This window comes from Mesoplodon mirus, assembly GCF_964341445.2.
Source record: "Mesoplodon mirus genome assembly, chromosome: 1".
Taxonomy (NCBI): Eukaryota; Metazoa; Chordata; class Mammalia; order Artiodactyla; family Ziphiidae; genus Mesoplodon; species Mesoplodon mirus.
The window spans coordinates 225819044-225960317 of NC_138976.1; the positions used below are offsets into that span (position 1 = coordinate 225819044).

A 141274-nucleotide genomic window follows, 5' to 3' on the forward strand; every position below is an offset into this window, starting at 1 on the left:
TTTCTTCTCCCCACCATCACTATGTTATGTCAAAATACCGTGTGGCATTTTTGGTATTTGGAATTTTCATAAGAACATAATGTCTCTAGGACAATACTCCCAGGATAATTAAGATTAAGAAATTTATCATCAGCTCTAAACACATTTAATTATGGCATCTAAGAGGAGAATTATCCTTAGAAACTGACACCAAGTTAGGAAAACCAATTAACATTTATCTGATCATAATTACGAGTACAATCTTAACGTCTATATTAAGAATTACAGGTTTGAGGTTGGCACTGGCAGCTGAAATTCAAAATTGCCACTTAAAATTCAAAATGAAAATCTGCGAAGTCTTTTTAGAAAGCATTCCCTTTCTTTACACTATACTGTCACAGGTGACTTTATCCGTTCATGCGAGTACACTTGCCACTACTGAACTGCACACTTGATAATGCTTAAGATGGTAACTTTTATGTGATGTGCATTTTATGACAATTTTTTAAAAAAAGTACTGAGGTGGGTGGGGATGAACATGAGGACAGGATTCTTCTGAAGTCAGGATGGTCTTCAAGAGGTGGGCGCAGGGCGGGGAGGGGAGGATACTTTCCTCCACGAGTGGGAGTGCTGTCTTATCTGACTCTCAGTTGACTAGAAGGCAGTTCGAGTTCATGTATGCTACTGCACTTCTCTTTTTTTTTTGGCCACACCATGTGCCGCTTGTGGGATCTTAGTTCCCTGACCAGGGATTGAACCCGGGTCCTCAGCAGTGAGAGTGCGGAGTTCTAACCACTGGACAGCCAGGGAATTCCCTGCACTTCTTTCTTAACAATTCCATGTTCACATCTCCGAAGTGGTCATCACTTGTCCTTCTGTATTTTGCAGGTGTGGCCTCTGTTAGTCCCATATGGGAGACTAGCACAGACCAGGGGCTAAACAATTTGGTTGGCCAGGCCTGAAAGAAGCCAGATGTGGGGCAGGCACACTATTTTAAAATAGTAGAAAGATGACCCTGCAGGCCTGCCCCCGACACCTGTTTAGGCATGTTGAATGGCTCAGGAGTGTGATGCCCGACAGTCACTGCCTGTTTAGGAGAATTTAGATGCCCTAAAGTGCTGTCATAAAGGACTCAGGCACTGGCCACAGGGCAGTCTCTCCACCATTGTCCCCGCTGCTCCCGACACCCATGGAAACCACCACTTGCCCCAGCCAGGCTCAGCACGGTGCAGAGCTGCTCCGTGTAGGTGACTTTACATCTCCACTCTCCAGGCCGCCTCAGGGTGTGCCCATGATCTCGGCATAACTATTAATAGCACCCCCTTTTCACTCGCACAGTGTCCCAGTGTGGCTGATCAGTTAGTGGCTTTGGCACGTACTGTTCTTGCTGCTTGAAATGTCTGCCCCTCATCTACTTGACAGTCTCCTACAACCCAGGCATCACCTGCTCAGGGAGGCCCGCCTTGATGTGCCCATGTGCCACTTTCCCTTCCCCAGCCCGGGACACAGTTCAGTGTTTCTTTTCTATTTTCCCTCATCATCTATGAATCTGGTTATCTTCTATTTGTCTGTCTTTCCCAACTGTGAACCTCTGGAGAGAAGGGACTGTGTCTTTAGGTCTTTGTTTCTCCAGAGTTTAGTATAATACCCAGCATGGAATAGACATGCTCAACACACTTTTTTTTGGTAGAATTGATTTCTTGCTCAGCAGGAGTTCCAGGCCTGATTCACTCAGTCTCAGCCCCAAGGTTTGTAGAGGAATTGCATAGATCTGGCCTTCTCATTGTGTATTTGTGTGTGTGTGTGGGGGGGTAAATAATGTCACAGATTAGGTACAAATGGAAAACCACGTATATTGACTTGTGACCCCCTAGGTCCCCAGGCCTCTTGCGATGAGGAAAGAGGGGATTCAAACCAGAAAACGGAAGCCCAAGAACCTTAACAAATCGAAGACACCAGCAGGTGAGAAAAAGATCGATGTGTAATTATATGAATAACTCAGTAGCTCTCAGAGTGTGTGAGCATCGTGTATGCTCAGGTGGGCCAGCCCAGGCTACCAGGGTGTAATGATAGCATCGTCCATCCCCGGCCGTTCAGGACAGAATGAATAACCCAGTGCAAAAGTAACATCACCATGGAACATATTGGGAGCTTTTAAAGCAGGCTCCACTCATGTTGTGGCCTGGGTTTTGCCAGTTGCAAAGACTGCAGAGGTCCAGCTGGACCGGTTGAGGGCCTAGAGGAAAAAGGAACATGAGTCGGTTCCTCCATCTTCAGGAACTCAACTTCTTTCCATTCGCTTTGGGCTAAGTGGGGTGCAGGAAGACAGGGTCCTGGGGGTCATGTTCAGATTGATTTGTAACATTAATTTGTAAGCCAGTGTATAAATAACATCATGTAGTACTCTGTACTTTGCAAAGCTCCTTCACAAATATTATCTCATTGATCTTTACAGACCCCCATGAAACCCCATTTATGATCTCCCTTTTACTAATGAGCAAGCTGAGGCTCAGAGAGGGCAGTGACATCACAAGGGTCACACAGCTTTGAATGGGTAGAGCTGGAGTTTAAACCCAAGTGTTTTCACTTCAGGCCCCATATTCTGTTCAATATATACTCTGCCTTCTCAAGTTCTAGATTTCAGAACGAGGACTACTCGGATCCCCTACCAAGAGCACTCCCTCCTCAGTACTGCTGTCAAATTAAAGATTTCACTGGAAAATGTGGCAGTTGTGGAGAAATTAAGTCGGCTGATAGGATGGAAAGTTTATCTTCTAATCTGAGGCCTGACAAAGTCAGATAAATTTCCCTGTTCCACTGCTGAGAACATGACCAAAGTTCTCCTTTTCCAGATTCGACAGTGGCTCGCTCCTTCTGGCGGTCACGTCTTAGCAGAGCGTTCAGTGGGTCACACCAGGTCCTCGGCCTTTCTCCCTGCTTCCACATTGTTTATACGAACAGCACCTTCCCCTGGGGAACTTCACCTCTTTGCATGGTGGGGTCCCAGCGGGAGCAGGCGTCGGTTCAGGTGTACAATCCCCTATCCGAAATTCCATATCCAGGGAGCTAGATTTGGCAGTAAAATGTAATCTGAACTGACACAGGCTAGTTATAGTCTTCATTTATCCCATGTGCGAATATTCCCATGTTTTGCTGTAGAACTATTCATGTATTTAATTACGGGGTGTTGTCCCAGACCCCGCTGCAGGTATTCTGTAATACTCAGTCTTTGTCCTTTTTAAAATCCAAAAGTTTGAATCCTGAGACACACGTAGCCCCAGGCGTCTGGGATGAGGGGTGGTGAGCCTGTCATCTGAAAAAGTTCCCTGGAAATTCTGCTACTTCTGCTTCACTGTGAGAACCGTTGCCCTGCACTGATGGAAGGACCCTGCTTCTCTCCCCAGCAAATGTAGATAAGCCGTTAGCGCGGATCTGCCCTGGCTGTCTCCAAGGGCCGCCATCCGTTTGTCCCTGCCCCTGGGCTGGGTGTCCTGACTCTGCCTTGTTCCAGGTCCCTCGGGCAGTGAGAGCCTCCCTCCCACCACCAGTGCTTCCAGCAGCAGCGCGGAAGAGATGCGTCCCATCAAGACAGAGCCTGGGCTCTCATCCCACTACGGGCACGGCAGCTCCCTGTCGCAGGTACTGCTCGTTGGGGGGTAGACTCCAGGCGGCCGGGCCCCCGCCCGAGGCGAGGGGCTGTCTGCACCAGGATATGTTTCAGCACATCGGATCAAGCTACAGCGATTTGGACACATGACCGTGATGCACACGTTTAGCGGTTCCTCTGTGCCGGGACCCGTGTGCTGGCACACAGCATTGCTACAACCGGAATCAGAGTGCGGCCGCTGTGTGGGAGGCGGAGCGGGGCTTTCTAGGCCAGGCTGTCTCCTAAGTAAGGGTGGCTTGACCTTGGCCTTGAGGGTGGGTAGATCTTAACAGGAGGAAGGGGAGGAGGAGGCCCCTCCTGGCGTGGGCAAAGGTGTAGAAGCTGCAGGGGGCAGGGCGGGCGGGCTGGGGTTGGCGAGGAGGTCACAGGCAGGATGCCGTCGTCATGAGGTTGGCTGCGGGTCCAGCTTCACATGTGTGTCCAGAAGACGGGCCAGCAGGACCCTCATTTCCCTCTGTCAGATATGATGGCAGTCCTGCTCCTCTAGCCCCTTCCCTGTGTGGTTCCCCCATGTGGGATCAGGATGCCCCCAAGCTTGGTCACGGTCTCCCATTAACTCTGATCTCTTCTCCGCCTGTACTTGAGGTGGGCGAGTCCTAAGGAGCCTTCTGCCGTCAGGGTGAAGAGAAGCTGGTGCCCTGGGGCCAGGAGAGCCAGGAGCCACTCCTGGGCAGGGGGGGATGGCTTCCTTCTGAAAATGGAGATTGATGGTGAAAAGACTGTAGAAAATGCCTCGTGTAACCGTCAGAGGCTTCTGAGAAACCAGAATAGTCACAAAGCTACTGGGTCAGTGCTCAGAAGCAGCTGATGAGTCACGCAGACCCCCTGCATCCCACAGCACAGGGGTCAGGGAAACAGAGTGTTGCCTGATGCCTCTCCTGCCCTTTTCCTTTGGCCCTGTCCTCGTGTCCCCTTCCTGGGGTGGGAGCCAGCCTGGGCACAGCTGTGGAATGGGGCTCCCCTCTCCAGCCCAGACCCCTCCTGAGCCCCAGGAGGGGATTCCATTGACCGCATCTTATACTTTTCGCTTTCAGACGTTCTCGGTCAGCACGATGTCTGGCCACGGGTCCTCCATCCACCCAGTCCTCTCGGCCCTGAAGCTCTCTCCTCAAGGTTATGCGTCTTCTGTCAGCCAGTCACCGCAGGCCAGCTCCAAACAGGACCCTTGGAACAGCCTGGCCTTGGCTGACAGTCACGGGGACATAATCACTGCATAATGTCACCTCCTTCCCTCCTTGGATTCCTGCATGGACTTGGGACTTGGAGGACAGCAGAGATGAGGCTCTGGGCTCCCAGGGGCCGGCCTGCTCTGTCTGGGAATGACTCCAGACAACAACTGGGAAGAAACTTGAAGCCAATGATTTGGTTAGGGGAGCGGGCGCTGGATTTTATTGGATAGCTTTTCAAGGTGGGGGACTGGAGAGATCTGGAGAGATCCGATCTGGAAGCGCCCCCCCCCCTTCGCTAGAGCACACTGAAGCCCCTTCCATGGAGTTGCAGACTCTCATTTTCTGCCTCACCCCCCGTGACAAGAGACGAGATGTCCTTCTCCCTTTGTCTTTCCACCGCTGTGGCCCGAAATGGTGGTTTTTCCACGGTGTTCCTGGCACGGGGGATCCGAGGGCAGTGCCCTCCGAGGGCAGTGCCGGGGCCCCTGCTCCAGCCTGAATCAGGGTATCTGATGGACATGTGTTTGGACGCCTCGGCCCCTCAGCGGGTCCTGCCCTCGCCCAACACTCCCCTTCCGGCTCGGCACACCTGCACCCCTCATTCTGAGTCTTGACTCCAGAAACACGGGGTAGGGCCAGTGTTACCCGAGGCTCCGTGGGGAGATGGAGGAGGGGCCGCTTCTCCCACCGCAGAGGCTTCGGCAAACTCGCAATCTGGCAACTTCGCCTCCCCGCAAGTTCCTTCCGCGGCTAAAATCGCTCCTTCTCTCCGTCCCCGAGGCCTGTGAAAATAAGCGCCCGTCCACTGCTCTCGGTGATTCAGCTCTGCCCGCAGCTTGAACACGTCCCCAGATCCTTCTTCCACCCCATCACGCTCAGGGGGGTCCTGAGTAAGAACAAAAACGGTTCTGGTGCTGAAGCAAGTTTGACTAGCATTCATCCAAGACTGGAGAGCCTTCTGGAGAGCATGTCTACTGGACTCCACCGCCGGGCCTGGGGCCGCGCTGCGCGGAGCGGGGTTGTCAGCCTGGAATTTGCGCATGCGCCGTGGTTCCACGGAGTCGCGTCTGCTGCCGGGACTGCCGGCCGAGGGCGTCCGAGGGGCGCAGCTCCTGCACCCACGGCCTTTCTCCAGTAGCAGTCTTTTGTCCAGGAGGCCAAATGCTAGGGATTTCTCAACATAATTTCAAACCAACACTACACAGCTCATGGAAGAAAGACGACGAGTGATGAGAGAAGACATCGGGTGGGCGGCCGGGGATGGGGGGGTGGGGGGGGTGCCCTACCGCTCTCGCGGGCTGGGAATCGGCCTCTTCTCCACGTTGCTATCTCTGCCCTTGGCCCTGGGCTCACGAAGACGCTTCCTTCCGTGTCCTGGCTGCCAACAGAATGTAGCAGACTGGCCTTCCTCTGTGCTACTCCAAACACCCAGCCCCCAGCCCAAATCCTCCTGGCGGTAGCAGAGAGTATCTTTAAACCCAGGTTCTGTTTTAATCATTTACATCGCTTTCTTCTAAGAAAGCCGCCTTCATATACCTTCCTTAATCTACAAACCTGCTAACGTTGTCTTAAGGTGAAATGGCTGTAAAATCAGTATTTAACTAATAAATTTATCTGTATTCCTCTTTCCCTTCTCCTCCTCCCTCTGAGGTCTTTCCTGGGAGGTTCGCTGCTGCCCTTTGCAAGGCAGCCCTGAGCCACTGAGGCCCCTTTGCTGATCCGCTCACAGGCTGCGTCTGAATCGTTTCTCCCTTCATTCCTTTCGGCAGTTGGCCGGGGCATCCTCTGTGTGTGACGGGGGCTAGTGACAAGGACGAGCTCGTGCCCTTGACAGGTAACCTCTAGGCTTGGTTTCCTAGGAGAGGGTTGGACCAGCCCTTAACTAAATTTCCTGTGGCCCAGAAGTTGCCTCCCGACGAAGGGGGCATTTTTAGACCTCCCGTCGGGTACACCAGCGGCTGGAGCATGAGGCCGAGCTGCAGGGCAGTGGTCTCTCCAGCCCTCCTGGTTTGAGACGTGCGCTAGACGTGCTCTGCCATCTTCTCCTTTCTGGTTTGATCCAAACAAGCCCCTGGAGGGGGTCAGTGGTGCTCCACACCAGTGGCACAGAAGGTGCAAATTTCTCCTTTGTCCATTTTGTCTTCACTTTCTTAGTCTACAGAATTGCTTAATTGCTTCATCTTAAAAGTGAGGTGGGGTTGAGGGGAGTGGCCCTAAGGCCTGTGGAAGGGAACCCAGAGGGGCAAATCCACCCCCACTGAGAACTGTTGGCGGTAGCTTCCTGCCTCTCAGCTGGCTTATGCCAAACCCAGTGGGCAACTGGCAGCCTTTGACCTTTCACAGCACCCTGGTTATTTTTGAGCAGGTAAGGGAAAAAAAAAAACTATAACAACCATTCTTCTATGTAAAATCAGAAAAGCCTTTTAATTGGCTAATAGCCAAAGCTATTAAACACAGCTACCATCCAAAGGGATGAGTAACCGATAACTCTAGCAAAGAATAACAAAAGAGATTCAAAACCAAAAATAAAACCTACCAGGATTTATGTTGGCCTTGGGGAGGACGTGTTTTCTGATGATGAAGTCTTTGCTGAAACATTTTTGCCACTTCCCTTTAGGAATGGTTTTCAGAAGGATATATATATATATATATATATATATACATATATGCACACACACACACACAATACCAGAAGATTGACCTCATTCCTTATATAGTCATAACTTATGCTTCACTCCAGATGGTAAAATCCAGCTTGATTCAGCCTCCTTGCTCACCAGACGTGGTTGCTTTCCCAAATCAATGCATCCTCAGAGTAAGTCAAGTTGCTACCAGTCAAGATACTCGAAAGGATACAATTCCCAGATGTTTGGGAAGTGGCTGGAGGCGGGAGTAGGGGGCCAGCAACGAGAAACGTCTGGCCTAACACGGTGAGTGCAGCAGCCAGTGGCATGTGTTCGGGCTCAGACATCCCTCACATTCCCTTTTGGGCTCACCTCTCACTATGACAAAAATTCTGAAGCACAGGTCAAATCATTTTAACAGTCAAGAGCATTAATCCTTAATATTTGACTTTTGGATGCCTTTAGGGGGTGAGTAGTAGCAGATTTAGCCATGATTATGTTTGGCTTGGGTTGACAGTAGTGAAAATAAGTTTATATTCACTGAACATGCCTCAGATGGAGCTGGGCTGGAGTTTATTTGACGTGCCCCCCTTTCCGAGCCCACAGAACTTACTGACTTGGATACTAGGGCATGAGAAACAGCCATTTGGAAAGCTGCTTTTGGAGTGGAGGTGACTGGTTTTCAGTTTTTTAATCATTTTCTGACATTGGAAACTACTCTTCAGATTGCATCCTTGCCTTGCTTGAAGCTGGAACACAAACATGCCACCATCCTTAACTACACAGATATGTATCTTCCCAGAACCAAGGACCAGCCTCAAAGCTTCCAGGTTTAGCCTGGGAAGTGGAATCCATGCTCCTGAGGGCTCCCTGCCCTGGACACTGTTGCTTTCGTTCAGTTCCTTAGCCTCCTGGGAGCACTGCTGCTCTATTTCACCCTGGCTCCTGTGCGATCTTTATCTCCCCTCCAGTAGCTGCAGCTGTAACGTCTGCAAAAAGACTTCAATAACAAGGAGAACTAAATAATCCAAGCAAGAATGGCATTAAAACAGACCTAGTTTCTCAAAGTCCAGTTTTCTTTGGGTCTGTGTGTGACTAGATCACTGGTTGAAGCTTGGGGGATTGTGGGTTTAGTTTTACAGAAAGAGGCGATCATACATAGCCCAGCTGTGCTCTGGACTAACAGGAACAGTGGAACCAGGAAAAGCCTTCAAGGTACTGGGTGGTACTCTTGGGCCCCAGCTTAGCAGCGGTGGCAGGCCCTGTGCGAGGGGGTTTTCAGACAGACCCAAAGAGGGAGCTTCTCTTGAGTGAAGGGTGATAAATGAGATCCCCACACCCCGTCACGCACACACTCCATCCCCTCCCTGCTCTGCGGTGACTGCCTTCTGTCCTACAGCTGTGGTGGCCTCGCTTCACCTGAGAAATAAACATGTGACTGCATAGGTTTTTAACCAGATGTACTTGAAGTTCAAATCACTGGGCAGTTTGGAAGTTCCAAATCAGTGAATCTCTGATCGCAGGACTTAATTCAGATGAAGTTCAATACTAGCAAGCGATACTAGTGAACACTGACAGTAGACCCCTGTTACAACGAAGGTATTGTAGTCTCTTGTGCTGCTGCTTTAAGATAGATCTACTCAGATGAATTGGGTTGTAATTAGACGTGAAATATTTAGTTCTATCATCATTCCTCCTCTGTCCTTTTCCTTTAGAACTCATGAAAATAAAAAAATTGAAAATATCCGTTATTTCTAGGGTTCTTGATTATCTGAAGACTTTGGGGCTGGGCTGGGAAACAAAAGAGGTAAGACTGAAATAACAGAATCCTAAACAGACCTTTGACCAGGACTCTGCTGAACAAAGCAATGAGTGATACCAGCTAATGTGCTCCACTGCTTTGTACTTACTCAGAGAATCCCCCAGACATCTCTGTAGTGGTGTGGGCTGGAAACACTTTCAGCAAGTCTTCCTGTCCCCCGACTCTTTTAACATCCTTGCAGATTTCCTTAATGTGGCTTCCAGACTTACCACAGCCAGAGTTCCCCCTTTACCCCAGCCCTACCATAGTGTCCATGTTTTGAAATTACTTTGTCTACATAATTATTTGGGCTTTTCTCACTTTTTATAGATCAAAACCCAAACTGCATATAAATTACACTTCAGTTTTTAAAAGAACAGAAAGCATAACTGCTCATCTCCGCTACCAGATAGTCCGTAACACTAAGCTGATTGAATTCCCATCTTAGGCAGAGATGCTCGATTTAGGTTGCTCTGCACTCTTGGTATGGCTATCGGATAGATGTTTACCTTGGGGCTTTTTGACTATTTGAAAATGGCTCATGGGGTCCTATTGGTTGAATCTCTGGGTCCCGGGGGCTCTCGGAGGGGACCACTACCATACAATCACTTCCTGGAACAGATTCTGTACCCATTTCCACCCGTGCTTCTGCTTTCTTGAAAAGTAAGGGAGGGACTTCCCTGGCGGTCCAGTGGTTAGGACTCCACGCTTTCACTGCGAAGGACGCGGGTTCAATCCCTGGTCGGGGAGCTAAGATCCCACAAGCTGTGTGGCACGGCCAAAAAAAAGAAAAAAGAAAGAAAGAAAAGAAAAGTAAGGGAGGAGCCCACCAGAAAGAGCCAGACACGGGATTCTGAGGTTTCAGAATTCTAGTCCAGGTTTGGCCAGTGTCTAGCTGTGTGACTCTGGGCATTTCACCAAACTGCTCTTCACGTCAGCAGCTTCATCTGCAAAGGTTTTGGAGGAGGGAATCTTTAAGTTCCCTTTAAGCTCTAAGCAGTTGTGAGAGCAGAAATAATCCGAAATTATCCTTGCCATATCTGGTATCACGCAGGGAGCACAAGTCCCATGCCTGGTTGGTGCTGTCAAGCTGTGAGGATGGTCAGGAAAAGACATGAAGAAATTCATCCCTGGGGTCACACTGAATTCGATACAGCATCCAGGACTTTGGACCAGCAGCTCTGAAACCACAAGTTGAGCAAAGTGGCTCATCTCTCTGAGTCTTACATACTCTTGTTGGTACGGATGAAATCTCAGGGCCCCAAGATTTGAACGTACTCCCTCTGGGGACTCCGGATGGATGTTCTCCAAGGGGAAAATAGTACCTTTATTGTGACCCAAGTAATGAGGTTTAAAAATGTTTCAGAAGCTATTCATCCAAATGAGCATTGCCTCTCAAAGTAGCTGCCTTGGAAACTACTTATTCCACTGTTTCAGGCACGGTGAAAACATAGGTTGGAACTCCCTTTAGAGGCTCTCCAGACCTGCCTGGATCAGCCTAAGAGAACCAAGCTTATTGCTTCTCAGCCACAAACAGAATTGGGGTGGCCCAAATAGAATTACATCACTTGACCAATTTTTGTCACCTGTCCTGATTCTAAACGCCCCTTCAAAGAATAGAAATTTGCCATCTTGAAGAGCTATTGAAGAAAGGACTGTAGGCTCTGACAGCTGATTTCAGTGGAGGAAGCAGATCGATGGGAAACATTTTCAGGTCTTTTACCGCTGATGGGGACAGCATGCCATGCTGTAGTTGTGGTGTGTTTTCTTACGTCCATCAAATGACCTTGGTGTCTTCCCTCACTACCCAGCTGTGTTGATGAGGTTTGAGAGGCGCTTCAGGTTATGGGACCGGAACAGGGTCCTGCTTGGAGAATGCTTGAAGAAAGTCATTTCTGCAATTTGGGGCAGTGTTTTTTTTTGTTTGTTTTGTTTTTTGTTTTTAATTTTTGGAGTCCCAGACCTCTCTGAAAATGTAACAAAATCCATGACCACTTTCCTAGAAAGGTACACATATATGAGTGGTACACATACACCACTCACAATTTCAGGGGTTTTATGAACTCTGGAAACTTCTCCATATTCCCCAGGTTAAGAACGCCTACACTCAGGCTCCAGTTTAGTCTAGGGCTGCAAGGCTGTGTTGGTCAAACTGACCAGGTCAGCTCCATCTGACCAGGGTGTCCTGGTACTTGGGACCCAGAGCAAACCTTGCCATTTAACTATGAAGTAAAGCAGTGGGACAGTCTCAGGGCAGTTGTCAAGGCCCCTGGAGCTGCTCTAGGCCCCCCTGGAGGTCCTGCAGCCTAAAATCTAGCAGTTTGCACAGGGACAGGGCTGAGGAATTCCTGGTAGCCCCTTCCTTACAGGAGGGTTTGGCCCTGAGGTCTGTGGGAGTATGGGGGGTGGTTACAGGACACGAGCTGCTAAGCACTGGGGGTAGTATTGCTGAGGTTTCCTTCCTCAGCTGACCAGGGCAAGTCGAATTGAAGGGAAATAACCCCACTAGGAAAAAGGATGCCTGGATTGGGAGGCCATGCCTGACTCATTTACAGACCATGAGGGGTCTCAGAGATCATCGGGTCCAAACCCTCTTGTCCCACCATCGTCGAGGGAACTTGCCCAAGGCCACAGAGCTGGCATGAGGAAGAGGGGCACTTACTGAGCACCTACCCTCACTAAGGAGGCCGAGACTGGCATAAAGATACCTCCCTTGCAGTTAACGCGCTCACCATTTGGGGGCGCCGGCGTTCTCTTCCTGTGGCTTCCAGAATGCAACAGCCTGATTTTCAAACATTCAATCTGAGACCACCCCGAAAATTGTGCTAAAAAAAGTACCTGCCACTTAACGAGCACTCCTGCAAATCAGCTGCGGTAGTAAGTAGCTTTATACATCCATTAAAACTTTCCTATATCCTCACAACCACGTTTTGCACACGAAGAAGATTCAGCCCATGGATTTTAAGTAGCTCCCTTAGGCCACAGAACTAGTACATGCAGAACCAGGATTCAAACCTGACTGCAGAATGTGAGCTTTTACACCACCCCCCTGCCTCTCCCAAAGAGTGGGAACCTAAAAGCTGAAAACCCCGCACAACCTGGGGTCCCACTCCAAGATGAAGTCTTTCAACGTCTTTCTAGAAGTTGGGGGAGAATCCTTGGTTCCGAATTCTCCAATTTAGACATGATGAAAGAAGGCCCTAGAACCACTGGAAAATAGGGCTCACCATCCACAGGCCAAAAAAGAGGGGCAACTGGAATGGACCCAGGAGCCTCACTCTCAGCCCTCCAGGCTCCCCAGGGGTTCCTAGAGACACATGAAACCTCCTCCATGTGGTTCAGGACCCCAAGCTCATTCATTGGCAGTCTGATTTCTCACCACATCCTACTGCTTTTCTCCATCACATCCTTTCTTGCTTTAATCGATTTTCATGGGCATTGTAACTTTAACCCTGTTTAAGATGTCACCAGCACAAAGGGAGAGGGAGAAATTGGCTCCATGGCCCTTAGAAAACTGGGTGCTGACCCCCGTAGTGCTGAGGCCCAGGCTCCTGTGGGCTTTGAGGTTGCCCCCCCTCCCCGTCCAGGACGCAACTAATAATAACTAAAAACATATTGATCTATCGCTATATGTCAGGCTCAGTGCTAAGAGATTTAGGTGAATCATCTCAGTAAATCCCACCATAACCCAGTGAGGTAGGCATTTCACTGCATTTTACAGATGAAGAAACTAAGGTATGGAAAGGTTAAATTACTTGCCCAGCTCTGCCCACTGAGCAGTGGGATTTGGACCCAGGTAGTCTGATGCAGCAACAGTGTTCTTCGCTGCTATTCTGTAGAGTTGCGCTTCTGGAAGCTTGCCCTTCTCCAGGCAGATTCCCCAGCTTTATTGTCTTAGAATGGTGATTGTATACATTTGCACCGCACTTTACAGTTTATGAGTTTCGTATCTAAGATCTAACTTAGCCATTCATTCAAAGAATATTTACTAAGTGCCCAGCAACTGCCAACCACTGTGCTCCGAAGTCCTCGCTGCTCCACCTTGTGTCCCTGGACCAGCAGCAGCCGGGAGCCTGTGGAAAAGGCAAAATCTTGGGCCCTGCTACAAACCTTGCTTTGTGATATTTCCATAATAACACCATGAAATAGCTATCCCACTTCATGCTGAATAGATTCAGAGGTACTGTGACTTGCTTGCCTCCCCATAACTACTATTGAGGCAATATATGTAAGAAGCTTAGAACAGTGCTTGTGCTCAGCAAACAACAGCTATACTGTAAATGACAGAGGTAAGCTGTGACCCACGTGGTTCCTCAACTCTACAACCCTTCGGCCTCAGAAGAGCCCTCTTAGGCACCAGGCATTCAGTCCAAGAGGTGAGGCAAGGATTGTGGCTCTGGCTTCCTTCCCAGCTCAGCCGGAGTCTACAGAATGGGGAGTTAGGGGCTCCAGAAGCTACTGTTGGGGTGTGCTTGATCCTACAGCAGTTGGCATCCTGTGGTGGGTATGTTGTTCCCAGAAGAGGCCAGGTACAGAAAAAGGGAGACCAGAAGGCCCAGGGGGGATGGAAACACCATCCCCTCAAACCTCATCCCCCCTCCAGGGCTCCTCTGTGCTGAGCACCCTCAGTAGCCCAGACCTTCCAGCCTTCCTCTCCTCACTTCCTGCCCTAGCCGGTTCAGTAGAAGGGCCACCCGTACTGCTCCGCCTGGATCAGCAGGACACAACCTGGGGAGGGACTGGGCCTGTCTCCCTATGCTGGCCAAGACCTCCCCAGGGCCCTCTCAGCTATGGTCCCTGGTGCCTGCCATCCGGAACAGTTTCCCTAAACTTCCCTGCTGACTTCTTGGAAAGTGCTGGCTCCCCATCCTCTTTGGAGAATTAACAACAATGGAACATTCTTATTTTAAAATAGTCTACTATTTTATCTTTTTTATTGTCTGGAAAAATTTAATATTACCTTTAAAGCAAAATTTGCTTATGGTAAAAATTCAAATAATAATATTCAAATTATATAAAGTAAAAAAAGAAAAAAAAATCCCACCCTTTAAAAACATGAGATTTCTTGACAACCTGTTTCCTTTTCACAATTACCTCGCTGGGCTCGGAGGCCCAGCAAACCCAAAGGCTTGTCTTTGCCTGACCACCTAAAGTTCTCCTATCCAGCAGCTTAATTTTCTCTATCTTCGTGAGATAATAAACGTTCCAAACGCGGTTTGCTTCTTCCCCACCGTCTGCTCTGACTCACTCTCTCTCCACCCTTTAGCCGCGACACTCGGCATTGGCCCAGCCTCCAGCGACCTCCTTAGGGGAGGAGCTCCGCACCCTCACCCGCTCTCCCAAGGGCGAGAGCCACCCCCCCACTCCCGCCTCCCAGGACAGAGCCCCGCACCTGTTTGGACAACGAAATCCCGAACCCCACCCGCGCAGGGCGAGTCCCGCCTCCTACGCTCACCGGGGGGAGGAGCCCCGATCTACCCCACCCCCCCGAGGGAGGAGCCTCGCTCTACCCACTCCCCACCTCCAGTCAGAGGCCCGCTCCCCTCACGCCTCCCACGCCCGCCTACGACAGAGTCCCGGGCGTACACCGGGCACCGGGTGTTCCACGGCCCGCGTGGAGGCGGTCTGCGGGCCTCGCAGGCGCTGGGGTCTGGGGTCTGCGGGCGGGGAGCCGGTAAGTCCCGCCGCGGGTCCCGCTGCGGCGTCGCGGGACGTGCGCGGGTGGGGAGGGGGCGGAGCGGCGCGTCCTCGGCGGTAGCGGGTCCCCCCCACCATCGGAAATACAGGGCTTTCCCCAGCTTTACCCTCGTCACCTTGTTACCGGCGTGAAAACTCAGTTACCGAACCTTTTAGAAGCATCCCTCATGGAAACCCGGAGCCCGGGTTGAATTTTTCTTTCTTTTTTGGCTGTTTACCACTTTTTAACATTTCCCCCCCCGCGCCCGACCGAGGCTCCTGCAGTGACCGTCAGTCCTGTCTCTGCGCCCGCTTCTCCCCACCATCACCCCGAGAAGGCGCTGGGCAAAGCAGCCATTTTAGACTGTCCCGGGGGCGGGGGCGGCGGTGACGCCCCCTCCTCTGTCAGTGTGGTCCGCTAGCCAGCCCCTTACCAGCCTCGCGCGGTTAACGAGGGTGCGCGGGGTGTCCCCTCGGGACCTGTGTCCCTTCGGCTTCTGATCTTTTAAGGCTGTGGTAGAGGCAGCTCGCTGCCCAGCTTTCCATCTCCATAAATAAACCCGAGAAAGAAACATGCCCTTGTGTCGAAAGATTTTAAGCATCAGAGGCATTTCAGAGGGGAGCTTTTCCAGAAGCTTCCACGGTTGGAGAGACCAGGGCGCAGAGCTGCACTGTGGCCGGTCTTCCTGCAGCCCCGCAGTTTTGTCAGGAGAGCCTCTCGAGTGACTTGAAGGTCTGATTAGGGGCAGTTGTACTACATTTTAGTGAGTCTAAAGCACCATCAAATTAAAAATGCATATTGTGGAACGTGCTGCTAATTAAACTCTGAGAAAGCATGGACTGTAAGAGGCACCGCCATTTCAGAGATCTTTAAATATTACTTAAAATTACTGAAATGGAGTAGCTACCACTGTGCCAGGAAACTGCTTAGTTCTTTGGGTTTTCATCATAACTTGCAGTCTTGTGCAGGTGAGGAAACAGGTGGGTAAGTAGGTTAAGGGTGGGGGGAGTGCCTTCTGTGTCTTAGAAGCTGGGGTGCCGAGCGCTCAGGCCCAAACATGTGAATGCCTCCTGCACAAGCTCGCAGTGAGCTTGGATGATTTGGGCAGGAAGAGGTGGGGGTCACAGGTCACCCTACATCACGGTTAAAACGGGACCCCAGCTGTTTTTCGGTTACCAGGGATAAGCGTCTCTAGGTAAGCCAGATGTGGCCTCTCCCTGATCTGACCTGACATGACCCTGTGTCTGCACCTGTCGTGATTCTGAGCTCTGCATTGTTGTCACATACGCACCGCTGCTACTAGCAGGGTGGTCCTGGCAGGGCTGGATCTGCATCTGTGCCTGTGTCCCTTACAGCCTTCTCTGCCTCGACCAACTCTCCACTCAAAGAGGGGAGATAAAGCAGCAGCAGTGGGCTGGAATGCTTGGCTTGGGGAGGCAGAAGAAGGACAGAGAAAGCCTGGAGATGAGTTAGGACCGCAGTCCAGGACACAAGTAACCAGGGCGGGCTCCCGGCCAGGCTGCCACAGGATCAAAGCGGAGGGCGCTCGTGGTGTGATGCCTGGCACACTGTTGGTCCTGCCTGAAGGAAGGCGAGAGGGGCTGGGATGGGGCAACCGTCCTCGGGAAGCTGGCTCACAGCCTGCCGCACGGGGGCGTTCTCTTTGATCCGAACCCCCTTCCCAGCCACATTCCCTTTTTGGCCGTATATGCTCTTAAAGTTGATGGCAAAAAAAAAAAAAAAAAAAAACCCCAAAAAACGGCTGCGTGGAGCTTGGCCCCCATCAGAAATGCTAGAGAAACCAGCTGAGTCAGTGGCCTCTTGTCCACATTTCTGCCTGCAGGGATGCCGGAGGGGCCGTCTGTGAGGAAGTTTCACCATCTGGTCTCCCCCTTCGTGGGGCAGCAGGTGGTCAAGACGGGGGGCAGCACTAAGAAGCTGAACCCTGCCGGCTTCCGGTCCCTGTGGCTGCAGGACACCCAGGTGAGGTCATGGGCTTCTGACGGGCTCGTCCCACAGCTCCCCCCAGCGGCCGACTCCATCAGCACACCCTGTACCGCCCCTAAACGTGTCTCAAGACTTGCCGTGCTGTCACTTCCTGGAGCCTGAGGCGACCACGCTGGGGCTCCACGCAGCTCCGCTTCTGACATTTCTCAGCCTCGGGTGAGCAGCACAGTGGCCTGCGGAACTATAAGAAATACATGTGCACGAGCTGGGTATTCACATTCAGCGTCTGGAGCGGTTGTGATGACTCCGGCAGACCCTGATGTGCACCTTTGTTTGGAAACCGTGTTTAATTCTATGGGGCCAGCAAGGAGGTGAGGAAGGAGCATAGCCTTCTGATCTGGGTTTCAGCCTGACTCCTCTTGGCTCTGAGCATGAGTCAGAATTCCCTAAGGCAGCGGTCCCCAACCTTTTTGGCACCAGGAACCGGTTTCGTGGAAGACAATTTTTCCATGGATGGCGGTGGCGGTAGGGGGGATGCTTCAGGCGGTAACGTGAGCGATGGGGAGCGGCAGATGAAGCTTCGCTCGCTCTTCCGCCCACCGCTCCCCTCCTGCTGTGCGGCCCGGCCCGGTACCGGGGGTTGGGGACCCCTGCCCTAAGGGGCTCGCAGAGCTCTTTGTGGTCTGACTCATGCCTCCCTCTCTGGCCTGCAGTTCACCCTGCCCCAGATCTCTCTCCAATCATTTTGAACTATCTACAGCTCCTCTCACAGTCCTTCATGGTCGACGTGCTGCTCCCCTGTGCGGGCAGGTCTTCCTTTTTCTCCCAGCTCCACCCCCATTCGTGTCCTTTCATCTTACCATGGTAATTCCTGGTCTCCTTCTGGATTCAGCTTTGCTGTCACATCCTCTGAGAAGCCTGCCCTGCCTGCTCTGAGTTGGAGAAGAGACTCTGCTGTGCTTCCTGGGCACCCTATACCTCCTGTTGGATGCCCACTGCTGAATTTGTCCTGCCTGTTGAGTGGAGGAGACAAGTAAACAGGGCAGGGGCTGTGACCTCAGCAATATTGTATTCCTGGCACCTAACTGAGTGCCCGGCACTTAGGTGGCATTTGGTAGTTGGCGGTAGAAAAACCAAGGATTTCTGCTGCTGCTTAGCTGTGTGTTCCTAAGCAAGTTACATAACCTCTTAGCTCTAGTGTCTGCTAGAGTTGTAAAAAGGGGGATAAACACCTACCAGTTGAAATTGTTGAATTAAGCAGACTCTATGCCTGGCACGTAATAGGTGCTCAGTAAATACTAGTTTTCTGTCTTCCACCTTGCCCTTCTCTCTCTCTCTCTCTCTCTCTCTCTCTCTCTCTCTCTCTCTCTCTCTCTATCTATCTCTAGTACATACACACACACACACACGCACACACACAGGCTATAAAACCATTCTTGGTTAGAACTGGAAGAGGTCTGGAAGAGGTCTGCTACACCTTTATGTGTGTTTTCTGCATTTGGAGGTGGGGTTCAGGGAGGGGGAGTGGTTAGCCCAAGCCGACGTAGCTAGCAAGGGACAGAGACTGGAGCACAGGCCCCCTGACCTCCAGGTTTGTGCTGTTCCCGTTAGAGCACCTGGACTCTTTGTCCAGACTGTCCTGCAGAGTTTGCAGGACAGGATTAATGTCCCTTTGTCTCTGGGTCCCAGTGGCCGGGATCTTAGCACCTGCCTTCACAGAGCTGGCTTGCAGAAAATATTTACTCAATAGCTGAGTAGACAGAAGAATGTGAGGCAAGGGAGCCCTGAGATGGATCTGGGCACTGGTGTCCCAGTAAACCAAGGCAGGGGTCAGTGTTGGGAGCCCAGAAGCCTAAGGGAGGTGGCCTTGGGGAGCTGCCCGGCATGTGGGTCCCCATCAGTGGGCTCCCTTTCTGTGCCTCTGTCCGTGGGTCCTATTCTCAGGATCTGAGAGTTGAATTTGGAAGTTTAGACCTGTGTCCCTAAATGGGAAGCTGTTAGGTAACAATGAATGGAGGAAGGGAGCGTGTGATTAAGGCCCAGCTGAGGGCCTCGACATAGAAGAGGTCCTGTGGCCTGGAGAAAAAGCCTTCATGATGAAGACAGGACTTGAGATGGACCTTGAAGGATGGAGGACTTAAGTGGGTCAAAAGGAGAAGAAAGGGCATTTCAGGTTTGAGAATCAGTTACAGATTCAAAAATGGAGATGGAATGAGCAGGGTGAGCTCGTGAGGCGGAGGAAAATTGGCTCCACTCTGTGCCAGCTGTTTATCTGGCATGGCCCTTCACTGTCCTTCCTTATACGCTCTCCAGTTTCTGTGTCAGGAGTTATGTATAATTGTTCATAACAGAAGAGTGGCTTATACAAGTCAGGAGTTTTTTTTTTCCCCCCTTCCCATAATGGAAAGTCCAGAGGAGGCCATCCAGGGTGGTGTAGGAGTGACACGAGATCACTGGGGCCCAAGCTCCTGCTCTTCTCTCCCTGGGGTGTAGCCCTCATCCTCATGATGATGATGATGACACGGCAGCTGGGATTCCAGCCATTACATCCACATTCCAGGCAGGAAGAAAAGGCAGGAGAGAGCTGGAGACTGGTTCATCCATTTTAAAGAGATTTCCTGGAAACCACATTTGACCATTCCTGCACAATCTCACTGGCTTCCCCATCCGTAAGGGAGGCTGGGAGACGTAGGTTTTTAGCTGAGTATGTTGACGTTCCTGTAAATCAGTAGATTTGTTGGGAAGAGGGGAGAGAGGGATATTGGGAGGCAGCCAGCAGTCTCTCCACACTTGGTCCCATATCATCTTCTCTTTTGTTTTAGCCTCTCATTTTGCAGAGCACACACTCCAGAGCTGCCTAAGAAAGCATTAGGGGTGGGAGGTAAATATTGAGTCCTTTCCGCCTGTTAATGTTTCTGTCCCATCCTAGTCTGGGTGGGTGGGACATCTGGAGATCAAATCCCACTGCATACTTAGACTTCATATCAGTCCTCCAATTAAAAAATATTTACAGCTTTATTGAGGTGTAATTCACATCACATCCAGTTCACCCATTTCAAGTGTATAATTCAGTTTCTTGACACAGAGTTGTGTAGCCATCACCATAATCAACTTCAGAACCTTTCATCACCCCCAAAAGAAGCCTTGTGCCCACGAGTCCTTTCCCTTTCACCCCAACTCTCCACCCCCAGCCCTAAGCGACCATTTTACTCTATTTTCTGTCCTACAGATTTGCCTTTTGTGGGGGCAGTTCACATACTTGGAATCATGCCGTGTGTGACTGGCTTCTTTCACTGAGCATAATGTTTCGTAGGTTCATCCCTGTTATAACCTGTGTCAGAACTTCCTTCCTCTTAAATCCTGAGTTCCCTGAGGGAAGGAGCAGAGACTCACTCATCTGTGTGACCCTCAGCACCTAGCACACTGTCTGGCACGTTGTATAAACCCAGTTAGCAATTAGAACTGAACTATCCATAGTGTCAGAGGAATTTAAAAGAGGGACGGCGGAAATTGCCATTGTTGGGAAGGGTGCAAGGGTCTCCTGACCTAGGCCTTTTGACCTGGTAAATATTTTGACCTTGAGGGTCATCTGACAGATATTTTCATCAGCCTTATTCCAACATGGGTGAAGTTGCATCGAGAAAGTGTTGTCTGGAGCAAATTCTCTTATGCCTGCTTAATTCCTTGCTCAGGTTTTTATGTAAGCTCAGTTAAACCATTTCTGATGTGTGGCAGCAAACAACTGTGCTCAGATTTGCACTTAAGTTATTCTGGAATTATTTAGAAAGATAATGCCCTCTTTTGGGGAGAGGGCTTCAAAAGACTGCTCCAGGGCTTCCCTGGTGGCGCAGTGGTTGAGAGTCTGCCTGCCGATTCAGGCGACACGTGTTCGTGCCCCGGTCCGGGAAGATCCCACAGGCCGTGGAGCGGCTGGGCCCGTGAGCCATGGCCGCTGGGCCTGCGCGTCCGGAGCCTGTGCTCCGCAACGGGAGAGGCCACAACAGTGAGAGGCCCGTGTACAGCAAAAAAAAAAAAAAAAAAAAAAGACTGCTCCAGTTGTTAATTTTTATACTAATTGACAAATTGGAGATCTCATCAGAACTGTGATCTTTAAGTATGTACCTTTGGTGGTCAAATTATCACAGGCATTTCTACTATTAATGCCAGACGTTTTGGTTTTAATTCTTGGAAAGACTGCCTGAATTTCGGGTCTTGCAGAACAGGCTTATCCTGGAATCGGGCCATATACACATTACCTGCCAGGACTAGCAATATGAAAATAGAATACTCAGCAGGTGGAACATTCTTTTACACACATTTTCCATTTTCATTTTCATCTACTGAAATCATATTGATCGTCATTTTTTATTGTGAGGTCTCTTGTGGCCATTCCTTCTATCAAATCCAATTTCAATGGGGTGGTGAGGGCTACAGAATTTTACAGTGGGTTGTCTTTAGCTGCTGTCAATTTGTGTATGGTGTGTATGTGTATGTATGCTGATGATTTCTAACAGAGAAAAAGTATTATGAATTGAATACAGGAATGACAATTAGTATTTACTTATTAGCTAATTCATGAAAAAAATTGGGAGTATTTCCCCTCAGGTATTCTAGGGTGGCCCTGCATCTAGCGTGCATCTATTTCATTGCTGATCTGATTCTTCCACTTGCTTCTAATCACTTTGAAAACCATGTACTAAGTGCCCACACGACTGGAGCAAAAAGCAAAAGGCAAGTCCCAAATACTCAAGTTGGGAAAGTTTCATGGAAGAGGCAAGAGGGGAGACATTTGCATTAGGATAAATGTCTGTATACACCTCTTCCAGTCTTCCCCTTTCTGGGTAAGACTCAGTCTGTTTTGACTGCAGTAACAGAATACCTCACACCACGTGGCTTATAAACAACAGAAATTTATTTCTCACAGTCTGGAACATGGAAAGTCCAAGGTCAAGGTGCCCGCATATTCAGTGTCTGGTGAGGACCCACTTCCTGGTTTGTAGACAGCCATCTTTTTGCTGTGTCCTCATGTGGAAGAAGGGTTGAGGGAGCCCTCTGAAGTCTCTTTTATAAGGGCACTAATCCCATTCATGAGGGCTCCACCCTCATGACCTCATCACCTCCTGGAGGCCCCACCTCCAGACACCATCACACTGGGGGTTGATTTCAACACATGAATTTTGGGAGGACACAAATAAGTCTATAGCAGGGGCTTAGGTCGTGTTCATCTTTTTCTAGGTCCACGGAAAGAAATTATTCCTTAGATTTGATCCAGATGAAGAAATCGTGTCCCCTGGCAACAACTCACTGTCAGAGCCTCTACAAAAAGAGTGGGAGGAAGAGGCCGGGCACCACCAGGAAGTCTCTGGCCAATCCTCCAGGTCCCCAGGAGGAGACGATGCTGTCCCCAGTGGAGATGATAGTCTGCAGTGTTTGTGGGGAGACAGCCCTGCAGGAGGTGCTGAGAGGTGGCTGCGGGTCAGCTTTGGTATGTTTGGCAGCGTCTGGGTGAACGAGTTCTCCAGAGCGAAGAAAGCAAACAAGAGGGGTGACTGGAGGGACCCTATCCCAAGGTAAGGCGTGGTTGAGCAGGCCGTGGGCTGTGACTGTCGGCAGCTGTGCGGGCTCTGGGGGGTTTGCCAGGGCTCCGCTGTGCGGGCCTGGGCTGGGCTCTGCAGGCACGCTGGGTGGTCTCCAGCAGCCCGCCGCCTAGGAGGGAGAACCCGCGTCTCTGCCCACTGACGTGGCAGGTCAACGGTGGTCTGCACCCAGAGAGGGATGGGGAGGGACCACCTGGCAGCTTAGAGAGCGGGGAGCACTTTCCCAACAGACACAGCCCTTGAGGCTGGGAGGCCTCTGAACAGCATCTCATGGCTTGACTAGTGCTCTCTGAATGTAGGGATAGGATTGCCCCATTTTCAGGCTGTTAATGTTGAGGAGAATATCAGTGCAGAAAACTCTGCCCATGTTCAGGATTCTTTGCTTAGTGTAGATTCCCAGAGGAATCATTGCTGGCCAAAGAGAATGGACGTTCTTACGGTGGCGCTGAGTTGTTTGTGTCCTTTTTATCAACTTGTAGGGCTTTCGGGTCTTGTGCGTTAACCTCTGTGATGTGTGGTACTACTGTTTCCAGCCTGTCTGTGTCCTGTGATGGTGTTTGTGCCTTTAGGCATTCGGGATTTTTAGTTTGTACGTAGTGAGTGGTCAGTATTTTCCTTGATAGCTCTTAAGTTTTATCCTCTTGCTAAAGAAGGCTCCTTCTACCTCCAATCAAAATACTTTTCTAGTTTCATAATGATATATTTTTTCATGTCCAGAACGACAGTCTTTGTTTATGGTATGATGTAAGGCCAGTAAGATGCTTGGAACTATAAAAATAACTCAGATAGGGAGTTCCCTGGCAGTCCAATGGTTAGGACTCGGCGCTTCCACTGCCGAGGGCTTGGGTTTGATCCCGGGTCCGGGAACTAAGATCCCGCAAGCCGCATGGTGAGGCCGAAAAAAAAGAGAGGAAAAAAAAAAAAACAACTCAGACTGGCTTGAATGGTGAGGAGATTTTTTTGACTCACAGACAGTTGACCCTTGAACAACACAGGTTTGAACCGCACGGGGCCACTTACAGGGGGATTTTTTCACTAGTAATATTACATTGCTACATGACTCACTGTGAGGTTGGTTGAATCCGTGGATACGGAACCGTGGATACAGAGGCCGGCTGTAAGTTAACGTGCGCGGATTTTCAACTCTTCAGAGGGTCAGTGTCCCAACCCCCGAGTTGTTCAGGGGTCAACGATATTAGAAGTTCAGAGGAAGTGCGGGCTTCAGCGTTGACTCAGGTCCAAGCCTTTGGCTTCACATTCTTGTGATTCTCCTGACTTTGCACTTTGCCACATGTTGGTGTTGTCCTTAGACCAGCAGCAGGAGACTCCTGCAGTTCCAGGCCTTATATCCACACAAGAAAAGAGGAAGAGAAGAGAGGGAGGCTCATTTCTAAAGTTCAAATGAGCAAGGAGAGCTTTCCCCGAAACCCCCAGGAAACCTCTCATGGCCCGAAGCTGGACTCGTGGGCTGAATCCGGATTCGGTCACCAGCCGCGGCGATTGGCACGCTCTTCCACTAACAAGGCTGGTCCCGCAGGCCTTCAAATTTATTGCCACGCAGGGAACTCATGTCATTCACTTATTTTTGAATCTCTTCCTGTCAAGTTATAACTCCTTCCATGTTGCATATTTTGCTTTGCCTGCCCTGCCCCCTTTTTTTCTTTATTAGGCTTGCCTGAGTTTTTTTTTTTTTTTTTTTTTTTTTTTTTTGTGGTACGCAGGCCTCTCACTGTTGTGGCCTCTCCCGTTGCGGAGCACAGGCTCCGGACGCGCAGGCTCAGCGGCCATGGCTCACGGGCCCAGCCGCTCCGTGGTATGTGGGATCTTCCCAGAGCGGGGCACGAACCCGTGTCCCCTGCATCGGCAGGCGGACTCTCAACCACTGCGCCACCAGGGAAGCCCTTGCCTGAGTTTTATTTACTTTGTTGATCTTTCAAATAAGTCATAATAGTTTTGTATACTATCCATATGGAAGAGTATTTCCTAATTTTTCAAATCTTTGAGTGTTTGGGGTCATCTTTTTGGGGGGTTTTTTGTTTTAATTTTTTTTATTGGGTTACGATCAGGGTGGCAGCCTGTAAATTTTCTACTTTTGGCATCAAGATTTGCAGCCAAACACATAATTGATCTTTGCTTACATTTTGTGTACATAAATGAAGATAGAATATTCATTAAAAGTAAAACATTCTGACAAAAACCAAACAAACAAAAAAAGAAAAACATTCTGTAAATGTTAAGAACAGGTTATTGTTTTGATAGCTCAGCTTTTCTCTTTTTGCTTATTTTTTTTTTGTTTAATATACAGAACTTGGGAAGAGGATCATTGAAGTCCCCCAGGCTAGCTGTGGTTTTATAGAGCTTCTCCTTGTCTTTCGTTTTTGTTTCTGTGTTTTGCTGCCCTTGGTCCCAGGCATCAGGGTCCCTGACTCTCAAAGGTTCTTTGCAGCTTCATTATTAAACAATCCTGGATCCTCTCTCTGCCTTTAGCCCTAATTCTGCTTCTCTTGATGTTAACAGTACCACTCCACGTTTGGTTGGCTCACCCCCTGGTCTTTTTTCCACTTAGTTGTAGGTCTGTTTTTTCACTTATTTTAGGTATGCTTGTTATAAACAGTAAATAGCAGGCTTTTGTATCTCTTTAATCTCAGACACAAACTCCTTGTTTTGAAATGGGGTAATTGTGCTATTTGGATTTTCTTTCATTTGTAGTTTTATTGTCCCTTGTTTTCTTTTTTTCTGTTGGATTTATCACATTTCTTTTCTTCCTTTTTTATTAAATTGATTTTATTTTTGGCTGCATTGGGTCTTTGTTACTGTGTGCGGGCTTTCTCTAGCTGCAGCGAGCGGGGGCTACTACTCTTTGTTGCGATGCGCGGGCTTCTCATTGTGGTGGCTTCTCTTGTCGTGGCTCACGGGCTCTAGAGCTCAGGCTCAGTAGTTGTGGCGCATGGGCTTAGTTGCTCCGCGGCATGTGGGATCTTCCCGGACCAGGGCTCGGAGCTGTGTCCCCTGCGTTGGCAGGCGGATTCTTAACCACCCTCATCTTGAGATCCTTGCTGATTTAATTTCCGTTGGGATGTACTTTTCCTTGAGTAATCACCTCAGGTACTATGCGTAGGTGTTTTCCTGAGTCCTGTTCCTCTCAAGTTGTCCCTTTACTTTCACATAAGATACCACCCAGGTCAGATACGTGAGTCTTGGAGTCCAGCTGCAGCCCGAGTCTCTCCCCTCACACAGTAACCCGTTATTGCTTATCAGGGTTCGTGAGGTTTCTCCTGTGTCCCTGGGGTGGGGGGCGGTGTGTGTATGTGTCTCTCTTGGGAGATCTTGCCCGGGACTGGGACAGGTGCCTGCTTAGCGTCAGTTTCTCTGCCCTCCTTCCTTATGAAGCCCTGCTTTGTGCCATAGCCACACCTCCCGAACTTGAGACTTTTCTGTGCGTCCCAAGTTGTCTTCTGCCAACACGAATTGTTATTATCAGAGAAAAGGAGAGAGTATCCATTTCCTTTTAATTCCTCCATTTGGCCGTGAGAGTTTAACGACTCAGGCAGAGCCATCCCTTTTCTCCTCCGGGACCTTAGCTTCCCCAGATCATCCTGAGCGGGGTGGGTGCTGTGTGTGCACGTGCGACCTGATGCTGCTCTCATAGCCCTGTGCTCTGTGACCTCTCCTCTCTTCCCAGGCTGGTCCTGCACTTCGGCGGGGGCGGCTTCTTGGCCTTCTATAACTGTCAGATGGTGTGGAGCTCCTCTTCCCCGGTGGTGAGACCCACCTCTGACATCTTGTCAGAAAAGTTCCATCGAGGACAGGCCCTGGAAGCTCTGGGCCGGGAGCAGCCCGTCTGCTATACGCTGTTGGACCAGAGATACTTCTCAGGCTTAGGTATGGCTGAGGGCAGAGGGTGGTCCTGCTGACCGACCTAATGAAAAAGTCCCTCGTCCAGGAGGCAGGAAACTGGCACCCACCGCTGGTGTCAGTGATGCTGGACGATCACCGGGCTCCTTAGCTCCACTTCCCTCGTTTTTAAGATGAGGGAGTAGACCAGGCCATCTCTAACTTCTCTCCTACCCTAATTATATTATCAGTCGTAGTCGGCCTGATAGCCACATTGGAGCGTGACCTTCTAGAGGGCAGGGATCACGTCCCCTCCATCCTTTTTTGTTTTAAATTTATTATTTTGTTGTTTGTTTGTTTGTTTGTTTGCGGTACACGGGCCTCCCACTGTTGTGGCCTCTGCCATTGCGGAGCACAGGCTCCGGACACGCAGGCTCCGTGGCCATGGCTCACGGGCCCAGCCGCTCCGTGGCATGTGGGATCCTCCCGGACCGGGGCACGAACCCACGTCCCCTGCATCGGCAGGCGGACTCTCAACCACTGTGCCACCAGGGAAGCCCTAATTTATTTTTTAATTGAAGTATAGTAGGACAAACGCAGACCCTGCTCCCCAGAGGAGCACAGGCTTCCAGGAGCGGCCTTTGGGGTAAATTAGCAAGAGAAATGCTGTGTAACTGGCTGTTGTTACAAACGATAATCAGAACAGCCAACATTTTTCAGGTGACTCCACTGTGCCAGGTACGTGGGTTCATCCTTACTGCTCTTCCTCAGGATGGCCACTTACTAGTTTTCCCTTCATTCAGATGAAGAAACTAAAGCAAAAGACACATTGCTCTAAGGGCACAGCTGAGATATGAAGCAGGTAGTCTGCTGGCGAATTTTAGAGAGAAATTTTGTGTGACCGTGAAGCTCTTGGAAAGAGCAGCCTTTTCCCCCGTCCGTCTGCTCCACACGTGCCGGACGCCTGGCCTCCACCGAGCCCACCTTCTCTCCTGAAGGAGAGTGTTGTTTAGTGACCCAGCAAGCATGGACTCAGCCCCCTGGAGCTAGAGACAGACTGTGATAAATGCCTAGGAGAGGTTAAAGAAAGTGCATTGTTGGGACATTTTGAAGAAACTTACTGATTCTGGAAGGAGAGGTCGAGGTTGACTTCACAGCAAATAGGCAGGAGTAGGAAAATAATACAATAATACCTCCTACACACTTTCTATATCTCAGGAGTCATGCTTGACACTTTCAGTAATAATCACCGCTAGTATTTATTGATTCCTCTCTACATACCAGCACCGTGCTCAGCATTTGCATGTGTGTGTGAGAATTCTCATTTACTGCCCACGAAAACCGGGGAACCTACCCCCGCTTTACAGACCAGGAAACGGAAGCCTCAAGAAGGCAGGGAATTCACCAGGGTCAGGTAGCCGGGATCTGGTTGGGCCAGGATTCACAGGGTCCGGAGCCCCTTTTGTTAATCTCTTTGCTGTAACACGGGCCACGCGTGAGCTTCATGTCATTTCGTCTTCACAACAACCCAAAGGGTAAGTGTTAGCAAATACTTCGCAGACGGACCGGCCGATTCAGTGCGTGACTTGCCCGGGAGCTTCTCGGCCGCGCTGGATCTTCCTGAGATGCTCCCCGCTGCCGTCGTTATCAGCTGCGCTCTGTTTTGTTAACTTTGTGGCCAGCTTTCCTTACGGATGTGTCCTTTTTCCTTCCCTTGTCCCCTCCCTGCCTTCTTCCAGGGAACATCATTAAGAACGAGGCCCTGTTCAGAGCTGGGATCCACCCGCTTTCTCCCGGCTCACTCCTGGGTCTTCCGCGCCTCGAGGCCCTGGTGGACCATGTGGTGGCCTTCAGTGCAGGCTGGCTGCGGGGCAAGTTCCAGGGCACACAGCAGCACACGCAGATCTACCAGAAGGAGTGGTGCCCTGCTGGGCACCAGGTTGTGAGGGAGGCACTGGGGCCTCCGGGGGGCTTCCAGAGGCTCACGTGGTGGTGCCCCCAGTGCCAGCCCAGGTTGTCTCCGGACGAGCCAGAGCAGGCGGAGCCCTCCTCGGGCGCTCGGGCCCCTTCTACACAGAGCCTTGCCCTTGAGGGACCGTGATGCCCGAGTGTCGCCAAAGGGGTTGTGGGCAGGGTTTGGGACTGGGGACAGGAATTGGGGGGGTGGGGTCGGGGTGCCAACGCTGTTGGTGTTCATCTCACCGGAGTTCAGGCTGAGGCAGTTTCCACAGGGTCCGATTTTGTTCTTTTCTAGTTTTGGTTCATTCTTCCTATCTAATTCCACCACTGTTGACAGATGAGGCAAATCGTGATGGCAGTTAAGGGGAAACCTCCCGGAATGACAGTGGGGCAACGAAAACGAGAGCCAGCGGAAGAGAGCTGTGCCAGCATTGCTTTGCAGGTGTTTGGTTTGGTTTGGTTTTGGTTCTGAAACATGGGCTGGTGTTAAGACCCTCCATTTGGGAACCAGGAGAAGGGAATTATCCTTCTTGGTTCCCCAAAAGGATCCAGGGATGAGGAGGGAGTAACAGGAGAGTGTTGCTCGGATTCAGCCTCCTGCCTGGACCCTTCCCATGGGACGGAGATGCCAGGAGAAGGAGGGGAAACGGGGGGACCAGGGAGCTGGCCACCTTCCCAGTTTGTCCATGGGCTTTAGGAAAAAGCGACTTGTTTCCTCCCCAAGGTGATGTGTTTGTGACCGTTGACATGCTCAACAGTGCAGGAATCCAGGTTGTTAGCAAAACCTAGAAGAAACCAGGACATGAAAATAAAGCTCTTTGTTACTTTGTGTTCTCATCTTTATTTGGCAGTAAAGCTGCTTTCACTGTACATAACTGAGCTCTCTGTGAAGGTGCCATTTAGGACTTGTTGGGTTGGTCGGATGGATCCATTTAAAAGGCACAGGGCAGGGAGAAGGGTGAACATGCACCCTTATACTTGTCTGTCTTAAGTCACTGGGAGTTGTCCACAGCGGGGAAAGCCACCTTATGGCAGGCATTAGCTCAGGGCCAAGATGGTACCCAGATAGGCCGTTTCCCGTAAGTCAGCATCTGTCAGGGTCTGGAGTACAAGAGGGGGGTGGGCTGGACAGGCATCACAGCCTGCGTGCGGGTGGACACCCACTGCAATTGGTAGAAAAGGGGAAATGCTGTTGCAGTTGCTGAGAAAAGCAGCGACAGGACTAGAAACAGCCGTGGGTGTGGAAAGAAGAAGAGATGGGAGGGTCACCATGGGGATGGGCTCCTACGCGTCAGCTGGCTGGATGTGAAAACGAGGGAGGGAGGGGGCTGAGAGCTGGAGGAAGCTGCCCCCACCTCGCCCTTGAGACAGAGAGTCACGGGAGCTGAGCAGGTTCCGTCAGGAGACAGACCCTGTGTGCTGAGCTTGAGGCACCTGCACCTGAGTGGGGGGACAACACAGCCGGGAAATGGGTCTGGCTACCCGCAGGCGCAGGCTTGCAGGTATGGATTTGGGAGCTTTCCTCAGAGCTGAGGGTCGGTTCGAGAAGGTTACCAAGGCGATCATGCGGCATGAGAAGGATGGAGATCACAGGGAAACCTTTAGAAGAAGGTCTTTTGTTCAAGGGGCAAGAGGAGACAAGCCAATGGAAGATCAGATAAAACAGGAGGAAGGAACTTCGGGGGCAGCCAGTGGTGCACACGTCGGAGAAGAGGCCTTCGAGTTTGACGGTTGGTCGAATTTGAGGTCATGACCTTCAAGAGCCATTTGTGCGGAGTGGCAGGTGGTCTGCAGGGGCTGAGGACTGGGTGGGAGCCCAGGGGGCAGTGAGTGTGCTCCGCTCTTCAAGAAGGTTGTCCTTGAGGGACTTCGCTGGTGGTCCGGTGGTTAAAACGACGAGCTCCCAATGCAGGGGGCCCAGGTTCAATCCCTGGTCAGGGAACTAGATCCCACATGCATGCTGCAGCTAAGAGCCCACATGCCGCAACAACAACAAACAAGATGCAGCGTGCTGCAACTAAGACCTGGCACAGCCAAATAAATAATTCTTTTTTTTTTTTTGCTGTACGCGGGCCTCTCACTGTTGTGGCCTCTCCCGTTGCGGAGCACAGGCTCCGGACGCGCAGGCTCAGCGGCCATGGCTCACGGGTCCAGCCTCTCCGCGGCACGTGGGATCCTCCCGGACCGGGGCACGAACCCGTGTCCCCTGCATCGGCAGGCGGACTCTCAACCGCTGCGCCCCCAGGGAAGCCCAATAAATATTTTTTTTAAAAAAAGGTTGTCCTTGAAAGAAATGAGAAAGGGGGTCAGGGAGGGAGAGTGATGAAAGGATGGATGTGATGTGAGGATTTGTGTGTGATCAGGTGAGGGGAAAACCAGGAGGGACGGAGACACCAGCGTCAGCACTTAGAGGTGCCTGGGCTCCGGTGGGGAAAGAAAAGTAGACCCAGAGAAAACCAGCTGGCACAGAGTAGGAGTGGGGAGGTTTGTAACAGCTACGGGGAAGTTAGAGCCGCTTAGGGCTCAAGGGAAGGTTATAGAGCCACGCTAGAGACCAGAGTAGTCGCTCCATTTCCCAACTTCGTACAGCAGTCTCCCGTAGCTTAGGGTCAAAAACAAAGAGGGATGCTGGATGAACCCACAGTTGAAGGTCGTCAGGGTATGAACGGTAGAAGTCCAAGAGGGCAAAGGAGAGTCCTTATTTTATTAAGTTGTTTAAAATTATTTTAAAAAATACATCAAAAGATTCAAGCCATACAAAAGATTACAGACCAAGACATGGAAGAAAAATCCTCAGTCTTCTCTGTCCTCTTGGGAGCTGACATCATTTCTCTGACTTCAGTCTGTATTGGGGGAAAATAGTAGCACCTAGCAGTTGAGTTGTAAAGGCTGGTGGCCGCACCATGAGTTCTGCATCGGAACTGCGTAGACTGGGTTCCGCGTGGAAGCAGCGGGGAAGCGGAAACGTGGACTGCCAGCAGAAAGCACAGCTACCGCAGCCCTCTGCGAGGTTATCATTCATCCTGGCAGGAGGCTCTCGGCGGAAAGTCTCAAGTTAGTTCTGCAAAGGGGAAAGGCAGGGATAGCAGAGGTGGACTGAATGAGGGCTAAGAGAAGAGGATGGTGGTACAGAACCTACAGGGCTGGCGAGGTGAACAGGGGAATGACTCCTGTGGCCTGCGTGCCTGTTGGACGTAAGGAAAGGCTGCAGTTGAGGGATGGGGTACAGAGTCAGCGAGTCCCGGTTTCACTTAGAAGAGGGAGAGGTGAGGCATTTGGACTCAGCAGATTCCAGGGTAAAGAGTTGCTTATGAGCTGGAGTTTCATGATAACTGACGTTGTAAAAAACTTGCAATTTTGTGTGAGGTTTCAGTGGCCTTAGCCATCTAATAAATATTTTTTAAATGCCTCCTAAATGCTAGTTCTGGGAATACAGTGATAAACAAGACAAGAAAACTTCTGTAGTAGTAGGAGGAGGCGGGCTTGTTACAACAGAGTGTTAGAAGCATTTTAGTAGGTTATTGTAAAGTGCTTTTTGTTGGGGGGTGGGGGGTTGGATAAGTGACTGCCGTCTGTGTTCTAAAAGTTCCAGTATAGTCCCTATTTCAAGCCCTGATCTTTAATAAGAAGTAATGGAGACTTCTTAAGTGGCAAGCACTGTGCCAGGTGCCCTGTTCAGACAGGGTCCCTGACCTTGAGGGGTTCAAGGTGAGGTGAAGAGTCAGGCAAGGGATAATTAGCATACAGAAAGTTCAGGATGAGAGTGACCACTGAACATCATTGAAGTACTGAGTTTTGTGGAAATAAAGACCACCAAAATAAGAATAAGCAAGTGAGGCCCTTTATTTAGAGCTTGCTATAGCAAGGGCATCAGCCCCTATCACTTGCATGTGGCAGGAACTCAGAGGCAGGCAGGGAGTGGGAAAACTTTATCGTCAAAAAAAAAAAAAAAAATGAACTCATCGTTGTGCTCTGATGGGAGGAGGTTGGCAAGGGGATGCTGGAAGCAGACTAACTCAAAGTGGGCTGTCTTCCGTGATTGGTTTGGGGAACATATTTGGCTTTCTGTGGTTGGTCCTGAGTTGGAAGTGGAGGCAAAGAATACAGAAGTAATTGATCAAGTCCTGACCATTCCAGGCCAGTTGGTGCGGAGGCTGTGGGACAGAACTGTGATACTGTATATGGTCTGGTCACTGTCCGTTTGTCCACTCCCACAGTCTCTGGCTGGGCACCTGGACCCGACTCCGGAGCTGGAGGGGGCTCCAGCTGTGCCTAGTAAACAGCAGCACCGCGCCAGACGCTTCTGTCTCTCCCTCTTTGGGATGGAACCTCATCTACTTTGTCTCTGTGATTTCCAGTGTCTGCCATGTTGTCGGTGCTCAGTGGATGTTTGTTAAATCTGAAGAACAGATAAAAGAGAGGCCAGGGAGCTTCAGAAAAGGGTTCCTGAAGCAGGGGAGTCCACCTGCGCTGTAATGAAGGCGTGGCAGGTAGCTTGGTGAGGATGGAGGAAGGGCATTCAGGGCAGGTGAATTACTTGAGTCCTGGGGTATGAACTACTGTGGCCTGTGTGGGAAGTGCTGCCAGGGCTGGATCAGGGTTTGAGAGTTGTCCAGTGGCTGAATAGGAGGCTGAAATCCAAAGGGAATGTAGGTGACAAATGATGGGAGGATTTTTATTCTATGCCAGAATTCTCAGATTTTATCTTGAAAGGCATTTCCTTTGTGCAATTTAAAATTGAAAGAAGGGAATGTTTTTTACAGGGTCCTTTTAACAGGCAGGGGAGTGCTAAAACTCTTAGCTTTATGTCTTCTGGCCAAAAGCAGTATGCAAGTAGAGGTACAAAGTTATAACTTGACAGAGTTTAAAAAGGACCAAACAGGGCTTCCCTGGTGGCGCAGTGGTTGAGAGTCCGCCTGCCGATGCAGGGGACATGGGTTCGTGCCCCGGTCTGGGAAGATCTCACATGCCGCGGAGCGGCTGGGCCCGTGAGCCATGGCCGCTGAGCCTGCGCATCTGGAGCCTGTGCTCTGCAACGGGAGAGGCCACAACAGTGAGAGGCCCGCGTACCGCAAAAAAAAAAAAAAAAAAAAAAAAAATTAAAAAGGACCAAACATCAGATACAACGAAAAGAAATTGTAGGTAAATGAGTCAGTTCTCAGTGAAGCTCCCTTCAGTCTGTTTTTCTGTGTTGCCAGACTGGACTCATGGAACCAAAGTCTAGAAGCCCACAGGGCCTCACCTTAAGCTAATTAAAATTATAGTACCTTATAAAATAAAATAAAATTGAAAGATTGAGATTACTCAAGCTGTTACATGGGAATGGATGGAGAGAGAGAGATGGGAAACTGACCTGTAACAGTTTGAGAGAGAAGGTGGGGCTTGAACCTGGATGGAGCAGAGAGGAGAGATTAAGAGGAGAGATGTTTGTTTCTTGGATTCCAGAGAACTGTTGAATGACTTACAAAGGGCAGGTGTAGGGAGAGAAAGGAGGAGTTAGGGATGACATTTGGATTTTATAATTAGGCAACTGGGAGGCTGTTAGTGCCATTCACAGAAGCAGTCTCAATGGGAGAGAGATTCCAGTTGGGGCAATGTTAAGTTTGCAGTGCTGAGGGGACATCAAAGAGTTGCATTGTTCTGGAGGCTTGGAGGTATGTGAGCAAACAAAGGTCTGTCGTCATTGAACTTATATTCTAGCAAGGAGAAACAGACACTAAACATCGTAAGTAAACTGTGTATTTTATATCAGAACATGATCAGTACTGAGGTAGGAACGTGATCAGTACTGAGATAGGCTGGGACCTGAGACCCTTTACTGTAGTGCTTGCACCTGGACAAATGAGCAACAGAATACAAAGAAACTATAAGGGACTAAAAATAACTGCCTGCGTGGGCAGTTGGGGCAAATTATGAACAATAAGATACAAAAAGACCAAAACCCAACTGTCACTTCTGAGGTGCCAGGAACAAAAGCGGGTACTACATAATCCCTGCACACAGCGCCACCAAAGGGGTGGGCAGACCACCTAAGCCCCCCCTCTGGCCCCGCCCGCCACCCACTGATCTGCCTCTACCTTCCCCCCATTTAACGGACACAAGCTCTCCCCCCTTCAGAGAGTGAGCAAGGGAACCTGTTACTTGTCTTCACTCCCTGGAGTCCCAGTAACGCCTTGCCTGAATTCCTGATCTGGCTTCATCAATTTCTATTGACTAAAGAGTCCAAAGACCTTAGTCAGTAACAATAGGACGGGAAAAACTAGAGCAGGCCGGGGCGTCAGCAGTGGTGAGGGCGGGGCAAGCTGTAGTATAAAACAGTGTGATGCGGGTGGGCCTAAATGAGGTGAGGGTTCAGCAAAGACTTGAAGGAGGTGATCGAGTTAGCCAATTGCATATCAGGGGGAAAAAATATTGCCGGAAGAAGGAAGTGTAGACAACAAGCCCTGGGGCCAAGGAAGGAGGGATTGAAAATGCAGGTGAGAGACGTAATGGGGATGGAGGGCTACTCGTGCAGAGCTTTTAGACCCTCGTGGGGACTTTGGCTTTTACCGAGTGAAATGGACAGATATTGCAGGGTTTTTAGGCAGTGATCTGAGCTGCCTTAATTTTTTAAAGGATCACTGATTGCGGTGTTAAAATAGATTTGGGGGTTGGGGTAGCACGTATTTTTGCAGGGCTTGTGAGAGCTGTAGGATCGAGATAAAAATTTCCACATCACCCTTTGATAGGCCGTAGAAACGCTTCAGATCCTTTTTTGGGACTAAATTTACATGCTCGGAAGCCTCAGGCTGATTGCACCCATTCGAGGCGCGGCTGTGAGCCGAGCGCGTCCCGGAAGAGCTAATCTGCCTGGCAGGACAAACACGTGGAGGGCTTAGCGGGCTCTGGCCTGCTGGGCTCTCAGCGAAAGCCGGGCCGGAGCGAGCCTCCCACGCACTGAGCTCCGCCTCGGGGGGCTTCTCAAAGTCTGGGATCACTCCTCCAGCCCCGCACTGGGAAAGCAGAGGAAAGCAAAGGCCCGCCCCATTAAGAGCACCAATCCCGCTCGCCTGCCTCTTTCTCCCCCTCCAATTAGCTTCTAGGATGTGGTCCTCACGCCAGACACATCCCGCCGCCGATTGGCCGGCATCTTGCTGGTGCGAGCGGCCCTGGCCAATCAGCGCTCGCCAGTCCACCCCGCGAGCCCGCGGGCAGAGGCGCGAGAGACTGAGGCCAGTTGAAGTTGGTGGGGAGGTGGGCGTGGCGCCGCCGCGCTGGGCTCGCCTCCGCCGCGCTGGGCCCGCCTCCGCCCCGCCCCGCCCTCCGACTAATCCTTTGGTTGCGGGTAGGGGCCAGCCCGAGGTATCCGCGAGGTGAGCTCCGAGGTCCGACGGTTCGCCGCCGCCAGCATGGAGTTCGTGAAGTGCTTGGGGCACCCCGAGGAGTTCTACAACCTGCTACGCTTCCAGATGGGGGGCCGGCAGAAGGTGATACCCAAGATGGACCAGGTGGGCCGAGCATCCCTGCATCCCGGCGGACCGGGGAGGCTGCGCGCGACTGCCGGCTTCTGGGCCTGGCCGGCAGGGCCCAGAATCGAGGGCCAGGGTCGCGGCCAGCGGGTGCCAAACGCCTCGGGCTCCCTCCTTCCCTCGGGGGAGCAGACCCCTGACCCCTGTCAGGCGGCCCCACCCTCCCAGCCTGGTTCCCCTCTCCTTAATCAGATGTCGGGCCCGGCTGCCCTTGGTCTCCTAGGCATCCGCCCCCATCCCCAAGTTGTCTTGCTGCCTAAAATGTTTCTGTTCGTTCACAACACTGGTTTTCAAGTAGTTTTGCTTCATATTGCGTTCTGTCCCTGAGATTGATGTTTTTCTGGGTTCTGATATGTGGGTTACAAAACTGAGATTGCATGGGTAGATTAAGTGGGAGAGGACGTGTGAAAGAATTTTGTGAACATAATGAACTATGCAAATGTTGTCACGAATACCTTTTCTGGAATGAAACCTTACTCATCCTTCCAGTTTTCAGTTACACCACCTCCAAAAGCTTCTCCCCCTTTCCTGCAGTCTGATCAATCCCTTCTTCCTCATTGCTCCCTGAGGTTTTTAGAATACTTGTCTACTCTTGCAAGTTCTTATTAATTTTCTCTATATCTGTCGATTAGCTATGCTGTTGGCTGCTTGAAGGCCAGTCTTGGTTTTATTTCTATTTCAACTTCCTCACTCCTGTACCCTTTGTTAAATGAATGCTTACAAAGGTATTTATTCCAACAAGAAAATCACTAAGTGATTATTGAATGAATAGACACGTTCACCTGAATTAGCGGGGTTATATCAAAAGTTCTAAATTCTTTTCCCCAATGGAAGTAACACAAATACCGTCCTGTGTTTATACTTTTAGTTGTTGTCCTTTATTAAAACACTTTAGTTTCCCATCAGAAAGAAAAGTTTTGCCTTTGTCTTATAACTCAGAATCCTTCTCATCCTTCGAGGTCTGGCTTCTGTGAATGCCACCTCTGTTGACCATTCAGCAGATATTTATTAAACAACTGTTCTGCTTTAGGCTTTATACTGGGTGCAGAAGGGCAGGATAACATGTATAGACAAATAAGACACCCAAAGAGCTCATTGTCTTGTCAGGTCGATAAAACGTTATAAAATTGTTCATAGAGAGCTTAGGAAGTCACCATAACGAGATGCCTTTTAATGTTACCTGTGACCCTCCCTCGACCATTTTCTCTAGCAGTGTTTTACCTTATATCAGTCCCATAGTCTTGTATTGTGGTTATTTGTCTATGGGTTTTATGTTCCCAAAGTACCTTTCAGATTTAAGATTCTATGTTTGATTCTGGACTTTAAGCTATTTGAAAACAGGAGTCTTGTTTGATGTACCTTTAGTGAATTAATGAACAAAAGGTGGATGCAATGCCCTCAAGATACCTCTACGTTTTTAAACAAGAGAAACTTAAGTAACTGTGGCAGAATATAGTAAATGCCATAAGGAAATTCACAGAAGGGAAAAATCACCTCTGGCTGGGATAGGGGATTAATCTTTTGAGGGATGCCTAAAGGAAATACAGCCTTAAATTTCTTCTGTGCCTTGATCAATAGATATTTGTTTAATTAGGAGATTCTGGCTAAGAGTTCTTACTTGGCCCTTTCCTGAAATTATTTGCAGATATTTATGTTACTGTATATTTGTGTGTTTTGGGGGGAAAAGAATTCTGTTCACTATTATCAGATGCTTTCAGGGATCTGTGACCCAAAACAGAAAAATAGTCACTGCTTTACAATCCAGGATATACAGTTTCCTGAACACCTCCTGTGACAGGTAATTCACTACCTCTGGAGACTGCCCATCTCCAGACAGTTCTGGTTTTTAGGAGGCGTTATCTTACAGTGAGGGAGGGAGCCTGATTCCTCCAGCTCCATTTTTCTTTCTCAAGATTGCTTTGGCTATTCAGGGTCTTTTGTGTTTCCATACAAATTGTAAAATTTTTTGTTCTAGTTCTGTGAAAAATGCCATTGGTATTTGATAGGGATTGCATTGAATCTGTCGATTGCTTTGTGTAGTATAGTCATTTTCACAATATTGAGTCTTCCAATCCAAGAACATGGTATATCTCTTCATCTGTTTATGTCATCTTTGATTTCTTTCATCAGTGTTCTACAGTTTTCTGAGGACAGGTCTTTTGCCTCCTAGGTTTGTTCCTAGGTATTTTATTCTTTTTGTTGCAGTGGTAAATGGGATTGTTTCCTTAATTTCTCTTCCTGACCTTTCGTTGTTAGTGTATAGGAATGGAAGAGATTTCTGTGTATTAATTTTGTATTCTGCAAATTTACCAGATTCATTGATTAGCTCTAGTAGTTTTCTGGTTGCATCTTTAGGATTTTCTCTGGATAGTATCATGTCATCTGCAAAGTGACAGTTTTACTTCTTTTCCAATTTGTATTCCTTTTATTTCTTTTTCTTTGATTGCCGTGGCTAGGACTTCCAAAACTATGTTGAATAATAGTGGCGAGAGTGGACACACTTGGCTTGTTCCTGATCTTAGAGGAATTGCTTTCAGTTTTTCACCATTATGAATGGTGTTTGCTGTGGGTTTGTCATATATGGCCTTTATTATGTTGAGGTAGGTTCCCTCTGTGCCCACTTTCTGGAGAGTTTTTATCGTAAATGGGTATTGAATTTTGTTGAAAGCTTTTTCTACATCTATTGAGATGATCATATGGTTTTTATTCTTTAATTTATTAATATGGTGTATCACATTAATTGATTTGGGTATATTGAAGAATCCTTGCATCCCTGGAATAAATCCCACTTGATCATGGTGTATGATCCTTTTAATCTGTTGTTGGATTCTGTTTGCTAGTATTTTGTTGAGGATTTTTGCATCTATTTTCATCAGTGATACTGACCTGTAATTTTCTTTTTTTGTGATATCTTTGTCTGGTTTTGGTATCAGGGTGATGGTGGCCTCATAGAATGAGTTTGGGAGGGTTCCACCCTCTGCAATTTTTTGGAAGAGTTTGAGAAGGATAGGTGTTAGCTCTTCTCTAAATGTTTGATAGAATTCACCTGTGAAGCCATCTGGTCCTGGACTTTTGTTTGCTGGAAGATTTTTAATCACAGTTTCAATTTCATTACTTGTGATTGGTCTGTTCATATTTTCTATTTCTTCTTGGTTCAGTCTTGAAAGGTTGTACTTTTCTCAGAATTTGTCCATTTCATCCAGGTTGTCCAGTTTATTGGCATATAGTTGCTTGTAGTAGTCTCTTATGAGCCTTTGTATTTTTGTGATGTCACTTGTAAATTCTCCTTTTTCATTTCTAATTTTACGGATTTGAGTCCTCTCCCTTTTTTTCTTGATAAGTCTGGCTAAAGGTTTATCAACTTCGTTTATCTTCTCAAAGGACCAGCTTTTAGTTTTATTGATCTTTGCTATTGTTTTCTTTGTTTCTATTTCATTTATTTCTGCTCTGATCTTTATGATTTCTTTCCTTCTACTAACTTTGGGTTTTGTTTGCTCTTTCTCTAGCTGCTTTAGGTGTAAGGTTAGATTGTTTATTTGAGATTTTTCTTGTTTCTTGAGGTAGGATTGTATTGCTATAAACTTCCCTCTTAGAACTGCTTTTCCTGCATCCCATAGGTTTTGGGTTGTCACGTTTTCATTGTCATTTGTTTCTAGGTATTTTTTTTATTTCCTCTTTAATTTCTTCAGTGATCTCTTATTTATTTAGTAGCGTATTGTTTAGCCTCCATGTGTTTGTATTTTTTACAATTTTTTTCCTGGAATTGATTTCTAATCTCATGGCGTTGTGGTTTGAAAAGATACTTGATACGATTTCAATTTTCTTAAATTTACCGAGGCTTGATTTGTGACCCAAGATGTGATCTATCCTGGAGAATGTTCTGTGAGTACTTGAGAGGAAAGTGTATCCTGCCACTTTAATTATATAAATATCAATTAAGTCTGTTTGGTTCATTGACTTTTTTAGGCAGTCTCACCATGCTGTGGACTTAGAGCCATAGTCAGCCCAGACCCCTTCAAGGTCTGTTCTTCCATCTTGATGTCCTCCTGAAAGACTTTTTAAACCTAGACCTTCACCTTTTAGGTAAAGGGTGTCATAATAATGGCTAACATTTATTGTGCTCTTACTGTGTGCCCAGCGCCTCCTAACATGTATTATTTAAACCTTCCAGTAACCCTGTGAGGAAGCTACTATTATTTTTCCTGTTTTTATAGATGAAAGAACAGGCACAGAGAGGTTAGTTATTGCCTGAGGTCCCACAGCTGTTCACTTGTGGAGACTGCCTTTGACCCTGGCAGTCTGAGTCCAGAGCTCACTCTCGACCCCATCATGCTGCTGGTCATTAAGGTGATGGGCCAGAGAGTCACATTAAGCAGAGGGTTGTCCAGATTCAGCTAAAAGCTGGACACGCTTTGTGTGATGGACACAGACTGGAAACTGTGTATCCTCAGTCGGTTTCCAGCCTGATGGAGAGCAGGTGTACAAAAGATACCTAGGGGGCTTCCCTGGTGGCGCAGTGGTTAGGAGTCCACCTGCCGATGCAGGGGACACGGGTTCGTGCCCCGGTCCGGGAGGATCCCACATACCGCGGAGCGGCTGGGCCCGTGAGCCGTGGCCGCTGAGCCTGCGCATCTGGAACCTGTGCTCCGCAACGGGAGAGGCCACAACAGTGAGAGGCCCGCGTACTGCAAAAAAAAAAAAAAAAAAAAGATACCTAGGAAGTGCCAAGTCATCTTAAGTACATTAAGATTTCAGGAAGTTTTAGTGAAGTCGAACTGTTTTACAGTGAAAAGTTTTTAGAAAACACAGAAGTGCTTTGCAAAGTGTAGGGCCTTGAAAAGAGGTATTAGATTTAGATGAGTGGGGGAGGATCCTCTGTGGGGAAAGCCAGTATGAGCCAAGTCATGTAGGTGGGACTAAGCACAGTGTGTGTGGCTGGAGTTGAGTGCAAAGCGCAGTGGGTACATGTGGGAGTGCAGGAGCTGAGCTGTATTCCGTGAAGCAGGCAGTGGTCAAATGTACCTGTGGCGCTATGGAAGCAGTATTTGTGGAACAGTAGTTTGGCAGGTGAATGGAATCAGGAGATTAAACTGTGAGAATAATCAAGTTAATAACGATAATAGTAATATTAATAGACAGCATTTATTGAGTTCTGTGTTCCAGGCACTGGCGAAGCTCTTGAAGTCTGTTACCTCCATGTTATCAGTTAGCTTTCGTTGGGTACCCACCCCAAAACGGAGTGGCTTAATTCTGGAGACCGGATGCACAACAGTGCGACTTCACACTCCTGAAGTGCACGCTCACAAGTGGTCAGGATGGTCAATTTCATGTTATGTATATTTTACCACAGTTAAAAAACCAAACTCAGTGACTTAAAATAACAACTGTTATGTAGTTCACAGTTCTCTTGGAGAGCTGGGGAGTTCTGGTCTGGGCCAACTTGAGTCATTTCTACTGGGTTTGCTCAGCTGGCTGGTTGGCATGTGGCTGGAGTGTCTGATGAGCAGGCTGTAGGCTGGAGCATTGAGGGGAGGCTGGGCCCTGTGTGTCTCCTCCTGCGGACTAGCCTGGGGACTGTCCGCTGTTGATTGAATCATGTAAACCCCAGTGTGCACGCACTCTTCCGCTTTCTGCTCGACACACAGTTGCTACTGTCTTCTTGGCCAAAAAAAGTCACCCGGGGAGCCCAGATGCGAAGAGGTGGAGATAGGCTCCACCTCCTGATGGGAAGAGCCACAGACTTCATGGCCATTTTGTAACTTACCAGACTTAGTGGATCTTGACAACAACGCTAAAGAGACAAGTGCTGTTATGACCTGCCATTTTACAGGTGAGGAAACTGGGGGTGGCATAAAGGAGTTGAATTTGGAAGCTCTCGAGTGGTGGCTCCATGATGCCATCCCTGGCCTGTCTGAAGACCTTCACGCTTCCACTCTGGAGGCCACCGAGAGTAAAGAGCACAGGCTTTGACTGGCCCCAGAGAGCTGATCACATTCCAGTGCTGTCACGTATGCACCAGACACGTCACGGGCACACGGTAACTTCTGGCTTCTGTCTGCGTGCATTTCCTCCCTCCCTCCCTCCTTCCTATCCTTCCTATATTCATTTAACAAACATCCGGCCACTGGTTGCATGCTTGATATTGTTCTAGGTGCTGGGATAAAACAGTGAACCAGGGCTTCCCTGATGGCACAGTGGTTGAGAGTCCGCCTGCCGATGCAGGGGACACGGGTTCGTGCCCCGGTCCGGGAGGATCCCACATGCCGCGGAGCGGCTGGGCCCGTGAGCCATGGCCGCTGGGCCTGCGCGTCCGGAGCCTGTGCTCCTCAATGGGAGAGGCCGCAACACGGAGAGGCCCGCATACCGCAAAAAACAAAACAAAACAAAAAAAACCCAAAAAACAGTGAACCAAATAGGTGAAGACCTTGCTTTTGTGAATCGTACATTCTAATAGAAGAGAGAGAAAAGGAAAAAAAAAGCAAATATACAATATTTCAGGTGGAGAGAAGTACTACAAAGAAAAATGATAGCAGGGCAAGGGAGCTGAGCGTCTGAAGTCAGGGGACACAATTTATAGGGTTGTGATTTGGGTCCAGAGACTTCTCTGTGTCACATTTCCTTCTCTATGAAATAAGACTTGGAAAAAATGGTAGCATTGGATACCTCTAGAGAGGTGAATGGGTGGCCACAGTAAGGGGTAGGGGTAAGACTTTTCACAGTATAATCTTCTTAATTTTTTAAAAAGTGAGACCTGGGCTATTCCCTCTCCTGGCTTTAAGATTTGATGAGCAATGCAGTACAGTATTATTTTGTTAGTTGTAGTTTTCCTGAGCCGTTTTTAACCCCCATGAACCATTTTTTAAAAATAACTGAGTATACCTCTAGTTAGAGGAAACATAGGAAAAACCATTTTCCTTCACTTAACATTATCTTCATTTCTCTCTTAGGTAACAAAGAAGCTGGGGGAAAAATTACACTTAGCAGATATGGAGGGCTGAGATTATTTCAGTCACAGAAGGATTTGGCTGTAGGAGTTCAGGGTTCCCTAAATTGACTTATCCTGAATTTTTAGGAGCATATCAGTAAATCTGGCATCATACTACCACCTGCAAGTTGTGTGACATCACTAAGAGAGCACATAATGGAAAAACTCGGTGTTTTGTAATCATGCAGTTCTGGCTTCTATCAAGTCTAAATCCTGTTACTTAGACTAATGTCTATGAAGTTTAATCCTGACTCTATTCCTTTTGGTGACTTAACCTCCAGCAACAGGTTCTTCCTCCGTAAAATAGAGACAGTGGATCACGATCTGTCAATCACAATTTCCCACCTCCGAAATGGTCTGAAAACAAAGAGGTTTTTAATAAGTCTGGCTCAAGGTCCCTTGGCAGTACAATGTGCTCTGATATATAATAAAGTGACCCCACTTAGTATAACTATTCACATGTTTTGCTGAAGAAGTGTTGATAATCAGTTACAGGGAGCCATTCCACCATGACAGGCTGTATGTGCATTTCATTGCCTGTCTTCTAAAACACTACAGATTCTGAATTCTGCTACACATCTGCCCATGAAGACCTTGGGTGGATTGCAGGTCTGTATCATATCATCTTTAAAAGGTTGCGTAATGTTTGTATTGTGCTTGGCATGTAGTAGCTGCCCAGTAAGTGGCAGGTATTATCTTGCTGTTATGTAACTTCATTTCTCAAGTTTGTGGGGTCTTCCCTCCCTTCTGAGGGAGCCTATGTTCCTTAATCTTAATGGAAGGCCGTGGGGAGGGCTGGTTGCCGTCCATTTGTGGAACTGTCTTCCAGGTGGAGCCCCAGTCGTGGGAGGACAGTCCTGTACTTCTCACCACTGCACACTCTTCCTCTCAATGCCCTTTATCCCTGTTTTCTCTCACTGGAGAGTTCTTGTGAGCATGCTCATCTCAGACAGCAAAGAAAAACATCAGGAGGCTCTAGGGACAGGCCCCAGTAGCTTTAGCTTTTTATTTAAAAGATTTTTTTTCCGTTAGCTCATGGGAAGCAAGCAGTGGAAATGTTTTTAACAGTGGTGTTTTCCATAGTGTGTTTCATAGTTAAATCTCCCTGTATCTTCTTGGCAATTTGAGGAAATTATTGTTACAGAATGAGGTATTGACACAAATAGGTGCCAGGAAAAAAGAATGATGGGGTAAGGAGATGCGAAGTGATTTCGTGACCTCGCTCCAGTGGTTAAGAACCCGCCTGCCAATGCAGGGGATGTGGGTTCGAGCCCTGGTCCGGGAAGATCCCACATGCCACGGAGCAGCTAAGCCCGTGTGCCACAACTACTGAGGCTGTGCTCTGGACCCTGTGAGCGACAGCTACTGAGTCCACGTGCCACAACTACTGAAGCCCATGCACCTAGAGCCTGTGCTCCGCAACAAGAGAAGCCCCCGCAATAAGAAGCCCGTGCACCACAACGAAGAGTAGCCCCCGCTCACCGCAACTAGAGAAAGCCCGCGAGCAGCAACGAAGAGCCAACGCGGCCAAAAATAAAATAAATTTATATTAAAAAAAAAAGACAAGGATGACTGCTTTAAAAAAAAAAAAGTGTGGAGCAGGTGTGTTGGAAAGGAGGGGGCGTCCTTCAAGATTGTTGCTTTTCAGAACGAGTGAGATGAACCTTTTTTTTAAATATATAAATTTATTTATTTATATTTATTTTTGGCTGCGTTGTGTCTTCGTTGCTTCGCGCGGGCAGTTGCAGCGAGCAGGGGCTACTCTTCGTTGCGGTGGGCGGGCTTCTCATTGCGGTGGCTTCTCTTGTTGCAGAGCACGGGCTCTAGGCGCGGGGGGCTTCAGTAGTTGTGGTGCGTGGACTCAGTAGTTGTGGCTTGCAGGCTCTAGAGCACAGGCTCAGTAGTTGTGGCGCACGGGCTTAGCTGCTCCGTGGCATGTGGGATCTTCTTGGACCAGAGCTCGAAGCTGTGTCCCCTGCATCAGCAGGTGGATTCTTAACCACTGCGCCACCAGGGAAGTCCCAATGTGTGATGCACCTTTGACATGAGCCCCCAAACCCTTAGTTGTATCCGGGGATTAAAACATTTGCCAGTGCAGTGAAAGGAATCATTGTGTCCTGATAACAACAGTTGTACGTGAAGAGCTGGCTTAGAGCTCAGAAAAGAGCTGTTATTCTGTTCCTTCTATTTTATTGTGAAGTCTTGCCTCTCCACATTTTGATAGGGAAGGAGTTGGTGAATTGTTTTTAAATACTCTTTGAACTTACTCATTTACTCATCAGACCTTCACTGAGTACTTTTATATGCCAGACTGTATGTACGAAATGATTTTACTAATATATGGTGCTTAGTAAATGTTAATTTTTACTAATTTTTTTTATTGAACTTGGCAATAATTTCTCATGATTATGTGATTTAAAAAGAAAAGCTTTATTCTCTTGACAGAAGAACATGTATCCATGGTAGGAAATAAACACATATGAAAAGAAGATAGTTCACCTGGACTCCAGCAGGGTCCCAAGGTTCACTGTTAACATTCCAAAGTGACTATGGGATTTCCATATACATATATGTGTGTGTGTGTGTGTGTGTGTGTGTGTGTGTGTACATATATTTATTTATTTATTTTAAACCATCCCCCCTGTTGTTAGATATTGCAAATGTTTCCCGTTTCTCTCTTAAAAAGAGAGTGGGGGAGACTGGGGGGCGTGGTATATGGGGACTCTGTATTTTCCACTCAATTTTCCCTGAACCTAAAACTGCTCTAAAATATGAAGTCTCCATTAAAAAATATACAAAACAGCCAGCAATTCTTTCTGATATGCTTGCATATCAGAACATGGCTTTTTTTTTTTTTCTGGAAAAAACAGTTTTTGTCTGCCTTAGGGAAGATGAAATAAGGTTCGTAAAGATCGTTACAGCTCACTGATTTGAAAGGGAAAGATCATTAAAAATCTTAAAAGGAATAGCTAGCTTTCCAGAGGATAATAGAGGTTTAACAGGTGTTAAAGTAAAACCAGAACTGGACATTAGTTAAAGGAGTAAAAACAGATTTCATTCAGAAAAGCAATTGCAATAGAGGAAAGAGACCTCAGTATAGAACTGGGCTCGGTTCCGAATACAGCAAGGAGCAGAGTGTAGGTGTGGGTGGACGGAAAAGTACTAAGAGGACGCATCTGGGGTGAGGGGCATTCTGCTGGAGGCAGGTCAGGGCGCTGGGACGGTGCGGGAAGAGGAGCGGGCCACATGGTGCGGGTCATCATACATGGCGGATGAGGGATTCTGGCTAAACCAATTTAGCAGGTTTCTTGCTAAAGCTGAGCGACGCAAAAGATAAACACAGAAGTACAAAGGTGGAGGATTTAGGAGCCTGACTGAAGTTTGGCCGGAGAGATTCGGGTTCCGTTAACAGCCTGCGGGTTCTGGGGAGAAGGGGAACAAGGTGAGGAAGGCGCGGGTGGGGAGCCGGAGGCCGCGGGGCGGCGCTCGCATCTGGGCAGGGTGGGCGGGGCTCGGCTCGCATCTGGGCGGGCGGGGCGGCGGACGCCCGCTCCCTGCTCCGCCGCCCCAAGCCTATTGCGGTGGAGCAAGAGCCGGTCCCGCCCTTCGGTGGGCGCCCCTCCGCTCCTCTCGGGTCTATGGAGGAAGAACTGCGCTGGCCCCGCGATTCCCATGGCCGCAGTCGCCTGCGGCACCAAGGCCATGTCCCTTTTCAAGCGGACCTTGGTGCTGAGCCCCGGCGCGGCGCCCAGGGGCGCGGGCACTCTCCCGCGCGGCTGCCCCTTGCCCCCCGCCACTTGGCCCTCCAAGGACCGGCTGCGGGGAGAGGGCGTGTGCGGCCGGGTGCGGAGCCCCGCGGCAGCCGGCCGCCCGCCCCAGCCCCACTCCAGCCCCTCCGCGTCTCCCACCGCCGTGTGTCTCCTCTGCCCGCAGGACTCGCTCAGCAGCAGCTTGAAAACTTGTTACAAGTACTTGAATCAGACCAGTCGCAGTTTCGCAGCTGTTATCCAGGCGCTGGATGGGGAAATGCGGTGAGTGGCGCAGGCAGCTCTTTGTGACTTGGGGGAAAGAAAACTTTGCCACGGGCCATTCGAAGCCACTTTTTGACACGGCCCCTCGCGTTGCTGTCTCCGTGCTTGTGGCGTAGCCTGAACAGGCCCCGGTGGGTGAAGGAAATGTTCGCGGTTGAAACACGCCTGTGTTTACTTTAGAATGCCCTTCCAGGCACCTGGCCATCTCATAGTGTCCCTGCAGGCCCAGCTCTTTCAGGGAGGGGGAGGGGATGTTTATTAACTTTTTTTAGTGTTGGCAGCTGGACCTGTCTCTAAGCGGCTCATGCATTTTCCTTGGCTTCACTTACGCTACTTTGCATTTCTGGTATATTGGGTTAATTCTTCTGAAGTTGCCTCTGTGTAGATTACGTACGTGACTTAGCCGTTAGGTATGATAGTATTGATAGTGAGAAGTTATTGTGTCTTTTGACTTTATCTTATCTGCAAAATAATAGTTCCGGCCAAATGGTCTGCTGGTCTTTCTACAGGTGTGCTGCGTTAGTTAAATGTTAACTCATTGTGGGAGTAGTAGTGACGTCCAGCTGGCAGGTTTTTTATTTATTTACTTATTTGTTTTTTATAAATAAACTACAGAAGTCCATTCTCCCATCTAAGAAAGAGAAGCCAAGAAGTTGCATTAAGTACGAAAAGTTTTGGATATCCCTTCATAGTTCTGTAGAGTTAAGGGTGTAGGAGGGTTTAGAAAATGGCCCAGCAAAAGTGAGATGTGATTTTAAAACAAATATCTTTGAACGTTTGTTCCAATGTGTTGATAGTTATTCCTTTCTTACAGCCACGCAGTATGCATATTTTATCTGGTTCTCCGAGCCCTGGACACGCTGGAAGATGACATGACCATCAGTATAGAAAGAAAGGTCCCCCTGTTACACAACTTCCACTCGTACCTTTATGAGCCCGACTGGCGGTTCACGGAGAGCAAGGAGAAGGACCGACAAGTCCTGGAGGACTTTCCAACGGTAGCGGGACTAACGGGACGCAGTCGTGCGCGTGATTGGTGGGGTGGCCGTCAGCTGGCCCGTGTGCCTGGCGGGAACTGCAAAGCCAGCAGTCTCAGGGCAGTGTAGCGTAATGTGGCGATGGTGCGTCTCAAGCCAGACTGCCTGGGTTGGCGGCCCCACGCTCCCACTCGTTAACTGGTGCTGCGTTACATAGCCTGCGTGTGCCTCTGTTTCTTCATCGGTAAGACAGAGAGAATAATGGTCCCTGCCTCCTAGTGTGGCTGTGAGGCTGGAAAGAGTTAACGTAGGTGGGGCTCTTAGGTGTTAGCTGCTACTGTCATTACCAGGATGTCCTTGGGAAGTCCAGCCTTCCTTCCTGTGGAGAGAGCACTCCAGTGCCAGGGTCGTGAAAGCTGGGTCCTCCAGCCAGTGCACCCAAGCACGCAGCCTAGGTGTGTCGCGCTGCTGGCCTCTGGGGCACCCCGAACCTGGTGGCGTGCTGTGGGGTAGGGTGCGGGCTCTTCGCAGCTGAGCTGAGGACTGAAGCGGGATGATCTCTGCCACCCGCAGCTGTGGGAGCCTGGACACACCCCTTAACTTGCTTGTGCCTCAGTTTCCTCGTTTGTAAAGTTAGAGCTGTGAGGCCTGAATGAGCTCATACATGTAGAGTACTTAGAATGGTGTTCTATAAATATTAGGTATTGAGTCCACTCAGTTGGAGTAAAGTGGGTTCTAATTAAAATCTTGAGCTTTAGAAGATCCCACAAATTTCTCTTGTGCATGTGACTAGGACCTACTCTTCTGGGATTTGCGCAAGTCTTATCACATAGATAAGTGATTCTTCCGTACCTTATAAATAAAGGTTTGATTTAGCAAAGTCTCATATTCCCTAAGAGCCCAAAGAAGCCCTTTTTGTACACAGTTGCCAGAATTTGAGGGGAAGAATAGTCCTTAAGTGGTGGCTCCCTTACTATTGAAACAAATCTGTATTCTTCACGGGGAGGGGAGGAATCCAACCATTACGGAAGAATGTTTGAGAAGGACCGCTTTGGAGCAAGGGCTGTTTCAGATTACTGAGATCACACCTTCAGTGTCACAGCCAAAAACAAAATACAGTATCATACAAACCAAGAGAAAAGGGCTGTGAAGAAACATTAGGTGGTGTTCATATAGTACGATACAAAAGAAGAAAAGAGAAAAATCTGGTGAAGAGTTAGGCAAGGAAGTAGAGCTCTCACATAGGGAAGGTGCTGGCGATCGGTTCTCACGGGACACCTCTCACAAGACCAGAGCAGGTGGCGTCTGCCTGGAAGTCCGTGGCCATTTACCAGTGAGCTTTTGAAACTGCCAGTGCAGAGAAAGGGCCGCAAACAGGGTAACATCCCACTTGTAACTGAAGTGTGTTCTCACTTAAAAAAAAAAAAATCATACATTGTTCTAGCTGGAGCCTCCGAAAACAAAAGCAATCTCCCAGACTACTTGAATCTTCATAACAAACAATTTCTGGTCATGGGATAAATGTTTAAAAATCAAGGCGGCCCTATCCACTCAACAAAAATGAAAGAATATGAAAATAAATGCCAAAATAATTTCGGAGCTATAGCTAGTAATTTTCAGACAGTATTCTAATGTGCGTATGAAACCTGAGTCTATTTCTTTATAAAAACGACACTTTGTTCCGGAAGGTTCAAGGTGAAGACTAAATGCATCTTTCGCTGTACTGGGTCGTAGGGTCAGCGCACAGGCGCTACGCTCTCAAAAGCAGAGACTCGCTCCTGTGGAGTGAAGGGGACAGAAAGTGCAGGCGTCGCTGCTTTGCTGTTGTTAACCTTTTACATCCTTGTGAATGTGAAATACGCGAAGCCATGTGTTGTGTGAGCGTGTGTAATTTTAAGACACTTGCATTGGCGGTCCTGTCCGTCCGTGGTTCAGCTTGAGAGAGGAGTGTGTGGAGACGCCTCCTGCCTCACCTTCAGGAGCGGTTTGTGTGTGTGCTGGCCTGTCCCAGCAGCTCCAGTTTGAAGGGTGAACCGGTTGCCGAGGGTTAGGTGTACAGTGGGTTTGGGGCGAGGGCCTCCCTCACACAGCACTGCTCTCAGATGGGGGCAAGAAAGGCCCTTCCCCCTCCCCTCACTTACTTATTTTTTTAAGTCCATCTTTTTTTTTTTTTTGGCTGCACATTGTGGCGTGCGGGATCTTAGTTCCCCAACTAGGGTTCAAACCTGTGCCCCCTGCATTGGGAGCCCAGAGTCGTAACCACTGGACCGCCAGGGAAGTCCCTTCCTGCCCCTCACTTTAGAGGGCCCCCCTCTGGGCCACCTCACCCTCAAGGGGGGCCGTGGGAGTGTGCCTGCCCCGAGCTTGTGCAGCTCCCCTTGTAGACCATCTTCTGGGGGTCTGGGGTTGCGTGCCCTTCATTGCTGACCACGGGCTTTCTCTAGTTGCGGCGAGCGGGGGCTACTCTTTGTTGCTGTGCGTGGGCTTCTCACTGCGGTGGCTTCGCTTGTTGTGGAGCACGGGCTCTAGGCACACGGGCTTCAGTCGTTGTGGCTTGCAGGCTCTAGAGCACAGGCTCAGTAGTTGTGGCACATGGGCTTAGTGGCAGTTCTTTTAATATTAGGAATATTAATTCTTTATCTGCAGTATAAATTCCAAATATTTTTTCCACCTTTTCACCTGCCTTTTTTCATCTTAAAAGCACTTGGTTCTAGGAAACCATTTTTTAAAATCTTTTTTTAAATAAATAAATACATTTATTTATTTATTTTTGGCTGCATTGCGTCTTCATTGCTGCGCGCGGGCTTTCTCTAGTTGTGGCGAGCAGGGGCTACTCTCCGTTGCGTGCACGGGCTTCTCATTGCGGTGGCTTCTCTTGTTGAGGAGCACGGGCTCTAGGCACACAGGCTTCAGTAGTTGTGGCACATGGGCTCAGTAGTTGTGGCTTGTGGGCTCTAGAGCGCAGGCTCAGTAGTTGTGGTGCACAGGCTTAGTTGCTCCGTGGCATGTGGGATCTTCCCGGACCAGGGCTCGAACCCATGTCCCCTGCACTGGCAGGTGGATTCTTATCCACTGCGCCACCAGGAAAGCCCCACCCAGTGTTTTGATCATAACATCCTAAGGTTTATAATCAGGGAGATTTCTGTGCACATGCTCCCCTTGCCCCTGCTTCGGGGCTGGCCTTTCTCCATTGTACCAGTGGACTCCCGTGGTGTCCTTCCTTTGTGTACTTGGAGTCACTAGAGAGTAACCCCGGGACCTAGAAGTGTACTGTAGCTGGGAAACAGAATTCCCTGGAGGGACAAGGAAAAGCCCCTCCTGGCTGACCTCTCAGGCAGAGCTGCCTGGGGCAGTCGGGCCCCTCCCTCCCCACCCTCCCTCAGGTTTCTGGGAGAACTGTAGAGCTCTTCATGGTCACTCACTCCTCCCTAGATATTGTTGTTTTCATGTTTTGAATTATATAATGATGTAGTAAGTACCCAAGAGTTGAAGTTGGTTCACATCCAGCAGTGAAGTGTTTATTTTGGAGCCTTTGCTTTCAAGCCTAAGCCGCTCCTCCCCCAGCTCGCTGGCCTTTCCCCTCCTATAAATAGAAGTGACCCAGCCTGGGATCTGTTGAAAGACCAGGTCCTCGGGAGATTCAGGGATTCAAATGACCTTTGGTAGAGCTGTTCGTTTGCTTCAGTCCACGTGGGAATTACCTTTTGGCTTTGTCTTGGAACAGCTGTTCTGGAGAGAACAGTTCTGGAGAGATCAGTTTGGTTTTATGGAATTTGGGGGGTTAACAGTTTATGTTCATCAGAATAATCCTAAAGGATCTTAGGCTTCTGAACCCCTTCAGTGCCCTGCAGTCCTCTGGGTTTCCCTCAGGTCCTTAAATTTAGGTGTTTCCTGAGGGAGTTTCTCTAACCTTTCTGTAAACATAGACCAGGTATTTCTCACACTTCGGAAGCGCAGCAAAATCTATTCACTGTTTTCAGTATTGTGTGTTGATAGCATATTATTTGAGAAGTTTCACGGTGGTTTTTTGGGTTGGCCAAAAAGTTCGTTCGGGTTTTCATCCCATCTTACGGAAAAACCCGAACGAGCTTTTGGGCCAACCCAGTATATTCTATTTTGATAACCTACAGACACTTCTTTGAACTTAAGCAAGATACTTGTACAGTAGCAGTGACTTTTAAGCACTTCAATAGTACTTTTCGACATTAAAGCTTGGGCTATGAAAAAGAAATGTTGGATAGCCTGCTGCAGATTGAACTAAACTGAGTTGTTTAAGGAATTAGCAAAGTGTAGCCTTATAGTAGGGAGACACTGTAGCTTCATGGTGTGAATTCGCGAACTGAGGATAGACAACGGTTGGCTGGTCTCCGTGCTAGAACATAAGCTCTGGGGGCGGAGTTTCTGGTCACCTCCCGGCTGTGCATCCCAGTCACCACAGTGCTTGTTGGGTAGGACGTGCCCAAGACATGTTTGCACACATGAACCTTCATTATCATGAGGCTTGTCTGCAACTGAGGCGTTCTTCCTAAAATTCTTACACTTACGTCCAGTTTTATGTTGAATTATCTCATTTCTCATTAGGTGGGAAGATGAGCGTATAATAAGACTATGAATCTTTTTTTTTTGGGGGGGGGTGGGGGGGGCTTGCCCCGAGGCTTGTGGGATCTTAGTTCCCTGACCAGGGGTGGAACCCGGGCCCTCAGCAGTGAGAGCTTGGAGTCCTAACCCCTGGACCGCCAGGGAATTCCCTGAATCTTCTTTTGAGTCTAGAAACTTTAGCATTTCTGTACCCTTCTGTTTTAATATTGATGAAATTTGCCGAACTTACTCAATATGTAGAAAGCTAGCATAATCTAGATGTTAGACTTACAGCTGGATCGTTTGGGAGTCTTCCCTAATGAGTTCTGTTGTTGCTTTGCCTTATGATCTGTAGGTACCCTGTTGGTTCCCAGTTTTAATACGTATTTCATATTTTCTGTTTTTTATGACCTCCATTTCAGATCTCCCTGGAGTTTCGAAATCTGGCTGAGAAATACCAAACAGTGATTGTTGACATTTGCCGGAAGATGGGATTTGGGATGGCAGAGTTTCTGGATAAGCGTGTGAGGTCTGAACAGGAGTGGGACAAGGTTAGTGTCCCTGTGGAGCGTTGTCGGTGTGAGTGGCACTGATGAACTGGCAGTGCTCACTGTGACATTCGGGCCGGGGGACAAGGGGTGGTTCCACAGCCCAGCTGTAATGTCTCCACATAAACACTTAACAGGGGCTTTCGTGTAGTCATACCTGGAATAATCGTTGCTCTGGGGAGTTTATCGTCAAGGTAGGCCAGGGGTCCCCAACCCCTGGGCCGTGGACCGGTACAGGTCCACAGCCCGTTAGCAACCGGGCCGCCCAGCAGGAGGTGCGCGGCGGGCGAGCGAGCGGAGCTTCATCTGCTGCTCCCCGTCGCTGGCATTAGCCATCCCCCCACCCCCACTCTGTCCGTGGAAAAACTGTCTTCCACGAAACCGGTCCCTGGTGCCAAAAAGGTTGGGGACCACTGAGTTAGGCCAAAGCAGATATAACTCGTCCCAGAGGTGCAAACATTAAGCTGATGAAAGTGGCTCTGACTTGCTGTGAAATTTGAGGTTAATGACCAAAGTATTGCATGTAATATAGAGACATCAGTAGTTCTCACATCTTAAAATGTGTCTTCTATTTTTTTTTCCTTTACTGAGCACGCGTGTGTGTTTCTGAGTCATTTCCAGTTCCTTCATAACACAAGCTTCCTTTTTTTTAAAATGAAATTTGGGTTTCTGTTCGTTTTTAACATTTCTTTATTTAGGCTGTGCTGGGTCTTACTTGCAGCATGCTGGGTCTTTACTTGTGGCATGCGGGATCTAGTTCCCCAGCCAGGGATCGAGCTCAAGCCCCCTGCATTGGGAGCGCAGAGTCTTAGCCACTGGACCACCAGGGAGTCCCCACGAGCTTACTTTTAAATTCAGTGCCACCTTGGCCCCATTTACTTAGGAGTAGGTATCAGACTGTTAAATTATATTCTGTGTCTGTTTCCTCAGAAACAAAACGGTTCACGAGGATCCCAAGGCACTAACTTGGATCATAGTTGCATTACGCTGGGGAGTGAGTGCCTTTCTAATACCCGCTCCTCCTTCCCCATCATCTTTTCATACAAATAAGACGATGCGAGAGGTTCCAGGTTTCTTGACGTCCGCCTACCTCTTTTTATGGCGCTCGTAGGTGCACATACGTGGAGGTACACCGCAGGAGCCCCTGGGGGGCCCAGGTTGTCTTCCTCCAGGGACAGAGCAGCTGGAAAGGGCTGTGAGAGCAGATGATGTGGCAGATACAATTATACTGGCTTCCATCTGGCCAGAGGTTATCCCTGACCAGCAGCTGTGAAGGACGTCGGCCAGGGGTTGGGGAGAGCGTGCTTCTGCGGACAAAGTGACGTAATTGACTACGGGGACTAAACTTGACTCAAAATACAAGATAGGAGGGGAGGGGGTCTTGCCCATTTTCCATAGGCATGGCCTCTGTGAGACTTACTCATCACCTCAATGGAAGCAGAGACATTTTAAACGTCTAAATTGTGTATATATTTTGTGTCTCTAATAGTGTTTAGGTTAGGATCCCAGAAGAGATGCTGCTGCATATTCATCGAGTGAGTGTAGGTCCAAGGTCTGGCCTCCTCATTTTTCACGACTCAGAACTTGAGGACGGCATCTTAGGAACTGGTGGTTTGTGCTCCACGAGTTAGCGTGAGTGTGGCTGCTGCCAGAATATCAGTTTATGAATTTACAGTTAAAGCTGAAACTCCTGGCCACGAACCAGCGCTGGTTATCAGCACAGTAACTGCCTTTTCTGCCGTGCAGGTCTGTTCAGGAAACTTAATTATAGGCTGTTGAATAGAAGTTCTGATCAGATAAAACTGAATACTTGTAAAGATTTTTCTTTTCCTTCCACTTTAGAGGAAAATGAATACCTCCATTCTAGGAGTACTTCTACCCCAAGAACTGTTATCTTAACATAAAATATACTTTTCCTTGGACAGCAATATGGATGTTGTAATGTAATATGTAATGTTTTTATTAATTTCTAGTAAGTCTTTTAAAAATTTCGTGTAGTTGTCCACGGCTGCTTTCTCTCTGATTTCAGCATATCTTTACTCTTTCCAGATCCTTCCTCTCCTAGAACGTATTTCAAGTGCTTTTTCTACCATTTCATCGTACCCCTTGATTAGTCTGTGACTTTGTATTACTTTCTTTTTAAAAAAACAATTAGTTAATTAATTAATTAATTTTTGGCTGCGTGGGTCTTCGTTGCTGCGCACGGGCTTTCTCTAGTTGCGGCGAGCAGGGGCTACTCTTCATTGTGGTGCGCGGGCTTCTCATTGCAGTGGCTTCTCTCGTTGCAGAGCACGGGCTCTAGGCGTGCGGGCTTCAGTAGCCATAGCACGCAGGCTCAGTAGTTGTGGCGCATGGGCTTAGTTGCTCCACAGCATGTGGGGTCTTCCCAGACCAGGGCTCGAACCCTTGTCCCCTGCATTGGAAGGCGGATTCTTAACCACTGCACCACCAGGGAAGCCCTGTATTACTTTCAACCAGAGACACTCTCTACTCTGGTCTTTGCTGCAGAGGGTACCTTCTTTAACTCCTCTTCACTTCTTAAGTTGTCTAATGGACATTCATTTTATAAACGTATTGCTTTAAGTAATACAATATTGTAAATCAACTATATTTCAATTTAAAAACGAAGAGTATTCCATTGAGTTGTCTTGGAATACTCTTCTCCGGGGAGGACAGCTTTGACAAACCACTTGTATAGAAAAAAACTTCTTTGACAATTAAGATTTACATTTACTCAGATTTCATTTGAGAGAAAGGCAGAGTTTTAGCAAAGTTGTTAAACACTGCCTCTGAAGCCATACGGCTTGGCTGAGAATCCCTGGCCTCTGACTGGCCAGATGAGTGATCTCGTGCAAGTTAAGTGATGTCTCTGTGCCTCAGTTTCTGCACCTGCACAATGGTGATAATTATTGAATGTGCCCCAGAAGATGTGTGTAAGGACCGAATATGCAGCATGCTTAAAACACATCCTTGAGGACTTCCCTGGTGGTCCAGTGGGTAAGACTCCACGCTCCCACTGCAGGGGACCCGGGTTCGAACTCTGGTAAGGAGCTAGATCCCACATGCATGCCGCAACTAAGAGGTCTGCATGCCTCAACCAAAGATCCTGCATGCCACAACTGAAGATCCTGCATGCCACAACTGAAGATCCCGAGTGTCGCAACTAAGACCCAGCACAGCCTAAATTAATTAATTAATTAAAAATTTTTTTTTAAATGAGTGAATAACTTAGGAAACTATATTTAAAAAATAAATAAAACACATCCTTGTTATGTAAAAAAAAAAGTACTACCACTATGTTCTTTTACTTAATGAGGATCTTGAGACACTGCAGGATCTTAAAATGTCTTCAAGATTAAATTCTACTTAGTATTCTAGTTTCTGTTAGAATATTCCTTATTCCCTCATGGCCTTCACTCCCAATTTGGGATATCAAAAAGTTTACTGTACTAGTTTATTTTTTCAATAACCTTTTATTCTAGAAGCAGTGCATGTACATTGTACAGATATAGAAAATACAGTAAAAAAAAAAAAAAATGAAAAAAACAGAAACATCACATGAGCCAGAGATCACTTTGGTTAAGTCGTTTGTGCACATCCTTCTTGGAATGTTTTTTCCTCCTTACATGTACATGGTGTATAATGTGGTTCTTTTAAGCAAAATGAGATCTTTTACATTCTTTTTGGAACCTGGTTTTTTGTAGCTAATGATCTCTGGCATTTCTGTTTTAGTAAAAGTTTCAATATTAAAGTATTTTAAAAATCGTCTTTTACAGTACTGTCACTATGTTGCTGGGCTGGTGGGAATTGGCCTTTCTCGTCTGTTCTCGGCCTCAGAGTTAGAAGATCCCTTAATTGGTGAAGACACAGAGCTTGCCAACTCTATGGGCCTGTTTCTGCAGAAAACAAACATCATCCGTGATTATCTGGAAGACCAGCGAGAAGGAAGAGAGTTCTGGCCTCAAGAGGTAATAGGTTCAGGGGATTTGGGGAGAAATACTTTTGAATGCTCTCTGACAACAAAACATTAAACCCTTTTGGTTGCAAGTGACAGAAACACGAATCAAGCTCCCTTAGCATAGGAGACGGTGTAGACTAGGTTAGGATTTAGTTTGCTTCAGGGGGACGGGCTGCATCCAGGGATTCAGACTGTGTAATAAGGCTTTGTCCCCTTTCTACCTCTTGGACAGGCTTTGTCCAGTGGTGGGTATAACGTCCCATGACTCACTCATAGGCTTGGTTCCTATGCCCATCCCTTAATCAGTTAGTAGCCAGAGCATTGAGCACTCAGTCTAGACCTGGGGTGTGTCTGCCCACGCATGTAGAATGGATTTCCTCCAGGAAGGAAGGACTCTATGGCAAGAAGAGGCACCAGATGGGCACCCACTGCAGATGTTCATTATCAGAGACGAGTGGATCTTTGACTTAATTTAAAATGGACAGGGAAAGGGAGGACTTTGACATTGATTTTATTCAGAAGGAAAGCTAGGAAATCTTATGACTGTCTCCTGATTTTACCCCAGCATTTACCTTTTGTTTTAATCCATCAAATGGTATCCTAGGGACTTCCTTGGTGGCGCAGTGGTTAAGAATCCGCCCGCCAGTGCAGGGGACACGGGTTCGAGCCCTGGTCCGGGAAGATCTCATGTGCCGCGGAGCAGCTAAGCCCGTGCGCCACAACTACTGAGCCTGCGCTCTAGAGCCCACGTGCCACAACTACTGAAGCCTGCGCGCCTAGAGCCTGTGCTCCACAACAAGAGAAGCCACCGCAATGAGAAGCCCACACAACGCAATGAAGAGTAGCCTCTACTCACTGCAACTAGAGAAAGTTGTGGCTCGTGGGGTCTAGAGTGCAGGCTCAGTAGTTGTGGTGCACGGGCTTAGTTGCTCCGTGGCACGTGGGATCTTCTCGGACCAGGGCTTGAACCCGTGTCCCCTGCATTGGCAGGTGGATTCTTAACCACTGCACCACCAGGGAAGTCCATTAATATTTATGAATTTTGAAGAAAAAAAAGAACAGTACTTCCCTATGTTTATACATGTTGGTAATAGTTTGTCCTTTATACTTCAAGGTCACTTTTTCTGCATATAAAGTTTTTAGCTCACATTTTCGAGTTTCTTAAATGTGTTACTCCATGTTCTCCTGCTTTAAGACCGTCTGTTGAAAATCTCACGATAACTTACTCTTCTTTTCCGTATACGTGATGGGTTCTTCCTCTCCTCCTTGGTGGTCACTGCCTGGATCCGTTATCAGTGGAGATGCTGAATGGTGCTCTCTTAATTCTGTCATCCTTTCCGCATTTATTAGCTGGAATTTTGTATTTTGTAAAACTGTGATGGTGGCAGCGTCATAGTGTTTGGATTTTCCCAGATTCTCACCAAAAAAAAAAAAAAAAAAGATTGAAAAAAACTCAACCAAAAAACTGAAACAGATGTATCCAAAACAATGGATAGCATGTCCAGAAGCACAAGTGACAAAGCATCCCCAGGAACTCCAGAACACAAATGGGTGCAGACAGAACACCAGCTCCAAAAACAAAACGTGCAAAACCTGTGCAGGACAAAGCCAAGGTGGCTACAGGGTGTCTCAGACCCGAAGGCAGGAGTGGACAGTGGGACGGACCCACTTGAGAAGAGCAGGTGAAACAGGAATGGGTGTTCCTTCTCTGGCTGTGGGCGAGTCCACGGGGGCCATGGGGAAGCCTGGAAGAGCTGGAGTGCATTGGCCCCCTTGAACTGGACGTGGACCCAGACCAGTCAGGATTCTCTTCCAGGATTGGGCCCCCATTGAGGGGTGAAATAAAAACTGAGCAGCGAGACCTATGTGACATCAACCAGATGCAACATATGAATCTCGTTTAGGTCCTTACTGGAAGAAACCAAGTGGAAAGAAAATTAGACAGTGGGAAAATAGGACTGCTAATTGGATAATTTGTATTAAATATTTATCGTTAACTTTTTAGTTGTGATAAGATATATGTACAAGAAAGGTTCCTAGTCTTTTGGATATTCGTAATGAAGTATTTGTGGATAAAATGATATATTAGGGCTTTAATTTAAAATAATTTGGGGGCTGGGGCTGTATAGCTGGAACAGGCTTGGCCAAGTGTCAGTAACTGTTGAAGCTGGTGGATGGAAACGTAGGCGCTCGTTAACGTTTTTCTCCAGGTTCTGCAGGACAATCTAGTACCAGCAATCTGAGTGGGTTTAGGTGCAAATTAAGAATGGATAGCAAATGTGACTTACCGTAGAATCTCTTAGTCCTTTTAGGCCTAGTCATTTATTTGGGGGAGTGTATAAAGTTACAGTAAGCGTTGTTCTTTAGGAAGCTTAAGAATACCCAAGGATAAAAGTACATTATTTGCTAGCTTCAGAAAATCCTCTAAATACTATTAAAGATCATCAAACCCATTCTATTGTTGGAGTTGAGGATGTTATTTCATCTTCAGGTCACTGAGGTCGAGGAGGTAGTGTTCTTACAGTCGAGACTCAGCTCATTTCCCCAGATACGCCTGTTCAGCAGTGTTCTTATCAGAACTGGGAACGTAATGTTCATCGCTCCTTATTTTGAGGCCGCGGCCATCTTGAGAACGTTTAGTGTTTAGCTTGCAGCGGTGTTGTAGCTGACTTTGTCATAGCTGGTTATGTTTTCGGGAACGGACCAATGCCTTGCAAATAAGGAGGCCTCTTTGGCCTGAGGTCATCAAAGTATTGCTTACTACATGCTGCACTGATCGTCCCAAAGGGACGCTTTCCCAAATACCTAACTCACCCTTGATTACGATTAGGTCTTGACTGTAGTCCTGATGGACATTGCCTAGCGGTTAAAACGGGCTTGGCAGCAGCTAAGACAGGCTTTGTATATCGCAGTTCTTACACACAAAGATCCTTTCCTGGGACTTGTACACCGCTCCCCTGTGCACGTGCTGATCTGTCTTTCCATCTTATCTGCCTAGGCTTGGAGCAAGTATGTGAACAAGCTGGGTGACTTTGCCAAGCCAGAGAACATGGACTTGGCCGTGCAGTGCCTGAATGAGCTCATAGCCGGCACGCTGCACCACATCCCTGACGTCATCACTTACCTTTCACGACTTAGAAACCAGAGCATATTCAACTTCTGTGCTATTCCACAGGTGTGGATCGGGGAGGCCGAGGGGTCGGGGTGGCGTGCTGGGGATGGCATGCCTAGAATGCGTGTACTGTTTCGGTCTGTGTATTCAGGAATGTGGTTCCTCAAAAAAATGACTCTAGTGTATTTTCTTCTGTCAGGGGCAGGCACGTTCACAACACCTCCCCTCTGCCCCATGGCCATCACACTCAGGTCAGCCTGGAGGTTAAGCCTGCTTCTTTCCAGAACCTTCTAGAACCCTTTTTTCTAAACGAGTTAGTTTGATGCTTATCCTCACAATTAAATGTAGGGCTTTGAGTCAGATTTATGAGGAGTGCTGGGTGAAACACAGGTGAAGCTGTTACTAAAAAGTCTTATTTAAGGACCTAATTTTGGCTGTCCTTTTCCCAGATCTTGGGATAACAGAACCTGGTCCTATGGACCTAGGAGCTTATACTTTTTAAATGTCTTTACCAGTTATTTCCGGTTTTAACTCAAATAAAATGAAGAAAGTTATAAGATTTAACTGAGTTGGAAACATGGTTTCGTCTTGTTCTCATGACCAATCTGACCAGTTGATGGAACTAAACTCTATGCCAGACTTATGTTTCCATCTATCCTAGAAATAATTTACCTTTGAGCATGGGAAACTACACAGCCCCCTTTCTTTTGTCCCCTGCCACCCCCATGCTACTTTTTTTTTTTTTTTCAATGTATAATGATTATGTTCATTGTAGGAAAAATAGGGAGAAAAAACAAAATAGAAAAAACTTTCCAGATATTATTTTGGAATATCTATTTTTCAGATCTAATAACCCATTGCCCCAGCATGGAAAATGTTACATTGGCTTGTGTTTGTTTTTTCCAAATAAAAAGGAAATATCGTGACTAAACTATAGAATTATTCAAGACTGCAAAGGGCACTTGATTCTGTGTTTTGCTGAGAAAGGGAAACATGGGAAAGGGAGAAGTCTTGACATGCTTTCTTTGTGGGTATTTTCTCTTGGTTAGTTGCATCTTAGCCCTTTGGCACTTTCTACCGAAGGTTCTCTTCCCTTCTCATGATGATTGCTTACAGTGCAGTTTCTCACTTTTTTTCATGAAATGAGATGAATTAGTGTTTTCTCTCTCTCTCATTATCTGTAGGTCATGGCCATTGCCACTCTGGCTGCCTGTTACAATAATCAGCAGGTATTCAAAGGGGTGGTGAAGATACGAAAAGGGCAAGCAGTCACCCTGATGATGGATGCCACCAACATGCCAGCTGTAAAAGCTATAATACACCAGTACATGGAAGAGGTGGGCTTTCATTTCATAATATCACTATTTAAACATTTCATGTTTGGAAATTAGATGATCTTAACAGCTCACAATGTTACGGCATTGGTGTTGGACGGGCTGGTGTCCTTCATTTGGAAGAACAGGCACAGAGAGCCGGGTGTTGGGAGCTGCCCGGTGCCCTGGTCAGAGGGGATAAAGGAAGCCAGGCCTTAGGACGGAGCTCCCAGGAGAATCATATTTTTTGAGCCGGAAGATGAAGTTAGAGGCCAACCAGGCTTCTTGTCTCACGACTGAGGCGTGTGAAGCCGAGGCTGTGGCTGCTGACACAGCATCTAACTGAGTGGATCTAGGACCCCAGGCCACACTCCCGACACCCGGTCCAGTACTTTCCACTATGGCAGGGACCTCAACTGAGAAACCATCGTGGGGAATTCAGCAAAGGAAAACCATCAAGCTGCAGCTATTTCTAAATTTTCTAATGCAGATCTCATTTCAGATGCCCAAACCATCCTGTAAAACAGAACGTGCTTGTTCTAGTCAAATCTCCAGCTCTGGAGGGTGTAATACATGACTTGGTTCAAAAGAACTTTTTCTTAGAGGCTAGAACTCTACTCGCCAGGCCCTGGAGCGGGGCTTCTCAAATGGCGGTGATTCAGCTTCTCCCTCCCCTGGGGGACACTTGGCCATGTGTGGAGACATCTTTTATTTATTTATTTTTTTTTTTTCGCGGTATGCGGGCCTCTCACTGTTGTGGCCTCTCCCGTTGCGGAGCACAGGCTCCGGACGCGCAGGCCCAGCGGCCATGGCTCACGGGCCCAGCCGCTCCGCGGCACATGGGATCCTCCCAGACCGGGGCACGAACCCGTATCCCCTGCATCGGCAGGCGGACTCTCAACCACTGCGCCACCAGGGAGGCCCGTGGAGACATCTTTGATTGTCACACTGGGGTGTGAGCGGCTCCTGCCATCTGGTGCGTAGACACCCGCAATCCTTAGGCTGGTTCTTACTGAAGACCGAAATACTGCAGAAGGAGATGAAAACACACGGTCTCCCTCCCTGCAGGTCACTGCTGCCCCTAGTTTTCTGACCCTTCCGGTCCCCCGGTTATGCTTTGACAGGGATGAGATTTGTAGCAGCAGTTTCATCTAAACAGAATTCTACAAAACAACTCCTTCCTCTGATTTCCATTGCACCTTCTTCTTGTATTTCCTCCCTGTCTTGCACCTGCCAAGTTTTGCACCTCAGCATTTCTGCCTGAGGCACCTATATAGAAGGTATAAGAGAAAAATTAGATTTTTTAAAAATCCTAAAATTCTTTTACTGACTAGATGAATATGTTCAGCCATTGACCAAAAAACTGCTGCTGACGAGACTTGGGAGATTGGGGTTCACTGTTTAGCCAGCACTTATTTGGGGCATACTCTGTGCCTGGCATAGCAGCCAAATAGGTGGATACTATTAATGTCAAGGAAATTTGAGGCCCTAACCCCACGGCTGGGGCCAGAATTTGGACCCAGGTCTGGCTGACTTCAGAGCCTACACTGTTCACCATGATTCTAAGGGCTTGAATTACCCTTTCTAAACTGAATAGTGCCTTTTTTAGTCACTGTTTCTCCATTTTATGTAAATTAGAAACATTCTATATGGTTTGTAGTTCAGAGAATATTTTAGTTTTGCAGTTTTATTCTGATCACTGATTTTAGAAAACGATGTTTTAAAAACTGTGGTAGGCAGTTCCATACTATATTAAACTTCAGATTTTATTAGGTATTTTCCTTAACTACTGGAATTAAATCTAGTTGTGATTCACAGTTTGATTTAGGGCAGGGCTGGGCAGACTACAGTTATGATTCACAGTTTGATTTAGAGCAGGACTGGCTGACCCCCTGATTTTGTAAATGCCTTTTTATTAGGACATAGCCATGCCCATTTGTTTCCGTATTGTCCGTGGCTTCTCAGGGCTCTACAGCAGCAGAGCTGAGTGGCTGTAACAGAGGGGGCCCACAAAGCTGAAAATACTTTCTTGGACCTTTAAGGAAAAGTTTGCTGACCTCTGATCTAGGGCATGAATTATTTTGTTTAAAATTACTCTAGGGACTTCCCTGGTGGTCCAGTGGTTAAGACTCCATGGTCCCAATGCAGGGGGCCTGGGTTCAATCCCCGGTCGGGGAACTAGATCCCACACACATGCCGCAGCGAAGATCCTACACGTGGCAACGCAGATCCCGCATGCCGCAACTAAGACCCGGCGCAGCCAAATAAATAAATGAGTGTTTTTTTTAAAGTCTATAAAACTACTCTAGTGAAACTCAGGGTATTTTGGAGGAAATACTGATAAGTTGATTTGACTCAAAAAACTGAAAATTTCTAAGTCTCAAGTATAGAACGTGATAATGGTTTTAGTATCAGCCTTAAGGACTTTTTTTTTTGGCTGCATTGGGTCTTCGTTGCTGCGCGCAAGCTCTCTCTAGTTACGGAGAGCGGGGGCTACTCTTCGTTGCGGTGCACGGGCTTCTCATTGTGGTGGCTTCTCTTGTTGCGGAGCACAGGCTTCATTAGTTGTGGCACGCGGGCTCAGTAGTTGTGGTTCTCGGGCTCTAGAGCGCAGGCTCAGTACTTGTGGTACATGGGCTTAGTTGCTCCATGGCATGTGGGATCTTCCCGGACCAGGGCTCTAACCCGTGTCCCCTGCATTGGCATGCGGATTCTTAACCACTGCACCACCAGGGGAGCCCAAGGACATTTTGTCAATACAATTTCAAATGAAGACTTTTTGTATGAGGTCCACACATTGTCAGGCATTTTGCTGGTGGCCAGACGTTAACTTACTCCCGTGTCTCCTCACTGAGCACGTCTGTCCTTTGCAGTAAGACGGGAAGACATTTACCCCTCAGGTCCCTGGTTGTAGCAGTGACGCACCTGCAGGGGACTTCAGAGTTCTCCTCTTGCAGCTCTAAGTTGTAAAGGACGAGGTGGAGCGAAGCCAGATCCTCTGAGCAGGGGAGCTGCCCCTCAGGCCCTCATCCTCTGGAGCAGCCTCAGCTGGAAACCAGTCTGGCTACCTGGCAGCTGGTGAGAAGCTCAACCAGCTATTCCGGGGCAGAAACAAATGCTCAGGCAAACAGCCAGAAACTTTTATTTCCTTCTCTGCCAAAGATGATTCCTTGGCAAGGGCCAACTTCTTCAAGCGGGTGGAGCTTCCCGTTTGGCTCTGGCCGGTCCTCTCAGTCCCTGTGGGTCCTTGTGACTCAGAGTGTGGTCCTCCTCCCGGCTTCTGCGTCCCCTGCCAGCGTGTGAGCGTTTCAGTCCTTGAGTCAGAATGTGCCCATAGCAGGATGCCCAGGTGGCTCCTGTGAACACAGTTTCAAGAGCACGGCTCTAGCTCCCTACCTCGTTCTCAGCCAGCTGTGTATTTAACCCTGTGAGCAAGTATGGAACTGGATGCTGTGAATTTGGGTTTGGATGCCGTGAACTCAGGATTGGATGCTGTGAATTTGCGATGGGATGTCTGACCTCGCTGCACTTTTGTCTGTGTCCTGACCCCCATCTCAGCACTCTTTCCCTCCTGCCCTCTTGCCTGAGCTCCTCCGCCTTTCTCCCCCGCCCCTGCCTCTCAGTGTATATCTGCGCTCAGGTCAGTCCCTGCAGACAGCGGGCACATGCTAACTCCTCCTGGACTTCAGCTCTCTCTGCCTCCCCGCTCCCTCTCCTTTCCTTCACAGCTAAGCTTCTTGAAAGGGCAGGTCTTCTTCTTCTTCTTTTTTAAAATATTTATTTATTTATTTAATTGGTTGCATCGGGTCTTAGTTGCGGCAGGTGGGCTCCTTAGTTGCGGCTCAAGGGCCCCTTAGTTGTGGCATGCAAACTCTTAGTTGTGGCATGCATGTGGGATCTAGTTCCTGGACCTGGTATTGAACCTGGGCCCCCTGCATTGGGAGCGTGGAGTATTAACCACTGCACCACCAGGGAAGTCCCAGGGCACGTGTTCTTAATGTTATTGATTCCCTTTTTTTTTCTCAGCCTCTTCATGGTAACTTTTGTTTCCTACCTTTGTCATTAGAACTTTTCTTACCGAAGTGATTTGATGACACACACACCCCCTCCCCCCAACCCAGCACACAAATCTCATGAGCACTTTCTTTACTCTTGGCTGATCCCACTGTATTGTTTGACACTGTGGGTCTCTCACCTTGAAGCCCTTTCCTCTTTTGGCTTCTGTGACACTTGACCCCAGTTCAACCTCTTACCCCTCTGCCTGCTCCTTGGTCCTCTGGCTCCTGCTGCTGGTGTTTCCTGGGGTTCGTTCTTGATTTTCGTGTTTCCTCACCACGTAAGGGCTCTCCGGCTCCTCCAGCTCTGGCCTTGCTCATTAGCTTCTTTTTGTTGTCTGATGACATTGCCTTTCACGTAATCGTGGAATCCAGGTGGCCTGGAGGCTGTTGCATGTCGTCGTCTGTTCTCCCTAAGCCACCTCAGGAATCTCCACATCCTGGCTGTTCTGGTTACGCTTTCATACTTGTCACAATTTTGTGCGCATTACCCTCTGACCAAGCGCTTCTAGAACTTTACCTACAAAAAATAACCAGAAAATGTGCAGCAGTGCTTATTGGAGCGTTTTGTCCTCATGCCTCGTTGGGAATGAATTGATTAAATTGTAGTACATTCATACTATGCAGCTTGTGTTTAAAAAAAGAATGACATTATTTTGTGGGTTCTAGCATTAAAAAATGTCCATAAAAAATCATGTGAGTGAAGGAAGTCAAATTATAGAACAGTATGTTTGTAATCTAATTTTTAAATAAAATTGTATGTATAATTTGATATGGATAATATAGTCATATATTTGTACATCATATATAATCATATGTAGTACGTATACTATATAATACGTCTCTATGACGTTTTGTGTTTGTATAGAGGCTTATATGGGCGTAGCAAGAGGTATAAAAGGAACTACACCAGTGTATCATATTATTACATTAATGTGTGTATTAATATGTGACGGTTTGTACATTTATATGTATAGGCTAATAAGGACAAAGCGAGGGGGGAAAATTTAAGGGAATTTTGATTTCTTTATTTTTGTTTTGCCTATTTTTATAAGCATAATTCGATCATCTAAAATTTTTGAGAAGAAATGATAGTTTCATCCCCGTGTGGTCTTCTCTCTGCAGCTGTGCTTCATAGCATCGCGTTAGATGTTAGATGTCATTGGCGTATTCCTGTCAGCGTGTGCTTTGATTTCCTCGCTGTATTAAATTGTAGCTGTGCTTTTTGGGGTGAGGGGGGCAAGAATATAAGAGAACGTTTGTGGGAAAAGCACACTGTGTAATGGACAAACTGAAGATAATGATTTAATAGATGCCGGCTCCGTCCCCTTCATCCGCTTTGCCTCCGTCTGGGCTCAGGTCCCCGTCGCGTCCCACCTTAGTGACCTCTGGGTCGGTTGGTTTGAGGCAGGAAACGTCAATCGAGGGCCTGCTGTGTGCTGGGCACAGGGCTGGGCTGGAGATGGAAAGGCAAGGAAGCCGCGGTGCCTTCAGGCCTTCGGTCCATTCAGGGAGACGCGCAGATGGTGGCCCGGCGTGGGCGACGGGGAGAGTATATACCCGAGGGGGCCCTCGGCCCGACCTGGGCATCCGGGCCAGGTGCTGTAGAAGACAGCTACCTAGGCCGAGACTTGGGTGGAGGTGGGACTCAGCCCGGCGACGGCACGTGGGAGGAGCGTTCCCGGGGCAGAGGGAACGGTGTGAGCGGGGAGGGAACAGAAGCAGCAGCATCGCACACGGAAGACGATCCCAGGCAGCTGTTACTGGTGTGCGCGCGGGCCTGGGCAGGGCCAGGGGCACGCTCGGGAGCTCAGGCCTCACCCGGCCGGGGATAGGAACCCCCGAGGCTGTCACGCAGAAGGGGTTGTAGGTCTCTTTGGTGACGGCGTGGTGGGGCAGATGAGTGGGTTTTAGGGTTCAAGCACAGAGGCAGGGGCTCGATGTGGAAGCTCCGATGGGAGGGCCTAACCTAAGCAGGAGCAGCGTTTGCAGGCGTGGGGAGGCGGCCTGGGCTCAGCAGGGGTTCCGGAGCTTTGGGAGGGGAGGGTGTGCAGGGACGGGGGTGCCTCCAGGGTGACTCTCGGGGGCCCTGCTTTGTCCTCGCCTGCCGCGCACACCCCAGAGTCCATCGCATTCTCCTCAGTGCCCGTGCCCGGTCTGTGCAGTGTGTTTCCCTCCTCCGTGTGGCTCTGCTGTAGCCTCAGCAAGCAACGTGGACGTCACTGGCTCTGCGAGGTTCCAGGGGTGGGGCTCTGTGGGGCCACCCTGCTGCTCCGGGATGGCCCATGGGATCACACAGGCCCCGCTGACATCCTGCCGTATTAGTGGAGTGACTTTGGGTTATTACTTTTGTGTTCTCTGAGCCTCAGTTTTTCTCACTGGTAAAATGGGCATAAAATGCCTAGCTGTTTCAGGTTGTAGTAAGAAGTGAACACAGATGTTTATAAAGTTCCTAGGACTTACTATTTTCTTCTCTTTCTTCCACAGATTTATCACAGAATCCCTAACTCCGACCCATGTTCTACTAAAACAAGGCAGATCATCTCCACGATCAGGACACAGAATCTTCCCAACTGTCAGCTCGTCTCTCGGAGCCACTACTCGCCCATTTACCTGTCGTTTGTCATGCTCCTGGCGGCCCTGAGCTGGCAGTATCTGAGCGCCCTGTCCCGGGTCACAGAGGACTACGCTCAGACTGGAGAACACTGACCGGGCTCGGTTGGGAGACTCAACACCCCGGGAAACGGACTGACCTTCTCTTTGGGGATGGCTGTGGGCTTCTCCCCGTTTTTCCCTCCTGCTTAATCCCTCAAAGAACTCTGTGGGCCTGGACCTTTAGAAACTGTGACATGTGGTGAAGATAAGATTAAAGGGAAGGGACACTTCAGCCTCGGCTGCCTGTGTTCACCTGTGCCCACCTGGGCGGGGTGACAGGGCTGAGTGTCCACTGTGTGGGTCACAGTCAGGGCTGCATCTGGGCCTGCAGAGAGATCATACTTAGTGTGAATACGGGCTAGAATTAAATGTATTTAATTTGAAGCAGCCTCTGAATACCTATCCTAGTAGAAAATGAAGTGCATTTTCTTTTGTTCTGTTCCTGTTTTTCTTATCCTTTTGTTTTCTTCAGTGGACTTGAATGTAGTAGATGCGAATGTTTAGAGTTCTAGGAATATTCCCGTGTTTCCTAAGGATGCAGACTGTTTGCTGCACGTGGAGGCCAGGAAGTAACTTCTGGGTGGGGTGAGCATTGTTTCCTCCTCTAAAGGGAATTTAGGTTTCAGGATTGCCTTTGGTCCCATCGTAGCAGGTTGGTTTCCAGTTAAGGCTGACGTTTTTGAGATTTTTATAATAAAGAACTGAATTACTCGGCATTTGTCAAGGGCAGTTCACTTGAAGCCTGGATGAGCGTGGCAGGTATGGAACTCCAGGCTGGAGTTACTGGTTGAGGGACGGTGGCCACTGCTGCTCCTGGGAAGCAGGGACCCGGCCTCCCCACCCTGTGCTGTGCCTGCCGGGAAGGGAGCAAAGGCATCACCTCCGCCAGCCTGCTCTACTTTCAGCTAATTCCCTTAGCTACATTCAGAAATTTTACTGCATTCGGAGGGTGTTTTCAGCTTTGGGGTTTTTTTCTGTTTCTCAAGAAAGGCAGAAGATGTTTTCGGGTGATTGGCTTGAAAGCCAAGTGGCACTTAGCCCGGTTCCCCCAGCACGGTGGTCCACCTCCCTCTTCCCCCCAGCATCGCCGAGGTTTGGGCTGTGCCCACCCAGTGACTCCCTGAGAGTCTCAGCTCAGAGGGGGTGTTTGAAGAAGCCCCTCGGGCCGAGAATGCCTGTCGCAGGGTGTTACTTTCCCGAAGCTGTGATCTTGGTGTGCAGTGTATGGTCAGCCCTCTTTTGCTGCAGCTCTCTGTGTTGTGACTTAGTCACTGAAGGAGCTTTGTTCCAGCAATAACGTTGGGTTTGCACTGGGACACACGTACCTGCACTGATTCTTCTCGTGTGGGCCACTGCTGCCGCCTGACCGTGGACTGTTTTGTGTGGTTCATTTGAGACTCAGTCCTGGATGAACCAGTCACCACATTGAAGCCAAAGTCACTTACCACTTAGAGCACAGCTCTAAGCCAGGCTCAGCAGTGAGTAATTTAAGCATCAAAGCTTGGTTTGCGATTCCAAGGAAGGTGTTCAGATCTGTGTGTTGAAATCTATTAGTTCTACTGCAGTTCACGCAGGACATGGGACAACCCGGCAGAAAGAGCCTTGGTCTGAGGTGGATGCGTGAGAAGCTTCTCTCCTGGCTCAGCTGTGGGGCTTTCTGAGCTTCTGGTGGTTTGTATGATCTTTTAGGTCCCTCCCAGCTGTAAAGCTATCAAGGTCTTAGCTCGCATGCCCACTCCTTTGGAAGAACATTTCCCTTCTAAATGTCTTCTCTACTGCAATTGCCAGATAATACAGGATACCCAGTTAAACTTGAATTTCGGATAAACTGGTTTTTTAGTATAATTATGTCCCAAATACTGCACAGGACATATTGATACTAAAAAATGACTTCTGAAATTCAAATCTGATTTGGCATCCTGTTTTTTTTTTTTTTTTTTTTGCTGTACGCGGGCCTCTCACTGTTGTGGCCTCTCCTGTTGCGGAGCACAGGCTCCGGACGCGCAGGCTCAGCGGCCATGGCTCACGGGCCCAGCTGCTCCGCGGCATGTGGGATATTTCCGGACCGGGGCACGAACCCGTGTCCCCTGCATCAGCAGGCGGACTCTCAACCACTGCGCCACTAGGGAAGCCCCGGCATCCTGTATTTTTATTTGCTGAATCTGGCAACCCCACCGTCTACTCCAGACTTTTAAGGTAAGTAATTAAATGTATAGCATCCTTGGCATAGTCTACGTGACTCCTACTTACAGTGGGAGATTTTAAGTTTTCCTCAGAGGAATATCTGACCCATCTGCATCCAGGGCTTTAAATCAAGAAACTTAACAGAGCCTAACCCCATTTGGGGAACTTTCTGGAGCCCTAGCTGAGACCTGCACACACACCCACACCCTGCCCTGGGAAACAACTACCTGGAAGCCCCACTCTTCTATCTACTGAGCCCCTTATCTGCGGCTGGGGCTGTAGGGGGAGGAGGAAGGGTGGCTAGACATTTGTTAATTAACAGGCATTCTAGGTTATTATTTTTTAAATTTATTTTTGGCTGCACTGGGTCTTCATTGCTGCGTGTAGGCTTATTGCGGTGGCTTCTCGTTGCGGGGCACGGCCTCTAGAGCACAGGCTCAGTAGTTGTGGCGCACGGGCTTAGTTGCTCCACCGGATGTGGGATCTTCCCGGACCAGGGCTCGAACCCATGTCCCCTGCATTGGCAGGTGTATTCTTAACCACCAGGGAAGCCCGAGGTTATTCTTAGTTTTGGAAACAGAGCTCTAAGGCTGGTTCTTAAACTTTAGTGAACTGCTTGAAGTTTCCAGATTGCTAGGACCATGCTTTCTCAGTGCATCTGGGGAGGTGCCCCTAAACCTGCGTTTTTAACAAGTTCCCTGGTGACACAAATGTTGCTGGTCAGGAGACCAGCTTGGGAACCACTGCTCTAAGGCGTTCGTCAAACCATAGTGAACGTGAGTCCCCTGGAGTCCTGGTTAACTACAGATGCAGATTCAGGTCTGGCCCCAAATTGTGCATTTCTTGCAAGAACCCCGGAGATGGCAATGCTGCTGGTCCATGGACCGCTCCTGAGGCTCCAAAGTACAGTTTCTGATGCCTATTAAAGGAACGGGAAAGGTTGGAGTACCTTTGCTCACCCTTCTAAATCTGAACAAAAATACGCCCTTCTCCATGTAAAGAACGAAAAGGCACTGTCACTTCCAGCTGTCATCTTGTTGGAGGCACCAAGAACTTCCCACCTACTGAGCAGAGCTGAGGCGATAACGTGGGGGTAGGAGGTCAGTGTGTGGACTGCAGTAGTGACATCAACCCCAGTCGTAAACATTGCTTTCTAACAAAGACTCCTTAGGCCAAGCACGAAGATGCCCCGAGGTGCAGTTCGGTTCACTTAGTGCATCTCTGCTGGCGTCCAGGTGAGGATGGAGGTGCAGGTGGGTAGGGGGTGCGAATGGGAGAAAGGAGTAAACAGAATTATTCAACTCAGTTTGGGAGCGGGTAGAAAACGTTAGAACTTCACTGAGCTCACGAATGTATCCTAGTTGAAATTGTACAGATACCGACCGCAATGATGAATTTGTAGCTTTAACCCTTGTCAAACATTCTGTAAGTACTATGAGCATCACCAGTTTTTCCTGCAGTCATGTTCACCACGTGTTTAAGAGCGTATCTGAGGTAGCTCTGGTCCTCATTTCTGGGGCACGTCAGAAGTTAAACCTGTGCTTCTGGGAAGAGCTGGTCCCACTCCCACTTGTGGAAGGGAAATGACTTGGGGTATTGACAGGCCGGGGTGCGGGCACAGGTGGAGATTCTGTCTCCTGTTCCCTCGAGAACTGGGGTCCTCCCGTTGCGTACGGGTAATTCTTAACGAGCGTCCCAAGAGACAGGAGCTCGTAACGCTGCACACGGGCTCTGCCCCGACCCGGGCAGCTGGTCTTCCAGCAGGACTGCTTACATCGCCAGTTCACCACGCCTGCAGGAACCCTCAGGTCGCTGCTGGTGTGCGGTTGGTAAAATAAAAAAAAGAGGTAAGAGTTCTTACCTCTTTAAGCAGGCACAGAGCTCATCGAGGCTTGGGGCAGTGTGGGGTGGTAGATTTATAGAAAAGCGTTGACAGGAAGGTAAGAAGAGAGGAGGTGCTGTGGTTTGAAAGTATGGCTGCAGCAGTGAAGTTAAAAAGGTATTTTTGTTCCACTCAACCCAGGCAAGATATCCCTGGTTAGAGGTTCAAGGGCACCCAGATCCATGGGAACACGATTCCTCCTGGGGGAGAAGGAGCGACAGCAGCTGAAAGTCTACAGACAGTGACTTCGAGATGCCACCAGAACGCAGCCTTCACATTGAAGGAGAGGCATTTTACTGGCAGTCATTCCTTTATTAACAGGGTGAAGCAGTGATTTTAAAGCAGTAAAAGCCGGCTTCTCCCCAAACTAGGTTCACTGTGGTGTCAGAGGGCAGCAGGTCAGAGAAATCTCAACCGCGGTTTGAAGGAGACAAGCTGTACAACTACTACAGCTCTTCCAACGAGTAGGCTCTCACCCACGTGATCAGCCGAGGAGCACGCAACCGAAAACCTAAGAATCGTGCCAAGGACAAGGCCAGAGAGGGCCAGCAGCACTGCAGACCTCGACAGGTGCAGGCGCCCTGGGAGAACGTGGCTTTCTCCAAAGGGCTGCCCCACTCTCTCTCTCTCCTCAACCTACTCCGGATCTAGAAAGCCGCCTGCTCGGGGGGGGATCCATGGAGCTAGGAGAGCTCTGCTTTCCACTCCTCTGGGCAACTACAGACGCTTCAGGTCTGTCTTGCTCCCTGGTGACGCAGAGGCGGGGGCAGCAGGCACTACACAGCCGGTCTGCAGGAGAGGCTCGCTCTGCTTTGGCGGAGCCTTGCGTCGTAACAGCCCGTCCACTGGGCTGGCCTTGGCTGCGTCTCCTTGGAAGACGGTGCGGATGGCAGACAGGAGGCTTGGCCTGGCCCAGTCCTCAGGCCCTGGCTAAAAGCCCTTGTATCTCATCCTAACTCAAAGAATAAAAGACATTCCTACCCCCCATCTCATCCCCAGTCCGAATGGCGGTATTTAAGGAAAAACTGCCCCAGGGCCGGCGGACAGGCCCACGGGTGGTTACATCTTCTTCTAGTACTGACGAGTGCATGGGATTCCAGCCACGATTTCCGATTCGATTCCACAGTGATCCTGTCCCCTGAGGATTTTAAAGAAGCCTAGAGAGCAGAAGACGCCTTTAGAGTGTGCTTGGCTTTTGCCGACATATCCACACCCACCCCTGAAAGACGGGGAAGCGGAAGTCACAAACCAGCCTCAAAGCCGTCACCAGCCGGCCCACAAGGTGTTCTGCCGGCTTCCGTTCACCCCGCAGCGCAGCCCCGCATCCGGCCCCTGCACCCGGTGCCGTGGGGACCCGGGCCGAGCACACACCCTCCCGGGATCAGAGGCTGCCCTCGCGGAAGCCCTGGCTCCCCGGCACCTGCGCAGCTGGCAGAGCAGGAGGACAGGACGCCCGCTGTGCCCTGGCTCGGGGGCCCTACTCTCAGCAGGAAGGGGCTGCGCTCACCATTGTCACCCCAGTCGGTGTTCCAGGAGTTGCCGACCAGCCAGTAGGGGGTGCCGTTCTCCACTCCCCAGCCCAGGATGCGGATGGCGTGGCCTCCCATCATCTCTCCCGTGACGTGCTGGTACACCCCTGGGAAAGGAGAAAGCGGTCAGACCGAGACCAGGCGGCCGCCCCATCTGCCACAGCACCCCTCCAGCTCGGCTGGTCACCCCGGGCAGGACGGACGGGGCCGGAGGAAAGGACGGGCCCTGGTGTTCCACGAGAAGGCTCCAGGGGTTCCCACAACATTTGGGAATTACTTATTTTTGAAAGCCTGACATATGGGGGGTAAATATTAAGATGGAGGCCAATCAGATGTGTTTGTTGGTTGCCTTTAAAACTAAAGTTGTAAAGTCTAATAAAAATACCAAGTTAACTGTGTTACATCCAGGGACTCCATGTAATGATGTGTCAAAAGGGTTCCGTGGCTTAGTTTTAAACTGCTGCTCTGGGACACACCCGGCAGAGGTGCTGGGAGAGAGGGGCTGGGCCGGCAGCTGCCAGTGCTGACGACCCAGAAAGATGCTGGCTAAGGTGCTCCGAGGACCCCCAGGCTACCGCCTCCCTGGTGAATCACTTCGTCAAACTGGAAATGCGTCCTCTCATATAATATTGGTGGAAACTGTTAAAAATGATAAAGTTGGCAGTTCTTTTCTTGCCAGGCACCTTGGGTTTTTTTCTATAAGATTGGAGAGCTTTGGAGTTTTCCATCTAGCAGCATATAAAATGAGACAAGCCCGCAGCACAGACTGTTCGTCTGGAATGGGGGATTTCTAAGACAGCTCTCAGGCAGGGACCATCCTGTCCCTGGCCGTTTGAATCCCCACAGCAAGGTGCTCCCTCTTTCCTCATCCACTGGGTGCTGGGCATGATGCTTAGGCTCTGCCAAGACAAAGATGAAGGAGGTCACTCCTACCGTTACAATGTGAATGCGATGAGGAAGCAATGGAGGCGGATGGAGGTGGGGATGGAAAGGCTCCCCAAGGAGATATTTGGGCTGGCCTTTCCGGGAGTAGTAGCAATCAGCCATACAGGAGACCTCTGGAGATGCCAGGAGGAGCCAGAGGACAGGGCAGGCAGGAAGGTGCCCAGAGCTCTACCACCAGCCAAGGAGCGGCCAGGGGCATGTGGCACCACCTCCCCCTGGAGGCCCGCCTCCCACCCAGGAGGTCCCGCCAGTGGGGAACGCAGACCTCCCTCCCCCGCCAGCTGCCACCAGGGGTCGAGACACACCAGACTTGTACATCAGGAAGTCCGAATACACGGAGAAGGCCCCCTCGACTGGGCCGTTTTTGTAGATCTCCGCCATGATGTCCTTCTCGCTACCGGAGACGCTGTAGGAACTGCATCCTGCAAAGGAACCGGCCAAGTGGGACAGGGCGCCTCCCACAGAGGGTGGCACGGGCTTGCCCCCGGCTCGTGTGCGCAGTGAGCCTGAGGCCCTGGGAGCAGGGCAGGCGGCACCCAGAGGGATTCTAGGGCAGACTCCTCCCCCGTGCAATGAGGGCTTGGGTCGCTTCCCTCCACGGCTGAAGGTCTAAGACACCATTCCCGCAGACTTCAGGGTGGAAACGGGCCGAGAACGCAGTGCACTGCTCCCTCCCGGAACACAGGCCCCGTTCTGTGTTCCTGACCTAAGACCCCGAAGTCCTGGCCCTCCCTCCTTGGCTTCCCCCCGCCGGTGCGCTGGGGTCACCCGCCCCGCTTACCAAAGTGCTTGTCTTCTTTGTAGGACGGGGTGTAGCCGGGCTCACAGATCTTGCTGCACTTGGGGGTGTCGCCCTCCCCCGTGCACGGGGGCCGGGAGCCGTTCACGTGGTGCTCGCAGGGGGGGATAGAGTAGGGCCTGCAACCTGGAGGGCCAAGGGCACAGGTGGGTGTCAGGAGGAGGCCCCTCGAGGCCAGAGAGCAGAATCGGGGCGACGGCTCGCGGGAACAGAAGTTGCCCTCAAGCCTGCGGCACTGACGCTGTCCTCCTGCTGCTAACCCTGCCGCACACAAGGCTGCCTTCCTTGTCTTTCGACCTGGATTTTCAGCCCAGCATTCCTGCCCTCAGCCCTTAACCTCTACTTTGTAGGGGGAAATGAGACCACTATTATTCCTGCGTATAAAATCCATCTGGCCAGGTGGGGGCTGAGGGCAGACACTCACCCACATGTGAGTTATAGAGGCCCCCGGACACCAAGCCTTGTTTCGTCCAGAAGTTCCAGGCTCCAGAGGGGAAGCCCCCATTACAGCTGAGAAAAGAAGCACTGGTTAAACTCACGGTGAGAGTGGTTCTCGCTGCTCCCAGACCACAGCCCGCTGCACCACCACCGCCTTCAGCAACTGGCCCAACGGTTCTTGCAGATCCCCAAATGCCCCATTCATCCTCCCGACAGCCACTTCTTGCAGGGACTCGCCCAGGCCTGCCCACCAAGATCCCCCAGAAGACAGAAGTACTTTCATAATCACGTCCACACCAGGCTCTGTCTTCTGTCTGGACAGCGGTTCTCGAAGGGCAGTATGTTAGAATCCCGAGGCTCTTACAAAACACCAGTGCCAGGGATTCCCATGTCACTGCTGTGGGGTGAGACCTGGGCATTTTTTTTTTTTTTAAACTCCCAGGTATCGCTATCTGCAGCCGCATCTGAGAACCACTGTTGCAGAAGCAAGGACAGAGCTGGCAGAAGACAGGGATCTGGTTACTAACGTGGCTTGTCTGGGAGCCCCCCACCCTTAACTACAGAGAAGGAGACAGGCCCCAGGCCACTACACTTCCTCAAGCAGGAAAGGGGAACCAGCACGACAAAACCCAGAAGCTGAGCCGCCTGTGCCCAGAACATGTGTCTGGCCCCCACGGCCCACACCCAGCTCTGCGCGGCCGGCCTGGTTTCCAACACCCTGGGTCCCCATCGTGTCTCAGCAGAGGTGTCGTCCTGCCTGAGGGAGCGGCGCTCCCGCCCGCAGGGAGCCCCCCGGCCAGCGCCCACCCGCGGGTCTGCTGGGCGGCTCCAAGGGGCTCCGACTCACCCATCCCCACACTCGTCGCCACAGCAGGTCAGCATGTCCTCGGCGGACACCTCCACGTTGACACGCCCGTTGCTGCGGATGCAGAGCCGGTCAGAGATGGCTTCCACAGCCCCGAACGCCTGCAAGAACCGGCGCACTGAGCCCCATCCTGCACGGCGGGCCCCCCAGCCTCCACCCGGGGGGCAACGTCGGGCACCCCGCGCCTTCCTGGCGGCTGGTCCCTCTCCACGGCAGCGGAGGGGCCTGGTGCTCAAGCTGGGCATTAAAGCAAGAGACCAGTCCACCCCAAACCTCTACCTGGGCATTCAGCTCGCTGCTGAAACATGCAGTCTTTGGTTTCTGACATAAAAATATAGCTTGTACGAAGGATGAATACTGTATGATCCGACTTACATATGAGGTACCCAGACTAGTTAAAATCGTTGAGAGACCAAAAAAAAAAAAAGTCAGGGGTGGAGCACAGAGCTGTTAGCGTGACCGCTTCCCCCTCGGGCCCTTACAGTTCCCCCGGTCCTTCTGCTGACCCTACCCAGGAGTGCACGGTGCAATCCCTTCTGTGTCATCAAAGCCTTTAGTACTTACTTAGGACCTGGTAGCCTCTGTTCTGTTAGTCCCTGAACAATGATGAAAACCTTCGCTGACATATTCCTGGTCCCCGTGAAACAGACCCGTTACCCGTTCATGAATCTTAAGAATGCACTTTCCCTTTCCAAGCACCTACCTACCCCCCATACCCTGGGTGAGCTATAAAACTGTCCCGGGGGGGCTTCCCTGGGGGCGCAGTGGTTGAGAGTCCGCCTGCCGATGCAGGGGACGTGGATTCGTGCCCCGGTCCGGGAAGATCCCACATGCCACGGAGCGGCTGGGCCCGTGAGCCACGGGCGCTGAGCCTGCGCGTCCGGAGCCTGTGCTCCGCAACGGGAGAGGCCACAACAGTGAGAGGCCCGCGTACAGCAAAAAAAAAAAAAAAAAAAAAAAAAAAAAAAACTGTCCCAGGGGCTCCTCAGCAGTGCAAAATGAGACTGCACATGCTTCCAGACTGCCGTCCCCACTCACACCCCTCATCCCGATCCCACCCTGCAAGTTACCCTGGAATACACTGATTCACTGATTTAAAAAAAGAAAAACCACAAGAGACAGAAAGCAGAAGAGTGGTTGTTGAGGGTTGGGGAGAGGGGAATGGGAGTTAGTGTTTCGTGGGCACAGAGTCTCAGTTTTGCACAATGAAGGGCTCTGTGGACGGAGGTGGTGATACCTGCACAGCAACCCGAATGGACCCAACGCCACTGGGTGGTACATTTAATGATTAAGAGGGTTAAATTTATGTCATGAGTATTTTACCCAAACAAACACAATTTAGGCAGCTCATTGATACAGATGGGATGCTTCTTCAAAGTTAATGGTATTTGCTGATGGCCTGGGACAGCGTGTCAAACAGAAATAAAAACTGCTTCACAACCCATACGTGGGACATGCCCTGTACAGGGCATCCTGCATGTACTGATTCTTTCACCTGGTCCTGCAATGATTCACGTCCTTAGGGATCCTTCTTGTTTTTATACTGGTGGAGACTGAGCCTCGGGAACCTTCTGTGACTTGCCTAGTCACAGCTGGTCTAACCTCAACCCCCCTGGTCTCTCCCACCCCAACTTGTCCCCTGGCCCCAGCCCTCCCGGCCAGCAGGGGACTCACCCAGCAGGAGCCGCAGGAACCCTGGTCTCTGATCTCTCTGATGGTCGGGCAGTTTGGCCACTGTTCCCGGGCATCGAAGCTTTCAGGCAGAATCATGCCCTCAGCAAAGGCAGCTCTGGAAAAAGGAAGGTCTCCATCACAAGCTGTCACCTTAGAACCCACTCTCCTATCCCCACAAAGGCCAGCTGACTGCCATCACCCAGAAGGGGAGAGGCACAAGGACATGCAAAGGAGGGAGTATGCAAGGGTGTCCCCTTGGAATTTTATTTATTTATTTAAACACTTTTTTTTTTTTTTTTTTTTTGGCTGTGCCGTGCGTCTTGCAGGATCTTAGTTCCCCGACCAGGGATCGAACCCGGGCCCTCAGCAGTGACAGCGTGGAGTCCTAACCACCGGACCACCAGGGAATTCCCCCCTTGGAATTTTATAAAACAAAATAGGTTCTACTGCTCCACGTAACTTACTATTCTGTACGTTTCTTTCTACACCCATTTTGTGGATATTTTTGAAGAGTTTTCGCCACAGGGTCCAGATAATTGTGTCTCTTGCTTCCGCAACCCGACCCCGAATCAAACATCTGCCCAGGCTCATCATTTTTCAAATACCTTCACAACTGTGTAATGGTCCCCATAACGTTACTATCCCATCCTCACTGTTAGGTTTTTCTAACACTTCCTTCAAGAGTAATATCTACACGAAAATAGAAACTGCAGACTTTTCCAGAAAAAAAAAAAAAAACATTAATGGCAGATCATATGGCTTTTCTTAGATTTTCCTTAAATTATTCAAGATTGGGTCCATTCAGATCTTGGAGACCCAGACCTGGGGCCTTTCCCACTGCGGCTGGCACGCCTGGAGAAGCACTGTAGGACACTCTGGCATCGGCGGCTAGGCCCTGTACCTCAGGCAGAGTCCCTGCAGCTCCGGGGTCAGTGAGGCCTCCGGATGCCGGGGAAGCCTCCTTGCCTCCCCCTTCCCTCTGTGCCAAGCGTCTCTGCTCCCATGGCAGCGGCGCTGGTGTAGCTGCGTGTCCTCCCCAGCAGTGGGCACTCACCTCTGGGGCAGCTTGGGCCCGCCCAGGAAGGTGCCACACAGCTTCTTCACGTAGCTCAGGTCCACGTTGTAGAAGTTGTGTCCAGCCTGGAAGACAGCCGCACCCATAGCAGTCACCCACCAACACAGGGCGGCAGGGCGGTGGGGATGTTTCCAGAGACGGGGTGGAGCATGCACACCACCCACACAAGCCCTGACAAGGCCGGGGGTCCCCTCCACCTCCGCAGAGCAAGGGGGTTAGGGCACTGCTACAGAACAAATGTCTGCGTCCCCCCCAAAATTCATGTTGCAACCTAACTCCAATGTGATGGTGTTAAGAAGTGGGGCCTTTAGAGGTGCTTAGGTCATGAGGGTGGAGCCCCCATGAATGGGATCAGTGCCCTTTTATAAGGAGACTCCACAGAGCTAGCTTACCCCTCAGGCTAAGTGAGGGCACAAAAAGAAGTCAGCCACCTGCAACCCGGAAGAGGGCCCCCACCAGAACCCGACTGTGCCAACACCCTGATCTTGGACCTCCAGCCTCCAGAACTGCAAGCAACACATTCCCGTTTACAAGCACTGATCTATGCGCTTTTGTTACAGCGTCTGAATGGATTAAGACAGGCATCTGCAGAGCAGGCGGGGAGCAGACCAGAGTGACTGCATGGGCAGTGGGCAGCTCTCAGACCAGTGGGTATCTCCCCCAAGCTGTACCATTTGCTGACATCACGAGAGACCCTCCACTGCCCTGAACATGGCTTATCCCTCATCCCTCTGTTCCTGTAGCCTCGGGCCTCAGGGCTGGGCAGAATCACCGAGTTGGTGGTACTGATGGGCCGTGACACCTGCCACGGTGGGGTTACAGTGTCTGCCCGGCGGTGAACTCTTCCAGAGCTGGTTTACACCCACGCACCTTCACACACTCTCACACACAGACAACACACACTCCAGGGAAGGGGACAGGGCAGTGCGCGTGGGCCTCAGTGGCCAGGTCTGTGCATCAGATCAACTGTCTAGGACACACTGTCCCATGGGCCACAGCTGCAGCCCCTCCCTCGGGAGTCAGAGTACACAGAAGGGGCCCCCAGCCCACCTTCCACGTAGTGTTTTGCTTGTTAACAAAGTTGACCAGCTCATCCGACAGAGGCGGGAAATGCACATTGCTCCAGGCACCGGTCAGCACCACCAGGCAGCTGAGTGTGGCCAAGAGCCGCCACATTTTGGAAACTGGATCCTAGATTAACCTGGAAAGGAAAGGACACAAGACATCAGGCTGCTTTTCCCTCAGTTCAGGTGCTGGACACACAGAAGGTGTCACCTCAGGTAGCACTGTTCTGGGGCCACAAACAACCCAGTGGTCGAAGGGATCCCGTTCCGTCCTGGCTCTACCATCTGCTCCCTTGTGCTCCTCAGTTTCCTCTTCTGGAGCTGAGGTGTCAGCAGACAGCCTTCAAGCCTCGGTGCCCATGTGCTCTCGGCCTTGTCTCAAAGTCCCAGCCCATGCCCATAGCATGCAGGACTGTGAAATGGACTCATGTTTGTGTCCCACGCCCCCAAATTCAAGTTGAAATCCTACCCCCCAAGGGACGGTGTTAGGACGTGGGGCCTTTGGGGAATGATGAGGTCATGAGGGTGGAGCCCTCATGAATGGGATTAGTGCCCTTGTTATGAAAGAGATCCTACAGAGCTCCCTGGCCCCTTCCTCCATGTGAGGACACAGGGGAAGTCTGACCAGGCAGGGGGTCCTTACTGGCAGATGCTGGCCCCTGATCTGGGGCTCCCAGTCTCCAGAACTGTGAGCAGTAAGTTTGTTTGGAAGCCACCGTCTGTAGCATTCTGTTGTAACGGCCTGAATGGCTAAGACAGACTGTGTGCTTCTCCTCCAGGTGGCTGGGAGCATGCTCGAGAGAGAAAGACAAGAAAGGGCTGTGCTGTGTGCGTGAGGCCCCGTCGGATGCCGGCAGGACACCATGTCACCCGGTCTCTAGAGCTGCTGCAGGACCAGGGCAGGGCTCACAGTCTGAAATGATGCTGGTCACTGCACGGTTTATGGATCAACTATCTCGTGACCTGGGAGGTCGGGGCCGAGGCCGCTCTGCTCTCTGTCAGAACCCACCGCAGGGCCCAGGCGACAAGCAGTTTCAACAAGTCCATTCCAAACAGATGGACAAACCCGGATCTTCAGGCAAAGTCGAATCCAGTGCCCTCCCCACTATGGCCAACCTGCCTCTGCATGGGTTCCTGGAACAAAGTTTGTGACTTCTCCCAAGTTTGTGCTCCCAAGGAATAAACGGCCTTTCCCTGTGATCACGTCTCAAGCGGAAGACCAGTGGGATACGAAAAACGCGAGAGAAGATAAATCTCATGAGCCACGTTCTGGACACCAAACAAGCAAACACAAGCCCACCCGCAGCCCCGCATGTGCTGTCTCGAGAGCCGGGAAGCAGCGCTGGTTTGGCCGGTGGCACAGGTCTCCCGGAACTGTCTGTGGCTTTTCCAGTCAGCCAAGGGCTCTGCTTCCAGTTTCAGAGACGGGGCTCCCGAGAAGGGAAGCCATCCCATCACCACCAAGGCCTTAGCTCTTGGATTGGCCTGCAGGTCAGGAGATGGCCAACTTCCAGCTCAGCCTCTGAGGCACACTCTTAGGCAAGAGGCTCTGATGAGAGCAAGAAATGTGACCTGGGCGCCACGGCACTGCGGGGCCTCGTGAGATGCCCACTGTCCCTGACCTCAGGGGGCTGGCACAGCAGGGTCACTGGGTCACCTCCTCAGGTCACAGGTTTTTGTGAGGGGTACATGAAGATGACGTAGGTGACAGCACTGAACATGCTGCCTTCCACACAGTGAATTATATTCAAGGGAAAACCTAACTTAATTGTTGCTGAAGCAACAATTCACTTGGAAGAAGCCATGTGTGAAGATAACCAGACGGTTCTGGAAAAGAACAGTGATGGAGGCCTGAAGGTCTGGGGTGGGAAACGTATGATCAACCCTGGGTGACGCCAGCCCAGGAAGAGCTGCCATCAACTAAACAGGCCATTCGGAAGCACATTCTACGAGGGAGGAATTAGCACATCTTGGTGGATGGTGCCTGCACAACTGGCTGTGCATTTCGGGAAAAAAGAACCCAAAAGGCTCCATCTTTACCCTCAAGTCCTTACTATATAAAAAGTGCTACATGGAACAAAGATCTTGAATAAAAACAGAAGTTGTATGAAGAAAATAAGGGCACTTTTAAAAACGTAACATTGGCGTGAGGAATGCCTAAGATTGACATAAAACAGAATCTTAAAGGGGAAAATGATTACATGAAAATAAAGCCTCTCTTCTAGAAAAAACAAAATACAAAGTGACAAATGGACAAAAAACAGTCCTTACAAATACTTAGGGCTCTGTTTCCCTAATATGCAAAGGACTCAAAAAATCATAATAGAAAAATGGCCAGAGGACATACACAGTAAATGTACAGAAAAAAACTATAGAAGGCCAACAGATACTTAAAGATGCTCAGCAAAGAGGTATGTATCTTCCAGACTGGCAAAGGTGGCAGGGTTGGAAAGTTTTCAGCTGGGGTTAGATGTGTAGGGAAACAGATGCTAACGCTGATGAATACCCAGTGGTAGGTATGACCCACCCTCTGTCAATTCTCCTAACTGCATGCCCTTTGACTCAGCAGTTTGACATTTAGAAATTTACCCCACAAGCCTCAAAATGAAAGATACCGGTATACGGGTGTTCACTAAACATTCTTGGTGTTCGCAAAAGGCCGGAAAGAAAGCATCTAATAACATTAACTGTAACAGCTGTGGTAAATGCTTAAATGATAGAACACAAAAGCAGCCATTAGGAAATGAACTAGTTGAAGTGAATCACACGGTACTGATAAAAGAGACCAAAACAGACAGTAAGTGAAGGAGAGCAAAGCGGCAGGTGAGTCATGGCAAGTGTGAGCCCATCAGGCCACGTACATGTTCATCCCCGTCACTCGTGCAAAACGTTGAGAAAAACATACACAAGTCCCAAGAAGCTGCTGATTTTCACTATACAGCCGCCTTTTTTTTAAATGAGCATGTTACATATATATATATATATATTTTTTTTTTTAATGAGCATGTTACATATATATATATATTTTAAAATGAGCATGTTATATTTGTGGGTTTTTTTTTAAGGAAGAATAATAGCTGGTGCTACCAAAGACCCAGAGCCACCCAGCTGAAAGAACATTTGCTCTGATGCACCCCCAAATACTGTTTCCAATCGGATGCCTTCCCCCCAGTGACTTCCTGCTCAGAACGCTTAACTTTCCCGTTTTCAGTGACTCACGGGGAAGCTGATGCTCACATGACCCCGTGTCAGGCAGCCTCCAAACTGTTAGGAAACGTCTTTCCGCGTCCGCGTGAGGCAGGAGGAGCGACAGAGCTCTCTGGGGCCTCTTTTAAAAGTCTTCTGGGCAGAGGTGCAAAGCAGAGGGTTCCTTTATATCGACACCCTGACCTACCCCCGGCATCTTAACAACATCTGCCCCAAGATGGGAGGTGTGCTCCCCACACGTGGGCGTCCGGACCCACCAGGCAGGTGGAGGCCTGGCTGACGGGCCCGTCAGAATCGCACCTGGAAGGGTCGCCACCCTAGGCTCTCACCACTACCTGTTCAGGTGTCAGGAACATGGCAGGGTCCTCGGGAAACCAGAGGCCATCCGCGCAGAACACTCCCTGTGTGTCAAACAGGAGTGTCCCCAGGGCCCCCGGCGGGCTTAGCCGGCCACTCACGTGGAGCGTGGGGCACCTCCACGCACCGGACTGCACAGATCTCTCTGGTTTCGGGAACCCCCTGGAGGTCCGGTGGTTAGCTCTCGGCGCTTTCACTGCCGAGGGCCTGGGTTTGAGCCCTGGCCACCCCTGGTCCGGGAACTGGTATCCCGCAAGCTGCATGGCACAGCCAAAAAAAAGAGGAAAGGGTTCTCTGGTTTCGCGGGGGCGGGGAACGTGGGCGGCTCCCAGTTGGTTCTCAGTCGCTGGGCTGACAACGGCCCCACGTCCCGCCCTCCTTCCCTGCCCCATGGCTCCTGTCAACTGTTCTCCCTGCTCATCCCTGGCCTCAGTGAGAACCGGGCCCGTGAGCCTGGGGTCAGGGTGCAGTATGAACCACCACTCCAGCCTGGTCATGGGGCCTTCCCTGCAGCCGCAGCCCGCCCGCCGGGGCCGCAGCATCACAGGAGAGCATCTGGGCTGGAGTTCAAGTGGTCAACAGCCGCGGGAGCCGCTGGAGAGGATGAGAGTGGGGCTTGGGGTCAGGAGACTTGGAGTCCACTTACTTCCCAACTGTGTACCCGCCTTCACTGAGCCTCAGTCTCACCACCTGTAAAATGGGGCTAGTGACCACTCGTGTCCCTGGGTGGAAGTCCAGAGTGAAAGGAGGGTGCCTGCCAGTCAGAAGGCAGCAAAGGCCCCACCCTTCTCCTCCTCCCTGTCTCCTCGCCTTTCCCCACTTGCAGTCCGTGCCAGACAAGTCCAGTTCACTCAAACCTGCCCAAAATACCTCCACGTCACAAAGAGCCCCAATTAAAACTGAGATTTTAACTCTAATCAATCTCCCAATGGACCTCTCCTTCTAAGGGTCTGGGGGTTGCTGAGATCCCAGAGAATACGGAATCAAATTTCTCCTCCTATGGGGACAGACAGATGCCCCTGCATTCCAGTGGACACCAGCTCTTCCTCTCTGTCCACATCCACATGCATCCTGAAACAGGACAAACTAAGCACAAACGGTTTAAAGCATGAGCTGTGCTGTTACCAAGCCAGTCACAGTCCCACTCGTGGCCTCAGCATGAAACACTACCAGCTTTCACTTCCCCTCTTTTGAACATACATTTCCCTTTTCTCAATTCTGTGGGGGTTTCTCCCCCCTTAAAAACGAGAAAGGACAGAAAGTCCTTATTGTGAGGGAAGAGGGCCCCAAACAGGATTAGGACACCTGCAAGTCACCAGATCCCCATCAGGGTGTGGACAGGAGGAAGGACAGATGTGGGCAGATGTGCCCTGCAGCCCTCAGTCAGCTGACTTGCTGGGAAGACCCTGGGCTCCATCACACCCTCTGGCCCTTTTCCAAGCTACCCTCTGGCTTTAAAACATGGGCTCTCTCACTTCTTTCTGCTCCAAAGCCCTAGAGCACCTGACTGTTTATGTGAAAGCGCATTCCGCTCGAGCTCGGCAGAATGCTGTCCTGGGCAAAGTAGGGCCCGCGTCCAGGTGACTATGCGAGCCTCCCCTGAGAGCAGAGCTGCTCCCCATACCACCGTGAAGCCAGTCCTGGGGCCACCATGGGCCTCGGGGCTCTGGAAGGAGGGGAGTGAACACAGGCGTTCTGACATCCCAGGGACACACAGCCAAGCCTGACTTTTAAAACAGCTTTCTCACGTGGTTAAGAGCCCTCTGTAGACTGGATTCTAAACCTGATCTAAGCAGACAGGACACATGTACCTGAAATTTCCAAATCGGCCAGCTGCGATCTCGCGGCTAATCCAGAAGCAGACGGATGCGGGTCCAGCCACAGTCTTTCATCAGGTCCTGTGCCCTCCCTCACCCCCTGCTGCCGCTTTCACTGTTGGCTCAAAGGAACTGAGTGCCTACATGTTGCCAACAGCCACAAATGAAGGTTGTTTCTGACAGGTCCGCAGAGTGGCTCTAGGCGGGGGAAAGTGGAAGGGCTGGAGGGCTGTGAAGGTCCAGTGGGACCTTTTGCTACAGCTTGTGTTTCTTTCTCTTCCACAAAGGCTGCTCGGCCCCTCGCCGTCACCGCGGCACTTGCTCCTGGAGCCTGGGCCACTTCAGCGCTCCCACACAGAAGCAGGCAGGCCTGTGCTTCCCCTCCACGTCAGCCGCCCACTTACACCTCCATGCTGGAGCGGCACAAGCGCCTTGACCTCAACTGTGCTCGGATCGACCCGAAGGACACCCGGGACCTCTCCTCGAGTCTGCAGCACAGCCTTGATGCGCTCTTTCTGTTTTACGTCTTGGTTCCTAATGGAAACATGTGAAGCTGCTTTCTGGCTTATAATCTTTAAATCAAAACCAAAACCAAACAAAAAGAGCTGCCAGTCTTCATCCTCACAGCTTTTTTTTTTTTTTTTTTTTTTTTTTTTTTTTTTTTTGCGTTACGCGGGCCTCTCACTGCTGTGGCCTCTCCCGTTGCAGAGCACAGGCTCCGGACGCGCAGGCTCAGCGGCCATGGCTCACGGGCCCAGCCGCTCCGCTGCATGTGGGATCTTCCCGGACCGGGGCACGAACCCGTGTCCCCTGCATCGGCAGGTGGACTCTCAACCACTGCGCCACCAGGGAAGCCCCATCCTCAGGCTTTAAGGAGACAGATGGCCAGGCACCGGCTGGCTATCCAGCCCCTAGAGCCCAGCTCCCGGCAGCTGAATGCGCCCAAGCAAGTGCTGTGTGGCCCAGAAAAGGCATCCAGCGCGTCACTGCAGGCTCCAGGAGCTGTGAGAAGGCCCCACCTGCCTCCGCCACCTGAACCCTTTTGGACAATCACAGGGACCCCCCTGCTCCCCATCTGCCGGTCGTCTATCTGAAATAAGTGACTAATTCCCACCAGGCTCAGCAGAGAGGCCTCCTCAAGCTGCTCTCCCATGGTGCCTGGAAACCGCGCGGCTACACTGCCCACAAATGGGACGCTGCTTAAGATCAGTCACAGCAGCTCATAACCTGCACGCAGAAGAAAATTACTCTCCTAGGCCTAAAACAATGGACCTCCCAAGAAGGCCCTCAGCGGTCAAAACATTCTGTATTTTTGAGAAACATGAGCATTTGGGCAAAGTTCTGGAAAGTTCTGGAGGCTTCTGCTCGCTGGATTGCTCCCCGACTCTGACCCTGACTTCGCGAGATGCTGAAGGAGTACTTCATCCCCGTGTCTCAGCTTCTAAAACGGGCGTGCTGCCTGGATTCTGAAGGGCCTCGGGGCTACTTCATAAAAGCTTTCAGAAATCCTTGGAGATTCGAATGAGATTAGTGTTCCATGCCTCTCCAGCCTGCGGGAACACAGCAGCTCCCTAATTCAATCCGAGGCCAGAGTACATCTCCCTGCTGGCTGGGCGATGATGGGGGGATTGGCAGACACAAGAGCAAGCAACAGAGAGGCCTCGCCTCTCCGGCCTGGTCCGGGCTTCCTCCCCTGGGGCCCTGGGAAGACACACTCCCCTCGCCAGGCTGCTGGGAGATGGCAGGAGCCTGGCTCGGTGTGTGTGGACAGCCCTACGGCCACCAGAACACCATCCCTCAGGCACCAGCAGCAGTGCGAACGTACAGCTCCCCGTGCACAGGCCGGTTGCCTCCTGCCGTCCCAGGGTACTTCTGTCCGATCTCAGCTGTATCCCAGTGTGGAAGAAAAATCATGATCCCCCTCCTCAGATGATGGTTTATCCTGCTCTCCTGACCACCAGGACAAGGCAGCCCCCAAATACCTGCAGGGTGAAGTAGATGGAGAAGGGGGGTGCCGATGGCTCCCAGCTGACGTGTGACGAGGCCTCTACCCTGGAGCGGCTGAACCCCTCGGGCGGCATCGCCTTCCCAGGTCTTGCGCAAGCCCAGAGGCCACGTGACTGGTTTGTTCCAGTGAGCACATCCTGCCCCAGTCCAGGTCAGCAGGTCAGGGGGTCACGGAGAAGCTCAGCCCCGCTGGGTCTCTCGGCAGAGGAGCTAGGTTCACACTGCTCTATCCTGCATCAGTTCACTGCCCAGATGGTATCTGTCCTATCCTCCTTGCCGTGCTGGTAACCCTAGGTTATCTTGACGACCGGACTAAGGGAGTGATTTGCCTCGCAGAGACGGGGAATACAGTCAAGACTGCAGGCACCATCCTTCCCAGCGCCCAGCATTCATAAGATGGTAGTGACGGAAAAGGGCCTCTGGTCTTGATTAAGGCTTTTGTTTCCCAGGTGAGGGGAACTGAAGCTTAAGACAAGACCCAAGGCAAGCTCTGGATGGTGTACCTGGGTAGGAACAGAACTGCCAAGAGATGGAATTGTAGTGATTCCCCCACAATTACCTGGGTGACAGCTGTCATGTCACAAACTTGCAGGTGCCTCAGTTTTCTCCCCTGTGAAGTGGAAGAGTCAGGCTTCCAGTACCCAAAACCCGCACGCATCCTCAAAGTTAAAAAATCAGAAAATACTATCGAATTGCAGACAAGTCCAGATACCTAGGTTAGGATCAAAAGAAGCCTTCTTAAGTTCTAGCTGTGGACAAACACATTAAAACCCACAAGCTATCACTGATCAACAACAAAAACAGAAAAACCTCATCAATGGTTTCCTAGAGCAAAGAATTAAATTTGACTTCCCAGTCATGCAAATCAAAACAAGGACAGCATTTCAAACGCACCAGACTGGCAGAAATTAAAGGCCGATAATATCTGGTGTTGGTAAACAAGAGAGACAAGAACCCTCAAGGCCACTGGGAATATACGTTGGTAAAACCTCACTGGACAGCACTGTCAGTATCTAGAAAAATGGAAGGTGCACACACCTTAGGACCCAGCGACTCACTGACTTCTCCTGCTTCTGCCCTAGCGAATCTCTTGCAAGTGTCTGACAGACACAAGGATACTGCAGCGCTGTGAGAACAGTGAAAAAGCAAAACTAACTGTCCCTCAGGAAAAAAATACATCGTGCATTTAAGATGAATGAACTGGATCTGCTATGTATCTATGTATTAACTGGCGTAAATCAATCTCACAGACACAAGTGGAAAAAGGACACATGCAGTATAATTAAAGTATGTTAATTTCAATAACATTATTCACAAATTGATACAAAGTATTAAAAGAACAAGGAGAAAAAAAAAACCAACCAGGCAGGAGAATCATAGAGAAGAGAAGATAGGAGTTAGATTTGCAGAGTGAAGAAGCTGGAAGCTGCTGCCTGACCACGGGGGCCATGACCAGCAGGGAAGGCGCTGACTCTAAGACCACACACACACACACACACACACACACACACACACACACAGGCTGACTCTAAGACCACACACACACACACACACACACACACACACACACACACCCGCCCCCCCCCCCCCAGATAAGTTGTGGGTGTTGCAGAAAGCAGGTGGGGATGAGGCCTGCGCTTTAAGACGGGACTGAAGTCTGAACATTTAATGGTGTTTGATCCCTAGATCCCCCTCCTACCCAAACTAGGTTGGGATGTGAACATACCAGGCATGGAGGGACGCGGGAGTCATCTCCCAGGCACCCTTGCTTAGGCAGCTCTGGAGTGTGCGCTGAGCGCGAACCCAGAAAGATGAAGACACGGGACGAGGGGTGGAATGCCGACAGCCTCCCAAAACCCAGTGAGTCCAACACACACCTGCGTGTGTGCTTCAACTAGATTCGTCAACTTACCGTCCATTCTGACCACCTCTACACATGAGGCTGAACCACATCCAAGTGCCTGACTGCAATCCTCCTTGACGTACAAAAACTACCATTCCATATAGTTCAGCCTCACGTATTTCCAACGCTTTCCTTATGCTAAACTGCCCAAAACAGGCGGCAGACACTGTGGGTCCTCACCCTGAAACGTTTCAGTTCTTCTCTCCCGAGCACGGGGATATATTCAATACAACCCCAACTCATCACCACATTTAAGAAAACCACCCAACAGACATCCCAAGGCTCACCTGAAAGCACTCTTCCTTCACCTCCCAATCCAGCTGCCAACGGTAACACAAGGTATCTTAGCCCTAAAATGTATGCCACTTCCTACTCCAACTCCCAGGGCCGGCAGCTGGGGAAAGAAAGAGCCCATCTACAAGGAGGGCCGCAGCTCAGGCTGCTGAATCGGCAGCACACAGGCAGGTGCTTCCTGGAGCTAAAGGGCTTCCACACTCACTGCCTGGCCAGTTCAGAAACACGCTGTCCTGACCCAGCAGCAGGGGAGGGCTCAAGTGGAGCCAGGGCTGTGTCTGGCCCAAGTGGCCTTCCCCTGGGCCTGGGAAGCCCCCAGATAAGGGATCTGCACCCTTCCACTTGGCTGCACCCCAGCTCTGGGACAAAAATGCCCCCAAAGGTTTGAGCGAATTCATTCTCCAGGGTGCCTTCAACTCGCTGGGAAAGCCACACAGGTTGAACGGGGCAGCCCAGTCCCTTTCTCTACGAAGCTCAAGGGCGCTAAGTCACCATCACCAGTGCCAACGGGAAACAATCCTCCAGGAAGTTAAGGATATTATGAAAGAAAAGGAAAGTAGCCTTTACCAAACCAGACGCCCTGCTAAGGCTCTTCCTCGTATCACGCTGCATCTATAGATTCAACTAGATGAACGCACCTCAGCTGCATTCGCCTCTAGTGAGGCACCTGAGGGTCAGTTTTTCCAAAAGTGACCAAAGGGTCTAGGCCTCCCTTTGAACCCCTCCTCCCCCCACTGGGTACGAGTCTCTTCTGGGTCAGGGGAGGGAATGTGGAGCCTGAGCTACTGTCCTTCTCCCCGTGCCAGCCTACTGGCTTCCTCAGTGCCTGGGGAAGGGGTTGACCGAGGCCCACGAAGAAGACAAATCCAATTCACATCCACCTGGACAGCCGGCGGACCCCCAAACTCGGTCACCCCACAACGCTCCCTCTCCGAGGCCTCCACGGTCATCAGCTGAGGGACAGGAGATGCCCCCGGGCCTCTGCCCTGCCTTCGCCTCTCCCGCAGCACCCTGGGCCCAGGCCGGCTCCCTTCCTTAGCAATCCAGGGGTGGGCCCGGCATCTCCCTCCCCCCACACTCCCGGGGGGAAGGGGCTGGGACCCCGGGTCCTACAGCCTCCTGTCCCCCCCTCTGCTTAGTTTCTCTTCCCATCTGTGGATTTCACTCTTCCTGTGGGTCCCACCCCGCTCCACCCAGTTCCAGGATCCTGTTTTCCAATTTCTGTCTTCTGGGGGTCCCCGGACTTGGGTGTGATTGTGCAAGAAACTGCGCGGGCAAACCCTTTAGAAAAAGAATACACCTAAAACTGATGCAGGTAAAAACTATCATCCCAGCAATTTGCCGAGAAAACTGAGGCCCAGAAGCTCAAAAGGGGCTGGGGAGCCGAGCTGCCGCCGAAGTCAGCGGGGCCCGGGCCAAGCTCTTCCTCGTAGGCTCCTCCCTCGGATCCCACCGCCTGGCCCTCCCCGGCCCTGAAGACCGCGGACCGTGGGGTCTGGATGACCCGGCCTGGGGTCAGAACACGACCCGGGGACGGGGGGCTGGCGGGGGGACACGAGCCTCCCAGCCGGAGAGGGAATGGGGGAGGAGCCCCGGCTACCCGCGCGGGGGTTGATTTTTGCTTTTCTCACCACAACGATGTCCGGGAGGGCGCCGTGCCGCCCCGGCTCGCTCGGCTGCGACTGCCCGAGGGTCCCCCTTTCCGCCGGCCAGGGATGCCGGTCTCCCCATCCCCCCGACCCGTCCGCACGCACTTACTCACCGCGCTCCGCTGCCGCCGCAGAGGGCCTGGGCCTGCAGCCTGAGACCGCCCTGGCCGGTGATGGGGCTGGTGCCGGTGCCTGAGCAGCCTCTGTAGCTCCCCAGGGTCGCCCCCGCGCTAAGTAGAACGCCCGGCCCCGCCCCACGCTCGACTGACTCATCACGTGACCGCCGGCGCCCCGCCCCGCGCCCGGCTGACTCACCACGTGACCGCCGGCGTCCCGCCCCCGCCCGGGAACGTCCAGCCGCCTGGGAAGAGGGGTTCCGAGCTCCATCGGCTTCCACCCTGCGCGCTGGTACCCGTGCGGAGCGGAAGGGGGCTGGAGGTGGCCCTCGGGGCCTCACCCCGCCTGGAGAGATTCCCCGGGGCCCACCCTGCCCAGACGCAGCGCATCAAAGCCAAAGCCCGGATCCCTACTTGGGGGAGGGGATAGCTGTTTCTTATTTCGTTGATCCAGAAACAACTGCCAGAGATGGGGGTATCGAGACAGCAGGCTTCCCAGAAGAGCCTTAAAAGGCTGTTGGCTTTACTATTCTGAGGCTGTGCCTATCAGATAGTCCAGCTATGTAAGGAAAAAAAGGTAGTAGTTAATTACCACTGAGGACTAACTTCAGGAGCTGCATCAGGATTTCTATAGAGAAGGACCTGAGAGGCAGAAACACGTTTGGAAGAGTGGTGCCAGGAGGCCGGTCCTGAAGAGGACGTACACAGCAAGCACACTGTTGTACTTGAAGTTTACTTGGGGGTGGGGGTCCCTATGGAGGCTGATGGAGGGGCTCAAGTCCCACATGATTCCCCGGATGTTTTTTTTAAATAAATTTATTTATTTATTTATTTATTTATTTATTTTGGGGCTGTGTTGGGTCTTCGTTGCTATGCGCGGGCGTTCTCTGGTTGCTCCGAGCGGGGGCTACTCTTCATTGCAGTGAGGGCTTCTCATTGCGGTGGCTTCTCATGTTGTGGAGCACGGGCTCTAGGCGCGTGGGCTTCATTAGTTGTGGCACGCAGGCTCAGTAGTTGTGGCTCATGGGCTCTAGAGCGCAGGCTCAGTAGTTGTGGCGCACGGGCTTAGTTGCTCCGTGGCATGTGGGATCTTCCCGGACCAGGGCTAGAACCTGTGTCCACTACATTGGCAGGCGGATTCTTAACCACTGCACCACCAGGGAAATCCCCTGCCTGGATGTTTCTAATACGCATGACAATCTTGCAAGGTTGGTATGATCCCAGTTTTATTCAATGGGCTCAGAAAAGTCTGGTATTTTATCCTGGTGCTCCTGTAGTAAGAAAGCTGTAGGTCTGGCCAACTCCAGGAGGCCCTGGCTGGCTGCTGTGTCCTGCAGATGCCTGGCCATGGGCTGTGACACAGTCCCTGTGCATGCCAGGGCCCTTCAGAGAGCTCTCCGGACACATGTGGTCACACCTGTTTGGTCCCAGTTAGGGGTAAGAGTGGAAGGAAAAAAGACTCAGTCCACACATGGTTGCTGCATCCTCAAGTGTGTGGAATATCCAAGGAACTTACAACAGCAGTGGGGATCAAGAGACTCCAGCCTTGGACTCCGGACTGCAAGTCAGTGTTTTGCCGAGTCACCTTCATATGACATCAGTCATTCTTGAATTCCATAATAGTGCTCATTAGAGGCACAGGTTGGTGGACACACCCATGATCATGATAAATCTCTCTCTCCCTCTCTCTTCTTTACAGCATGACACGAGGAGTGCCAAGTGCTTTCCATGCATTCTCTCAATTTTACGGAATTTTGGATGGGTGCCATTATAGAGATAGAAATCCCTTTTGAAATAGGGCAAAAAAAAATAAACAGGTACTACTAGAGTAGAATTGAACCATTCCTGGGAGATCCAGGAGTGCTTCATGGAGGAAGCAACATGCCACAGGATCTATGTTACTTCCCTCTTTGCTCTCACTGGTTCTTAAGCCCCAAGAGGACCAGGACTTTGCCTGTGTTGTTCCCTCTGTGTCCCCAGCACATAGTAGCGTGCTTGACACCTAGTAGAGAACGAACACTTGTTCATTGAGTGAATTCATAAATAAATGAAATGGACTTTGAAGGTTTAATAGAATTTTGGCTTAACTTGCCAGGTTTGGGACCAGGGAATAGCGCTCAGAATGTACAGAAGGGCCTTGGCCTGTATGTGCAGAAGATGTTTGCCTGTTGAGCTTCTGGGAAAGAGGCCTAGGTATACAACCAAAAGAGATAAAAACATATCCTCACAAAAACTTGGATTCAGATGTTCATTGCAGCATTATTCACAATAAACAAAGAGTAGAACAACCCAGTGCCCATCCACTGATGAACTGATACTCAATACGCCATATGCCCATATAATGGAATGGTACTCATTTATAAAAAGGAATGAAATATCAGTACATACTACGGCATGGATAAGCCTTGAAAACATTTATGCTAAGTGAAAGAAGCCAGTCACAAAGACCACATATCATATGATCCCATTTATATGAAATGTCCAGAAGAGGCAAATCTATAGAGATCGAAAGTAGATTAGTGATTGTCTCAGGCTGGGGGGACAGACAGGGAGATGGGAGATTTGGGAGGTGATAGCTAAAAGGTATGGGATTTCTTGAGTAATAAAAGTGCTCTAAAATTGATTGTGGTGATGGATATATATGTACCCTATGGCATAATAAAAGAAAAAAACATTGAATTGTACATTTTTAAATGAGTAAATATTTTGGTATGTCAGTTATATCTCAATAAAACTATTACAAAAAAATTTTTTTAAGAGGGTTGATTAAGGAAGTACTGGAAAAGGCTAAAGTAGAAACAATCCTCCCCCCACCCCCTCTTTCTGGCTGTCCTTTAAAAAGTCCCTTTTCTGAAGAAATACCTGATCTGTTTTTCCCTCTTTTGTAAACACTTGTAAATTCATTTTCCTCTGACCTCTTTCTGCCAGCTTCTAAATCCAGGGGAGTTAGGCTGGTGGTGGAGAGATTTTTAATGGATGGTCTGTCGATATTTACTGGGCTCTTTAGTAGCTGACAGTGGAGTCTGATGGTTTGGGCATCGGCTAGTTCTTCCTCCCAGGTGTTGACCCAACAGAGTGACACCTGATAAAAGCGAATCCTCTCTCTACCTTCTTTTTTTTTTTTTAATATTTATCTATTTATTTGGTTGTGTGGGATCTTAGTTGCAGCAGGCGGGCTCCTTAGTTGTGGTTCGCCAGCTCCTTAGTTTCAGCATGAATGTGGGATCTAGTTCCCTGACCGGGGATAGAACCCAGGCCCCTTGCATTGGGAGCACAGAGTCTTAGCCACTGGACAACCAGGGAAGTCCCACAGATAAGACTTTTTGAAGGTCTCCTTGGGCCCCTAATTCTTACTTTAGGCCTTTTATGAGCCTGAGAGCGTGATCTCCTGAGACCTCTAGCAGGTGGAAGGAAGGAAGTATTTGAAGGAGGATTTCTTTCCCCCATTCCCCCAACTGCCCTGCCCCCAGTTCACTCACGCCTACAGGGCCAGAAGCACTGGATTCTACCATGAACCAGAATCTTCTGAGCTTCCTGGAGGGCTCTGACCAATGGGAAGAGTTGACAATAGTCTCCTGCACAGAGATCTTGTTCCCTGAAAGCTGGGTTCACCTCTTGGTGGATGTTGAGCCAGTAGACACAACCAAGTCAAAGATCAGGAGAAGGATGTATTATTACTTGCAGCAAGGAAGGAGAACACTGGGGATCTTTCCCAAAGCAGTGTCTCCCCAAACAGCAAAACTGGGGAAGGTTTAAGCTAAGGGTACATACGTATTAATGAAGGGGCTTGAGCAGAGGACTATTAGCACAGCATTGGGGCTAACGTCGACAGAGTCCAAGTCTTATTAGGTGATTGAAGTCGGGAGGGTCAACGTCATCATTCTGTGTCCTCCACGTGGGTGGGGACCTTGTTCCCGCAGAACTCAAAGATATATTGGGGGGACTTCCCTGGTCAGGGAACTAAGATCCCACATGCCATTCAGCCAAAAGAAATACATTTTTTAAAAGGATATATTATTATGTATACCCCTTGAGGAGAAACTAGGACTCTGCTTTATCACTGCACTATTGTTTGACTGCCTTTTCTCTGTTCCTGCATTCCTTTGTTCCCTTAAAATCATTAATTAGTGAGAGCTACTCAAGGGCAAGCATTGTGGCCAGGCTTAGATCACAAAAGGGCTTAGGCCAAAATGGGTTCTCTTGTATCAAGAAAACCATTCCTGGCTCCCTTTCTCCAGGACCCCCTACCCTATCTGCTTACAATCTCCCTTCTCAACACTCTTTTTTCCCACTGGTCCTCGCCAGGGTGGAAAAAAAAAAAAAAAAAAAAAAAACGGAGCCAGAAAAACCTGGGTTTGATTTCTAGTTCCAAAGTTTCTTCACTTTTCCCAGCCTCTAAACAGGTTGTTATGAGGGGATAATTTAAGTTAGAGTCTGTGTAGTGCACCAACCACAGTGTCCATGAAACCGAGCAGGACACTATGGGGCCTTCCTGGTGACAAACTCCCCCCATGTTCCCCACCTCTTGTTTGTAAAAAACCTTTAACTTCCTAGGTCTTCCCCAAGTTCCAAAGAGCAGACTTAATCAGAGGAATTTAAAAATGCAGAAACAAAGGAAAACAGTGAAACCAGACAATATAATAACAGTTTAGCCATAAAACAAAGTCAAGGACCTTTAGTTCCTCCTCAAGGACTATAGATAATATCCTGAACCATATCCTTGAGCTGTTTTGCAGAGACAAACCGCCCCCCATCAAGTTGAGGAAGTTAACTACATTCAGACCACCAGCAGCACTTAGACCCCAGACCGGCTGGAGCCAGAAAACTGATAACTGAGATCACCTTGTTACCGCCTCACCAACTAATTAGAAAGATGTCCATGAGTTGATCACGCACCCCAGACCCTCCCTCTCACTCTGTCTTTAAAAACCCTTCCCTAAAAGCCACCGGGGAGTCCAGGTCTTTTGAGCATGAGCTGTCCGTTCCCCTTGCTTGGCCCTGCAATAAATGCTGTACTTTCTTTCACCACAACCCGGTGTCAATATATTGGCTTTGCTGCACATCTGGGTGAGCGGAACCAAGTTTGGTTTGGTAACGCCCACAAATACACTCTTCAAGTTTACAAAGCTCCTCCCACTTTCTAATGGCCAGAGCAAGATATATAGAAAGTTCTGGTCTTAAAACATGGACAATACCAAATGTTGGCAAGGATGTGAAGCAATGGGGGTTCTTTTCTTTTTTTAATTAAAAGTAGAGAGAGAGAGGAAGCAAGCTCTCTGGAATCTCTTCTGATAAGGGAACTCTGAGGACCTCATCTAAACCTAGCTAATTCCCAAAGACCCCATCTCCAAATACCATCTCACTGGGGGTGAGGGCTTCAACATGTGAAATCTGGGGGGACACGATTCAGTCCCCAGCAGGGAGTTAATACATGTAAGGCACCGAGCGCCCAGCACAGGAAACACGCCCCAGATCAAGAGTGCTGACAACACATGTGAGTATGTTTGTACTCATATAGCTCTTTACGGTTTGCAAAACAGTCTCACCCTCATAATCTTTCCCACTTGGAGCCTCTTAGCCGCCCTCTGAGGTAGGCTTCTTCCAGATGAGAAAACCCAGGAGAGGCTGGGCCATTTGCCAAAGTCACGTGCACTTAAGCAGCTAAGCCTCCTGACTCAGCCCATGTGTTTCCTCTCTCTTCTTCTCAGGTCACTGGCACCACCTTTAGCAAAATGTGTCCCCTTGGACCCACTCCAAGGCTGCCTAGGAGCTCACAAAGGGGTCTGAGTTACAGAGAATTGACGAGTCTGCTTTGGGTCCCATACTTGGGTGTCTCCTGGAATGTGTCAGACTGTTTCTGTCCTAGGTACTAAGTTTCCCCTAGAGACAGATCTGTTGACTTAGCTCTCTGAAAAAGCAGCTCCATGCCGTCAGCAGTGAATACAGAACATATAATCAGCAAAGTCATCAGGAAGAGTGACAATAGGGAAGTATCCCAATTGAGGGTTCTCCATCACTTGGGGCTCAGATGGGAGAAAAGTTTTATTACTGTACACCAGCAGAAATCGTTTCTGAGTATGAGATTCTTTTTGCTAAGGGAAGGTAAACAGTAAACTGTTCCCATTTAAATGCATAGTCATTGCTCTGGCTCATTTTAGAGACCAGTGAGGTCACCACGGATGGATGGTCTGATTTCTCTATCGATTTCGGAAGGCTTGTTTGCTGTAGGTGGACAATAAGTACTTTTCAAAAATCAACTCAGCTTCAGAGAAGATCTTTTATTTCTCATGAATCCTTCTTTTGCTTGAGGATGTCTTTAGATTTTAGAAGTCCATGGTGAGGAGACTTCCCTGGAGGTCCAGTGGTTAAGACTCCATGCTCCCACTGCAGGGGGCACGGGTTCGATCCCTGGTCAGGGAGCTAAGATCCCACATGCTGTGCAGCACAGCCAAAAAATTTCAAAAAAAAAGAAAAGAAAGAAAAGAAAAGAAATCCATGGTGAGATATGAACTCCTTTGTTTCCTCCAGATGTCTACCTGTGTGACCACCCCATCCTCGTCTATTTATGTTGGGTTCCGTGGAGGTGAGAAAACCTCCTCTAATTGGCATTGGTCTGTGACTGGATGAATAAGTATCTTCTGACTGTTAATCATCTAATCTGCGTGTGTGTGAAGGGAAGTAGTGGATTAGTCATCAGGGAGTAGGTGGGGGAAGTTGGTGAATGTGCAACAAGAGCCGAGAAGGGCTTGAGCATTCACTGGGGGCAGGGTACAACCTGAATTCCAGTGAACTGAAAACGGAATCTCAGTTTTCTGCCTTCCGTTCAGCCAGGAGTGGCCTTCAGTCCTGGAGCAGGAGCTTCACACATGCTCATGGCTGGGGTAACAGGCTCCTGAACCCATAAAATAATGGTGCCTCCTGGGCTTCCCTGGTGGCGCAGTGGTTAAGAATCCACCTGCCAATGCAGGGGACACAGGTCCGAGCCCTGGTCCGGGAAGATCCCACATGCCGCGGAGCAACTAAGCCCGTGAGCCACAACTACTGAGCCTGTGCTCTAGAGCCCATGAGCCACAACTACTGAGCCCGTGTGCCACAACTACTGAGCCCGCGTGCTACAACTACTGAGCCCGCGTGCCACAACTACAGAAGCCCGTGTGCCACAACTACTGAAGCCCACATGCCTAAAGCCCGTGCTCTGCAACAAGAGAAGCCACCCCAATAAGAAGCCCGCGCACTGCAACGAAGAGTAGCCCCCGCTCGCCACAACTAGAGAAAGCCTGTGCATAGCAACAAAGACCCAACGCAGCCAAAAATAAAGTTAAAAAAAAAAAAAAAAAAGAACGGTGCCTTGTGCCAGCAGAGGGAATGTGACCTGTAGGAGGCCGACTTCTAGCTGTCAGCAATCTGCTGGTAGCGCTGGGCCAGAGGTCCATCAGGAAGCCGAGGGCAGGAGGACAGGCTGAGCTCGAGCCTGCAGCCAGCTGTTGCCATGAACAAGCACATCAGCTCAAGCCCAGGGGCAGGAGGGGAACCAGGGTCTGTGTGTCTGAGACAAGCCTGAGTTAATCAAGGCAAAAATATCTGTGCTCTGTTAGCAAAAATATCCTTGCTCCCTTTTACGCTTTGCTATTTTCTTGCACTTGAGGTTTTCACCTGGGACCTCCCCTCCCTTTAGATTCAGGTAAAATGGATGGAAAAATTCCATTTTGACGGTCTTTGGATGTTAAATGTGTCCCTAGATGTTGCAAATCTCCAGGTGAAGGAGGATACTGGGGGAGGCGTGCTTGCTTTCTGAAGACGTAAAACTCCACCCTTGTCCAACTTCTTTATTATTTTATTTATGTATTTATGTATTTATTTTGGCCACACCGTGAGGCACGGGGGATCTTAGTGACCTGACCAGGGATCAAACCCTCACCCCCTGCCGTGGAAGCACAAGGTCTTAACCACTGGACCGCCAGGGAACATCCACCAGCCTTGTTCCATTTCTGAAGCTCACACTGAACCTGATGAGTTCAGTAAACCCTCCTGGAGATTTAGGAATAGACCGTGAAGATGGGCAGCTGGAGGCCACGAGGTGGAGGAGGGCTGTACCTTGCAGAAAGGCATCCAGAACACGAGGCACCTCCTTCCAGAAGATGTTCTTTGCGGACCCCGCCGTGCTGGATTTCATGTCGCCCTGACCTCTCCTCTCTCCTTCCCTGCCTCACATACAGCTGCCTCCCCGCTTCTCTGATGTCGGCGTCCTTGCTGACATTCATCCACCCCACAAGGTCTCATCTGTCCCAACCTGGCCTAGCTCAAGATCCGTCCTGTATCGGTTGGAGTTCTGGGTTCAGTTCAGCTCTTTTTAATTTCATTTCTCCAGGAAAGTTCCTTTTGGAAATCCCAACCTTGCTCAGCTGAACGAAGCAGGTCAGGGCAGGACTGCTGTGGGGTTGTGCGTGCACGGAGACTCCACGTTGTCCTGGCCTCCCGGTCCAGGTGCCCCAGGGGAGCCCAGCGTTGGGAGGGGGGTGGAGGTGCAGCTCCTTCGTAGTTGGCACAAGTGAGGCACTCATGCTGCAGAAGCCCTCCCAGGCAAGGGAACATGTTCCAGACACACCTACCAAGGTTGCCCTGAAGATTTCTTCAGGTTTTTTAAATTTATTTTTTATTTTTGGCTGTGCCACAGGGCTTGCGGGATCTTAGTTCCCCGACCAGGGATTGAACCCAGGGCCACGGCAGTGAGAGCGCCAAGTCCTAACCACTGGACCGCCAGGGAACTCCTCAGTTGTTTTTTTAATAGACAATTTTTTAGAGCCTGTTGAGGTTCACAGCAAAATTGATGGGAAGGTACAGAGATTTCCCGTATATCCCCTGTCCCCGGCAAGCATACAGCCTCCCCACTACCGCCATCCCCCACCAGATGGTACATTTGCTACAAGTGATGAACCTACATTTGAACATCATTATCGCCCAGAGTCCACGGTTTACATTACGGTTCACTTTTCCTTTTTTTTTTTTTTTTTTGTGGCTGCATTGGGTCTTCGTTGCTGCGCGCGGGCTTTCTCTAGTTGTGGTGCACGGGCTTCTCACTGTGGTGGCTTCTCTTGTTGCAGAGCACGCGCTCTAGGCATGCGGGCTTCAGTAGTTGTGGCTTGCGGGCTCAGCAGTTGTGGCACGTGGGCTCAGTAGCTGCAGCTCGTGGGCTGTAGAGCGCAGGCTCAGTAGTTGTGGCACACGGGCTTAGTTGCTCCGCGGCACATGGGATCTCCCCGGACCAGGGCTCGAACCCGTGTCCCCTGCATTGGCAGGCGGATTCTTAACCACTGCGCCACCAGGGAAGCCCAGAATGTGGGTTTTGCAGCCCACAAACCTGATGCCAGATCCAGACTCTGCCACTCACTCACTGTGCGAACTGGGACAGGTTAACTGACGTCTGTGAGCCTCGATTTCTTCTGCAAAATAATCAGAGTGGTTATAAGGGTGAAAGGGAGTATCCCAGGTACATTCATCTGCTCAGCCTACTGCAACAGAGAACCACAGACTCGGGGGCTTCAACAACAGAAATTTGCGTCCTCACAGCTCTGGAGGCTGGAGGTCTGAGATCAAGGCGTCAGCAGCGTTGGTTTCTTCTGAGGCCTCTATCCTGGACGTGCGGATGGCCGCCGTCTCTCTCAGCCCTGTGGCGGTCCCTCCTCTGTGCCTGAGCACCGCTGGTGTCTCTCTATGTTCCCATTTCACCTTCTTATAAGTACACAGGTCAGGTTGGATTAGGGCCCACCCTCAAGGCCTGGCTTCATTTTAAGTTAATCACATCTTTAAGGGCTCTATCTCCAAACACAGTCACATTCAGCAGTACTGGGGATTAGGGCTTCAACGTATGAATATTGGGGGGCGGGGGGAACACGCAATTCAGGCCATAACACCAGGGAAAGCTTCTAGCCAAGTAGTGGCCTCCAGAGATCCTCATTATTAGGAGACCCTGCCATTTCCTTCCCCAGCCTCTTTCTCCCTGCTCCTAAATCTGGAATGTTTTTGTGCTTTTGATAATTATGCAGGGGGTGAGAGTAGTATTTTTCACAGAGCTTAATAGTAAAAACTAAGTAAGGGCAAGAAAGAGGAAATGTGAAAAGCCTGCTTAGCACTGCTCTACAGTCTTCCCTCAGGGGCTTCCCTTGGGCTAGTCTTACTAGTCGAGAAACTGTCTGCTGGTTCTGAATATGTGGAAAATGTGTTACTCCCAGGTCAAAAACATGCTGTGGTTACAACCGACCTCTTGTGCCTTTTGTGATGGAGTGTTTGCTGCATAGATGAAGAAAGGGTGTTTAGAGGATATTTCTACATCCACATTAGTGGAGCCTTTTTGGTGAGGTCTCTCTTAGTAGCATTTTTTTTTTTTTGGCCACATTGCATGGCATGCGGGATCCCCAACCAGGGATCGAACCCACGCCCCCTGCCGTGGAAGCGTGGAGTCCTAACCATTGGACCACCAGGGAAGTCCAGTAGCATTCTTATTTATTTTTATTGTCCTTGAAAAAGTCTAAGTAATCTTAAAATGGAAAGGCACCTCAACGTGATTGAGGGCCTTGTACGTGCCAGGTACTGTTGGGAATACAGAGAGGGTCTTGAGAGGCTCTCTGCTCTCCCGGAGGTCAACTGTTTACGACAGCCCATACATCCACTGCCAAAGGTTACAAGGCCGTAGTACTTTCTATAGGTAACTTGAACCCTGGCTGGTGGTCACCGGCCTTGTGCCTGAACAGTGGGGGTGCTAGGATGCTTGCTTCCTCACCAGGTCTCCCTGACATCTGAATACGGAGTTAGATCTCTGTCCTACTTGTCCCCCCCCCCCGCCCCCAGGTTCAAGTATCACTTTCTGCCCAGGTGAGCCTGCCACATTCTTTGATTTGGGCCAAATGGCCTCGATTCCATCAGCTCATGCTCTTGGGATTCGGTTCCCAGACCTGACCTCATCCTGGTCGGGTTTCTTACCATTTACCACTAACTCCCTGAAAGCACGGCCTCCAGAATGGACCCAACCCAGAGCAGTGCAGTGCCTGGGGTGGGATGGGGGACAGCCCTCCCCACCAAGACCCAAGGGCCATTTTCTCCACAAGCAGTGCGGTCATGGATGGTTTCTCTAAAGCCAAGAGTCTTTTTTCTCAAATTCCTAATGTTCAGACTCTTCATTAAATCCTGTGACTTCTCCCTTCTCTGCACTAGGGTTGGGTCAGGGCTACATAATCAAGTCACCTGTCTCTCATCCCCTTTACTGTTATGAATGATAATTTTCATTTATTTATAGTAATGTTGACCCGCTATGGTGTGACAAAGGCCTTGCCTTAAATATTTTATGGATTTCTAAAAGCCTGACCTGTGGTTTGAGCTGCAAAGAGGATGACAGGTACGCCTTTGTCTTTCCAGAACAGTCCCAGGGCGCTGGGAGCCCAAGGACAGGCCAGCCTCTTTCACTCCACTGCAGTCCTCGAAGCAAATTCTTATCTCTGGGTTCCAGGGGACAGGGACTTTGGAATCGCAAAGACAGATTTTAAAATATATGTTATACATACATAACAAGTAAATATAAATGATAATAGCAGGGAATTCCCTGGCGGTCCAGTGGTTAGGACTCCGCACTTTCGCTGCCAAGGGCCTGGGTTCAATCCCTGATCGGAGAACTAAGATCCTGCAAGCAGCGAGGCATGGCCCCAAGAAAGATAATAACAGTCTGCATGTACTTTCAGTGCACAGTGTCATTCAGTCTTCACATCGACCCTGTAAGATCTCGTCACAGATTAGGAAACTGAGGCAGAACAGCTAGGTAACCTGTCCAAGGACCCAGAGCCAGTCAGCACTAAAGCCGGGATGCGGAATCTGCTCACTTGGCTGCGATTCAGCAAATCAGTCAGGAGCAGTAACCAGCGCCACCAAGGGCCCTCCTAGAGCCAGGTGCCGGGAGAAGGTGGTGAGCAGAAAGCCGGGGCGCCCCAGAGCACAGCCCAACCGGCTGGTGGCATTTTACTGGGGAGCCAGATGACCTGTACTTCCACACACACAAACACACACACAGCGCAAACACACACAAACACACACACACACACACACACACACACACACACACACGTCCGTGTCCGGCAAAGGAGGGGGAGAAAGAGAGCAGGCCTGGGGTTCTGACAGAGAATCTGGGACAGCTTTACCAAAGTGACCTCGGAGCTAGACTTTGAAAGACAGGAGAGTCTGAACAGGAGGAAGGGACCTGGGGAGCTGAGGCCCCAGATCCCTCCAGGCAGGGAACAGCAGGAACAAAGCTTTGTGCCGAGGGACAAGGCAGGCGCCTCCCGAGGTCGGCCGGGTGTGGCCAGGGGCCTGGGGGAGAGGACTAAGCAGGGGGAGAATGACTGGGGTGATGGCAGACCCAGCTCGGCTTCTGCTTCGAAGAATTTCTACATACGCTCCTTCCCTGTCGTGCCTTTGGCACTTGGAATTTGTCTTGGCAGCGCCCTCTGCTTCCGATGGTCTCCCCCTCTTTATGTCCACCTGAGTTCCAGGCTAAGAATCAACGCACGTCTTCCCTGAAGCGTTTATTGATCCCGTGCCGGGAAGGACCTCACCGTCCCGAGCTACTGGAGCTAATGCCCTGTGGTCACCCGGGGTGAGTACACTCGGAGCCCCGGGAGGGAGGGACGGCGCCCTGCTCGCCTCGGTCCCTTCCCAGGACCCCGTTTCTGTCCCCGCACGCGGTGCTCACCCCAGCCCCTCCTCTGAGTAAGTCCGTGGACTTGCCCCGGGAGCCCCCTGGCCGCTCAGCCCCCCGCCCCAGGCCACGGCACTCACTGTGCAATAAGCTTCGCTCCTCCGGGGGCAGACGGAGCTAAGCTGGACCCCTGCCTGGTCTGGACCCTCGCACGGTTTGTGGTCCCCTTTCCCAGCAAGCGTGCCGGGCCGAGAAGGAGGACGCCCTGCCTCCTGCCGGCAGGATCTCCAGCAGGAGCCCCTCTGGGTCCACAAAGTTCGCTGGCATTTTACTGTTTCTGTTGGACAGTTCAAACCCAGGACACTTGCTCTTCATTATTACAGACGCAGCAGAATCACGGCGGCGCGTCTCTGTGGGCCCGCTTCCTGCCCCAGGGGAAGAACAGAGGGGCTCCAAGCCGCTCTCTGGTGTGCTGCCCCCGAGTTTGGCTGCAGGTCCCGGGCACCCATCGAGGTTCACCCTGTGGCCCAGGGCGAGGCCGGAGGTCGGGAAATAAAGGGAACACAAAGCCATTTGGTCTCTGTCTCTTACTGTCCAGAAACTTGCTTCTCACTGTGACAGGGAGTGTGGAGGCGAGGCCTCACCCAGGGGGGCCAGTTGTGCTGGGCTCCCTCCCGACTCCGGGGTCCTCCGCAGCCCCAGCCCCTGCAGGAACAAGGGCAAGGTGCACATGGCTCACCTCGCCCACCAGAGGCCTCCTGATGCTTGCTTTGACCCTCCCCTCTGAGCTTTACGCGCTTTGGTGAAGATGAATGGAGGAAGGAGTTAAAGGCCTTCATCTCCTTCTGTGCTTTGCCTCCCAAGCCCTCCTCATTCCTCTTCTCTCTCCTAGAGCTGAAAGGGCTCCTTTGTCAGCCTTAGCGCACTTTCCCAGCCCCATGTGGGGGCCATCGTCCGCTGCCCACATCTGTATCCTTCTTGCTGTATCTTATCTTTCTCCGGGATACACTGAACACCTGTGCAGACTGTTCACTGCACAACCCTGGGGTGAGCCATTCACAGACATGAGGAGGTGAATGCACAAAGGTACACAACCACGTCGTGGGCCCCCTTCTGCATTTCGTACACTGTCTTTGTCACGTCAGAGTCCATCAGAGGCTCCCCTGAGTTGGCGGCTCTGAGGTCCTTTTCCCCTTTTTGAGAAGAGTCTGGCTCAGAGAACTATTTCTCTATTAGAAGAAAAAAAAATTCAGGGATTATGACATAGTGGTAACTAATACTTGGCCTCAGGGTTGGGGAGAAACTAAAGAGGGTGGTGAGGAGTTGGGAGAAATAGAGCATGTAAGCCTTAAAGAAAGGGATAACTTCTGCTCAGTTCTGGAAGATTCTGGCCATAGAAGTGAGCTGTTCTCATCACCCACACAGAGAAAGAAAACTGTCATCAGAGTGATGGAGACATTCTTTCAGGCAGCAGACTGCAGTTCTGAAGGCTGTCTGGCCAGGCAGCACCTATGGGACCTGCAGGATTTTCCTCTTATGATGGCACCATTCTCCCTGCTTTGGTTCCATAACGTCCTTTTTTTTTTTCTTAAATTTATTTTATTGAAGTATAGTTAATTTACAATGTTGTGTTAATTTCTGCTGTACAGCAAAGTGATTCAGTTATACATGTATATACATTATTTTTCAGATTCTTTTCCATTATGGTTTATCACAGGTTATTGAATATAGTTCCCTGTGTTATACAGTAGGACCTTGTTGTTCATAATTTCTTTTTATTTTTTAATTTTGAAAAAATTCTAACCATTTTTTAAAGTTGAAGTATACTTCACTTGCAGTGTCATAGTTTCAGGTGTACAGCAGTGATTCAGTTACACACACACACACATATATATATATGAATATATATATATACCATAATTTCTTGATGAACACATTTTTGTCCTCACAGCAACGCTGGGACATTTGATCTCAGGGATGAGTCTGTCTGGGGACTTCCCTGGTGGTCCAGTGGTTAAGTGCTTCCAACACAGGGGGTGTGGGTTCGATCCCTGGTTGGGGAGCTAAGATACCACATGCCATGCAGTGCAGTCAAAAAAAAAGAATGAAAAAAAAAAAAGGGATGAGTCAGTCTGGATGCAGCGGTGCCCTTACTAGTCCTCAAGCCGTGAGCTAGTTCTTGGTGGTAAAGAGGAGGGCGACCAGGAGGGTGTGTACTCGGGGAATCCCATGAAGAATGCATTCCAAGGAGCTCTACACAATCGCTCGCCACACAGACCTGCTGGGTTAGGGTTCCTGGTGGGCCAGAGAGTGGCGTGGAGCTGGGGGCCGCGTTCAGTAGCAGTTCAGGGAGGGCCAGGGTGTGAGGGGAGTGGCCCCTACGAGTGAGTGGGAATTTGTGGATGAGGATAAACAGCTGTCCAGAGGTGTCCCCTGCGGGCCCCAGGCGCTGGGGCTGATCTCCAGAGTACGCTGGACTCTCCCACAGGGGAAGGGTCTCCCCTGAGCCCCGGGGCTGCTGGTCCAGCCATCCTGTCAGGCAGACGCTGAGGCTGGGGTTCTAGTGAGAGCCAGGGGTGGTAAGGGCTGCGAAATGAGGCCAGGTCCCCGCTATGGGCTGAATTGTGCCCCTTCCCAAATTCATCTGTTGAAGCCCCCGTATCTCAGTGTGACCGTATTTGGAGATAAGGTCTTCCAAGGGGTGACTGAGTTAGAATGAGGCCTTTAGGGTGGGCCCTCATCCAATCTCACTGCTGTCCTTATAAGAAGAAAAACTGTAGAGACCAGGCAGAGGACACAGAGGGGAAAAGACCACATGAGCACATGGTGAGAAGGAGACTGTGATACTGTGATATATAAAAAATATATATTTGGTCACCCAGATGACCAAAATATATTCCTCATGTATATTTGGTCTCTGTCCACAGTTCCTGACTCACAGCTCCCCACACCCTTGGGACTTCCTAAGGGTTGAGAGTGATAAATGTGAATGGGGTGACTTTTGGATCCCATCTAAGGATGAGGGCTGGTTGCCAGGGAGACCAACCAAGTGACTACGCGGTTGGAACTTCCAGTCTTGCCCCCAACCCCTGTGGAGGTGGGTGGGGCTGGAGGTTGGATCAGTTGCCATCACCAATGATTTAATCAACAATGCCTATGTAATGAAGTATCCAAAAAACCCAAAGGGATTGAGTTTGGAAAGCTTCTGGGTTGGTGAACACGAAATTCAGGGAGAGCCGTGTGCCCGGAGAGGGCATGGAAGGGCCCCATCTCTTGCCATATACCTTGCCCTGTGCATCTCCTCCACCTGGCTGTGCTTGAGTTACGTTCTTTTGTAATAAGCCAGTCATCTAGTAAGTAAAATGTTTCTCTGAGTTCTGTGAGCTGCTCTAGCAAATTAACTGTGTCTGAAGTGGGGGAGAGGGGCAGTCTTGTAGGACTGAATCCTTAACCTGTGGGATCTGAAGCTATCTCTGGGTAGACATGTTAGAGTTGAGTTGAATTGTAAGATACCCTGGTGGTGTCTGAGGACTGTCTGTTGGTATGGGGGACCACCGCCCACCCCAATTAGAATTGGGTTCAGGAACCTAATTTAGTGACCATCCGTAAGCCAAGGAGAGAGGCCTCAGAAGAAACCAACATTTCTGACACCTTGATCTCAGAGTTCCAGGCTCCAGAACTGTGAAAAAATTAATTTCTATTGTTTAAGTAAAGAAACTGAGGGTGGCTTCCAGCCAAAAGCCAGCTAGGACCTAAGGCTCTCATCAGTCCGACAGCCCCAAAGGAACTGACAACCACAGAAGTGAGTTTGGAAGTGGATCCTCCCTGAGCTGAGCCTTCAGACAAGACCTCAACCTTGGCCAACTACAGCCTTGTGAGAGACCCTGAGCAGAGGACAGCAAAGCTGTGTCCAGATTCCTGACCCACAGCAGCCGTGTGATTGTAGAAGTGTTTTAAGGAATGGTGTGCTAATGTTACTTGCCAGTAAGTAAGTAACACAATCCTGAAATAGCTCTTTGAGATGGAGGCTGGAGTTTATTCTGGGCCCAGTTAACATTGGCCTGAGGCAGACTCCTCGACTATACCTGGAAACTGGAGTCTCCTGGGATGAATCACCTCTCCACTGGCTCTCAAATTCCTCATTGATGAAATGAGAAGTTTGGACAGATTTCCAAGGTCTCTTCTGGTGCCAACTTTCTACGATATAATTAAGAGGCCACAGCCAGCACACTTGGGTTGGTTGGCTTGTGGCAGCCCATTGACACGTTGTTTAAAAGCCAGTGTTTGGCATTTCAGAGTTTTGCAGAAGGCAGCCGGAGTGGGTCAAATAGTATCTCCCCAAATTCGTGTCCTTCCAGAAGCTCAGGGTGTGACCTCATTTGGAATGAGGGTCTCTGCAAATGTAATTAGGTTGAGATCCTACTGGATTAGGGTTGGCCCTCCCAAATCCAATAACTGGTGTCTTTATAAGAAGAGGAAGGGAATTCCCTGGTGGTCCAGTGGTTAGGACTCGGTGCTTTCACTGCTGTGGGCCTGGGTTCGATCCCTGGTCGGGGAACTAAGATCCCACAAGCTGCACCACACAGCCAGGAAAAAAAAAAAAAGAGGAGGACACACAGAGACACACTGAGAAGAAGGGGGTATGAAGGTAAGAAGACAGAGGCAGAGATGAGAGTGATCAGCTACAGGGTGAGGAATCCAAGACTGCCAGGAATCACCAGAAGCTACGAGAGAAACAAAGAAGGATTCTTTCCTAGATCCTTTGACGGGAGCATGGACCCGCTGACACCTTGATTTTGGACTTCTGATCTCCAGAACTGTGAATGAATAACTTTCTACTGTTTTCAGTCCAGTTTGTGGTAATTTGATATGGCAGCCCTAGGAGACTCATACAACAGCATATTTATTTTCTTTTAAATTTATGTATGCTATACAGAAGTCATTGATATTCCTGGAATTTTCATGAAGTATAGATATTCCACGATGTGGCTATGAAAAAGGATGATTTTGAAGATTTTCAGGTACTATTATAAACAGTTTTCCAAATGAAGAACAGAAAGCAGAATTATGTACAGTGTGATTATGACCGGGTAAAAAGGAGACCCATTGCAGAGGGAAAGCTGAAATAGTAGGACTGTGGAAGATTTTCTCCCTTTTAATTTTTCAAAATCCTTTAATATGTTTATATTCACTTCTGTGGAAAATATTATAGGAAAATTGCATAAAAGGAATCCAGATTTTTAAGAGAGTATGTGAAACACATAGGTGATGGAATATGATAATGATGTGAGCTTGTGACCCCACTACCCACCCAGGAATAACAGTGTTAGCCATGAAAGTGCATCACCTGTATACTTTTTCCCTATCTACCCCCTCCCTCCCAGAGGTAATAAATATTCAAAGTTGAACCTCTATCACTATTTTACCTTTTTAAAAATAGTATTGCTGTGAATTATGAATCTGTAAATGGTAATTGTTCAGTCCTATTTATTTTGAGGTTTATTAGAATGGTGTACATCCTAGTTTTGTGACATGCTTTTTTGGTTCCATGTTATACGCCTAACATTGATCCATATTGATTTATATAGCTGTTCTTCACTCAGTTTCGTTGCTGTATAGCCTGCTTTTCAAATGTATTCATTTATGGCTTTGTCCAGGTATTTGGGAATAAAGGAATACAGGTGGGGAAAAAGGAAAATCAGATTTTGAGACAAAATTTTCAGAGAGCCAATCTCTGCACGCAGGGACCTGGGGCATGATTTGACCAAGTCATGGTTGTTTTCTTTCCTCTTTCCCTCCCGGTTTGCGTATTTCCTTGCCTGCTGCCAGGACATGATTTCAGAGGGTTGCGTGCTTACCGGACCTGAGCCTGCCCAGCCCGGCTCCCATTTCAGGAAGACCCGAGGGCAGAGCCCCTGGACGGCTCAGGGCAGGGAGCAGACCTCACAGCTCAGCGAAACTCTGCTGCTTTCTTCGGAAGTGGTTAGGAAAGGTCTTTTATTTTGGGCATTTTTGCTTCCTCTCTGTATCTTTGGCCCATGCAGTGACCTCAGCGTCTCCTGACTGTGGAGTCACATGCCTTTCTCTACCTTGGAGTCTGAGCTTTATAAAGCCCCAGCTCTTCGGCAATAGGTAATGTGTGGGCCTGATGTCAACAGCGTGGACAAGTCTCTCCGCCGCTCTCTATCCGTCCATGTGAGCGCAGTGACTCCTGAGGCGCCCCGATTTGAGCCTCCCTAGAGGAACCCACAGCGCACACTGTCCTGAGACAGGCCCTGACCCGCTAATGACAGCCCTCATGTGCTGCTTTGGTTTACAAAGCCTCTGCAAACACACTCCCATATGATTCCTGCAGCAACCCTGCGGGCAGGCTCTCCAAGTTCATTTGACGGAGGGGATGGTCCATTGTCAAGTGGGACAATGGGGTGGGAAAAGTGTGGTCAGAGAAGACGCTGGCATTTATTTATTAAGGCTCTTCTCTGGGCCTTGCCCAGCACTGGGTGCACTGTACACGCTTGACCCTTTAAACAAACTTGTGAGGCAAGTAGTATTTTCATGCTATTTAAAAAAAAAATACAACTGTTATGTTCCTCCCTCCACCCCCCACATTCATATGTTGAAGTCCTTAGCCCCCTTGGATGTATTAGGTGGTGGGGTCTTTGGGAGATAATTAAGTTTACATAAAATTATGCGATTGGGGCCCCCATGATGGGATGAGTGTCCTCACAGGAGAAAGATCAGAGCTCTCTCTCCAGCACGTGAGGACACAGTGACAAGGCGGCTCTCACCCAGATACTGGATCTGCTGGCACCTTGGTCTTGGGTTTCCAGCCTCCAGAAATGTGAGAAGTAAATGGTGGGTAAGCTACCCAATCTATGCTATCCTTGTTATTGATTCTGAATTGACTAGGACAATAACCAGGCTCAAAGTGTGGAGTGACACAGCAACCAGGGGAAGAGCAGGAACTGAAACTCTGCCCTGGGTCTCAGGTCTAGTGCTTTTGCCTATCGCTAACTACATTTTGAGCAACCGATCACACAAAAACTAGTACAGGCATACTTCAGGGTGCTGTGGGTTTGGTTCCAGGCCACCTCAACAGAGCGAATACTGCAATAAAGCGAGTCACATGAATTTGTTTCCCGGTGCATGTAAAAGTTATGTTTATGCTATACTGCAGTCTGTTATGCATGCAACAGCACTAAGACTAAAACAATGTACAGGGAGTTCCCTGGCAGTCCAGTGGTGAGGACTCTGCGCTCCCCCTGCCGGGGCCCTGAGTTCAATCCCTGGTTGGGGAACCAAGATCCCACAAGCCGTGCGGCTCAGCCAGAAGAGAAAATAATAATAGTAAAATAAAACAATGTACATACCCTAACTAAAAAATACTTTCTTGCTAAAAAATGCTAACCCTCATCTGAGCCTTCAGCAAATGACAATCTTTTTGCTGGTGGAGGGTCTCGCCTCGATGTTGAAGGCTGCTGACTGATCAGGGTGGTGGCTGCTGAAGGCTGGGGTGGCCGTGACAATTGCTTAAAATAAGACCACAGTGAAATGTGCCTCATCCATTGCCTGTTCCTTTCATGAATGATTTCTCTGTAGCAGGCAATGCTGTTTGATAGCATTTTACCCAAAGTAGGACTTTGTTCAAAATTGGAGTCAATCCTCTCAAACCCTGTCACTGCTTTATCAACTAAGTTGATGTCATATCCTAAATTCTTCACTGTTGTTTCAACAATCTTCACAGATTCCATCTCAAGAAACCACTTTCTTTGCTCATCCATAAGAAGCAAATCCTCGGGGCTTCCCTGGTGGCGAAGTGGTTGAGAATCCACCTCCCAATGCAGGGGACACGGGTTTGATCCCTCGTCCGGGAAGATCCCACATGCCGCAGAGCAGCTAAGCCCATGTGCCACAACTACTGAGCCTGTGCTCTAGACCCCGCGAGCTACAACTACTGAGCCTGCATGCCACAACTACTGAAGCCCGTGCGCCTAGAGCCTGTGCTCTCCAACAAGAGAAGCCACTGCAATGAGAAGCCTGCGCACCACAACGAAGAGTAGCCCCTGCTCATTGCAACTGGAGAAAGCCCATGCGCACAGCAACAAAGACCCAACTCAGCCAAAAATAAATAAATAAAATAAGTAAATTAAAAAAGAAAAAGCAAATCCTCACCCATTCAAGGTTTATCATGAGATTGTAGCAATTTAGTCACATCCTTAGGCTGCACTTCTAATTCTAGTTCTCCTACGGTTTCCACCACATCTGCAGTGACTTCCTCCACTGAAGTCTTGAACCCCTCCAAGTCATCCATGAAGGCTGGACTCAGCTTCTTCCACACTCCTGTTCATGTTGATATTTGGACCTATTCCCATGAACCATGGATGTTCTTAATGGCATCTAGAATGGTGAATCCTTTTCAGAAGGTTTTCAGTGGACTTTGCCCAGGTCCATCAGAGGAATCTCTATCTATGGCAGCTATAGCCTTATGAAATGTATTTCTTAAAGAGTAAGACTTGAAAGTCAAAAGGACTCCTTAATCCATAGTCTGCAGGCATTGTGTTAACAGGCATAAAAACAACATTAATGTTACTGTACGTCTCCATCAGATGATGGGTGACCAGGTGCATTGTCAATGAGCAGTAATATTTTGAAAGGAATCTTTTATTCTGAACAGTAGGTCTCAACATGAGCTTAAAATAGTCAGTAAACCATGCTGTAAACAGATGTCATGTCATCCAGGCCTTGTCGTTCCATTTATAGAGCACAGGCAGAGTAGATTTAGCATAATTCTTAAGGGTCCTAGGAATTTGGGAATGGTAAGTGAGCACTGGTTTCAACTTAAAGTCACCAGATGCATTAGCCTAACGAGAGAGTCTGCCTGTCCTTAGAATCTTTGAAGCCAGGCATTGACTTCTCCCCTCTAGCTATGAAATTCCTAGGTGGCATCTTCTTCCAATATAAGGCATTTCGTCTACACTGAAAATCTGTTCTTTAGTGTAGCTGTTATGGATTCCAAGCTTGCACTGCATTTAGGCCCCTATAGGACAATGATGGAAGGGAAACTGCCCTGCCCTGGCAGTGGCTCCTGGTCCACATTGGGTGCCCTACTGGGTCTTAGATCATGATACCAGGCCAAGTCCCTGTGTCCCAGGAACTAACACAGGATTTTCTAATCGAACCCTACAAGGAGGGGGAGCCAGTACCACAGCTTCCTGAGCCCCAGTGTCGGGAATTGGGGCTGGATGGGAACGAGAGGCAGTGGGAGGGGTGGGTATGTTGGCATAACAGCTGGAGCAGCTGGGACAGCCAGCTTGGCCAGAGGTTGGAGCACCATATCCTAAACCTTGTTCCCTTTCTTTTCTTCCTGTATGACAGATTTTCCCTTGGGTTTCTCTTACCATATGGTGACAATTGTCTGACTTTTTCCCACCCTGATATAAGAGCACAAATGCTTTCACATAGAGGATTTCATCTTTCGTCCTCGCGTCTTCACAGAATAGCTATAGAGCCACTCAAAGGCCACCGTGAAACCATAAATAGCAACTGATCATCTCTAACCATTCATTAAAAGGATGCCTTTTTGCCTTGGCATCAACCAACTGGGCTGAATTCTGGGATGGGGCTTTTGGTGATTTTAGAACCAAGTGGGAACTTTCTCTTTTCCCTGGGAATGTCCCGCTTTTGGACAAGAGCAGACAGGTTTTTTGGTTCTTTTCCTCAATTTGACATCAGTCTGTAAATGGAGAAATGGTACCAAAACAAAAATGAAATGAGAAACCCAAAGAACAAACAGAAAGCCCTAAATAAACCCTCAAGTTTTGTCTCGGGGTTTTACATATCACAAGAACCATCAACCCAACCCCCATGCGATGTGACTCCCTGGCCAGGCCAATGATACAGGAGACCACAAACGATGTAATTAACACAGCAAGGGTGACAGTACATGGTGCACAGGGTCCCAAGATAAGCCTGCCTAAGCCACTCCTGGAGACCCTAACAGGCACTGCAGTCACACATTGTAACAATAAAATATCACCTTCCTGTCAGTCATGGGTTCACAGCTGTAATCAGACCGCTTATGCAAAATGCACCCCAGAGGACTTTCTTTAGGGACAGTTGAAACATTCCCCAATTTTTAAAGACAGAAATACCAGACAAGCAAAACACACATGGCACACGCGAATGCTAGCATCCAAAGAAACAAACGAACTGGTTCACAGATCAGGTGCAAGTCTAGCAACTAATTCCTCTCTCCAACAGGGTACCCCACTCAAATACAAAGCAAATTGGCTTATTCTGGAGGAAAAAAAGCCCCAAACAGAGGAAATAAAATTTCTGGCTGTACACCAGAGTGACTTACCCTACTGTATTGAGCCCGTCAGCTCCCAGATGTCAATTCCCTGCTCCATTTGCCAAGGGGCAGCCAGTGCTCCTTCAGAGAATTTTGAAGGAGTCTCAGGACAGGTGGTCCCAGCAGCTGCCCGGGCCTTACCAGAAAATTCCCCAATCTGGGGCCTGCAGGCCACAAGCAGCAAGGCTCCTGGCTGGCTTCAGAAGATGGTAGACTCGTGTCCCAAGGAGCCATCTTCCCCTAGTTAGAATTCAGACTTCTTTTCTACCGAAAGGGGTGGGAGTAAAGTCCTGGTTCAGTCAGCCTCCAGAGGGGACAGGTTAATTTCTTCCTTCCTGCAGCCATTCACAGGTGGGCTTGGTCCGGATGTTTCCTGGGAGCGAAACGCAGGTATTTTAGCTGAATGCTCACTACCTGGGGGGCAGGGTTCCCAGAGATGGGCCATTATGCATCATTTAAGCTTCTGGGAAACATCCTTTTAGCGATTAACTTGTAATAGAATACAAAGGTCTTCCTTATTACACAGCCACCTTCGTGAATTCTCTGAGCTGGATCTCTTGGGCTCTACGGCGTCTACATCAGCACTTGCTGCTTCACGCTGCACTTTCACGTGGTGGAGACGGCTTCTTTCCTTCAACCTCATGAACCCGTCTCTGCTAGCGTCACTTTTCTTTGGCAGCTTCCTCATCTGTCAGCCTTCAAAGAAATGAAGAGAGTTAGGGCCTTGCTCTGGATTAGGCTTTGGGTTAAGGGAATGTTGTGGCTGGTTTGATCTTCTATCCAGACCACTAAACGCTTTCCATATCACCAATAAGGCTGATGAGTTTCAACACATGCCTACATTGGGACTTCCCTGGCGGTCCAGTGCTTAAGACTCCACACTTCCAATGCAGGGGGCACAGGTTCCATCCCTGGTCGGGGACCATACTTCCCTTCCCCCAAAGTTTCCTTGTGCCCCTTTGTAATTCATCCCTACTTTCACCCTTGTCCCCAGGCAACCACTGATAAGCTGTTTGTTACTGAGTATTTTCATTTTTGAGAATTTTAGATTACTGGAACCGCACAGTGCGTTCTCTTTTATGTCTGGTTCCTTGCATTCAGCATAATGATTTTGAAAATCGTCCATGTTATTATGTGTATCGATAGTTTGTTCCTTTTTTAAAAAACTTTTTTTATTGAGATATAGTTGTTTTACAATGTTGTGTTAGTTTCTACTGTACAGTGGAGTTCCCTTTGAGTTTGTTCCTTTTAAAAAATTAAACAATATTAACAGCTTTATTGGGGTACAATTGGCATACAATAAACTGCATGTATTTAACGTATACACTTTGATAAACTTTGACCCATGAATATGCACAATGAAACCATCACATTAATCAAAATAATGAAAACATCCATCACTCCCCAAAGTTTTCTTGTGCCCCTGTGTAATCCCTCCCTGCTGCTTTTCTCTGTACACCGCCCCCAGCCCCAGGCAACCACTGATTTGGCTCTAACTATGGATTCAACTACATTTTCTAGAATTTTATATATGTGGAATCATATAGTATGGGGTCCTTTTTGTCTTTTTTTTTTTTTAAATAAATTTATTTATTTATTTATTTATGGCTGCGCTGGGTCTTCGTTGCTGCCCGCAGGCTTTCTCTAGTTGCGGTGTGCAGCCTTCTCATCGTGGTGGCTTCTCTTTTTTTTTTTTTTTTTGTGGTATGCGGGCCTCTCACTGTTGTGGCCTCTCCCGTTGCGGAGCACAGGCTCCGGACGCGCAGGCTCAGCAGCCATGGCTCACGGGCCCAGCCGCTCCGCGGCATATGGGATCCTCCCAGACCGGGGCACGAACCCGCATTCCCTGCATCGGCAGGCGGACTCTCAACCACTGCGCCACCAGGGAGGCCCATGTGGTGGCTTCTCTTGTTGCAGAGCACGGGCTCCAGAGCACAGGCTCAGTAGTTGTGGCTCACGGACTTAATTGCTCCGGGGCATGTGGGATCCTCCCAGACCAGGGCTCGAACCCGTGTCCGCTGCACTGGCAGGCGGATTCTTGACCACTGCACCACCAGGGAAGTCCCTTGTCTGGCTTCTGGTATGTCGATTCGTCTCTGTAGGTACATGCTCACTTTTTTTTTTTTTTATTACTGAGTAGTATTCCATTGAACAGACCACAGTTTGTTTTATTCACTCACCATGGATGGAAGTTTGGGTTGTTTCCATTTCTTGGCTATTATAAAGAAAGGTGCAATGAACACTTGAGCGCAAGTCTTTGTGTGAATCAGTATTTTAATTCCTGCTGAGTAAATACCTAAAAGCGGAATGGCTAGATCGCCTGTAGGTGTACGCTGAATTTTTCAAGCAACTGTCAAACTGGTTTTCTAAGTGGTTATACCTTTTTACTCTCCCACCAGCAGTGTGTGAGTTCCAGCCCCTCCGCACCCTCACCAGCACCTGCTGTGGTCATCCTTTAGTGTAACAGGCCAGTGGGTAGGCAGTTGTATCTTATCATGGTTTTAATTTGCTGATGACTAGAGCTATAAAACACTTTTTCATGTTCTTATTGGCCATTCATATACCTTCTTTGGTGAAATGTTTATCCAAGCCTTTTGCCCATTTTTGAAATGGGGCCATTTGTCTTCTTCTGAGTGAGTGAAATGCAAAGTCTAGAGAGTGCTGCAAACATGTAACTTATTTGCACAGGGACAGTGCGCCCTGCGTCGTTTTCCTTCTGACTTTTAGAGCTTGCCGCCCACATCAGGTGGTGGTGGTGGTAGAGGGGAACTATAAGGACCTGGGCAAATGCAGCCAACAGGGTCACATGCAGAGTACGCGGGTGGGGTGAGGTTGGCGGGCCTCTTATGGCATCGTAACCTCTGAAAGAGGGTCCATGTATCTGGAAAGGTCACTGCGTCTGGGCACTCCTTCCCACATTTTTGATCCCAGCCCCTATATGGCTCCAGGTTGAAATCCCCTCAAACTACGGACATACAAATTACCAGGAAATGTGGCTGCAAAGTGCAAACACCAGAGCTTCATCTTATCACCAAACTGATGTCTGTGTACAGCCGAAGCAGCCAGGATGTGGGTTTGGTGGTCTTTGCTCTGCTGCCTGTGGGAGGTTTTGTGGATCACAGGGCAATGATTTGCCAGTAATGATGACTGGGGTGAGGCTATTAATAATTCTCGACACTTACTGAGCACACAACAATTTACAAAGTTTGTCCTTGCCTAGTATCCGTTTTCCCTTTGAGATGGGCAGGGCATTGGTCAGTGTGCCCATTTTACAGGGAAACTGACTGAGGGTCTGACAGGCTGGGAGTGATGGAGGCGGGACTCCTCCTCCAGCCCAGAGAGCCTGGTGGAGTCATTCCCAGGGCAGCCTCAGCATCGCATGGCTGTGACCTCCCAGTTTACCTGCTTCAGGTGTACCTTCTCTTCTCTCTTTTCCCTGTGGATCCCGCCTTCCCATTTTTATTTATTGAACAAACATACACTGTTCACCGAACAAAGAACGAAATGAGAAACAAGTGTACTTACTGGACTCCGGAGCCAGAGAAACCCGAGTCAATCCTATAATCTCAAGGGACCAGTTTCCCCCGAGACTCGCAAACAGGCCGCCGCCTTTCGGGCCCTCTCGTCGTATGTAGATTGGACAGACCCTCTTCTGGAGCCTCACGCTGAAGCCAGCCAAGAGCTGGCGCCCTGAGTTTGCATTCGTTTCGAATTCAGACTGCGGGTGGGTCCCTGGAACCCCACGAGCCACGGTCTTCCCGGCGAAGCTCCAGGCTCCACGCCCCAGGCCGCCTCTCTAGCCGCCGCGAGCCCGCGGCATCCTCCGTTACTGCCGACAGCGCCACCCAGCGGCTCACCTGGGAACAGTCGCCACCGCCCGGAGAAAGGGAGGGGCTTCTGGGCGCGGAGCGGTGGGGAGAGACCTGCTTTGGTCCCGATCCGCTGGGTCGGATGGAAACCACCCCAGGTCGGGGGGGGGGGCGCCTTCTCACCGTGGAGAACGGACGGCGACACGCAAGCCAGCTAGAGCCACCTCCGTTGCTTCTGCTGCCGTGACTTAAGGTTTTCCCGTCCCCGGAGTGGGCTCTGTGTGTGCCCAGGGCTGCGACTTGGGGGGAGCCCTGTGCTGAGTCTGTCGTGGGGAGGGCCTCCCGTCCGCACCTGCAGCATTTTCACAGATGCACGCGGCGCGCGGGTTTCTGTCTTCGCCTTCCCCGCAGGCCTCCTGGGAATTCCCGTCCCCTCCGGTTCCTCCCCCTCCTTCCTCTTTTTCATTAAACGCCTCCGTTTTCTGGACACGCAGGTGTCTGCCGCTGAGTGACCCAAGGCGTGCAGTCAAGGCACTTGGGATCCAGACACAGCTGTGCCCCATGGGAGCATCTTGTCCTAGGGCACGTGGGGCAGGAGAGGCTCACGGTGGAAAACGGAGCTTCCTGATTGGCTGACACCCTCCAAGCTCTGCTGCGGGCCCCCCTGAGCCTGTAGGTCGGGGGACAAAAGCCGCCCTCCCCGCCCCCGCAATCCCAGACCCCATCTTCTGGCTCAGCCTCACCTCCCAGGCAGGTGGCCTCGCTGTTCCCCCAGAACATTCCCATAATTTCCCACTAGTGTCTCCCCCGGAAGGCAGCTCAGCTCCCTTGGCCTGAAATCTGCACATCCACACAGGCTCTGCTTTTGCTCCCTGAGCCTTCACAGACATCTGACAAGACTCTCTGCCACCCCAGCTCCAGGACCAAAAGCTCATATTGGACGTGTGGACACGGTTTGTTAATTATCTTAATGTTTTTCTAATTAGAAGGGTGATATGTGTGCTGTTCTGTATAAAACATTTAAAGAAAAAGTAAGAATCACCCATTAAACCACTACCCTGATATAACTACTATTAATTTTAATTAGTACATTCCTCTAGAGTTATAATTTTTTTTCTGTGAAAGTACATGTATTTTACAAACATAAGATCATATCTATGAACCATCTTTTTTTTTTTAATTTATTTGGTTGCATCAGGTCTTAGTTGCAGCAGGCGGGCTCCTTAATTGTGGCTCGCCAGCTCCTTCGTTGCGGCGTGCAAACTCTTAGTTGTGGCATGCATGTGGGATCTAGTTCCCTGACCAGGGATCAAACCTGGGCCCCCTGCATTGGGAGCATGGACTCTTATCCACTGTGCCACCAGGGAAGTCCCTTAACCATCTTTTAATGTGCAAAAGTTATGCTTCTGAAAAAACAATTATGCTTCTGAAGCTAGTTATTGAGCTTCCAGAAAACACGAACTCCTACTCACCCTTCAAAGCCCAGCCCATGTCACTCCTGTCTGAAGGACTCTCGGATTCACACAGGCAGTGTTAACTGCTTTCTCATCAGGGTGTTGACAACAGCTTGAGCATACTTTTATTTCCATATTTATTATCTTACATTTGGCTATTGGTTTAGGCAACTGATTTCCCCACTTGATTGGAACTCTTTGAGGCTGGGACCCTGTCTGATAGATTTTTGTATTCCTACCTATAAAGAGAGATTATTCTGATACTTATGAAAATGGTAAGAAAAGCTAACACAACATTGTAAATCAACTATACTTCAATTTTAAAAAATGAAAATGAAAAAAATGGCAAAAAAGACTTTATTCAAGACTATTGCAAAGGGGGTTATGACTCTGGCAGTAGGAGCGAGAGATGGGGTTCAACTCCTACTACAACAAGGACAAGTTGGGGGGAATCCACACTTCCAGTGCAGGGGGCACGGGTTCTATCCCTGGTCAGGAACTAAGATCCTGCAAGCCATGCCGCGTGGCCAAAAAAAAAAAAAGACACGCGGGGATTTCTAGTCAAGGAGCAGAGTGGGGGTAATGGATGGAAAATTACTAAGAGGAAATATCAAGGGTAGGGGAGAGTCTTGCTAAACTGATCTAACAGGATTCCTGCTAAAGACAGGACAAGGACTTAGATATCAATCAATGGTGGGGCATGAGGAACTTGATCAGATACCCAGGGTGTTCAGTTATCAAGGGTGGGGGGATTCTTGCTAAACTGAGTCAAGCGGCCTGGGGACAGGATGGGGGCCAAGGTCGAGACACAGTTGAGAGGAGGGCTCAGAGGAGCCTGACTGTAATGTTTGGTCAAGGAGAGAGTCTTTGTCACAAAACACATCCACTAAGTATGTATGTACTGAAGTAAATATCATGCACATAATTAAAAATAGGCCACTGAATTTTTAAACTACCCTCTAAGAGCAAAACTCATAATTTCCTCTCCAGAGTTCGTAAACTGGAAAAGAAGGAGTTTGGCAACATGCATCACATCACCCTTGATGCATCACCCAGAGCCCTCTGTAGGACACAGGAGCTTTATGAAGACCCCCAGCCTGGCTTCTATCCTGGTATCTCATACCTCCCCAATCCATTATTTATTCAAGAAACATTTATTGAACGCTCATTACGTGACAGATACTATTGTAAGAACAGAGAATATAACAGTGATCAAAACAGATCCCTGCCAGACTTCCCTGGTGGCGCAGTGGTTAAAAATCCACCTGCCAATGCAGGGCACATGGGTTCGATCCCTGGTCGGGGAAGATCCCACTTGCCGCGGAGCAACTAAGCCCGTGCGCCACAACTGCTGAGCCCACGTGCCACGACTGCTGAAGCCCGTATGCCTGGAGCCCGTGCTCAGCAACAAGAGAAGTCACTGCAATGAGAAGCCCGCACACCGCAAGGAAGAGTAGCCCCCGCTCACCACAACTAGAGAAAGCCCGCACGCAGCAACAAAGACCCAACAGAGCCAAAAAATAAAAATTAAAAAATATAAACAAACAAAACAAAACAGATCCTTGCCTTCTTTGGGGCTTACATTTTACTGGAGGGAACCAGACAATAAGCAAATAAACAAGTAAAATATATACTATATCAGATGGAGAAAAACAAAGCAAGGAAAGGACAGTCCCATCCCTAGACTGGGCTAGAAGGACCCCTGCCCTAAGCCCCACACTTTAGAGGCCTGCCCGGCCTCCTCCAGGGGGAGGAGCTTGCCAAGCCAAGGAGATGCACCCCTGGGAGCCTGAACCCCCTTTTTAGACCACACCCTGGTTACCCAGAATCTCAAAAGTTCCTGCCCAACTGGCGCAGAGTCCACGTCCAGGGCTTGTATGGATCTCCCTGAGGTCTGATCTTAGCAGGTAGAATGGAACACAGGTGTGTGTACCCCTAAGCCTGCGTTGTGATCAGGAGGTGGCTGCTTGCTGGGGACACAGCTGGGATGCTCACATGTGTGGGTGAAGATCTTGAGGGGCCAGGTGGCAATGGGGATGGGAAGAGAAAGGAGGGGCTATATTTTGGGGGCCACCATTTTACTCTTGCTGCAGGGTCCACAGATGTTAGGGTCAGGCCCAGGAAGATAAGGATAGGGGCTTTTTTTGGGGGGAGGGAGCATCACTGCAATTTTAGATCAGATGTCAGGAAGGCATCACAGAGAAGGTGATATTTTACTGAAGACCTGAGGAAGATGAGGGAAGGAGTGATGTGAATATCTGTGGAAGAGCATTCCAGACAGAGGAAAAAGCAAGTGCAAAGGCCCTGTGGTGGGCGTGTACCTGGCATGCTCAGGAAAAGACACCTCAGCCCACGGGGACCTGCCACATTTGTGTTTGTGCAAAACATAACAGGCTGCCCATAAATATCATATATATATGACACACACACATATATATATATTTTGGCTGTGCTGTGCAGCATGTGGGGTCTTAGCTCCCCAACCAGGGATCGAACCCATGCCCCCTGCATGTGGAAAAGTTAATGTCTTAACTACTGGACCACCAGGGAAGTCCCCATAAATGTTATATTGAGTAAATGCAGGGGTCAGGGTCTTCCTTCCCTGTCCTGCGCCAAAGAGTGTTCCTGGGCCAGCTCTGCTGTCATCCTGATGACCAGGGACTGCTACTCTTCAGGCCAGGATTTCCCCAAACCTGCTGTTTTCAAGTTTGTTTTTCCAGTTCCCTTGAGACTCTCTCCTTATCACCTCCACCTTCCTGTTTTCCTCTCCCACCCACACCCTTGATCTCCCCAAGGTCTCCCCACACGTCTGCCTGTCCTCAGGGACACCCGGGTGTCGGATGTGGCTGCAGACACAGGGCTGAGGTGGGGGGTGCAGGGGGGAGGCCGTGCCGAGGAAGGAAAGACTCAGAGGTTGCTGGACCTGGTCTCAGCCAAGGGGAACAGGGGAACGTGTGTGGGTACTGACACAGATAAGAGGAAAAGGAAAAAAAAACCACCTATCTGCGGGGACCAATCCTGAGCATTTCACCCGACAGGGAGCCTGGGTCTCAGATTTTCAGCTGGTGGCGTCTCAGCGTTGCTGTCCCTGCTCTGAGCATCCTCCACCCTTGTCGCTGGAGAGGGCCGTGGTCCCTGGGAGGGGGAGGGGGCTGGCCCCCTTTCAGAGAGTGGGCCAGCTCCACCCCCGGGCCCTCCCCCGTCTCCTACGGCACAGACCAGTCCCCTCACAGGCCCTTGCCACCCTCCTGGGCCTGGGTAGTGCTGCCTGTCCTCCTCTTCTGGCTGGCGAGGTGGTGGGACACCCTCCCCCATGCTCTAGAGACCCTGCACTTCTTCGCTTGGTTGCCCTGACCACTGTGGCCCTGTGAGCTGTGTCTTCCCTTGGTGTCAGAGGCCTAACACGGGGCCAGACACCCAGTGAACATCCAGAGTGTCAGTTCAGTGAATGAACGGGTAGGACATGAACCCTGAAACAGGCTCCCAGGGCAGTTCAGTACGTCTAAGGGTGGAGCGGGTGCCAAGAGAGGGGACACGTATCACGTTGAAAATGGGAATGGGACTCGGATTTGGCCAGCATCCTCCATGCAGTCTCTGGAGGTCCCCAGAGGATCGTGCTGGCTGCCTGGGTTGGCAGAGAGGAGCTGGGGAACAGGAGGGGAACATAACCCGTGTTATAAAATGCTTTTGCTACAAGGAGCTCATATTTACCATCTAGCAGGAGGTCCTCCCCTGGGAGGTGGGTGGGACAAGTATCTCAGCACAGATGGAGAAACAGAGGCTCAGAGAGGTGACCTGACTTGCTCAAGATACCCTTGTATCTAAAGGCAGTGTCAGCCCTCACACCCCGACTGACCTCTTGATTGCAGCCTTCTGAGAGAAGCTGAAGCAGGGACTCAGGTCAGCCGTTCCTGGACTTCAATGTACAGACACTGTGGGACAATAAATACATGTCGTTTTCTTTTTGTTATGTGGCAATAGGTAGCAAACACTGATGTACATCAAATACCATGAAAAACTATGGGAATCATATTATCCAGTTAAGTTAAAGATTAAGAGACACTACTTTTAGTTTTAAACATCTTGAACAAAGTCACAAAAACTGTCCTTTCAAAGATGTACGTAGTTAACTGTCTTTAAATAGTCCTCTGAGACAGACAATGTTCTTTGGTTGACAGAAACCACTGTTCATTAAATGAATGTTAAGTAAGTTCAAGACATCAGGCCATGGCAAGTTATTGATAAGTTATTTGGGCCAAATACCACTCCCACCCCAGAAAACAACAAATTCTGGAATGAAAAACAAAGTCTTAAAAGCATTGAAGTATGGATATAACAGCAACAAATTATCAGGTCAAAAGTGAAGTATAAACAAGTACCTAGAGATGTAAGCAGAATCTGGAAACCACTTTTGCCTTGAGGGCATTTGCTGATCCTGGCAAATCTGGACTTTCCTTTGACAGCCTCATGGGTTGGATAATAGAGGAAAGAAATAAAAGTCCAAGCCCATGTAAGTTGGAAAGTCTAATAGAAAATTTCTCCTGCAATATGCTTGCATCACAAAGGGCTACATCCCTAGAGTAAGGGTGAACTTGATGTACAGCCATCCTACTGGGGGTTAGAAATTGCATTCCCATTGTCTGGGTGGTCCAAGGAACCTTAAGCTTTGAACTTAGTTTAAGGCAGCTCTGGAGGTGCATAGCCCCTACATACCTGACAGAAGCAAGCAAAATCCTCTTTGGAGAATGGTAGTTTGACCCCAGATCTTAAATTATTGGTATAAATACTTTTTCAAGTATAATGAGCAGCTCACAATAGAAGATAAACTGGCACCAAAAGAAAACAAGGTACCATGAGGAGAACCAGCATAAAGAACAGATAATAGAAACAGATATATAAATACATCACTCTCCTCTCTGTCTGAATACTCCAAGTATATCCCCACAAAAAGTATACTAAATACACTTAAAGAAAGGGAAGTTTGAAAATATCTGCAGGAAATTTTCCAAAGTGACATGACAGATCTTAAAAGGAACCAAACAGAACGTTTATGAATGAAACATACAATAACCAAAAATTAAAAGTTCAGTGGCTGGAAATAACAGTCCATTAGACACAACTAAGTAGAAGAACAGAAAATTAGCCAGAAGAAATCATCTGGAATGCAACACAGGGAGACAAAACAATGGAAAATGGAGAAGAAAGGGTGAGCCATATAGAAGATAGAATAAGAGGGTCTAACATATGTATAGTTGGAGTCTCAGAAGGAGACAAGAGAGAATAGAAGAGAGGCAATCTTTGAAGAAATAATAGTTAAGGAATTCCCAGAACTGGTAAGAGATCCCAATCACAGGTTCAAGTGTAATAGAATAAATCCCTAGGTGGATAAAGAAAACATATATCCACACTAGACACATCTTACTAAAACTGCAGAAAACCAGAGACAAAGAAAAAAAAAATCTTAAAAGTCACCAGAGGGAGAAAAAACAGAGATGATCACACCAGTAATAATGGAATCTAGGAGGTAATCCAATATTTTCAATGTGCTGAAAGAAAATAACTGCCAATCTAGAATTCTATACAGTACAATTTTTTTTTTAGGAATAAGAGCAAAATTAAGACATTTTCAGATAAATAAGACCAGAGGAATGATTTCCAGGGTAATCATGATAAAAATAGGGCTTATAACTTCCAAGGTGGTAGAGGGGCGAAAAAAAAAGGAATGATAAAATTAATGGAGTCAAGTGATGCCCAGAAGAGAAAGAAAAACAAACTTAGAGCAGCCAAGGCAAAAGAAAATCACAGAAGAAATGGTAGTAAATATGTTAGTAACCCCATTAGATGTAAATGCACTAAACGCTCCTGTTAACAAAGGTTTTCAGTCCGTGTAAAGTAACTCTGCGTGGACCAGAGAGAGGAAACTAACTTACCCAAGTCCCCAGGGAGTCCGGGGGCAGGGGGACAGCACCCTGCTTCCTAGTCCTGTGTTCTTCCAGCCCTACCCAGTCCCATCAAACCCAGTCTCTCAGTACTGAGCAGCCCACTGTGTGCTGGGTGGTGTCAGAGTTTGGAACATACAGGTGGGTGAAAACAAAGTTTCTATCCTGACTTATCCTAAACGAGGAACAAGTACGTTTCAGCAGGAATTCTTGGATACGTCCTTTTTCTAGGGGTTTGGGGGTCACAGCACAACTTCATGGTGGTGGTGGCAGGGGTGGGGACAATCTTGAGGACACTTGTGAAGAAGGTCCCGCCTGTGAGCCCCGAATGTCCCCCGGAGTGGGACCTCGTGAACACAGGGGCGGAGGGCGGGAGGGGGCACTTTTCTCAATGGAAATTCATCAATGTGTTTCTGTCTGCCCCAGTTATCAAGGTTGCTATTTCAGTGTGGAGCCGTGGAGCCTCCGCCGGGCTCCCGCCAGACGCGGGGGGTGGGGAGGCAGGGTAGCGATACGGCGGGGTCCTCTCTGTCGTCAGAAAACATGAGCTCACGCCAGGGTTTCTGCAGGTCACCGAGATAGCACTGGCTCCCTGGAGACAGGCGTGACCCTCAGGTCGGCTCCTGGTCATTGAACTAAGTGGGCCCAGATAAGGGCCGGATAATGGTAGCCAAACTCCCACGGCCTGGGCAGGCTTCCCCCAGGGCCCTGAGGCCAGAGGGGGGGCAGGTCAGGGAGGGGCCAGCGGGAGGGGGTCCTCAGGAGATCCCACAGGGGCCCAGGCCTCCTGGGCTCAGGGCCTTACTGTTGGTCCGAGCCCCCGCCTCTAGGCCAAACCGTTGTTAGGATGCACGGACGTGTGCTGACAGACCACTGGCCACAGTAACTCCTGGGAAGATGTCAAACTGGCAGCACTTCCTTCCCTGGACGTTTTCTTGTTTCATCGCAATTTGCTGTATCTGTTGGCAGATTTTAGTATGTGGGGAAGTAGACTCGGGCATTTGTTATCGAGTCCAAGCTCGCTCTGCTCGCTGCTCGACAGGCCAATACATCGGAGACGAGGTGTCGAGCGGGGGGACCGAGAAGATGGCAGACTAAAGTCTCCAAATAGCTATCTTACCGGGGTTTGGATGTCAGTGTCTTTTACAGCACAGAGAAGGGAAGGAGATGAGGAAGTTAAAGTAAAAAGGCTGTAAGTTTTGCAAATATCTTCTGGAATCGCCAGCCTGGGAAGGGGATGTGTTAATTTCTTCTTTCTTGCAGCCAGCCACAGGTGGAACAGTGTCCAGATGCTTCCCTGAACAAAGGCACTTGGGTTCAATATTCAGGCATAGGGGCAGGGTTCCCCGAAGCAGGCCATTCTGTATACACAGTATCTTTTCAGTGAACAAAAGCAGCGGAAAGCAAAGGTTAAAGTAAAAGAACCAGATCCAGCATGTTGTCCGGTTTGGCTCTTCCGTGTTCAGGGCCCTGCTGCGGATGGGGTGGGAGGGTACCCGGGGTTAATCTGGGCGGTGGTTTCAGGAAAAGCCAAGGCCTGATCACGCTCCAAACATTTTCTCAACCTCTGTGCTCTGACCCTGAAGCCGCCACCGAGGAGGTTTCATCTCAGCTAAGCCTTCCTGGGACTCAAGCCACAGCCACTTCAAAAAGAAAATGATAAATAGAAACCCGTGTAACCAGGATAGGAGATGGTCACGGCCCAGGCCTGCGAGTCGCTGGGGGCTGCTACACAGCACCTGGGGAGGGTGGGAGGTGGATCGGAGCCGGGAGGACCCCCCAGAGCTCATCACCTCTGTCCTCGTGCATTAGGGAATCTTCCCTTCCTCTGCCCAGAGCAGCCCCCAGGGAGCCTCTATCAAAGGACCGGAGTGCCTCGGGGAGATGGAGCGATTTGCTACCCCTGATTCTCGGGGTGAGGTGAGGGGGTGGTGAGGGGGGTTTGGCACCGAGGCCCAGGGACCCAACGTGCCTGCCCAGGTTGGCGCTGCTGAAAGCATTCTGCGCGCCCCAGAGCTCACAGGCCTTCCCTCTAGGGAAAGAACTTTAGGAAATCATCGGAGGTCTCACTGCTTACGGTATCTTGCCTGTAGAGAGCTTCCAACTGCAAAGGACAGTTAAAACTTACGCAGAAGGAAATCCCAAGCCCGGCACTGAGAGCGGAGAAACCGGATCCCCATGACTGGAGCGCTAGCGACATCTACCGGAATGTGTAGGCACTGCATGTGCGCCGGGCAACGAGTCGTCCCTTGATTCCAACAGTTGATAGTGTGTAAAAAAGTTTAAAAGCATGCAATTCATATGTTATTCATGAATATAAGCACATGCAGAAAAAGTATAAAATATGCCTTCAAATGACAAGCATAACTTCAAGATAGAAGTTACCTCTGGGCAGGGTAGAGATGGAGAGTGTGGTAAGGATTTTAGCTCTATATGTAATAACTATTTTTTTCCTTTAAAGAAATCTGAAGCTGATATGACAAAGTGCCAACATCTATTAAATCTTGGAGGAGGTAATAATGGAGTGTTTTTCTGCACTTATCTCTTCGTTTAAGATAGGTTATAATAATAATAATGATTATTATATAGTATATGTTTATTGTACTATATTATATAGTAAAGTTATATATTCACGGTGTATTGTATAATTACATGTATGTAAGGACAATAAAAAATAAGAATGTAAAATTTGGGGTCCAGGTTTTTGGCCCTGATGGCAGCAGAGCAGCTTAAATAGCAAAAGTTGTTAATACTTGCTGGCTGCTATTATTATAATTAACAGGTTTACCGCAGTTGATGCAAATAATTGAATAGCAACCAAAGACTCATGTATGGGCTAAAGATGAATGGCGCTCTTCAGTAGAGGTGACGAGATGAAGATGATACCTGCATTTGCTGGTTTGATACCGGACAGACTCATTTCTTCGTTGTTGCTGAAGAATGGTCCAGTCTCCATAAGGAGATGTGGTGTGAAACATCAGAATGTTACTGGCACCGAGTCTGGGATTTGCACGTAGGATCTCATGTAGGAGGCTGAAGGAGGTAGTTACAATTGACAGTCAGTACTATCTCCAGATTAACGTTGCAGCCTAGGGATGATCACAGACCACAGCTTCCCACAGTTGGGACTATAACCCAGAAGTCGCCTAACAAAGTCAGCAGGGCTACAGCAGGGATCACCATATTTTTTTTTTTTTTTGGCAGTACGCGGGCCTCTCACTGTTGTGGCCTCTCCCGTTGGGGAGCACAGGCTCCGGACGCGCAGCCTCAGCGGCCATGGCTCACGGGCCCAGCTGCTCCGTGGCAATGTGGGATCTTCCCAGACTGGGACACGAACCCGTGTCCCCTGCGTCGGCAGGCGGACTCTCAACCACCGCGCCACCAGGGAAGCCCAGGGATCACCATATTTTGACAATTCAGGTTCACCTTCATAATTTTTATATGTTTGGGTACCTCTTGTAGTTTATTTACACAGTATATTTTTATTTAAATAAACTCACTTTTCACTACCAGAGATTTGAATGTGATTGGTCTGGTTGTGTCCTGGGATTTTTAAAATGTCCCCAGTTGAAAACCACTTCTTCAAAGCAAGAAAGGGAAATCCCAAGTTTCTGGGGGTGAAGAGGGAATTGAAAGCCAGAGTGTTGGTGTGAAAGCTGGTGCTGTGGGCCCTGGAGTCTGGGTGGGTGGATTCTGACCAGGAAATGGATCTGACTGGCTAAAGGCTTGGGTTTCAGCATTCTCACAGGGACAGGTGATGAGGCCCCAGGCCTGTGAAAAAGGGGAGCTGGACTTGAGACCCCTGCTCAGTGAAAGGGGGGACTAGAAATCGCCTACCCACTGGTGAGGGAGACTTTGTGTGCCTGGGGCTCTAGGTGGGAAAACATCTCCCAGGATAACCCAAACTCCAGCTGAGAAATTCACTTAAAAATCAATCCCCAACAACTCAACTATCCATCCATGGATGAATGGATAAACAAAATGTGGCATATACATACAGTGGAATATTATTCAGCCTTAAAAAGGAACAAAGTTCTGTTTATTTATTTATTTTTAAAATTGAGATATAATCTATGTATAGCATTGTATTAGTTTTAGCTGTACAAGGAATGAAATTCTGACACATGATACAATGTGGATGAACCTTGAAGACATTACACCGAGTGAAATAAGCCAGACACAAAAAAGACAGATATTGTGCAATCCCACTTCTGTGAGGTACCTAGAGTAGTCAAATTCATAGAGACATAGAGTCAAAGTAATAGACTGGTGTTTACCAGCAGCAAAGGGGAGGGGAGAGTAGGGAGTTAGTGTTTAATGGGGCCAGAGCTTCAGTTTGGGATGATGAAAAAGTTCTGGGAGATGGATGGTGATGATGTCTTCACAACAATGTGAATGTACTTAATGCCATTAAACTGTACACTTAAAAATGATTAAAATGGTAAATTGTATATTATGTATACTTTACCACAATAAAAAAAATTGGTCCCAAGTTTATGGTATCCCTGGAGCTTTTGGCAGAATCAAATAAAATTCTACTTGGAGGAACAATCCTCTTCTCAGAGTGTACTGGTTCCCACAGTAGAGTGGAGAGACAGGGGATGGGATAGGGTGAATCCTCACTGAAAATAGTTTCATAGTAATAAATTACAAAACACAGGAAAATCACCTACCTCGATAGAGGAACAGCGGGATTACCACCCAAGAGAGTGAGATAACTGGACAATCTAAAAGAAAACAAATATCTTAGAGATGAAAGAAGAACTAGAAACCATTAAAACATACTATATACAAAAGAATAGCAGTTTAGATATGGCTAAAGAGAAAATTAGCAAATGAGAAAACAGGTCTGAGGAAACTTCGACAAATGAGGCCCAGAACAAAAAAGAGATGGAAAATATAAAAGTGAGTTTAAGAGGCATGAAAGATGGAATGAGAAGTTTAACTATAAATCCGAAGATGATGTTGGTGGTGCCCTGTGCTAGTCCCTGGACCCACCTGATTTAGAGCAGCGGTGGTGGATAATTCCAAGCCCAGTGCCAACATCCTTTCTCAACCATGTGCCGCTTCTCTGTTCTGACCGTGGGCTTTCACCAACTGCAAAAGCCTACTCAGTTTACACGTAAGCACAGGCTGGAAGTTTGAAGGTGTTAACATTTCCAGTCGCAGCCCTCAGTCAATGGAGGATGGGAGTAAGTAAATAAATGTCTCACTTAAACTGTCCCTTGTTGAAACAATTGGGGATATATGCTATAAAGTTCTCTAAAGCATCTGCTGCAGGATTGAGTCCCAGCTGGTCACAGTGGTAACTAGTTCAATAATGCAGACTTTTTTGAATTTCCTGCTTCACTCTCCATTCCTCACTATTTCTGGTTACAGAGATCACTTCCAGAATAAACTACTTGCACCTAAGTCCTTCTCTCAGGCTAAACTAAAGCACGAGGAGGGAATGCAAAAAATGCATTAAGTGAAGAGGCAATATTGGAAGGGGTAGTATCTAAGAATTTTCCAGAATTAATGAAAGACAAGTAGCCTTAGATTCAATAAACACAGTCCTAAACAGGATTAAAAAATAAATTTAGGGCTTCCCTGGTGGCACAGTGGTTAAGAATCTGCCTGCCAATGCAGGGGACATGGGCTCGAGCCCTGGTCCGGGAAGATCCCACATGCCACTGAGCAACTAAGCCTCTGCACCACAACTACTGAGCCTGTGCTCTAGAGCCCATGAGCCACAACTACTGAGCCCGTGTGCCACAGCTACTGAAGCCTGCGTGCCTAGAGCCCATGCTCCACAACAAGAGAAGCCACCGCAATGAGAAGCCCGTGCACTGCAACGAAGCGTAGCCCCCGCTCACCACAACTAGAGAAAGCCCATGTGCAGCAGTGAAGAGCCAACGCAGCCAAAAAGAGAAAATAACTTTTGCATGGTGAAGGAAACTATTAACAGTTGAAAAGGTAGCCTACTGAATGGGAGAAGATATTTGCAAATCATATATTTCATAAGGGGTTGATATTCAAAATATACAAAGAAGTCATACAACTCTATAGAAAAAAAACCCAAACAACCTAACTAAAAAATGAGCAGAGTACCTGAATAGACATTTTTCCAAAGAAGACATACAGATGGCCAACAGACACATGGAAAGATGCTCAACATCACTTATCATCAGGAAAATGCAGATCAAAACAACGAGATACCACTTCACACCTGTCAGAATGGCTATCATCAGAAAGACAACAAATAACAAGTGTTGACAAGTATGTGGAGAAAAAGGGAACATTTGTGCACTGTTGGTGGGATTGTAAATTGGTATAGTCACTATGGAAAACAGTACGGAGTTTCCTCAAAAAGTTAAAAATATAACTACTGTATGATCTAGTAATCCCACTTCTAGGTATTTACACACCGAAAACAAAAACGTTAATTTGAAAAGATATATGTACTCCAATGTTTATTGCAGCATTATTTACAATAACCAAGATATGGAAGCAACCTCAGTGTCTTTTGATAGATGAATGAATAAAGAAGATATGGTACACACACACACACACATATATATGTGTGATGGAGTATTACTCAGCCATAAAAAATGAAACCTTGACATTTGCAACAACATGAATGGATCCAGAGGATATTATGCTGAGTGAAATAAGTCAGACAGAGAAGGGCAAATACCACATTATCTCACTTACATGTGGAATCTAAAAAACAAAACAAAGAAACAAAACAAAAAGACTCATAGATACAGAAAATAAACAGGTGGTTGTCAGAAGGGAGGGTAGTGGGGTATGTGTGTGAAATAGGTGTAGGGGAATAAGAGGTACAAACCTCGAGTTACATAATAAATAAGTCATAGGGATGTTAATATACAGCATAAGGAATATGGCCATTAATATTGTAATACCAGGACTTCCCTGGTGGAGCAGTGGTTAAGAATCCGCCTGCCAATGCAGGAGACACGGGTTCGATTCCTGGTCTGGGAAGATAGATCCCACATGCTGCAGAGCAACTGAGCCTGTGCGCCACAACTACTGAGCCCATACGCCTAGAACCCATGCTCCGCAACAAGAGAAGCCACTGCAATAAGAAGCCCGTACACTGCAATGAAGTGTAGCCCCTGCTCACCGCAACTAGAGAAAGCCCGAGCACAGCAACGAAGACCCAACGCAGCAAAAAATAAAAATAAATAATTATATATATATATACATAGTAATAACTTTGTATGAAGACAGAGGATTACCAGACTCATTGCGGTGATCATTTCATAATATATGCAAATGTCAAATCATTGTGTAGTTCACCAAAAGCCAACATAATACTGCACATCAACTATATATCAATTTAAAAAAATGATAACAATACCTATTTCTTCATCCTTTCACCAAAACCGGTTGTTTTCATCTTTTAAATGTTTTCCCTGACGCTGTTTCTCACTACTCTCCCACTTCTCCATCCCTTTGTGCCATCGACTTCTCTTCCGACACGCCAAACACAGACACACTTCAGAGACTCATACTTTGTATTTAAGTCATAAAATCACACAAACATAATCCATATGGTCAGAAGCCATGGAGTGAAAATCACTCAAACAGGCATCCACGGGAATTTGTAAAATCACACACACACGTCTTCACACACAAACGCAATCTTCTTTCCAGTCAAGATAAGACTATTGGTGGGAAAAGTGCCGCAAACTATCTCATTTCCCCGTGTGGGCGTCCCAGATAAGTGGCCTCCCACATCTGGACAATAATACCCCAGCTGACAGCTTCTCTGCAGCCCTCAGCCCGCCCGTCCGGAGAAGTCACCGTCGTCACAGCTGTGCCTGCGGCTGGGTTGGGCCAGCAGCTCTGAGCAGATCGGACGGGCGGACAGCGAAGAGGACCTAGGAGCAGGGGTCACAGCCACGATCGCGGCGTGGCTGGGGATGCCCGGGTGCCCAGCATCCCCTGGGAATGGTGGCGGCCAATCAGAGTGATGAGAGTAACCCCGGGGGCCCACATTATCACTGTGGCCTGGAAGGGAGGATGCTAAGTGGCCAAGCTTGAGGGGTGCATCCAACAGGCGTGTAAACCGTCCTGCGCTCTGTCTACCGGGCACTCTGGGTGGGACGGCGCTGGTAACAAGACCCTCTCTGCTGACAACGTTCCCTCCTTTCCCTCCTTTCAGCCTCCTTTCAGCCTTTACGCTGCAGCTTCTGCGTTAGGTGAGTGAGTGCCAGGGACTCTGCTGGTCCTAAAGGAAACGGAACACACACAGTTAAGTGCTCACTGCTGCCCTCAAGTACCTCATGGTCTGGAGACGTGTCTCGGATCCCTCTGGCATTATAACTATTTTCTAATCCTAGACCATGTCTTCCCGCCCCGTGTTCCTTGCTGCTGTGTCCAACGTTCATGGTCTTGAGGCCACTGATCTAGCTGCTCACGATGCCTGTTTTGAGTCTTTACTGATATTTGGGAAGTAAAAGCCTGGAGACGGGCACGTGGGAGACCAGTAGCGACGAACCTGAGGCCAGAGGAATACACGGCTCCACGTCCCCGCATCCAGGGCTCGGAACGAGAGGCTGGAGCCCGAGAGACTCTGCTTGGAAGCCTGGAGGTGTTGTCAGGCTGTGCAGAGCATGAAGGTGGCCCGTCCTGATGATGTCTGTGGTCCTCCCACTTGGGAGGGAGGGGCAGGGCTCCTCACATCTGCTACAAACGAGAAACTGAAGCCTGCAAAGGTTAAATGACTTGCCCCAGGCGGCACAGCTGGGAAGGGAAGAACCCAGGTCTCTGGACTTGAGGAATGTGGGTCCAGCCACGGGTCACATCCACGGGAGCTTGGCAAGCGCCCTCTCGGTGGAGGAGGCGGGGGCATCCCTTGTGTTCTCCTGGGGCCCAGGCCCCTGTGTGCATCCTGAGGGAGACGGGAGACGGAGCAAGTCACCTTTATGCCCTGCTCAGCCCCCAACATGAGCCTCCAGGTGTAACAAGGTTAAGAGGGGAAATTAAACATTAAGGGTGGGCTTGAGGGGTTTATGGGCTGGGTGTGTGTATAAGCCTAATATCCCCAGCACTAGTTGATGAAGCTGCTGGCTTTTCCCTTAGAAATAGTCTGAGCCTTTTGTTCTCCAGTCAGATGGAAACCCCAAACCCTGAGAGTTTTTTACTTGCTGATTTACCTCGCATCAGCATCCTGACCCCAGTGACAGCCGTGCGATGGGACCCTGAGCTTGGATGTGAGGGCCACAACTTGCGCAAGTCCAAACACAGCCTGTCTAGACTGGGAAGAGTCACACACTGGGGTCCACGGCGGAATTCTATAAAAGAATCTAGGGTTAAATATCAAACAGCGGGAAAACCAAATGCCAAACTGGGCCAGAAGAAGGAGTGAAGCTTTAATGTGGAGCTGGGATTCGGAGCTGGGTCAAGAAGAGGCTTGGAAACAGAAGGGAGGGTCAGGGAGAAGAACTGGAGAATTGGGGGGTCATGGTTTTAACGTGTTTTGAACCGTGGAGCCCGATCTCCCCCCAAAAAAGGTTGTTTCAATTTTCACTGCTCCCAGCAAGGGGTGACCGTTCCTGTTGACCAGCACTCTTGCCCATATGGTCAGTCCCCTACATACGAACGAGTTCCCTCCCAAGACTGTGTTCGTAAGTCCAATTTGTTTGTAAGTCCCACAAAGTTAGCCTAGGTACCCAACTAACACAATCGGCTATATCGTACTGTACTGTAATAGGTTTATAATACTTTTCACACAAAAAATACATTAAAAAAACACAAAGATAAACATTTTTAATGTTTAAAACTGTTTTAATTGTTTCTCTTACAATACAGTACCTTGAAAAGTACAGTAGTACCGGCTACATCACTGCTGCTTTTACGCTTGCTTCCAGACATCGTGGGTTTGAAATAAAGTTATTACACTACTGTAGTCTATACAGTCCTGTACAGTAAAGTACACAAAAGCACAACCACTTGTGGAGGATGCACGCCACGTGACAGTGTACACCAGACACGTGAGCTAACTTACGTGATGACATGCGAGTGCACGTTCGCATCTTTGAAAGCTCGCAACTTGAAGGTTCGTATGTAGGGGACTTGCTGTACTTGATATTACAACTAAAAAATGAGATCTCATGAGACTATGGTCCTGGAGGGTCTTACTGTCTGGGGGAATTTAAGTGCCCAGCACGTGGAAGACCCTCAGTAAGCATTAGCAATTCACGGTTATCACCCGGATCGGGGGAAGGGTTTGCAGGCCTGGGAGGGGAATCTGGAGGCCAAGCCTTAGGTGTCCTGGCCCCACCATCCCTAAAGGAGGGAGCGAGCCTCTTCCCTGGGGGCAGCCGGACAGATACAGGCCTGCTCTCTAGAACCAGAACCAGAAGGTCCAGATCCTAATCTGGAACCAGCTGTGTGACCTTGGGCAAGTCACTGGCTCTCTCCTTTCTCAATGTTCTTGAGCACAAGATAGAGACAGAAAAACCACGTTTCCTATACGTGGAGCTGTTGTCGGGGAGATGAGGTACATTCAATTCAGGTAGGGAAAGATAAAAGTCTCACAAAAATGCAGGAAGCTATCGGAGGTATTAAGAGGGAAATGGGTAACAATGTGAGATCTGGGTGGCACGTGGGATGAGAAATACTGTTCTAGGCCCCTTCTGCTCCCTGACCATCTGCCCTGCATCCAGCCTCTAGGAGGGAGGTGCAGGGTTTACCTGGGAGATGACTCCTGGCCAAGAAGGGACACTCAGAGTCTGCGCAAACGTTCGTGAGAGTCAACTGGCCTGGTGCTTCCAGAAGGGCGTAGGAAGTGAGCAGAAGGGAGAGAGAGGCCCTGGGATGTGAACGGATGGCACATTCTCCATCACTGGCACCTCACCCGTGTGGGGTGGGGGAAGGCAGGGTGCAGTTGTCCCCTCATGTGTGACAAATGTCCCCTTCTCCATCTAGCGATTCCTGAAGTCAGGAGGTGGCTGAAGTGCCCAGGCACCAGGAATCACTGTGTGTCCTGGTCTGGGGGGAGAGGTTGGAGGCCTGTGATCCAGCAAGAGGGGGGCCCAGGGGCCCCTGGGGGGAGTCATAGAACCCTCATTTGTACACCTGAAAGTGGTGCAGGCAGATTGCTGGGGGCTGAGGGAGCCCGGCGGGGGCGGACCGCCGTCTCACAGAGACAGGGGACGAAAAGGACATGTTTCCTGAGTGTTTGCTGCCCGCCGGGCATGAAGTACTAATGTATTAGTCTATTTGGTCCTTGCAACATGCTCTGAGGAGTAACAGTTACACTCCCATTTTACAGATGTGGCAACTGGGGTTGCAGGGAACTGCCTCTACTTCGGAGCACATGGCCGTGGGAAGCCCAGCTCCAGGCCCGTCCTCTGGGGGTGACAAGGCGAGCCCCACCTGGCCGGGGCAGAAACCAGCCCTCGCAGTGCTGGACCAGACTGGAAACTGATCCCAGCTGTGAAGCCAGCAGAGCAGTGGCACGGCCGTTCCCCTGGGCTCCCCCAGCTGCCCACAGCTCTCTCCATAGCCTCACATGACACCGGAGGAGGACAGTGGATGCTGAGCCTGCACCGTGCCGGAGACTTTCATTCCTGAGCTGGATGAATGCCACGCTGGGCTGGACTGAGACGGCCAATACGGATGGAAATAAATGGCCTGGGTGGTGGGGACCTGGGAGCAGGCACGGACTTTTATTTCAGGGGACAAGGGGAGACTCCCTCTGCCCTTCTGTGCCTGGCTAAGTGGTGGCTCTGTTTGCAGCTGGCCTTGTTCCCAAGTGCAGCTTGGGCGGGGGTGGAAGCTGAGCTAGGAGAGGTGGCCATGTGCCCTGATGGCCGGGGCAGCAGGAACCCCCAGAAAAAGGTCCGGAGCCACGCGGATTTGAAGGCTGCGGCTGACAGTCCGCAGAGGCCCAGCCTGTGCCAAAGTAACCAGAGCTCGGCTGTCCTTTGCCTCCAGGCTCCCTCCCCTCTCCGGTCCCAGGGAGGCCGAGCTGATAGGAGCTGGGTTCTGCCATGAAGTCATCTGTTTTGGTGCCAGGGAAGGGAAGGGCTGGGGGAGCAGGCCGAGGGGCCACAGGGCCCCCGCTCTGTCTGCCTTCCCCAGGCCGGCGCCACGGGTTGGAAAGCCTGAGCCTTATCTAGGCAGTGCCCGCTGCGGGGAGGCGATGGTGGGTGGGAATGGGGGCCCTAGGAGGGCAGGGGGCCGGCTGGGAAGGCCTGTGTATTGTCAGCAAATCTGGAAGAGAAAATGAGAGTTTGGTGGAAATGTCAGGGATCGGGGCATCTGTAGGGCTCTGCAAAGTTTGTCTAGCTGATACCGGGAATGATTCAATCGTGATCTGATGTGAGCACTCCTTTGACCATGTGCCACTCTACAGAAGAAGGAAAGAACCTAAGGGACATTCCAAAGTGCCGAGGTCGCGGGGAAGACGTGGACCAATCCAGCTCTCTGAGAGGGGGAGGGGCGCCCTGGAGAGACGGTGCTGGAAGTTACCTCCTTGCGCCCAAATAAAGCAACAGAGAATGTTGCAGGGCAAAGTAACAAGGGTGAGAGAAGTGTGCGCCCACGCAGGGCAAGGGCACCCATGGGCGTAAGACCCAACCAACCAAGCATCAAGAAATCAAGACCAGGAGAAGGACCATCAGTGCCCCAGGGTCCAGGGCCCAGGCACAGTGAAGGATGTGTCTCTTAGGGGACAGAGAGGCTGGAGACAAGCCCTGGACGGGAGGTGGACAAGAGCAGGCGGAGCCTTGGAAGCGGAAGCAAAGAGCCTCAGAGGAACACTCACCATGTCAGCTGTTATTCTTGACTAGTGGAGCATGAGGCAAACTGAGTCCAGTGCTGGCTGGGTCTCTTGGACTGGACTGAAGGCCCATCTTGGGATGCTTCTCCAGACAGAGCAAAACGTTGTGCTCTTCCTCAGGCATGGGATATGATGCGCACGTACTCAGGGAAGGGGTCAGAAACAGAGGGAAGCTGAAAGCCCGGAACCCAGGGCCTCACACCCTCTGATGTGGTCTGAATTCTGTGTCCCCCTCCAGATTCACACATTGAAATCCCAACCCCCAAAGGTGATGGTGTTAGAAGGAGTGGCCTTTGGGAGGTGCTTAGTCATGAGGGTGGAGCCCCCAGGAGGGGGGTTAGTGCCCTTACAAGGGACCGCAGAGAACTCCTTAGCCCCTCTACCATGTGAGGACACAGCAAGAAGGCTGTGAGTTAGGAAGCAGGCTCTCACCAGACACCCAATCTGCTGGCACCTCGATCTTGAACTTCCAGCCTCTAGAACTGTGAGCAGTGAATTTCTGCTGTTTGTAAGCCACCCAGTCTGCGGTATCTTGTTAGAGCAGCCGGTATAGGCTAAGATGTCAAGCTGATGCCCTTAGCCCTGGGCTGGGCCTGGGACAGCACAGCCTCATCAGGACACCGGGCAGGGTGGGGCCCCAGGAGCTGGTTCTGTGCTCCCTGTGGACTGCCCAGATCCAGAGCTGGCTGCTCTGTGTTAGTGTGTAGAGCACAGCAGGAGAGGGGGCCCATCCCTGACACCCACCTGAGCCCGCTGCAGAGCCCACCTGACAGTTACAGACCAGGTGCCCCTGGGGCCGCTGGAGGACGTGATGCTACCAGTGCCCAAGTGCCAGGCATCCTGCTAAGTGTGGCTGGAGGCTCGGGGCAGTGCTCTAAGGTGTGGCCCTGCAGCTGTCTTTACCTTTTTCAGCTGCTCTTGACTAGTTGCAGCTGACGTGCTCTTTAAGTGATACCCAGCCAGCTGACAGTGACTATTGTCAAATTAGAGCTCCATCATTATTTTGAAACACACCTTCAAAAGTCAGAGCATCATTCTTTTGGAATGTTTCCTATGGATTCAAAAATCCATTCTCATTGTTATAAACTAGTTGAACATTATAGTGTGAAATAAAAGGAAGAAGTACACTGAAGTATAAAAATGGATATGAAAAATACATATTCAGAGAACTTCAAAGGTCATATTAAAATTAGAACTATGATATAGGAAAACACTTAAGTACCTTGGAACATGCCTCTTCTCACCTCTTGTGAAACAGAATCTGGGTACAGACCTGACCTGTGTCATTGATTCTTATTATCAACAAATAGATACCACATCTATTGACTCATACCATGACATGGTGCCAACCACATGAACTTACGTGTGGCCTCTTGAGTGATTATTATTTTCCATTTACATATGAGTAACTGAGGTTCAATTCTTTTCCTAATGTCACTCAGCTAGTAGGTGACACTTGGGCCTGAACGCAGGGAGGCTGCATCTGAGTCTATAACACTTCAGTGCTGTTCTCGTCACTGATTTTCCATTACATTTGCTCTGCCTTCCCCCTTTTCCCCCAAGTTAGTTTCTTTCCTTTCATATACACTTGAACGTACAATTAAAAAAACTTCACGTCCCATTGATACATCTTATCAATTTATATTTGCTAATGATTTCCATGTCTTAAACAGTCAGAAATTGACTTTCGTTACAAAACTGGAACAAATACTCTCCCCTTCCAATCCCCCTTCCCCTCCCCCCAAAAAATCCCCCCCAAACCCCAAAACCAAACAACGTGCAATTTCATTTCTCTGGTTCCTACTGTGTGATGTGAGGTTATATCCAAGTTCACACTCTTCCAGTTTTCCGTCCCACTCTTTCAAAAGTTGTTGAAAGTTGCCTCCTACAGGTGGAAAAGTGGCGAGAGCGATCTTCTGGGCTCTGCAAAGACCGCCCCGCAACGGGAATGGGAGAAGCGCGGACACCTCCGCCACCCGCCCGAGCGCGAAAAGCAGGTAGGCCGCGCCTCCTGGTGGTGAGAACAGGCTCTACCTGCTCGCCCGCAGAGGGGAGGGAGGGGGTGGAGTGGGAGGGGAGGGGGTGGAGTGGGCGGGGTCTTCCCGCCCACGGTTACTCTCACCTGCGCAGAGCAAAAGCTCTTAGGGGCTTTTCAGCGACTCGAGTCCCTTTTGGACCATCATCGGATTGCATTTAATTTCGGTCCAATTTCTTTCTAGTCCTACACAAGTTGGCACGTATCAATTTTCCCAAACAGGCACGGTTAAAAAGATTGAAAAAATGTAAATGGTGGCTCATCATTTTGACCAGCTCCTTCCCTAAATGCACGTGGTGTGGAGCAGGGAGCACGGGGCTGCCTCTCAGAGACCTGGGTTCTTTCCTGGGTTCTGGCCTCACTAGTGGCTTCCCGTCCCCTCTCTGGGCCTCCGTTGTCTCATCTGTGGTGATGATTTCTAAGGGCCTTTCC

General features: G+C 49.5%; 4 protein-coding genes and 1 long non-coding RNA gene across 8 annotated transcripts in view; 3 read left to right on the forward strand and 2 right to left on the reverse strand.

Annotated features, from left to right (window-relative positions):
* GATA4 (GATA binding protein 4) overlaps positions 1–6010 on the forward strand; it is a 79744-nt gene extending 73734 nt beyond the window's left edge. For all 3 annotated transcript variants that reach the window (XM_082622604.1, XM_082622603.1, XM_082622605.1), the window contains exons 5-7: positions 1854–1941; positions 3491–3618; positions 4681–6010. In XM_082622604.1, the coding sequence (XP_082478730.1) occupies positions 1854–1941; positions 3491–3618; positions 4681–4863 (399 nt within the window). In that variant the 3' untranslated portion in view covers positions 4864–6010. The remainder of the gene's footprint in view (positions 1–1853; positions 1942–3490; positions 3619–4680) is intronic.
* Positions 6011–14812: 8802 nt separating this feature from the next.
* Positions 14813–28450, forward strand: NEIL2 (nei like DNA glycosylase 2). The gene is made up of 5 exons (XM_082618960.1): positions 14813–14914; positions 16761–16900; positions 22100–22434; positions 26144–26343; positions 28035–28450. The coding sequence occupies exons 2-5, from the start codon at positions 16763–16765 to the stop codon at positions 28394–28396; spliced, it is 1035 nt and encodes a 344-aa protein (XP_082475086.1). The 5' UTR covers positions 14813–14914; positions 16761–16762; the 3' UTR covers positions 28397–28450.
* A 6182-nt stretch (positions 28451–34632) lies between these two features.
* FDFT1 (farnesyl-diphosphate farnesyltransferase 1) lies at positions 34633–68690 on the forward strand. Of its 2 annotated transcripts, XM_082623483.1 has the most exons (9): positions 34633–34730; positions 35583–35741; positions 46681–46778; positions 47593–47776; positions 52756–52884; positions 56658–56849; positions 59838–60014; positions 61136–61288; positions 67807–68690. In XM_082623483.1, exons 1-9 carry the CDS (start codon positions 34725–34727, stop codon positions 68026–68028), a joined length of 1320 nt encoding a protein of 439 aa, XP_082479609.1. In that variant the 5' UTR covers positions 34633–34724; the 3' UTR covers positions 68029–68690. The 2 variants fall into 2 exon arrangements, with proteins under 2 accessions (XP_082479609.1, XP_082479608.1); XM_082623482.1 differs by lacking the exons at positions 34633–34730; positions 35583–35741 and having other exon boundaries at positions 46369–46778.
* Positions 68691–72331: 3641 nt separating this feature from the next.
* Positions 72332–91917, reverse strand: CTSB (cathepsin B). The gene is made up of 10 exons (XM_082619053.1): positions 91777–91917; positions 80416–80566; positions 79345–79430; positions 78291–78405; positions 76599–76717; positions 75738–75823; positions 75296–75439; positions 74820–74936; positions 73548–73676; positions 72332–73197 (listed from the first exon to the last, which is right to left on the reverse strand). Exons 2-10 carry the CDS (start codon positions 80539–80541, stop codon positions 73112–73114), a joined length of 1008 nt encoding a protein of 335 aa, XP_082475179.1. The 5' UTR covers positions 80542–80566; positions 91777–91917; the 3' UTR covers positions 72332–73111.
* A 22901-nt stretch (positions 91918–114818) lies between these two features.
* LOC309804810 lies at positions 114819–118581 on the reverse strand. Its single transcript, XR_014294170.1, has 2 exons — positions 118335–118581; positions 114819–115505 (listed from the first exon to the last, which is right to left on the reverse strand). It is a non-coding gene; the product is annotated as an uncharacterized lncRNA (long non-coding RNA).
* Positions 118582–141274: the final 22693 nt, after the last annotated feature.

Excerpts from the sequence above, each read along its gene's own strand:
- NEIL2 (XM_082618960.1), top strand. The coding sequence starts at position 16,763 with ATGCCGGAGGGGCCGTCTGTGAGGAAGTTTCACCATCTGGTCTCCCCC. Across the intron at positions 22,435-26,143 it reads TGGAGGGACCCTATCCCAAG|GCTGGTCCTGCACTTCGGCG; the intron begins GTAAGGCGTGGT and ends CTCTCTTCCCAG. Across the intron at positions 26,344-28,034 it reads GAGATACTTCTCAGGCTTAG|GGAACATCATTAAGAACGAG; the intron begins GTATGGCTGAGG and ends GCCTTCTTCCAG.
- FDFT1 (XM_082623482.1), top strand. The coding sequence starts at position 46,420 with ATGGCCGCAGTCGCCTGCGGCACCAAGGCCATGTCCCTTTTCAAGCGG. Across the intron at positions 46,779-47,592 it reads GCGCTGGATGGGGAAATGCG|CCACGCAGTATGCATATTTT; the intron begins GTGAGTGGCGCA and ends CCTTTCTTACAG. Across the intron at positions 47,777-52,755 it reads TCCTGGAGGACTTTCCAACG|ATCTCCCTGGAGTTTCGAAA; the intron begins GTAGCGGGACTA and ends CCTCCATTTCAG.
- CTSB (XM_082619053.1), bottom strand. The coding sequence starts at position 80,541 with ATGTGGCGGCTCTTGGCCACACTCAGCTGCCTGGTGGTGCTGACCGGT. Across the intron at positions 79,431-80,415 it reads AGCAAAACACTACGTGGAAG|GCTGGACACAACTTCTACAA; the intron begins GTGGGCTGGGGG and ends GCTGTCTTCCAG. Across the intron at positions 73,677-74,819 it reads CTTCCTGATGTACAAGTCTG|GGGTGTACCAGCACGTCACG; the intron begins GTGTGTCTCGAC and ends CTCCTTTCCCAG.